The 144,179-nt window shown below is 34.7% G+C and overlaps 9 protein-coding genes and 1 long non-coding RNA gene across 15 annotated transcripts; 5 read left to right on the forward strand and 5 right to left on the reverse strand.

The window, feature by feature from the left end:
* Positions 1–12,437: 12,437 nt before the first annotated feature.
* Positions 12,438–15,037, reverse strand: LOC121262168 (putative receptor protein kinase ZmPK1). Its single transcript, XM_041164572.1, has one exon. The coding sequence runs from the start codon at positions 14,856–14,858 to the stop codon at positions 12,438–12,440; it is 2,421 nt and encodes an 806-aa protein (XP_041020506.1). The 5' UTR covers positions 14,859–15,037.
* Positions 15,038–16,354: 1,317 nt separating this feature from the next.
* LOC121262169 (probable mediator of RNA polymerase II transcription subunit 26c) lies at positions 16,355–17,186 on the reverse strand. Its single transcript, XM_041164573.1, has 3 exons — positions 16,717–17,186; positions 16,547–16,616; positions 16,355–16,444 (listed from the first exon to the last, which is right to left on the reverse strand). The coding sequence occupies exons 1-3, from the start codon at positions 17,010–17,012 to the stop codon at positions 16,355–16,357; spliced, it is 456 nt and encodes a 151-aa protein (XP_041020507.1). The 5' UTR covers positions 17,013–17,186.
* A 16,633-nt stretch (positions 17,187–33,819) lies between these two features.
* On the forward strand, positions 33,820–70,308 carry LOC121261882 (nuclear envelope-associated protein 2-like). Of its 2 annotated transcripts, XM_041164288.1 has the most exons (6): positions 66,300–66,553; positions 67,225–67,575; positions 67,747–67,854; positions 68,842–69,303; positions 69,428–69,529; positions 70,005–70,308. In XM_041164288.1, exons 2-6 carry the CDS (start codon positions 67,351–67,353, stop codon positions 70,170–70,172), a joined length of 1,065 nt encoding a protein of 354 aa, XP_041020222.1. In that variant the 5' UTR covers positions 66,300–66,553; positions 67,225–67,350; the 3' UTR covers positions 70,173–70,308. The 2 variants fall into 2 exon arrangements, with proteins under 2 accessions (XP_041020223.1, XP_041020222.1); XM_041164289.1 differs by lacking the exons at positions 66,300–66,553; positions 67,225–67,575 and adding an exon at positions 33,820–33,882 and having other exon boundaries at positions 67,744–67,854.
* Positions 36,827–38,799, forward strand: LOC121262171 (uncharacterized mitochondrial protein AtMg00820-like). Its single transcript, XM_041164574.1, has 3 exons — positions 36,827–37,227; positions 37,670–37,757; positions 38,716–38,799. The coding sequence occupies exons 1-3, from the start codon at positions 36,827–36,829 to the stop codon at positions 38,797–38,799; spliced, it is 573 nt and encodes a 190-aa protein (XP_041020508.1).
* LOC121261879 (putative receptor protein kinase ZmPK1) lies at positions 45,468–47,917 on the reverse strand. The gene has a single exon (XM_041164286.1). It carries the CDS (start codon positions 47,915–47,917, stop codon positions 45,512–45,514), a length of 2,406 nt encoding a protein of 801 aa, XP_041020220.1. The 3' UTR covers positions 45,468–45,511.
* Positions 69,397–73,909, reverse strand: LOC121261880 (helicase SRCAP-like). 2 transcript variants are annotated; one of them, XR_005940019.1, is made up of 5 exons: positions 73,610–73,909; positions 71,875–73,332; positions 71,625–71,757; positions 71,227–71,518; positions 69,397–69,568 (listed from the first exon to the last, which is right to left on the reverse strand). XR_005940019.1 is itself a non-coding variant. In XM_041164287.1 (4 exons), the coding sequence occupies exons 1-4, from the start codon at positions 73,671–73,673 to the stop codon at positions 71,347–71,349; spliced, it is 1,827 nt and encodes a 608-aa protein (XP_041020221.1). In that variant the 5' UTR covers positions 73,674–73,909; the 3' UTR covers positions 70,543–71,346. The 2 variants fall into 2 exon arrangements, 1 of the variants encoding a protein (XP_041020221.1); XM_041164287.1 differs by lacking the exon at positions 69,397–69,568 and having other exon boundaries at positions 70,543–71,518.
* A 4,281-nt stretch (positions 73,910–78,190) lies between these two features.
* Positions 78,191–84,238, forward strand: LOC121261883. 3 transcript variants are annotated; one of them, XR_005940022.1, is made up of 5 exons: positions 78,191–78,514; positions 78,602–78,660; positions 78,754–78,834; positions 80,171–80,246; positions 84,199–84,238. It is a non-coding gene; the product is annotated as an uncharacterized LOC121261883 (long non-coding RNA). The 3 variants fall into 3 exon arrangements; XR_005940021.1 differs by lacking the exon at positions 84,199–84,238 and having other exon boundaries at positions 78,192–78,514; positions 78,745–78,834; positions 80,171–80,408; XR_005940020.1 differs by lacking the exon at positions 84,199–84,238 and having other exon boundaries at positions 78,192–78,514; positions 80,171–80,408.
* Positions 84,239–101,754: 17,516 nt separating this feature from the next.
* LOC121261886 lies at positions 101,755–103,769 on the reverse strand. Its single transcript, XM_041164294.1, has 2 exons — positions 102,358–103,769; positions 101,755–101,932 (listed from the first exon to the last, which is right to left on the reverse strand). Exon 1 carries the CDS (start codon positions 103,209–103,211, stop codon positions 102,444–102,446), a length of 768 nt encoding a protein of 255 aa, XP_041020228.1. The 5' UTR covers positions 103,212–103,769; the 3' UTR covers positions 101,755–101,932; positions 102,358–102,443.
* Positions 103,770–112,465: 8,696 nt separating this feature from the next.
* LOC121261885 (probable receptor-like protein kinase At2g42960) lies at positions 112,466–118,354 on the forward strand. 2 transcript variants are annotated; one of them, XM_041164293.1, is made up of 8 exons: positions 112,466–112,948; positions 113,469–114,155; positions 114,259–114,363; positions 114,565–114,687; positions 114,757–114,927; positions 115,066–115,195; positions 116,593–116,805; positions 118,056–118,354. In XM_041164293.1, the coding sequence occupies exons 2-8, from the start codon at positions 113,488–113,490 to the stop codon at positions 118,179–118,181; spliced, it is 1,536 nt and encodes a 511-aa protein (XP_041020227.1). In that variant the 5' UTR covers positions 112,466–112,948; positions 113,469–113,487; the 3' UTR covers positions 118,182–118,354. The 2 variants fall into 2 exon arrangements, with proteins under 2 accessions (XP_041020227.1, XP_041020226.1); XM_041164292.1 differs by having other exon boundaries at positions 112,467–112,948; positions 113,472–114,155.
* An 11,168-nt stretch (positions 118,355–129,522) lies between these two features.
* On the forward strand, positions 129,523–140,184 carry LOC121261887 (pleiotropic drug resistance protein 3-like). The gene is made up of 24 exons (XM_041164295.1): positions 129,523–130,031; positions 130,407–130,533; positions 130,903–130,988; positions 132,286–132,370; positions 132,689–132,848; positions 132,966–133,042; positions 133,493–133,546; positions 133,649–133,739; positions 133,844–134,145; positions 134,226–134,507; positions 134,679–134,992; positions 135,243–135,403; positions 135,485–135,588; positions 136,097–136,250; positions 136,337–136,474; positions 136,582–136,655; positions 136,767–137,099; positions 137,203–137,493; positions 137,811–137,894; positions 138,017–138,150; positions 138,656–138,883; positions 139,108–139,279; positions 139,432–139,686; positions 139,795–140,184. Exons 1-24 carry the CDS (start codon positions 129,619–129,621, stop codon positions 140,059–140,061), a joined length of 4,386 nt encoding a protein of 1,461 aa, XP_041020229.1. The 5' UTR covers positions 129,523–129,618; the 3' UTR covers positions 140,062–140,184.
* Positions 140,185–144,179: the final 3,995 nt, after the last annotated feature.

Consider the following 144,179-nt stretch of genomic DNA (forward strand, 5'->3'; position numbering starts at 1 on the left):
TTCATAACATTGCATAACATGTGACAGTGAATATTACGGGTATGACATACATGCAATAGATAGCATGCGTAATGTGACATACTTGCAACAGATAGTAACATGAAACATAATATATTGTGTAACAGATAAATATTTCATGACAGAATAATTCGTTTAATTGATAAAAATGTGATGACATGGCATATATAACAAAATAGGAACATAAATTGTAGTTCTCTTATCCATCACACATACACAATAAACTAATAGTAAGTTAAGAATTAACTTACCTTCATCGTCGCGTTCTACGAGAATAAAATGCGAAATACGAGGAACTGTAAGAGGATATTCTAAAAGTTAAAATTTTAATTACTAACAATTAGAAAAGTGAAAAGGGACGACTTTGAGTAAAATTACCATTTTATCCTCTATGTGTGGAAAAATAACTATTTTACCTCTAACTTAAGAATTTCACATCCAAACTCTAAAAATTATCAAAATTTACATTCTTCAGGTAAATGTTGTCCTAAACTCAAATATCAACTCAGAAAAATTTAAAAACATTCACAACTATGAAAAACTCACCATGGCTGAAACATTCATAGGCCATTTCTCTAGATTTTGGTTTGCAATTTCTTTCATCCTCAAAACCCATAATTAAACCAAAATTTTGTAACAAGGATCTTCCTATCCTAGTTTAAAAATACACTTAAAATATCTATTAAGAAAAGCTAATCATCAACACCAAACTTTTTGTAAAAAGACCCAAACTTTTTAACAAAAAGTAAACCCTTAAATCACAAGTTTTGACCTTAATAAAAATATCTCCAAGAATTCCAAAAAGATCAAATCTTACTTCTAACATATTCATAACATCATCATAAGATCAACCATGATTTAAATAATAATAAAAAGTCACCAAAAATCACAAAACAACACTTGGAGTTTTTTGGTTTTAACTTAGTCTAAAATAGAAACTTTTCTCTCCACTAACTTAATCAATCTCTTGATCCATGGCTTAAAGACATGTGATCTTCAAACTAAAACATTCCATAGTTTAAAAATGTGTCTTAAAGAAGATCCAACTATAAAACTTAAAATCACATTGCTAAAATTCAACAAAACATGGATCTAACCCAAAAAATCAAATCTTAGGCCTAACCGAAATCCTCTTGCATAGAAAATCATATTTTTAAAACTAATATTAAATATCTTTGAAATAACATCATAACATGTATATAAAAGGCCTAGTATCATCATATAAAAATATCAAAACCTTTGGAACAAGATTAACCCACGAAATATTCAAACTTTCACAAAACAAAAACTGTTTTTACACTTCCAATTTTCAAGTTTTTAAATGTAAGAAAATCTATCATCAAAATCTTTAGTCATGCAATAAAACCTCAAAGAAAATTCATAAACATATGCTAACAACACTCTATAAAGTTTTCGGACCAAGATATGTCCATTAGCTTGGTCAAAACTTCTAAAACATAACATATTCTAAAGTTTCACTTCCAGAATGACATTTCCATAGTTAAAAGTACTTTTTACTGATCAAATGAGCATGTAATGAGACTAATAAGATATCCACGGAAATTAGACTCAAAGACGAACAATTTTATGAAGGAGCCATTGTGAGAAAATAAAGGAGTCGAAAATGGCCACGCAAAAAGATCCATAAATCTGCCCGAGAGAGCTCTTTGGGTTTCTCTCTAAGAATGGAGGGGAAGAAGTGATAAAATAGAGAGAAGTGTGTCCTGTACGACTTTAGACTCCTGGAGAGGGAAGTTATGGGCTTGAAACACCCTTGATTGGAGTTGGCTATGTGACATAAAGTGGAGAGTAATGAGGGCAAAGGACTGCCTGCAACAGCTGTGAGAGATGGAGGTTGATGGAGTGGACTTCTCTTTCACATCAAGGCACTAATGGGTGCAGCTAATGAAAGTGGATAGTCTGCCATGTGGCGCAGAAAACTTCTTCAAGAATTTTTGCCAAGGTGGCCAAATTCGTGGGCCTTGGTGGGCCCCAACCAAGTGGGCTTCAATTTGGGGTTTAAAGGTGGTTTGGTTAGGGTTTGAAATGATATCAAGTCCAAAACTAATTTTTCTTGACCTAATCAAATTTTTAAGATTTAAAAGGTTGGATAATGATGTCAGAACAAGGATTTGATTAATTAATAGCATGTGAAAGTGATTTAATCAAGTGATTAAACATAATGCTAGAAATCGGATTAAAAAGGGTTTGGAGACCAATTTTAGGGTTTGGGGAAACTGTTTAGGGTTTTTGTTTCAATCAAGCTTTTGGAGTTTTAATTGGATTACAACCATTTAGGCTTTTGCTAGGGTTGAAACTCTCTTTGGTCTGGCACAATTTGGTTGATCAAATGAAACAAAGTTTTGCCTAGGCGTTATGATCTCACACCATGATTTCCTTCACAAATCTAACAAATGGTTCATTTTTGTGCCAAGTGTCTAATACTATTCACTAGTGTGGTTAGGATATTTCCAAATGTCCAAATAAAACTTCTCTAACTTAATTTGGACATTTCACACTGTGATTTTGAAAATATTGTACTAGGTGCACTTATCGAGGTTACTATTCACTCCAAAAAAAGTAAAATAAACTTAGTACTGAAAAATTTTAAATATTCATATTAACCTATAGGGAAAATTGTTTACCGAAATTCAACCCCGAAGTGTCCTTAAAAATAATTTTACAATTTCGAACAGACGTTTCGTCCGGAATTATGAAAATTGGCTATTGAGCCATAAAATTCTAAATAATCAACTGAGTCAAATGTCGTAGACCATAATGCATTCTGACACTTCTAACTACTTCAAATAATTAAACTCATATTTCTAGCACCACAGTAAGTGAGGACACTGACTATATTGACAGACTAAAACCTGCGCGATTGGTCGATTTAAAAAAACTTATGGAGTTTTTACGAGGTTCCTAAAGTCAATAGAAATTCCACCAGTGAATTTCTGGCGGGCTGTTACAGTTTCTGTTCTGTTGGCCGCCGGGGTTTACGCAACCCTACCACGAGGGTTAAACATGAAATTTTGTTCGGATGTGATGCTTCATTTACGCTATGCCAAAGGAATTCTGAATAAGAAGATTTTTTAACTTTTACTCTGATATTTTTTTATATGTTCTAATTTTGCGTTCAAAAAATATAAATATTTGTAATGCATTCTGAATTCTAGAAATGCTCATGTTTACATATTAATATATGTTCTCTACTTACTAATTTCTTTTATAATTCGTCCCTTCTCTCCACAATATTTTTCAAATGATTTTGATACATCAGCTGGAAGTCATGACTTGGAAGTGTTAGCAAGGTTTGATGGTCGTAGAAGAATAAGTACCAAATGATACAAATAACTATTGTGGAGTTTTATTTAGTAGATTTATTATTTTATGTTATTTGGTATTCTGAATCATGAATATTTTCGAGTCTTTGTGGAGATTTTAATTTATTTCTTTGAGGTGTTTCTTTTGTGTCTTTATGGAGGAACATGGGAATTTTTGTTGAGCAAATAATTTAATATTTTATGGAGTCTCTGGGTTATTTATAAATGTGTTATTAGAGATAATTTTAGGTAACAAGAGCTAACTCTCTGGACCTCCGGGACCAGGGCATTTACTCTTGATATTTGAGACAGGTTTGTGATTTTGTAGACTATAATATTTGAGCTTTTTTATATTTGTGGGCTTGAGGAAATAATTTTCAGATTTGAGGTGTAGACCTTTGTAGACTATAAGAGATTATTCTATTTGTATTTAAGATTTTAGAATCTGGCAAGCTTTTGGGAATATGTTCTTGGAAATTTGAGGTCTTAGATTGTGTGAATTTTAATAATTGATCTAATTTGGTGCTTAGCTTCTTATCTAGTAGGAAAGTTTGCCTTGAGGTCAAGTTTAAGAGTAATTGAGGTAAAATTTTGCATGTAGGCTTTAATCAAAATGGTTTGGTGTAAATGGAATGAACTATTGAGTATGTTTACTTTAAGCCAGTTTATTATAAAAGAAAAAAAATGAGTAAGACAATAAATTGTTATTTCGTGATATATAGATTAATTGGTAGTCACATTTACACTTAGTTTATAATTTTTAATATTCCCTTTGAAATGTTTAACAAAGTATGAGATTTTCAGGATGGCAGCTCATCGTCGTGTTCGAAATTTGGGGGACTTGAGCGCGAGAAATGATGAGGGCGGATGCACTGTAGAGTAGTTCAACCGAATGCACCCTCCCACATTTGATGGGCGTGGAGACCCAACCTTGGCTGAGGATTGGATCCAGAATATTGAGGAGATACTTCGTGTCTTGAATTGTATTGATGAACAAAAAGTACTGTACTCCACCTTCAAGCTGAGTACAATAGGATTTATGAGTAGTGGTTGAATAATAGGATTTGTGAGCGAGTGATGAGCTTTCAGATCCAAAGGTTCTCAGAGTTAGTAAATAAGGCCACAGTATTTGAACGAAGCCTCAAGAGAAGTGCAAAGCTTTAAGATCAGAGGCAGAGAACTACCCCACAAGGATCTTCCTCTCGTATGGATCAAGGGCCGTGGAAGAAGAGAAACGAAGTAAGCAGCTCAGGTCAGAGGCAAACGCAGGGAAATCAACCAAATGACCTCTGTAAGTTTTGTAATCGTGCACACACAGGAGAGTGAAGAAGGGAAGTTGGGTCGTGTTTTCGATGCGGTAAGACCGGGCACCACATCAGAGAATGCTCATTACTACTAGGAGACAACAAGAAGCCCAACCTACCTCCATGTCTCCAAAAGACGATACAAGGAAATAATTAGCTTAGAATAGGACTAGCTCGTGTGTTTGCACTGACACCTAGGGATGCTGAGGACGACATCGATGCGGTCACAGGTACTCTACTCCTTTTCTGCTGGAAAATAATTGTTTTAGTTTAGTGGGATTAATCATTCTTGCATTTTAATAGAATTTTATTAAGTGCAAAAGATGACATAGAACACATAGGAATATACAAGGGTGCGTAGTCTATAATTACAAGCCAAGTAAGAATGGCGCGAATAAGCATTGATAGGGATTAGAGGCAATAATTCATATCCATGAGACTCTAGCCTTAGATGTTGTGGTGGTACAACTGGGTGGGTAGTGGTCTGCAGGGAGCATCTCACTGTGGCAGCATGGTGGTTTGGGGAAGAGGTTTAAGTTGTGGATTTGGCGGCTTCAATCCTGCAAAAGGGATCTCGGCACATTGGGTGGTTTCCGTTAGAGGCTGTTGTGCTATGAGGTGGAGACTGAGTGTGGGTTGGTGGTTTGTGGAGGTGCAATAGGCTAGCGGCAGCTACGTGGAGGAGGTGTTTCATTGGAACTCAGGCTTCGGCAACCCTAGCAATTGCTTGGTTTCTCCTTTTTTTTTTTTTTTTTTTACATAAATAAGGGCACTGAACGTGGCTCTACTTGTGTGTATATGTATATATAGGTTGTTGGAACTTTGAAGAGAGATGTGCATGGGTGTGGAGTCGTGGACTTAGCAGTTGGTATGGGTTAGGAATCTTAAACAAAAAGAGAAATCTAAAATAATTATCCTAGTGGTAATGGGAGTTGTGTGTGGCCACTAGAATAATATTTTGTGGGTATGGCCACTAGAATTTTCCAAATGAAACATCTCGATGTAAATAAATGGGATACTTATGAAGAGCATTCACTTGAGAAATTTAGGGCTTTTGTGATTTTCTTTAGAGACAGTGAGAGACGATGTTGTGTTTCAGTGATTTTCTTTTTTTACAACAATATAGGATCCAGCTTCAGAAATTTGGGGCTTTTGTGGGTTTTTTGGGTGTTTATGAGTGGTTGAGGAGGGTTTGTGTCTTGTCCTTCTGGGCTTATTAATTGTTGGAGAAAGGAATGAGAATCCAGGGAAAGTGTCATCGTGTTTGCTCTTTACTGTAGAGAAGCGGATTTTAACCCTAATAATATGCTAATTTTCGTGGGCCCAAATTCTCATAAATCCATATTCACCATTAAACTCATAAAACGTAACTAATAGCCCATAAGTCCAAAATAAAATTTAAGCCCAATGTGAAAACAAGCTGAACGTGTAAAGAGGCTCCAAATGGCTACTCCTATGACATATGGACTAAGGGATAGTAATGTAATTTTGTCCCAAAAGGCGTCTATGTCATTCGGTCCTCTTGTGGAAATTTTATTTTCAGAGGAAATAATTGAAGCCACAAAGCTTTTCGGTGTCCAGAGAGAGAGAGAGAGAGAGAGAACAAACGTGAGAGAGAGGAAGCCAAAGCTGGGCGAAGGTCGTTCACAACGGTACAACCATGGGCGGAGGAGCTGAACCCGACGTTGATAGCTGGTCTAACGTGACTCCTCTGTTTCAGTGTTGTAAAACAGGGTATCTCAAGTCCTATGATGGTGCAACGTTGATCCTCGTCCTTAGGGATGCTGGCATGGGGTCGTGGCTTGAGAAGGTGCAGTGGCTTATCTCGATGCACATACGATTGACCTTCAGTCCGTGCATGGTTGGAACTGGGCGCCAGGCCGAAGCTTCACGTGGGTTCTTTCACGGTGGAACGTGGATGGTGCGATGATCTTCACGGTCGGGTGGTTGCTTCCTGTACTGGCTTGCGGCTATGTGGTTTTCTAAACTAAAGGGCAGTGGCAGTGGACTTATCCCACGGTGGTGCCATGGCTGAACCTAGGTGGTAAATCAAGGGCTGGGCGGCTTGGGAGGAAAGGGATGTGTGAGCGGCAACCTAGCTAGGGACTTGAGGAAGAAACTACTTACGTGCATGGGTTTGAATATATAGAAGGGCTTAATTAGAATTTTAATTTGAAGAGAACAGTAGAGATGTAACCCTAATATGTTTGAAATTGACCACATTCACGGGCTTGGACTTCGTAAATAAATCGGGCCTTTAGTTCTCATGTTCAAAATAAACTCGTCTAATAAATTTTTTTTATGAGCTTTTAGATATATTTTTGGGTTAATTTCTAATTTAATAGGCCTACTTGGTCCATAACATATTAAATAGGCTTAAATCTAAATTGCTCATTAAACCTAATTTAAATTCAATAAATCATCCATATTACATCTTTAATAATACAAGATGGTCGTTAAAGTAATACTATATACAAGTCTCAAATAGATAAATTTTACATAGATTTTTTGTAAAAAAAAATAAATTTCATTAATAAAGAATAATTTCTTTTTTACATTTTTTAAATTAAAATCCATTTTTTTACAAAGAGACTGCGCATAATTTATCTATCTATCTAAAACTTGGATAAATCATTTATCCTATCTACTACTAGAGCATGCATTTATAGCCGTAAGAGTTCGCACCAGTTACTTTTTAGATAACTTCGTGCTATCAGTTTGCAATAGATAACTTCGTCTTTCTTCATCAACTAAGTGAAACAGTGATGTAAGCACAGGCTGGACTACATGTTACAGCTAAAATGTGTTGGAAGCAAGCAATTATAGTATTTTACAATGCCTTTTTTTTTTTTTAACATGCATTTAGTTAAAAAGGAAATTAGTTTATAACTTTAGTTATTTTTACATAAAATTTCATTTTCTATTTTGATATATTTTTTATTATTATAGACATTGTTCAATATTTAATGCAATTATTATTATGTTTTCAACATTATTTTCTTTTCTTGAAAAAATTTAATAAAATTTAAAATTTTTTAAAAAAAGTACAAAATTCGGGTACAACAAGGATACCTGGTATCCGGATTTCAAAAACCTTGTTTCATCTTGTTGCTAGCCTGGTTTATAACCCAGGTCCCCTGTGCTTCGCCATTCACAGCAAACTTGAGAAGATATTCAAAATAGACAAATCCTATTGGACCAGATTGTGTCAAATCGTTGGCTTGTTTTGTGAAGTCCTCACCGTGCAGTCGGATCACGCCATAACCCATTTGAGAAGAGATTCTCTAATGGACGAATTTCATTAAACAACAATGTAGTGGTTACTGCAAACGACTATATATATTATTATGCATATTGAGATTTCTTCTCACACGTATATCATACTGTTGGTAGAGAGAGAATGGAGAAAACCAAGATGTAGAATGATGGCGATAGGTAGCAGTAACACTGAGCGGTGCTACTCGGACGGCAGAGTAGCGCCGCTCTTCTTCAATTAATGTTCAATGCTAGAAGTAGTACTAATGAGAAATATATTAATTAATTTATACAAATATATTAATTTATGGAAATAATTGATTTTTGGAAACTAGTTGGAGTACGGCTTTCTTATCATATAATTATATATTTTGGTTCCAAGAATAAATCAATAAAAAATCCAGCATGCAACCAAAGTGATCGATTATGATCATCAACTCAGATCGAAAAGGTTAATCACTTGGGCTGATTTGGTTTTATAAATCTTTCAAATAATCTCATCACATCTCAACATCACGAACATGATCATTCAAGTATAATTAATTTTTAATTTTTAATTTTTTATCTAATTATTATCTAATTATTACAATTTTTTTCAAACTTTCAAACAAAATATAAAAAAATAATTCAACTTTTTTAAATCCAAAAAGAAATTATATTAAAAAAAATTAAATTCTAATATTGTTTTAACTTTATAATTTTTTTATTTAACTTTTTCTATCTCATTTTTTTAAATCTCATAAAAATCAATTCAAACTATTTCATTAATTATTATTTACAAATTATTTTATTATTATTTATAAATCTCTCATCTCATTTGTGTAAAAGCCGGACCACTATCTTCTTTCAATATATACGTTTAATTTCTTGTTTAAGACAAGAATCAAGTGAATGTACGTCGTCCTTAATTTGGAAAGCGTTGAGTTGCCACTTACTCATTACGTAGCATATTGGTTAATGGGAGTGGGGGAGTTGGCAATTTTCTAGTTTATAAGAATAGTATTAAATTCTTAATAAAAATTAATGGGAGCAATATAAATTTATCTCAAAGAACATCATGTTTCAACCACATACATTATCTAAGTTTACATGATAATAGAAAAATATCAATACAATGTAAAGATATTACGTTTCTAGACATCAAGTCTTGAGGATATCAATATACCACAAAATTATTATATCAAACATATCATATAATATGGACTTAAGAATAAATAGCATGCCCACATTTAATTTCTAAAACTCATAAATCACATGAATATATACGTAAAGTATTTCCCAAAATATATATTTCAACCATTACGAAATTTACACAATTTCCACAAGTACCAAATTACTAGCAATGTAGCCAAAATTTATACGAGTTTTAAAGTAAACAATATCAAGCAAAAGCAACCAATTTTTATCAAAAAGAAAAAAAAAAACCATTAATTAATTAAAGAACCACTTTATCTCGTTTGCTAATCCAACGTCCAGCCAAAGTTCCTCGAGTTAATGAAATAGATACCTAGAACCTAGTCGTTGACCATAAAGAAAGATATCAATGCTCCTCACCCCATGAATAGACATGCTCTAACTTATCCACATATATAGTTTTTTTTTTTCTTTTTTTAAGCAAGATTGGATTAAAGAAGAAGAAACAGCATACAAAGTAGTCTTGGAGACTGAAAATTAACAAATTACATCATTATTGGGAGGCTTCCCACTATGAAATTGTAGAAATGATTGGGGAATATGGAATTGGGGAATATTATCAAAAACTTGCGTTGCCGCTATCTACTACATTAAGTTATGCGCGCATCAATTTTGTAATCGATAAATTTTCCTTGCCTTATATTCTTTGAATGACTCAAGGTGATGTCTGATGTTGTTGATTATTGGATCCATGATCCATTCTTGGATTGCTGAGGCGTTGGAGATTTCTTGAATAGTGACTTTTGAATTGCCTTCTAAGGTTATTTTTTCAAGCTTCAATTTTTCTGCTTCTTTAACGGCCATTAAAGCTGCAGATGCTTCTCCAACATTTGAGCTTACCTTGCTGATGAGATCGGTTTTTGCAAATAGGAACTCCCCGTTGTCTGCCCAACAAAGAGATGCAAGAATAGATCCTTCCTTTCTTGTGGCAACATCGAATGTGATGAGATGATATCCATCAGGTTGTCTTTCTTCATATTCCTCAATATAGTTTTCTCGTCCTGCCCATGCTCTTGTGTACTGTTTAACAAACTTAAAAACAATTTCTACAACACAGAAATTGAGGGAGTTGCAATATCATGTTCAAGCTTATTCCTTATGAACCAAAGATGATCCATTGCCACAGTTGCAAAAATCTAGAAATCATGTTGCTCTTCTTCAGGTATTTTTAGAATGTTGGAAGGGTTAATTATTATGTTGATCCAGTTGGATATCGGTTGGCTTGAGGGAGGTATCAATCGGCCACTTGGAGTGTCTCCACATTACTCTAGAGAAGATGCAATTAAGGAAGAGATGAGGGAGATCTTCAGGTTCGGTTTTGCAAAGGGGGCATCAAATTTGATCTTCATCAAGAGGAATAACGTTACTGATCTTGGTTTTTGTGGGGACAATGTTATGGCTAATTTTTCAAATGAGCAATTTTAATCTATCCTGAATTTTCATCTTCCATAGGGATTTCCAATTGATGGGCAGGTTGCTAGTAGAAAAGATGTCATTCTAATGAACCAATGCTACATAGGCTGATTTTACAGAGAATTTTCCATAGGCATGATGGAGCCAATAAGTCTTATCGGGTATGTGCTAGAAGTTATGGTTGGCTAAGGGAATTTTTTGGATTTCTCTAGTGGTATTCTATGAAAAAAGGGTATTCAAGAGGAGGGTATTCCAACACCTTGGCTCTTCTAAGATGAGCTCTGAAATAGTAGTGATCAACAATATTAATAATGGGATGTGGTTCAGGGACATTGGTTGATAGAATAGGAATCCAATGATCAATCCAAACTCGTGGTGGCTCCATTATTGATTTGATAACAAAAACTAGATTTTAAGAAATCCCTTTGTTTTAAAAGACTTATCCAAAACCTGGAGTTCGATGACTTGGGGGCTACCTCTAGAAAAGAGTTTGAACTTAGGTATTTCTTTGAAATAACTTCTTTCCAAAGGTTGTTGGATCCATTGATGAAAGTCTAAGCTAGTTTGGAGATGAGGGCTAAATTGAATATGGAACCCTGTTTCAAGCCAAGACCACCCATTGATTTAGGCAGACAAATCGAATTCCAAGATTTTGGGATAAGCTTCTTTTTTTGGTTGTCTGCATATCCCCACCAAAACCTCCTTAGCAGAGTATCAATTTTTTTGCCATTATCTTGGGGAAGAGAAAGGTGAACATGACATAAGAGGGAAGCGAGCTTGCCACTGATCTAATGAGGACAGTTTTTGAAGCTTGAGAAAGAATTTTTATCTTCCAACCTTGAAGTTTGGTTTGGATTTTATTGATGAGGCCGGAAAGAAATTTCTTCTTTTCAACACCATTAGTGAGGGGCATGCCCAAATATTTAGAATTTGGAGGTGAAGTTCTGAAGTCAAAGAAACTTTTAACAGTATTGATATTATCAGGATTAATGTTGGCACTGAAATGAAGAGAGGATTTCATGTGATTAATATTTTGTCCTAACCATGAATTATAAGTGGTAATACAGTCTGTAAAGGCTTGGGCGGTATGAGAATTGGCCGTATCAAAAAGGAATAGATCATCAGCCTAAAGCAAATGGGATAGGGAAGGCCTCTCTCTTGACATTTTTATGCCTCTAAGACAGCCAAGATTTTCTTTAAGAGTGATGAGTCTGGAGAGCACTTCAGTGCCAAGAATGAAAATGAAAGGAGATAGGAGATTTCCATGCCTTAAACCTCTCGAGGGTTGAAAGAAACCATGTAGAGATCCATTGATAATAACAGAGTAGGAAATAGTAGAAATGCATTCTTTAATCCAATGGATCCATTTATGATTGAAGCTAATGTGGTGAAAAACATCCAGAATGAATGTTCATTCCATAGAAACAAAAACTTTTGCCATATCAATTTTAATAGCCACAGTGCAAGTTCTGGTTCTTCTTTTTTTCGTGAGATGGAAAATCCCTTGAGTCAAGATCGTGTTTTCTTGAAAGAATCTATTTGGCAAGAAAACAGATTAATAAGGGGATATGATACTTGGCAGAATAGCTTTAAACCTCTTTGCAAGGATTTTTGCTATAATTTCAAAACAAATATTAAAAATACTAATAGGTCTAAATTGATTGATATTATTTGAATTTTCCACCTTAAGAATTAAAGCTAAATTGATATGATTGAACTCTTTTGGGAATAAAATAATTATAATAATATCAAAACGTGATAAAGAGTTGTCAAATCAATCTGCATCATAAAAAAGAAAGAAAAAACAAAAGAAGTTCAAATTAATTAGTTACATTATTGGGGTCTCGTCGTCTCGATGTATTATAAAGACAAAAAGAAAATAACATTATAAATTGTTCTTCTTACAATTAACTTAATTAGATTAGATATATCAGTTGACCAAGTCTTTGCAGCAAAGCATCTCTACAACCCGGGTCATGGTGGGCCTATCATCCTTGTCTTCAGCAACGCATTGCAAAGCCACCTTGAGCAGAAGTTCCATCTTAGCCGAGTCATATCTGCCGGCCATGCTTGGATCTATAATCTCCTCAATATTCCACGACTCCCATGAAGCTTCACCAGCAGCATGCATGATCTTCTCCCTCACCAGCGTGTCCAATCTAGTATGCTCTTTCGCCCCTCCGCCACCAGAGCTATGCTGCGTACCTGTGGGGCTCTTTCCAGTAACCATTTCCAGCACCACAATCCCATAGCTATAGACATCAACTTTAGAGGTGATAGGAAGATTATAAACCCATTCAGGGGCCATATAACCTCTAGTTCCTCTCATCTTTGAGAAGCTTGAATGATCATGCTCACTTCTATTCAGTAGTTTAGACAGACCAAAATCTGCTACCTTTGGTTGATAGTTGGAGTCCAAGAGTATGTTATGAGGCTTTACATCACAATGTAAAACCCACTCTAGGCACTCTTCATGCAAATAAGCTAGGCCTTTCGCTGTGCCCACTGCAATATCAAACCTCTTTTTCCAATCAAGTTCCTTAGAAGTAAGTTTTTCTGCCAAGGATCCATGCTCCATGTACTCGTACACCAGAAGCCTATGCTTTCTCTCTACGCAGTATCCCCAGATGTCTATCAAGTTCATGTGGTTAAGCCTCCCAATGGTATTTACTTCTGCTAGGAATTCGGCTTCACCTTGGTTAGCTTCGTCGAGTCTTTTGATTGCTGCAACTCGCTTATCGGGCAGTATACCTTTGTATACTACCCCACCCCCTCCTCGTCCAATCACTTCAACGAATCCCCGTGTGGCCTTTTTCAGCTCAGAAAACTTGAATCGCTTGAATCTCGACATCAGGAGGTATCCCTCTGCAACTGGGTCGGAATTCTTACTGCTCATGAACAAGGAAAAGAACACCAGGAAAATGCAGGTTACCTCTAGGCCTCCCACTGCAGTAGCAAACCAAAGCAAAAGCTTCACTGTCTTATTTTCATACGTTCCTCTAACTTGCCTGCTAAGTTCGGCTGTGCAATTCAACCTTGATTCGGCGGCATCCAGCGTCTTATTATAGACAAAACCAGCTCTGGGTACTTTTAAATAAAAGTCACCTTCAAAATTTGGTGTGAGTTGTCCATTGAATAACTCATACTTGGGGTAACATAAATAGTCACCGTCAGCTGCGCTAAATTTAAATTGGAAACCTTTGCAACCACACGTCGTCAGGCATTCGTTTTTACAGTGTTGTAAGGTCACATTAGGCTGGAACTCCATATCATAGCCATAGAACTCAACACGAGAAAGTTGGACAAAACTAGACAGCTTTTCATGACTCTGATTGCAAGGGAGATTGAAGTCTGCTTCACACCCAAAAGACCAATCAGTTGGATCTTTGATCTTGAATCCCTGCAAGCAAGAGCATCTCCTGCCGGAAGCATGATCATAACTACAAACACTATTGGGCCCACATATGCCATGAATCGTGCATGGATGCGACACCGCTTGCCATTTGACAACCCAATCCCACCCTTCATTCACTGCTTCCAGGCTGTATAATCGAAGGTTACCATCACGATCAAGAGTTAATCTTCTGTGAGTTTTCACACCAAAATCTGTAGCTAGGATCTCCAAATGATCGGATGACCAGAAATAGCCCAACTCGTTCAGTACTGCAGCTCTACTAGAGTTGTACATAGACCTTCCGGCTAGTCCAGGATTACTAAGCCATGGATCAGGCCAGTAGAGACTGGATACAACAGGACCTTGGTATAACAGACTAAGGACATTATCGTTGTCAAAAAATAGCTTATAGTAGCCAGAAGAATAGTCTACTTTACCTGATTTTGATACAAGGGTTGAGATCCTGGTTAATGTTTGTTGAGGAAGAAGAGTATCTGTTGGTGAATCAAAGCTCTGCCAGATGACGCCACTCTGAGAATGATTTAGAACAAGATTTCCAGTGTTTTGGAGCTTTAGTTGCAATTTCGAGGACTCTAAAGTGGTCGAGGCTGCTGTTCTGGTAGCCCAAACGGTTATACCGACAGAGTTTGTTAGGCGAAGCTTGCCATCTTTTGAAAGCGAAAGCTGTGAACCTGTTCCATCAACCGGATCATCTCGGTTTGCCATCCAAACAACGGTCGGAGCTGAGGACCTTGTCAACCATATGGCAAAGCAGAAAGCGTTTTCACCGACCGGGAAAAATCCCGCAGAGAAATCACCATTGAGAGAAACCAGTTTGTCGCTTGGGTTCTCAACAGATAAAGATGAACCTCTGAGAACGTCAAATGTTTTTGATGATGAAGATAGGAGAGGAGTTTGGATGAGCATAAGAAGAAGGAAGAAAATTGAGATATCCATGATGAGAATGCAAGAGGGTTACATAGTCGAGATCATCTTTCTACTTTCTGAGTCTTTATCTAAGGTACTGATAGATGCATATATAGGAGAAGAATGCAAATGTTCGCCATTTGTTTTCCCAGCCCACTTGTTAATAAACTAAAACGAACGTTTGCAAGACCACTCCTCAGACAAAGACTATGGGTGTGAAACCTCGACCGGAAATCACTTATTATTGTACGTCAGTGTTGATTTTTCGAACTCAATGGAGATTTTAAGATTGTTGACGTGTCTTTTTCGTTTATAACGTCATTACTTCGACACGAAAGAAATCGATTGAAATCTTAACTCTTAATTAGTAGTGAATACTTATTTTATTAGTTTTTTTTAAATTTAAATTTAAAATTTAAAATCTTATAATTTTTAACCGTATTAATAATTGATACGAATTAAATTTTTTATAAATTTTTTTACCAAACTTCATCATGTAGTCAAAGTACATCATGTCATCATGTAGTCAAAGTACAGCTTAAAACCTGATTAATTATATATGCCGGCCTTGCTCGATGGTGCAAGTTTACGTTGACTCTCGCTTAGGGTTATAATCTGATTAATGTTAATGTTATGGACAAGTATAAATTTATTTGACAAAAAAGTTAATTCCACTATAAAAATTTGAGTTTTTTTTCTTCTTCATTTTTTTTTACACAGTGAAATCTACTTTTTTGTAAAAATTCTGTGTAAAACTTATAAATTTGAGACTTATATATATATATATATCATTATTCTATATATATATATATATCATTATTCTCTTTTGTGTATATATATATATACATTAGGTGAAACTAACATGCAATTCATCTTTGCTTAATTTATATTTATTTTTTTTTTTTTGTTAAGAACTAATTTTTCCTTAATAAGGACGTAATGTTTTTGGTTAATTAAATAACAATGTAATATTTATGTAATTTATAAATAATTACACGTTGTAATATATTATAAAATAATAGCATTAATAGAAGCTATAACATGGTCTTATAAATAAACAATATCGCTCATAGTTTTATGAAAGTTGTTTGAGATAATTTTAATTCTAGGATGACAATCCAGCATTTTCCTCATCTTGCATTGCCTCACGTTAGTAAGCTTTCTATTTTCTCTCTCTCTCTCTCTAAGATTCACATCTCTCTCCCTCTCACATGAAATTTCTTCTAAGTATATAGTTTTGAAAGTGCAGTCCGTGGTTTGTGGGTCTTGTGGATCTCTCCTGCGATTTTAGTTTGTAGTTGGTGCTGCGATTGTTTGGCATTTTTTTTAGATTTGTGATACATCGGTAAACTCACTGCCTTGTCCCTCATTGTTTTTCATCCACAATATCCTTCCACTTCCTGACCAAAACAAAACCATCGCAATAAATCTTAAACAACTTTCTCCAACACTTGCACTATCATGTGCAAGATTAGAAACGAAAAAAATAAGAACATTTGTACATATATTTCTTAAATTTTGATCGTTCAAAACCTAACAAATAGCTTCACCAATCTCTGGACATCGCTTGATGAATGCTTTCGCAATCGATCCACATGCCTTCCTATATCAGTCTCCTATAATTCAAAATAACAATAAATGAATAAATATTAGATAATTGTTATAATTCGAAGAGATTAATTTAAAAATACCAAGAAAAATCTGGTAGCATAATTTACCTTGAGTGCCTGAAATGTTATATCCATGTCCGCTAGACTTTGAAGCAATTCAACCAAAGAATCATCAGACGGACTCATAGAAGCGAATCCAAACCAAAGAGAAAATCAAACTCAGAAAAATAAAATTGAAATATAAACGAAACAATTATTAGAAAGAAAGGAAAAAAACCTGGTCAGGATCTTTGAGGTGCTCCTTAATTTCCAGAGTTTTTGTCTGCTCGTCATCGAACAAACCACTATAGGGATCCAAATCTCCAACGTACTCGCCTTCTACGGACTGCGGCCTCATCGATGACCCTCCTTTCCCTTCGTGGCCTCTACTATCCTTCCCAGCCTTAGCCTTCGCCTCGCGATGATTATTAGGCCGCAGGTTGTCTACGTCGTCGCAGTTTTGGCACCAAGGCTGCCCCATTCGAAAGGAGAAAATGAGATCCCCATCAGAGGCACGAATCATCGAAATCCCCATTCGGACAAAACGAAAGGAGCACACAAATCTGAGAAGTAGGAAAAAGCTTAACTGGATTTTGGGGGATGGGTAAGGGAGTGCAGAAGAAAGTGATTTTTGTTCCTTTTATTATCCCTATTTTTTTTTCACAGTTAACAGACAGATTTAGAGGAAGGCATTAACTTTAACGGAAAAAGAACAAAATCTATTAAAACAAGAAATTTCTGTTAGATAACCACTTTATATATATAAAGATATTGGCTCTAGGAAAAAATAAATAACTAAAAATATAGCATATAGCCGATGATCGATCAAAGTGCATGGCCATGTGGGGCTCGGGCCAACCTATATATGCAAGAGAAAGTCTACTATACCGCCTCAAGTTAACACATCCATATGATCGCTGGTTAAAATTAATTTTTTTATTTATTTAGTGATTAAGGAAGTGATTTTAAATGTATTGGTATATTTTTTTATTTTTTAAATGTATTTAAATATGTTAAAAAAATGTGAAAAAAAAAAGAAAAAAAAAATTTACACTGAACAGTATGTCCAACAATCAAGATAGAGCGGCATAGTAGTCGCATCCGATATATAAATATAATATAATATAAGATTGAAGAAAAATGAGACTTCTTAAATATTCTTCTGGCACATGGATTTTTGAATGACATTATAATTAATAACCCCACACACACACACATATAATATTTGTGGGGCCAGTTTGAGACTTTGCTGAATTATTTTTTGGGTCAACTGTTGAATAACGAAAACGACCTATTTAGTATATATATGGTTGGATGTTTCGATCCCCCCAAACTTTGTTCTAAAATATTAATTACATTCAATTTTTAGTTAATACATGGTGTAGTACTCCAATGTGGCCGTGGTCTATATAATATTGAGAGGCCGGTTTTGTTTTTTGTTTTTAATTATTATTTAAGGTGATCTCAATGAATGAATAAAAAATGTACTTTGCACAAGCTTCAAAACACAATTAGTTTTCTACCTAAGTGCGCGGTAGACAAAACACAATTAGTTTTCCCTGCTCCCTCTTCTCTTCTCTCTTTTTTTTTTTTTTTTGGTTTTGTTTGTTTTTTCGTTCACAATAGGGCAAAATGTAGATCTGTTATTCTCCAGAGCCAAATGACCACCACGCGCTTCACCGCAAGATTCCCAAGGCGTCGATCCTTCATACAGACAAAGAATCTCGCTGAACAGAGAGGCAAGTGAGCCACATGCGTGGTTCAAAGTGAGCGCGTGACATCCACGTGCCACTGCAAGGGGAGCTCTATTGCAACCAAGTGCGACTTTTTTGGAAACAGGGTCATCGATTTCTTCAAACCTAACATTCCGCCGTAGTTCCAGGGTGGCATGTGCTTCACGCGCCACCACAGTCTCAGTATTTACATTTTTTATTTCCTCTAAGATTGTAAATACATATTTATAACTTTTCAAATTGTAATTCGTTATTCTTCCATGTATCTTTTACATTTTTTATTATTTCCTTTGTTTTAGGTTAAAATAATAAATAAAAACACAGTCTATTGAATTTTATCTATTGAGTGTGTCCTCTACTTCATTTAGATAGAGTGTGCGGTTGTTTTAATTCTGTTTTAGGGCAGAATGTGTGGTTTGTTAAATTTGTCTTATGATAGAGTGTTGTTGTCTCTCAGACTGTTTGTCTGTAGAAAATTACAGCAATAGACTAGACTATTTTAGTCATAAAGAAATTTGTGTATTGAGGAGCCTTAAAAGTAGTTATTGACTTATATTTTGTATGTCTTTGATTAAAGTTGTAATGTTTCGTTATGAATGAATGGAGCTTGTTCTATTTTAAAAAAAATAATAATAAGTTTTTACTAAAAATAAATAAATAAAAAGGCACAAATACAACTTGTTCTCAAAGTGGTTAGAATAGACTGAGTTTTATTATATACAAGTAAGTTTGCATACTAATTTATTTACTAATATTGTTGCCTTCATATTTTAAATTTAATTTAGTACTGTTTTTAATAAAATCTATTTTCTGACCAATCATATTAAATAGGTGCACGTATTAACACGCAAAATTACTTACAATTAGATTTTTTCAAATAAACCAGGGCACTTTGCACCAGCTTCAAAGCACAACACGTTTTTCTTTTTCTAAGCGCAATACGTTTTGAAGCGGTCACAATATTACCAGGCAAATTAAGGATACCTATTTAATTACCATGTCTGAAATCAGGCTTTATTTTGTTCCACCCACGGTAATTTTTGTAGTTTAATGGTAACCTTTTGTTTCGTAAAAGTCTAATTTTAATTTGGATGCATTTTGGTGGCATGCACTATTGTCAGATATATATCAATAAATGAAATGAGATGTGATGATGATTTGTTAAAACTTTTCAAAAACTTTTGACAATTATTTTTTTAAATATCACTCAAATAAAAGTTACTTTTCAATTTTTTTATATAAACATTACAACCTTTTCCTTACCATGCCAGGAAATATGCCGCATTTATATATCGGGAAATTACGCTTATCTAAGAAAATAGGTAAAAGTCTTCATTTCTATTTGCGAGAATTTGATAACGATGCTACTTGTCAATCTTAATAGTTGAATTGAAATATGTTGGTCTTAGATATCGTTTGGATAGTCAGATGAGATAAAAAAATATATAAATAGTAATAAAATAATTTATAAATAGTAGTAAAATAATTTATAAATAGTAATAAAAGAGTTTGTAAATAATAGTAAAATGGTTTATGAATAGTAATAAAATAGTTTGAGTTAAGATTTTTATTGAATTATAAGAAATGAGTAAAAAAATTAAATAAAAATATTATAAAGTTAAAATACTGTTATAATACAATTTCTTAATATAATTTTTATTTAGAAATTTAAAAAAATTGAATTGTTTTTTTATATAGAAGTTGAAAATTTTGTAATAATTAGATAAAAAAGTATGAAATAGAAATTAAAAAGTGATTATATTTTATTGGTGTTTAGATGTTGATATGATATGAATGAGATGAGATAGATAAATTGCTTATCCAAAACAGGACCTAAGAGCATTAGTATTGGCATCATCAAAGTCATCTCCAAAATTTAACTAAAATTATATATTTTTCATAAATTCAAAACCATTCAAGCTATAACCCCATATTGCATTAGTCAAAATAATAATGTAATATTATTATTTTTCCTACGCTAACCATATATTAATTAATAATTTTATTTTTTACTTAAATTATTGTTTCCCAATTAATTTTTTTCCTCAACCTAATTATTCAACAAATACATTTTAAAATAAAACATGAGAAATATTAAAGTAGTTGGGTTTATATTTTAAAATAAAATATTACTTTTGAAGATGAATACTAGTACATTTTAGAAATATTGTAGCTCATAGTTGAAGTCACTAGTATTTGACTACTCCAATGTAGATGATTTCATTTCTATTTCTTTAAATTTTGAAGACGAACTGGACTTTGGCCAGTGCTCTAACATTGGCATTGGATTGATCATCCTATTCTTCAAATTTTGACTAATATGTAACTTTTTCACTTTTAGCTAATCATTCAAAACTTGAAGTCTACATTGGATTAGTCATTACACTTTCTATAATAATAAAATATTATTTTTTTTATTTTTATATTTTTTAATTAATTTTTATTTTTTAATTACTTGTTTATTTTATTTTCATAATCTTCAATAATTTTTAACAATCATATTCATTTTTATTTTCGCAATCCAACAATCTATAATATAATAATCTCATATGTATATAGATGGTAAAATCTCATATATAAATAAAAATCTCATATCTATATTATAATAATCTCAAAAAATACTTTTAAATTTGCTATAGTTTTTTTCATAGTTGAAAAGAAGAATGAATTTATTATAACTTATATTTTAAATGAAAATAATTTAACTAATTCAATATAGAGTAAATATGAATAATATTTATTAAATTTAAAAATAAAAAGGCATTTAACTAATCCAATATCAATACTCGCGCCTAAACTAGTGCCTCTCTATTTTAGGGTGGATTGTCGTGGAATTAACTTGTGGTGATTCATGAGACCAAACTCTACCATTTTGGAACCTAGATAGTTTAATACATATAACCACGACTTTCAATGGAATTAGCGTGGGGTTGGAGGATTGTTGCTCAAAACACTCAAAGAGGTGATTTTTTTTTATTGGTCCCTCTATTGACTTACTTTTCCTCTTTTGTAACACCTCGTTCTTCCGTGGATAAGCATGAAAGTCACTTTCAGAAATTTCAAGGATCGACCTAGTGAGGCTATGCCATTCTCAATACCACTAACTCAACCCACCAACAAACTGAAATCTACCAACTGAGCTCCATCGCCATCAATACCCCACCAATCATTCCCACCAAAACCCCAACCAACCAAATCCTTCCCAACAATGTCAATAGAAAAGGAAAAAGAAAGTCTAGAATCACTCATTGAACGTACAAAGGTTAACTTGGGATGATATTATTCTAGTTCCTGAAGCAGACACAGTAGCAAATATCTCCAACCATGCACTGATAAGTTAGTCTCTTCCAAAAATTTGAACAAGCATATTTATTGTTAGAGAAATATATAATAATGTAATAAAAATTACAATAAAATTAACATTTAAACGAAACCAATTTGGATTGAAGTACAGAAATATCACTCTTTTTAAGAAGATTCAAGCCCTTTTACGATGTACAAAGTCTCAAATTAACTGGTACAGTAGAACTCTTCTTAACTTAACTCCTCCAGGATACAACAGTCTAACTAATCGTCGTATAGTCCGAACTAATTCTGCATAAGAAGTTAAGTTCAAAGCTCTACCAAAAGAACACATCTCATTTTTTTCTCAAGTAAACGCCATACCCATACCAAAAGACCAAACAAATATATATATAAACGGGACAAAGAATGACTCTGGACGTAATGGACATAACAGGAAAAAGATTTAAGGCGCCAACGTCCAGATGTAATAAGGGCTTAACGATCAAAAACAATAAAGTAAAACTAAAGACCATAATAAAGACAAGCCCATTAACCAACGGCTACTAAAGCCAACAGAAATAAAAGAAATTATTAAAAATACTAACATATCTCTCTATTTTTAATAATAAAAAAATATATATAAGAGATACTTCTAAACTAAGAATTATTATTATGCATCATGAAGGTATGCTCTGTATTGAACCCTCATTTAGTGAAATAAAAACTTTTACTCCAGAGTCAGTAGTAGTCTTAGACTTAAACTATGACTACTTAAGATAAATAAAGAATTATTACTCAATACAATAATCCAGGTGTTAACATGAGATTTATTAGCGCATTATGGCCTTGTACTAATCCCGATTTCATGAGTGTATTTGAGAATAAACCCAAATCTCATAGAGAGTGGCTCCACTCTCACACTCACATAGGTGAAATCTGTCAAGAGTGCTCCTGTAATTCTTACACCCTACTCACAAGAGATACAGAATTTCATTAAGAGTTTATCCAAAAACTCATCCTACATAACATTACAGGATAATGCACCCACATCATAGGAATGAGAAATAAAATAAATAATGCATTTCTTACAACCATAATATGATTCATTTTTCCCATTGAATCCGGTTCTCAGGATCTCTGGTCCCCAAGTTGGGTATCTTCATACATGGCTCATGAATTTATAGGTTTTAATCTCGTTCCCCTAGATGTATTCCAGACTTTTTCTCTTGTCAAGGCCTTTGTAAGTGGATCTGCAAGATTATCACAAGACTTAACATAATCACGATAATAACACCATCAGTCAAATAAGATCTTACAATACTGTATTTTTTTCTTATGGATCTAAATTTACCATTATAGTAACAGTTTTGTACTCTACCAATGGTAGCAATACGATCATAATAAATTAAAATTGGTAGAACTAGTTTTTCCCATAAGGGAATCTCATGTAATAAATCTCTCAACTAGTTTGCTTCCTCACTTGTTGAAGTTAAAGCTATAAGCTCAGCTTCCATAATTGAGTTAGCAATAATCGTTTGTTTTTTAGACTCCAACATCACCACTCAAGGTAAAAATATAACCAGTAGTTAAAAGAAAATCACCTGACAAGGTATTCCAATCAGCATCACTAAAACCTTCAAGTACAGCAGGATATCTTTTATAAAACAAGCCATAATATTTTGTACCAGATAAATATTTTATTATCTGATCCATTGCAAACCAATGGTCTCTTCTAGGTTTGGTAGTAAATCTACCAAGTACTCCTACCGCATAACCAATGTCATGTCTAGTACAATCAGCCGCATAGCTTAAACTCCCAATCATGCTAACATATTTCTCTTGATTAATCACATCATCATCTTCATTTTCAATAGAAAATAAATGAACACTAGAATCAAAAGGAGTAACAACATGCTTGCATCCAACATAATTATACTTATTCAATAATTTTTTTACGTAATGCGAATGATCAAGAAAAATACCATCACATGTTTTAGTGATTTTCATACTCAATATAAAATTAGCCTCACCAAGATCCTTCATATCAAAATGGTTACTAAACATGCTTTTTGTTTCATTTATGACATGCAAATTAGAACCAAATATCAATAAATCATCAACATATAGGCTAATAATAACATGTGAATTTTTCTAAGATTTATGATAAATACATTTATCACTTTCATTTGACTTATACCCATTTTCAATCATGCAAGAGTCAAATTTCTCATGCCATTGTTTAGGGGCTGTTTTAAGCCATATAGAGATTTTGTCAATTTACACACTTTGCTTTCTTGGTCAGGCTCTACAAAGCTTTCAGGTTGATCCATATAAATTTCTTCATCTAGGTCTCCATTTAAAAAAGTTGTTTTAACATCCATTTGATGAATCCTTAAATTAAAAATTGATGCAATGGCAATTAATAATCTAATGGATGTTATTATTGTAACTAGAGCAAAAGTATCAAAAAAATCAAGGGCAGCTTTTTGCTTAAAATCTTTTGCAACTAGTCTGGCCTTGAATTTTTCAACTCTTCCATCTGGTCTAAATTTTTTTCTAAGGACCCATTTACACCCTATGGATTTGCAACCTAGTGGTAATTCAACTAATTTCCAAGTTTTATTAGAAATTAGTGAATCCATCTCATCATCCACAGCCTCTTTCTAAAATACAAAATCAGGTGATGCTAAAACTTCTTGTAAATTTTTTGGATTTTCCTCAAAATTTTAAATATAATAATCGGGACTAAAATCTTTTTCAATTCTAACTCTCTTACTCCTTAACTCAAAAATTTCTTCACTTTCTAAAGAAGTAGAAGAACTAGTTTTAGAAAAATTATTTTTTCTAAATACTTGACCCCCCTATTTTTTTATTTAAAAAGAAATTTTTCTTCATGAAAAATTGCATCGCCTGATTCAAAAATAATTTTTTTCCAATATCAAAAAATTTATAGGCTGTGCTATTTTTTGCATATCCAAGAACGACACAAGTGGTAGTTCTAATACTCAATTTGGGCCTTTAAGGATCAATTAGCCTTACAAAGGCCAAACAACCCCAAATTTTAAAATATCCCAAATTTGGCTTATACCCTCTCCAAAATTCAAAAGGTATAGTTTTTGAATTTTTGTAAAGCACCCTATTTAAAACATGACAAACAGTTAAAACTGCTTCACCCCAAAAACTTTAAGGAGTGCTTGAATCAATAAGTATAGCATTCGTCAACTTAATCAACGTTCTATTTCTTCTCTCAGCCACACTCTTAGATGCAGGTGAGTATGGTGCAGTAGTTTCATGAATAATTCTCATGGACTGAACAAAAGTATTAAACTCATTTGAATCATACTCTCGGCCTCTATCACTTCTAAATCTTTTAATCTTTCTCCAAATTGATTTTCAACTTCATGGAAGAATTCTTTAAATTTTTCAAAAGCATCACTTTTATTTTTTAATAAATAAACATACGCATATTTTGAAAAATCATCAATAAAAGTGATAAAATATCTATTTCCTCCATAAGTTAAAATTCCTTCCAATTCACAAAGATCGGTGTGAATTATATCTAACAATTCCGTATTGTTTTCAACACTTCTATGAGGTCATTTTGTAATTTTTGCTTGATTACAAACTTCACATTTTTTAAAATCATTTATCAGTTTGGGAATTAATCCTAAACTACTCATGATAGCAACATATCTACTATTGATATGACTTAAACGTGCATGCCAAAAATCTAAAGAAGAAAGCATGTAAATAGAAACATTCGATACTTTATGCTTAACATTCAATTTAAACATATCATCACAAACATAACCATTGCCCACAAAAACTCAATTTTTCGTTATAACAAAATTATTGGATTCAATAGTTTGTTTGAAACCCACTTTGTTGAGTAAAAAACTTGACATCAAATTATTCCTCATATACGGTGCATAAAGCACATCTTTGAGAGTCAAAGTATACCCAAAGGTAAATTTCAGTTCGACTTCACTACTCCCAACATTAACCTTGGTTTTACTAGAATCACCAAGTGTAATATTTTTCTCTACTTTAGAAGGAGTATAATTTTTAAACAAACCTTTATCATAGCAGATATGCCTATTGACACCAGAATTTGCCCACCACCCTTCAACAAATTGAAATGGCTTATTGAGACGTCCACCGCTTTCCGTACACTTTTCGATTGTAGACTCCATTTGAATTCTCCTTAAATTGTTAGAGAAATATATAATAATGTAATAAAAATTATAATTAAATTAACATTCAAACTAAACCGATTTTGACTGAGGCATGGAAATATTGTTCTCTTTAAGGAGATTCAAATCCTCTGCGGTGTACAAAGTTTCAAATTAATAGGTACAACAGAACTCTTCTTGACTTGACTTTTTCAGCATACAACAGCACAATTGATCGTCGTATAACCCAATCAACTCTGCACAAGAGATTAAGCTCAAATCTCCACCAAAAGAACACATTTCTTTTATCTAAAAATACTCTAAAAAATATATTCTCTCTAAACTTATTTTTCTTATCTCATTTTTTTCTCAAGTAAACGCCACACCCATACCAAAAGACCAAACTAATATATATATATATATATATATATATATATATATATATAAACGGGACAAAGAACGACTCTGGACATAATGGACATAATGGGAAAAAAAAATTAAAGGCGCCAACGTCCAGATGTAATAAGGGCATAACAATAAAAAACAATTAAAGTAAAACTAAGGGGTCATAATAAAGACAAGCCAGTTAACCAATGGCTACTAAAGCCAACGGAAAGAAAATAAATTATTAAAAATACTAACATTTTTCATTTCACAATTCGTGCGATTTGGAGCTTCATAAAAGGACTTACCATTGAAGATTTAGGACCTAATGTATTCCTTTTCACTGTGAAAAATCGAGTTTTTTTACAAAGGCCTTGGAATTTTAAGGATTATCATATGGTGCTCAAAGAATGGCCTCCAAGTTTAAATCTTCAAGAAATAGACCTAATCCATTCGACTTTTTGGATCCAAATATATGGGTTACCCCTATAAATGATGACTGAAGACAATGCAGCAAAAATGGGAAGAGTGCTGGGTTATTTACTCGAAATTGATCAAGTTTTCCTTCCTACCAATGGGGTCAAACAATGTCTATGGATTCGTGCAGAAATTAACACAGAAAATCCCCTTTACGAAGGGTTCACTCTTCTGCACCCCAATCGTCAACCAACAAAGATCAGTTTTAAATCTGAACAGCTTTCGAAATTCTGTTACGGTTGTGGAAGAATTGGTCATCTTCTACAGTCATGCCATATTTTTCTCAATTCAGCGAAGGAACTTTTTTTCGGTCCTTGGATGAGAGTAGAGTCCCAACAGTTAAGAAGACATATGCTTTTCGAAGAAACCCAAAGAGACCAACAAAGCACCCTGGCCCTACATCTATCAGACCAAATGAACTTCATCCCTCTTACCCTTCTGCCAGTTCGCATTAAAGAATCAATCATCCCAATGTTTCATGAAGGTTCGGAAACAAGCAATCCAGCCATAAAGAACAACAGTTGAGCACCTGGGGAAAGGAAAATCGATTATTGTCAATACAGAAGAAGGCCAAATGAAGAAACTTTGTATCAAGAAGCTTTTCTCTGTACTACCAGGCGAAGAAGGAGAAACCCTATGGGGTAACACTGTTCATTCCAAATCACTGTATCAGGACTCAGTCATATCGCCACGTGGAATTGTTTCAACCCACCAGACAAAGGCTTTAGATCCCATTAAGGAGAGCAGCCAAAATTTTATGATCAATAATTTGAGCCTTGCGTCACCGACACATTTGTCTGCCAATGAACCCCTGTCACTCCATGTGTCATGCACATCATTAAACCATTGCTCCATGAATGCAGATAATCAATGCAATGTCCCCCTGGCCTTACCCCCCAACACAAAGCAGTCCGACTCTCTGAAATCTGGCAAAGAACCCATTGGGCCTCTTTCAATCGATATTGATTGTCTCAAGCTAGGAAGAAATAATTGGACGGTTGATCAAACCATAATCTCTTCCAAGATTCAAGAACACTTTCAAGCAGTCTTTTCTTCTTCTCATCCTACATCGCCAGTCAACATGGATTCCTTGTTCCCAAGGAAAATCTCTGATTTAGATAATGACTTTCTTTGTAAAATTTCTAATGAAGAGGAAATTGCTTCCATTGGTAAAAATCTCCCTTCCACCAAGGCTCCTGGTTCAGATGGTTTTACGAGTCTATTTTACAAAACCTTTTGGGAAGTCATTAAATTGGACTTGATTGCCGCAGTTAGGAGTTTCTTTATCCATGGGAAACTATTAAAGGAACTTAATCACACTAATTCAGTTCTGATCCCAAAAGTGGGCAACCCAAATGATATCAATCATTTCAGACTCATAAGCCTGTCCAATGTTTGCTATAAAATTATAGCAAAAATTATTGTTAATAGGCTTAAACCCATCCTCCCTATCATCATCTCTCCGTGCCAATCTGCTTTCTTATCTGGGCACCTTATTCAAGATAATACTATTTTGGCCCAAGAAATATTCCATTGTATGAAAAAAATAAGGGGAAGAATAGGTCAAATGGCCATTAAGATCGACATGGCTAATGCTTTTGATTCCATGGAATGGTCATTTCTCCTTGATATCCTAAAATATGCGGGTTTTAGACAACAATGGATCAATTGGATCAAAGAATGCATCACCACGGTGACCTATTCAATCATCATCATTGGCTCCCCGCAATGTTGCTTTCATCCTTCCAGAGGACTACGCCAAGGTGATATGTTCTCGCCTTTTCTCTTCATTCTTGGCACCGAGATTCTGTCTAGACTCATTACTCAAAAAAAAAAAAAAAAAAAACAATCCAATGGTCTCAAGGGTATCAAGCTCTCTACAGGTGGCCCTTTCATTACTCATCTCCTTTTTGCTGACGACCTATTTCTGTTTGGGTTAGCATCTGCTATTAATGCTAAAAAATTCTCTGATTGCCTGAAGATTTACAATCAATGGTCTGGTCAAAGTATTTATGAAACCAAATCCTCTCTCCACTTTAGCAAAAATGTCACTCTTGCCTCCATCAACGATGTTAAAAGCTTCTTCAACTTCAGAGTTTCCCCCCAAATTCCAGATATCTAGGGTTACCTCTCTCCAATGGTGCCGATAGGAAAAAAAAAATTACGGACTTGGGGAAAGTCCAAAACAAGCTCCAGGTTTGGAAATCAAAGATTCTCTCTCAAGTTGCGAAAAACGTTCTCATAAGAGTAGTAGCAAGTTCCATTCCTTCATATGTGATGCCATCCACTATTGTTCCTAAAGCAATTACTAATAACCTGGATTCTCTTTTCCATAGATTCTGGTGAGGGTATGAAAATAGAGAGAAAGAGAAATTTACTCCAAAATCTTGGAAGTCTATTTACATTCCTAAATCTTTGGGAGGACTTGGCATCAGAAATATGTCTTCTTTTAATTCTGCTCTAGTTTTTAAAAATGTTTGGTCTCTTTTTAATGGACAAAATAGTCTTTGGAAGGAGGCCATCTCAAAAAAATACCTTGGTTCTAAAGCTTTTCTGGAAGCTACTCCTAAAGCTTCCGATTCTCGATTCTGGAAAAGTTTGCTCAAACAGAAAGACTTTTTGAGATCTAGTGTCTATTATCAAATCAATAACGGAAGTTCTACTAAGGCTTGGACTGACCCCTGGATCCCCACCATTCACAATTTCATCCTTGACCCAAATCCTGATAACAACCTTGAACCTGATTAAACATGCATGTTTCGGAACTCATTCTTGAGGAACCAAGACATTGGAATGTTCATCTCCTCAATACTCTTTTCTCGAATCATTCATCAAGAGAAATAAAAAAAATTCCTCTGGCCAACCATAATTTTCAGGATGTTCAAGATAAGATCAATTGGGTTCATCATTCCTCTGGAAAATTTTCGGTTAAATCAGCATATGCTGCCCTTGTCAAGGATAACAATCTTTCCAACCCCAATAATCGACCCCAATAATCGACCCCTCAATTGGAAGATTTTATGGAAATTGAAAGTGCAGGATAGATTGAAATTATTTTTCTGGAAAATAAGTCATGATATCCTTCCTACCAAAGCAAAGATCAACAATGTCATGCATCTTGATGAAGATCAAATTCTCTATCCTTTGTGCAACACAAAATCAGAAGACATCTCCCATCTTTTCCTCAATTGCATTTACTCTATAATTCTGTGGAGGCATTTTAAATGGCCAATTGACATCTCTTCTTTTGCAAGACAGCCCTATCTAATTTGGCTAAAAAACATCATCAACCCTTCAGCTATCCTAAAAATCCCTGAGGAAGACTGTCATCCCTTCCAACTTTTTGCTCTTATAACTATGGATAGTCTTTGCTTCCTCAGAAACAATAAAATCCATAATCAGGTTCCTTCCTCTCTAACACATTTTTCCTTCATAGAGTCTGTCTCCTTAACTTGCAATCAACATTTAGCTACTTGGGTAAATGTTAATGATCATTCATTCAAAATGGAACTAAGGCGTCACCCAACAGGCCATTTTCTGATCAGATTCGACATCGCAGTAAGGGCCCAAGGTTCTATAATAGCAGCCATATGTTGGAATGATTTAGGAAAAGCTATCTATGCAATTACTGATTTCATCTGTTATGTTAGTCCAAACTTAGGAGAAGCTAAGGTAGCCTTGATGGCAATTACTGAAGCAAAATGATTGGGCCTGCAAAAAATTTTATTGGAAGGGGACTCAAGCATACCATAGAGGCAATATCCAACTCTGTTGTTGTACAAGATTGGACCATGATTCCAACCATGGGTGACATCAAGCATCATGTCCTTTCTTTCAGAGAATGGGAAGCTGGGAAAATATATCGTTCCACGAATCGATGCGCGTACAATCTGGCGCAATGGGCAGCGGCAACGCAAGCCTACGACAACATCCCTCTAATCCAAATTCCTCCTTCTATGTTTTTATTTCATAGTGGAAAGGATCCACCTCTTTCATCTATATAATTAAGTTTCATGGTTTTAGACAATTTCTGATGTACTGGGTTTTTTTTTCATATATAAAAATAGTAGTCTACTTGTGCAAAAAAAGAAAAAAAAAAAAAGAAGAAAGGATCGAGCTAGTGTGCTACTATTGATCTTGACTAAATTATTTTCTTAACGAGATGTCAAATATAAAGATTGCTTATACAAAAATTCTATGTGCATTTATTTTTGCGTACTCTTTTGCGCACTCCATTAATGTGATTAACTGTATTATTTTTTTAATATAAAATAACTATTTTAGTCAATCATATTAGTGGAATATGTAAAGAATACACAAAAGCGATTGTATGTAACAGAACTCTTCCTTATAATAAATAAAGTCGTTATGTATTAAAATATTAAAATCATAAAACAGAGCGTGGAAGTATTTATTAAAAAAATTTCAAACTTTGTATTGTAAAAACCATGACTTAAAATCTCTGTATATGATTTAAGCCTCTATCTCGAGTCCCTGTGCCAAGTATCGTCCTATAGCTCCATCTTCATAAATTTTTCCATCTGTGATGGTTTAAAAATATAAAACAAACTAAAATGAGTCGTATACTCAATAAGAAACTCATCATAAAGTAAACATACTCAATATAATATTTTTCATAAAACATATTCTTATAACATGCATGACTTATCTTATTAGTCCACACACTTAACCATGTGTGTAAGGTTGTGCACCGACCCACGTCCTATAGCCACAAGGGAAACCACTAATAGTATCGTAGCATATTATGGTGGGTCACACTTAGGTCCATGTCTTGTACATACACCCATAAAATCTTATTAGTACCATGAATCTAAATGATCATTTTATTAATTGTTATGAGCTTATTTTACACTTGAACTTATGAAAACTTATGTGTCTTATGCGGCATAAGATGAATGAAATACATAATACATACATAACTATAATATGCGGAATGAAACATGATCATGAATTATGAAGAATGACGTGCTTGTAGATATCATGACATGCGTGGTACATAAACATTAACTTCCAAACAACTGACTTTAATAGTAATATATATAATTACCAAACTACTTATCTTATAGTGCTAATCCAATATTTCTGTCATATAATCGATCACCTATAAAATAAGCACGTAATTTATATAAGTTTCTAATTAAATAGGTATTTTGTAATTAAAACTTAAGATGTTAAAATAATCTATTTTTTAAAAAAATCTAAAATTTTCATTTTAATCCAAAAAATAGTCTAATTTTCGTGGGCCTGAATTCTCATAAATCCATATTCTCCATTAAACCCATAAAACATAACAAATTAACAATTAACATGACTACAAGCCCATAAGCCCGAAATAAAATTTAAGCCCAATGTGAAAACAAGCTGAACGTGCAAAAGATTCCAAATGGCTACTGCTATGACATATGGACTGAGGGATACTAATGTAATTTTGTCTCAAAAGGCATTTAAGGCCTACTTGGATTGAGAAGTGATCTCATCTCATCTTATCTCATCATTACAATTTTATCAAATTTACACATATAATATAATAAACAATTTAACTTTTTTTAAATTTCAAAACAATAATAATGGTATTTGAATTTGGATTAAAAATTTTAAAACATAATCTTCTTGTATAATTTAGAAGAAAATAAATTCAATCAACTTATTAATCATGTAATTTAATTAAAAATAAATTTATTTTTATAAAAATTGACATTCTTTTACCCTTTAGTCAGTTTTTATAAAATTAAATTAATCACCCTCGGACAATTAATCATATAATTTGTCCGACCCTTGGACAATTTATAATTGTCGGACAATGAAGTCCGAGGGTCGGACAACTTCGAACCTAAAATCATCTGTGTCTCCGGGCAAAGACGTCTCTAAAATACAGGTACAGACAAAACATGATCCTCTCGTATGTAATTTATTTATCTATTTTTATTTAGTTAGAGGGGAAAAAAATCCGAAATCGCAAAGGCTGTTACGGTTGGCTCCTGGACGCTACCGATTCGCCTTCCATTTCTTGATCGTCTGATGGCATCTGAGGCCGAATCTGTGCCATGAGATTATGCATTAATGCTTGCTTCTCAAGTAGCTTTAGCTCGTGACAGCGATGTAGAGAGGAAGAGGAAATAAGACAAAACCCGGAAGCTCATTCATTTTCTGTATCGAAAAGCTGTTTCTCGATCCTTTTTCTCGGCAACCAATGAATTAAGTGGGTTGGTTTTGTTAAGCAACGTTTTGCTAGTGAATCATGGTTTTCCTCGAGTTTAGGATCAGCTTTTTGAGTTATAAAAGAAAGTAGTATTTTTCTTGGAGTTTGAATTTTCCCGATGAGAATACAAAGCCGAGTTTTTGAAATCAGCTTAAGTTCTAATTTCTGAGCGTATACTTTCACGGACCCATTTAATTTAAAGAAAAATCTAATTTTAAGTAATTTTATGTATTAATACGTGTATTTATTTAATATGTTTGATAAAAAATAAATTTTATTAAAAATAATAGTAATTCAAATTTAAAATATAAATACAATAACATTAATACATAAATTGGTAGGTAATAAAATTCTTAATTTATTGCCTCACCCTCCGCTAACTAATGGTTTATTTGGTGAGATTGACATGCTTTTTGGAGTGAATCTCTATCTAACATTCTCCCTCTCTCAAGAAGTTGATTAGATGGGGAAATGTATGTGTCGTATTTGAAAACAGATGAGCTTTATCTTCTTGAAGTGGATTTTTTCAGAAATAAAAATAATAATAATAATGTATCAGTTTTTCCAGAGAAAATGATGAATAGTATGGAGAAAGATTCGAATTGGCATCAAATTTGTGATTTTTATTTTTCAGTTAAAATTTGTCAAATCCGTTTCAGTGCTTTCGATGTCACCGGTCCTCCAAAAATGTATTTGTCTTTCTGTAATCTTTTAAAAATCTCACGTGTGTAGACCTCTCAAATTAATGCACACCTACCGTTTTTAAATGCAGATATGTGGAACATAATGTATTGCACTGCAAGTGGCATGGATCACCATTCCCTAGTCCCTACGACTTGATTCGCTGTATGGTCTTTATCAACAAATCCACCGCCATTATTCGATACCGAAGAGAAAAATATTATAATCCTCGTGTCAATTTTGGAGGAGAAGCCATCGTCTTCTTCGTCATGACGGGCATAGGAGGTTACGTCGGTGATACTTGCTGGACATATTGATTCTTTGTTAAAAAACTTGAATGAGAAGAAACAGAGCTTTCGACGGAACGTGATTTCGTTGGCAGCGGAGTTGAAGGAGGTTTGGACCCGCTTAACATCTCAGGAGCAATCATATGCTTTAGAAACTCTAACAAGACAGACATATCATCTTGAGATTCTAGGTTCTTTTTCAAATATTGTGTGTTAAGGATTAGGCAGCCGTAGAAAACTAGAATTCCAATTCCAGTAGACTTAGTTATCTAGTTGTAAACCAGTTTTTATATTTTCTCTTATCGGTTTGTTATGACTCCTACTGTCATCGTACTTGTATTTCTCTACTAATAATACAGTCAACACAACTAAAAAGTTAAGTTGATATTTTCCTCAATATGGTATCAAGAGCTTAAGACTAACGTCAGACATGGCATATTCAACTCCACCAGTATCAGAGACTCACGTCTCTTCTCCTTTTGTTCATCCACCTATATTTACAAACATCTTCCCTACACCCACTACATCCCTTCCCAACTTTACTCTCATTAAGCTCACAAGAGATAATTACCTACTATGGAAAGCGTAGGTTGTCCCCTATCTCAAAGGTTAGCATCTATTTTCCTTTGTCGATGGATCATCCTTTTGTCCTTCCCCCATGATCACTACCACTACCAATCAAACCGTGCCCAACCTTGTTTTTATGCAATGGATCATGCAAGACCAATTAATTCTTTCTACTCTAAATTCATCCCTCTCCAAAATGGTCCTTGCCCATGTCATCAAATGCCAAACTTCTCATCAGGTCTGGTCGACATTGGAAATAATGTTTACCTCCACATTCTGCGCTAGATCCATGAATCTTCATTATCAATTAGCTACACTCAAGAAAGGTGGTTCCTCTATCTTAGACTATTTCCATAAATTTACTACCCTTGCTGATGCATTGGCCACTGGTGATCAACCACTCAATGAATTTGAGTTGGTCTCATTTTTGCTTGCGGGTCTAGGACCCAAATACGATTCTTTTGTTACATCCGTGACAACCCGAGTCGACCCACTCTCTTTGGAGGATCTATATGGGCATCTGATAGCCCATGAAATTTGGCTGGAACATCACCAAGCACCCAATGATCTTACTCTAGGAGGTGCAAATTTTACATCTCGTTCACGTGGGTCTCATGGTGGACGCAGCTCTGGGCGTGCCTATGGTTTCAGTACTAGTGCTATGGTCGCTTCAATCGTGGCAAAGGTCGTGGTCGAAGCTCAAATTCATCCAAATCTCGACCTGTTTGTCAAGTATGTAACAAACCGGGTCATACTGCTTTACGTTGTTATCATCGCTATGATGAATCTTATGAGCATGATCCATCCCCTATGCAAGCATATTACACTGGTTTGTCCCAATCAAATGATCTGAACTGGTATTTAGACATGGGTGCTACTCATCACTTGACCTCAGATCTCTCCAATCTCAATATTACTGCTGAAGCATATACTGGCCCAGATCAAATCTGCGTTGGTAATGGCACTGGTTTGACCATTACACATCTTGGCACCTCTAAACTTTCTACTCCTACACTTTCCTTTTTACTTCATAATGTGCTTCATGTGCCGCAAATTACAAAGAATTTAATTTCTATTCAAAAATTCACTGCAACTACTAACACTTTCTTTGAATTTCATCCCTCCTATTTTTTTGTGAATGATCAAGCAACAGGGAAAATTCTACTACACAAGCCGAGTAAGAATGGGCTTTATCCCTTCTCTATTTAAAATAAAACTTCTCCTCCATCTACGCTTATTGGTGAACGAGCCTTGCTTCCTCAATAGCATTCTCGGATGGGTCATCCAGCTTTCAAAATTGTTTGTCATATTTTGTCGAAATTTTCTTTACCAGTAACTGCGTCTAAGTCTAGTCTATCATGTTCTACATGTTTAAGTTCTACAAGTCATCAGTTACCATTTTTTGAGTCATGTACTCATGCCTCGGCACTACTTGAATTAATTTATAGTGATGTTTGGGGCCCGTCACCTATTCTTTCTCATAATGGTTTACGATATTATGTTACCTTTCTAGACTCATATAATCGATATACGTGATTTTATCCCATAACTTGCAAAAGTGACACTATTACCATTTTTCGCAAATTTCAACCTCATGTAGAGCGACAATTCAATTGTAAAATTAAATCTGTTCAATCTGACTGGGGTAGTGAATTTCGCTCACTATCCACGTTATTGGCCTTTCTTGGTATTTCTCATTGCAGATCTTATCCTCATACTCATTAACAAAATAGTGCTATTAAACGTAAACACTATCATATTGTTGAAATTGGTTTAGCTCTCTTAGCTCATAGTCATGTTCCTCTTAAATATTGGGATGATGCATTTGATACTGCATGCTATTTAATTAATCGGGTGCCATCACCTGTCTCTCACAACCAATTTCCTTTCACTTGTCTTTTTCACAGTAATCCAGATTATTCATTCCTTCGTGTTTTTGGTTGTGCTTGTTGGCCTAACCTCCGACCATATAATCACCACAACTTACAACCTCGGTCTACTCATTGTATCTTCTTTGGGTATAGTCACAATCACAAAGGTTACAAATGTCTCAACCCACTTACTGGAAAAATAATTATTTCTCGCAATGTTGTTTTTGAAGAGTCATTATTCCCATATCAGTTTTAGTCCTCCACTCCGAATCATCAAGAATCTTCCTCGGCACCATTTATTATACCCATTTTAAAGTCTAATACTTACTCAACCAGTGCAGCAGAGCAGGCTTCGTTAGCATCGGTCCCTCCATATCAAGCCCAAACCTCTCCGACCCACACGAATATTTTTCCATCTCAAACCTCTCCAGCCCATCCGGTTATTCCTCACTCCCAAACCATCTCCTCTAACCTTTCCCCTCATTACCGTCAGATACCCTTGCACCAAATCCTCCAGAAAACCCCTGTACTCAATCAACCTCAAATATCCCTCCATCCCAACATCCCATGATCACTCGCTCAAAGCATAACATCACTAAACCCAAAACACATACAGATGGCACCATCATATATCCTTTCCCAAAAGTCCTAATTGTCGAAACCGAGTCTCTAATGGTTGAACCATCGTGTTACACCGAAGCGGCCAAGCATCTTCAATGGAGGCATGCTATGAATCAGGAATTTGATGCATTACTCAGAAATGGTACCTGGATTCTTGTACCCCCCACTGATGCTCGAAATGTAATTAGGTCAAAATGGGTCTATCGGATTAAAAGGAAAGCAAATGGCGATGTGGAACGCTACAAGGCAAGTCTAGTAGCCAAGGGCTATCTTCAACAAGCTAGAGTTGATTTCTCAAAAACTTACAGTCCAGTGATTAAACCCACCACAGTAAGAACAATTCTATCTATTGCTATAATTTCTTCAAGTTGGGAAATTAGACAAATTGATGTGCATAATGCCTTCTTACACGGCACATTGACAGAGGAGGTTTTCATGACCCAATCTCAGGGGTATACTCATCCACACTTTCCAAATCATGTTTGTAAATTAAAAAATGCCCTTTATGGCCTAAAACAAGCCCCATAGGCGTGGTTCTACGCCTTAGTAATCGGCTTCTGGACCTTGGTTTTCATGACTCACGATCAAACACTTCTCTATTTATTCATACCTCATCCACGTTCAATATGTACATTCTCATTTATGTGGATGACATTTTGATCACCTGTTCACACAAGCATGATGAGTTGTTAAAATCGCTACATTGTGACTTTGCAATCAAGGATTTGGGAAGTCTGAATTTTTTCTTGGGTATTGAAGCTATTAAGTCAAACGGGCAGCTTATATTATCTCAACATAGGTACATTATGGATATACTGCAAAGACAAAAATGCATGAGGCCAAACCCATTAGTACTCTCATGGCTACCTTTACTAATCTCAGTGCTTTTGACAGTGGAGATTTCAGTGACCCCACACTTTTTCGTAGCACAGTTGGTGCTTTCCAGTACTTGTCAGTCACTAGGCCAGACATAGCATTCACCGTAAACAAGTTATCTCAATTCATGCATAAACCAAAACTTTCTCACTGGCAGTCAGCAAAACGACTACTTTGGTATCTAAAACTGACCATTAACTATGGTCTTGTATTTAGCAAGTCAAGCAACAAAACTCTCCAAGCATTTTGAGATGCTGACTGGGCTGGGTCTTGTGATGATCGACGATCGACTAGAGGGATTTGTGTGTTCCTTGGGCCAAATCTTATCTCATGGAGTTGCAAAAAACAAGCAACAGTTGCTTGATCAAGCACTGAAGCGGGATATAAAGCTCTTGCAAATATAGCTGCTGAACTTCAATGGCTTCAGTCCTTACTGTAGGAACTTGGCCTTAAAACATCAGCTCCTCCCATCTTATGGTGTGATAACGTAGGCACTACATATTTATCATCTAATCCAGTTTTTCATGCTAGCACGAAGCACATAGAAATTGATTTTCACTTTGTGCGAGATATGGTAGCCAAGAAACTTATTGAAGTGAAGTTTTTATCTTCTAAGGATCAGCTAGCTAATATTTTTACAAAGCCTCTATCTTCATTCAGATTTGCGGCACTTCGATCCAAGCTCAATGTAGTTTCCACTTCATTGGACTTGCGGGGGTGTGTTAAGGATAAAGCAGTCGTAAAAGATAAAGATGTTGAAGCCGTAGGAAACTAGAATTCCAGTTCCAGTAGACTTAGTTATCTAGTTGTAAACCATTTTTTATATTTTATCTTATTGGTTTGTTATGACTCTTACTATCATCGTACTTGTATTTCTCTACTAATAATACAGTCAACACGACTGAAAAGTTAAGTTGATATTTTCCTCAACAGTGTGCATGTGGTTTGAATCTTTAAAGTCAATGACTAGTCTCTTCTTTAGTGTTTTTGTTTTTGGGGTCATGATTTAGATTTGTAGTTATTCTGTTTTGACCTATGTTATTTTCGTGGGTATGTTTTTGCAGGAAGCAGAGGCGAAAGCTAAGAACATGGAGGAAGAAATTGGTAGATTGGAGAAGAAGTTGGAAGAGAGGAATGTGAAGCCTTAGGCTTTGGCATCTACTGCTGAGAAGGTTCCTTCTCACATCTTCGTCGTCAGTTTCTTAATTTTGTGATTAATTAATTTAAGATGTTTTAGCTTTTTCGGCGAATCCCTCGAACTTAGGCCATCATTGACTAGTTAATGTCATTTTGCTTCTTTCCTGAGTTGATGTTGTGCATTATTTATTTGTTTTTTCCCATCTTCCTACTTTGATGTAATAAGATATGCCACACATCTTATGTGTATCCCACTACGTGACATGCCTGATCTACAGAATTGAAAAAAAAATGTGTATCCCACTGAAATTGAAGGTTGGAAATGTCTACATGAGAGCATCAACTTCCTCCCTAGATCAGGATTCCATTGCCCACGACTGTTGGAAAAGGTGCATAAAAGATTGACTAAAATGAGGTGTATTTTTATAACTTTTGGAAGATAGAAAGTAGTCTCAAGTAGACCATGTGAAACTCCCCTTAAAGTTTTGAGCTTTGTCTGCTCCTTATTAATGAATCATAATTTACTTCAAGCCGGTAGCTGCCAACCATTAATTTTTACTACACTGTAGTTTGTATGGACTTGGATATAACTGGAAGTACCATTCACTCTTATGTCTGTCCATCCATTGTCTCTTGTATAATCACCCAATTACTGTCGAATTTATAGCCTTTTACAAATGAATAATTCCATTTGAAGTACTGAAATAGAGGTACAGATATATGAAGTGGGTTCTACAATATTTATTGTTATCTATGTAATTTTTGAGACAGAAGTAATTACTCAATAAATATTGAAAGATTTACATCATATTTATCTCTTTTCTATTTGAGGCTCTTAAATTTGTACCTGAGCTTTTTGCTTCTTTTTATTATTATTATCGTTATTGGCATCAAGTGTCTAAAAACAACATCTCAACTAATCCTAAGATACAGAAACACTCAACATGGAGTTTATACTCGAACTTGACAAGATCTTGATGAAAACAAAATGCCAAGATATTGATATTTCGTTTCCATTGATAAAGAAATCTAATAATGATTAAATAAAGTATTTTCCAAAAACTTGAAAGCTTTTAGGGAGAGATGAGAGATTTTCTAGATTGTATTTATTATTCGTACTAATATGTTATTTACAAGGAAAACCCCGCGTAGTAAATTAAAAGACACTTGGTTTCAGAAACAATAAAAATCAATGGTCATTTAGGGCTGGTTTGGATTCAAATATGAGATGAGATAGTTTTAGATGTTGAAAAAAAATATTGTTAGAATATTTTTTATAATATTATTTTTGTTTTCGAATTTGAAAAAGTTGAATTGAGATTTAAAAAAGTTGAATTATTTATTATATTTTGTACGAAAATTTAAAAAAATTGTAATAATAGAATGAGATAAAATGGGATGAGTAGAGAAAATAAAGAATAGATCAAATAAGGTGAATATTTTCCTTTATGATGGGATGTGTACAACATACATTAATATACACCCAAAGTGTTCATACAAAGCTTAGGAAAGGAATGTGTAAATTATACAAGATGTACGGAGACGTTCGACTTCCTTATAGAGAAGATTCTATTCTTAATGGCTGAGTTGATTGAGCTTTTCCTGGGATAGAATCATGGTTGCCTTTGTTAGGCGTTGTCCCATTTGGGATCTCAGGCTTTGTCTCATGCATGATCTTAGGTGTGGGCTGTTTGTTATCACCCTCCCCTCCTGGCGCGCAAACTGAACCATTGTCGAAGGTTCAATTTGGTTGCAATGCCGATCAAATGAGCATGATATAAGGGCTTGATGAATATATCGGCTAACTGAAGAGATGTAGGAATGTGGCGTGTCTGAATGAGGCCTAAGGCAACACGTTCTCGCACAAAGTGGTAATCGATGTCGATATGTTTGCTTTGAGAATGATGGACAGGATTACAAGTTAGATGAAGGGCGCTAAGGTTATCACAGAGGAGCAAAGGAGTGTTGTCTAAAGGAACGCTTAGATCACGAAGTAGGGCAGCTAACCAAGTCATTTCAGCAGTAGTATGAGCAAGACTTCAGTATTCAGCTTCAATATTTGAGTGGGACACAATATGCTACTTTTTGGCTCTCTAGGAAATACAATTTCGATCGAGAAAAGTGCGAAATTCGGTGGTGGAGTGGCATGTTTCTGGACAACCAGCCCAATTGACGTCAGGAAAGGCATAAAGGTCAAGTGTGAAATTGGCGAGAGCTGAAAGCCGAGATTGGCAGTGCCATGAACATATCGGAGAATCCACTTGACCATTTGAAAATGGGCCTGGGATGGATTGTGCATGTATTGAGCAACAAGATTGACACTGAAAGCCAAATCGAGACGCATGAGGGTGAAGTATTGTAGGGCCCCAACTAGACTGGGATAGAATTTAGGATCCAAGAGAGGAGGAGAAAAGCCCAAGTCCTTCGATTTGGATGTGATGGGAGTGACAACAGGTTTACAATTTGTCATCTGAGCCCAACGTAAGATATCCAAGGCGTATTGAGTCTGTGATAAAAAGAGACCATGAGAATTATGAGTAACTTGTATGCCAAGAAAGTAATGCAAGGGTCCTAAGTCTTTCATATCAAATTCACTATGGAGAGTCTAAATAAAGTGATTCAGAACTAAAGTATTGGAACCAGTAAGAAGGATGTCATCCATATATAAAAAGAGAAATATAGTTGCATCAGGGGATCGAAAAGAAAATAGAGAAGGGTCAGATATACAGCAAGAAAAACCAAATTCAAGTAAGAAGGAACTAAAACGATCAAATTTGATGGTCGAGAAACCTCGACAGTTGCTCCATAAAAACAGATTCTTGAAGGTAGCTATGGAGAAAAGCATTTTTGACATCTAACTATCAAATTTCCCACATGGGCACAAGAGCAATGGATAAGACCGTTCTAATAATATCAAATTTAATAATTGAAATAAAGGTTTCAAGAAAATCAACACCATCGATTTGATGGTAGCCCAATCAGTGTCGCAAAATGCACATAAGAGCAGTGGGGTATGCTCTCAAATTGTAATTCACGCAACAAATATGGAAAATGATACCTTCTATTACCTATTTACTACTTTTTTTGTACTTGATTTTTTTTTTTAATTTTTTATTTTACTTAATGGTTAAGAAAGTAATTATTTGTAAAATTATATATTTTTTTAATTTTTTCTTAATGATTAAGGATGTTAAAAAAATATTTAAAATAAAATGATAAAAAAATAAATACACTATAAGTAATAAATAAGTAATAACCCTATCACTATCCAACAAACATATTAGAATATGATCATCACATATATATTGCATGAGACATATACGTTGTGTATATTAATATTAGAATATTATATATGCATGCGGGTCATTTTTTAATTAATATTGTTCAATGCTAGAAGTAGTACTAATGAGAAATATATTAATTAATTTATACAAATATATTAATTTATGGAAATAATTGATTTTTGAAAACTAGTTGGAGTACGGCTTTTTTATCATATAATTATATATTTTGGTTCCAAGAATAAAAAAGTAAAAGAATCCAGCATGGAACCAAAGAGATCGATTATGATCATCAGCTCAGATCGAAAAGGTGAATCACTTGGGCTGGTTTGGTTTTATAAATCTTTCAAATTAATCATCTTATCACATCGAATATAATTCAAATATAAATATTTTTTATTTTTTATTTTTTCATCTAATCATTATTTAATTATTACAATTTTCTTAAACTTCTAAAAAAATACAAAAAAAATAATTCAACTTTCTTAAATCTAAAAAAGAAATTATATTAAAAAAATTATATTCTAATATTTTTTTAACTTTATAATTTTTTATTCAATTTTTTTTTCTCTCATTTCTCAAAATCTCATAAAAATTAACTAAAATATTTCATTATTATTCACAAATTATCTTATTATTTTTCATAAATTTTTATCTCATATGTATAATTAAACTAGACCTGAATCAGTTGTGAGCAGGAATGCTTCTCCATGCAGCTGGATTGGAATGTTTACCAGCTAGTCCTTAATTGACAGGAAAACCTCTTCATGATCACCACCCATTACATAAGTACTGACAAACCAAAGCAAAAGCCAGACCACTCACTTCTTTCTATATATACGTTTAATTTCTTGTTTAAGACAAGACCTTGGAAATCAGGTGAACGTACGTCGTCCTTGATTGGCTAGAAGAATCTTGGGGTAATGGTGGGGGAGTTGGCAATTTAAAGTCAACCTCAATCTGAAGTCTCCAAATATGATATAAAGTGGTGAGTTGCCGCTTACTCATTATGTAGCATATTGGTCATTGGGGTGGGGGAGTTGGCAATTTTTTAGATTATAAGAATATTATTAAATTCTTAATAAAAATTAATGGGAGTAATACAAATTTATTGCAAAGAACATGTCTATACATTTCTAGAGGGCTTAGCATATGATATTGAGTGTGGATGATAGATTGTGTCGTATTGGTATTCTCCTTGTTTCTAAATGCGATTGTTGTAATGTAGGTCATATTGAAGATATGAACCATGTGCTCTTTGAGTGTGATTTTCCTAAAAAAGTATGGTCTTTCTTTAGCACTCTTTTTGGTATTCGTATTGGAAGAGCTTGGAAACAGAATTCTAAGACTTGGTTCAAGTGTGCTAGCTCATCTCCCAAGTGGGATTTATTGTGGGCATCATGCTCATCATTGTTACTTGGCGCTTATGGAGAAGAAGATGTCTTGCTCGGATGGAAGGTATTCTGGAATCTCATGAAATTGTTGCCCATTCTATTTGTGTGTGGTTAGGTTCCCTTTGTCAGGTGGCAAAGCAACCTAAGCGATTATCACGCCGGGATGACATGATCCTTGAGGTCTTGCGGATTAAACCGATGGTTCCTAAAGTCTCTTGTTGCAGAGCAATAAGGTGAGTTAAGCCACCATCGGGGTGGCACAAATTAAATACAGATGGTAGCAGTCATGGCAACCCAGGTTCTTGTAGCATTGGTGGGGTTATTCGTAACGATTTAGGGTGACATGTTCAGGCTTACGCCTCACATGTTGGCTTTGGTTCCAATAATAAAGCAGAACTCATGGTGCTCCTTCAAGGTTTGAGAATTTATAATGAATTAAATATCACTAAGGTGATAGTAGAAATTGATTCGAAGGTGGTTATTTCTTGGTGGCTTAGAGGGAGATGTGATGTATGGTACCTAGAGGATTTTTTGGAGGAAATTGTTGGGTTGTACCGTACTATGCAATGCCATTTTCAGCATGTCTTTCGTAAATGTAATAGGGTAGCGGATTGGTTAGCCAAGTCTGGGGCTTCAAGAGTAGAATTGAGTTATTTTAATCATTGTAATATGCCTCGAATCCTTCGAATATTGCCCCGTTTCGATTTTTTAGACCTTCCCTCATTACGATGTTAGGTCTGGTTTTTTTTTTTTTTTTTTTTTTCTATGGTTTTTATTGTTATTCTTGATCCATAGGCTTGTAATATAAAAGTTTTTTTAGCTGCAACTTCTTTGGATTTCTCCTTGGGCCTTGTTTTTGTTTCCACGGTATTCTTCTACCACAAGTAAAGATTTTATTTCAATAAAGATGGGAAGAAATCACTATTGGACATGTGACCTTCCGATCTTTTTTTTTTTTTTTTTTTAAAAAAACCATATACATTATCTAAGTTTACATGATAATAGAAAAAATATCAATAGGCTGTAAATATATCATGTTTCTAAGATATCAAGTTCCGAGGACATCAATATACCACAAAATTATTATGTCAAAGATATCACATAATATGGACTTAAAAATAAATAGCATGCTCACGTTTAAATTCTAAAACTCATAAATCACATGAATATATGCATAAAGTATTTCCCAAAATATATATTTCAACCATTACGAAATTTACTCAATTTCCACTTGTACCCAACTAGCAATATAGCCAAAATTTATACGAGTTTTGCACAATATCAAGCAAAAGGAACCAATTATTTTTAACCAATAAAAAAACCATTAATTAAAGAACCACTTTATCTCGTTTGCTAATCCAACGTCCGCCAATGTTCCTCGAGTTAATGAAATAGATACCTAGAACCTAGTCGTCGACCATAAAGAAAGATATCAATCCTCACCCCTTAACTGGACATACTCTAACTTATCCACATATATAATTGAACCCATTAACTTCACCTTATAGAAATATTTTATATAAAATTAATTTTTTTCATCATTCATTATTTAATATTTTACACTTCATATCTTATAAAAAATACTTCACAACATATATATATATATATATATATATATATAACCATGCCGCCAAATAAAATAATTATAATAATATCAAAACGTGTTAAAGAGTTGTAACCAATCTGCATAAAAAAAGTTCAAATTAATTAGTTACATTATTTGCGTCTCGATGTATTATAAAAAAAAAAAAGAAAGTCTACTTTACCTCTTCAATTTGATACCTCTATTTGACCGCTAGTTAAAATTTATTTTTTATTTTTATTTTTTTTACTTAATGGTTAAATAAGTGATTTTAAGTGTATTGTTGTATTTTTTTTATTTTTTAAATATATTTAAATATGTTAAAAAAATATGAAGAGAAAAAAAAAAATTACGCTGAGCGGTATGCCCAGCGGTCAAAATGGGCGGCATAGTAGCCGCCCCCTAAAAAAAATAACATTATAAATTATTCTTCTTACAATTAACTTAATTAGATATATCAGTTGACCTAGTCTTTGCAGCGAAGCATCTCTACAACCTGGGTCATGGTGGGCCTGTCATCCTTGTCTTCTGCAACGCATTTCAAAGCCACCTTGAGCAGAAGTTCCATCTTAGCCGAGTCATATCTGCCGGCCATGCTTGGATCTACAATCTCCTCAATATCCCTTGAAGCTTCACCATCAACATGCATGATCTTCTCCCTCACCAGCGTGTCCAATCTAGTATGCTCTTTCGCCCCTCCGCCACCAGAGCTATGCTGCGTACCTGTGGGGCTCTTTCCAGTAACCATTTCCAGCACCACAATCCCATAGCTATAGACATCAACTTTAGAGGTGATAGGAAGATTATAAACCCATTCAGGAGCCATATAACCTCTAGTTCCTCTCATCTTTGAGAAGCTTGAATGATCATGCTCACTTCTATTCAGTAGTTTAGACAGACCAAAATCTGCTACCTTTGGTTGATAGTTGGAGTCCAAGAGTATGTTATGAGGCTTTACATCACAATGTAAAACCCACTCTAGGCACTCTTCATGCAAATAAGCTAGGCCTTTCGCTGTGCCCACTGCAATATCAAACCTCTTTTTCCAATCAAGTTCGTTAGAAGTAAGTTTTTCTGCTAAGGATCCATGCTCCATGTACTCGTACACCAGAAGCCTATGCTTTCCCTCTGCGCAGTAGCCCCAGATGTCTATCAAGTTCATGTGGTTAAGCCTTCCAATCGTGTTTACTTCTGCTAGGAATTCGGCTTCTCCTTGGTTAGCGTCGTCGAGTCTTTTGATTGCTGCAACTCGCTTATCGGGCAGTAAACCTTTGTAAACTACCCCTCCCCCTCCTCGTCCAATCACTTCAACGAATCCCCTTGTGGCCTTTTTTAGCTCAGAAAACTTGAATCGCTTGAATCTAGACATCAGCAGGTATCCTTCTGCAACTGGGTCGGAATTTTTATGGCTCATGATCAAGAAAAAGAACACCAGGAAAATGCAGGTTACCTCTAGGCCTCCCACTGCAGTAGCAAACCAAAGCAAAAGCTTCAATGTCTTATTTTCATACGTTCCTCTAACTTGCCTGCTAAGTTCGGCTACGCAATTCAACCTTGATTCGGCGGCATCCAGCCTCTTGTCATAGACAAAACCAGCTTTGGGTACTTTTAAATAAAAGTCTCCCTCAAAATTTGGTGTAACTTGTCCATTGAATAACTCGTACTTGGGGTAACATAAATAGCCACCGTAGTCAGCAGCGCTAAATTTAAATTGGAAACCTTTGCAACCACACGTCGTCAGGCATTCGTTTTTACAGTGTTGTAAGGTCACATTAGGCTGGAACTCTATATCATAGCCATAGAACTCAACATGAGAAAGTTGGACAAAACTAGACAGCTTTTCATGACTCTGATTGCAAGGGAGATTGAAGTCTGCTTCACACCCAAAAGACCAATCAGTTGGATCTTTGATCTTGAATCCCTGCAAGCAAGAGCATCTCCTGCCGGAAGCATGATCATAACTGCAAACACTATTGGGCCCACATATGCCATGAATCGTGCATGGATCCGACACCGCTTGCCATGTAACAACCCAATCCCACCCTTCATTCATTGCCTCCAGGCTGTACAATCGAAGGTTACCATCACGATCAAGAGTTAATCTTCTGTGAGTTTTCACACCAAAATCTGTAGCTAGGATCTCCAAATGATCAGATGACCAGAAATAGCCCGACTCGTTCAGTACTGCAGCTCTACTAGAGTTGTACATAGACCTTCCGGCTAGTCCAGGATCACTAAGCCATGGATCAGGCCAGTAGAGACTGGATACAACAGGACCTTGGTATAACAGTCGAAGGACATTATCGTTGTCAAAAAATAGCTTATAGTAGCCAGAAGAATAGTCTACTTTGCTTGATTTTGATACAAGGGTTGAAATCCTGGTTAGTGTTTGTTGTGGAAGAAGAGTATCTGTTGGTGAATCAAAGCTCTGCCAGATGACACCACTCTGAGAATGATTTAGAACAAGATTTCCGGTGTTTTGGAGCTGTAGTTGCAATTTCGAGGACTCTAAAGGGGTCGAGGCTGCTGTTCTGGTGGCCCAAACGGTTATACCGACAGAGTTTGTTATGCGAAGCTTGCCATCTTTCGAAAGCGAAAGCTGCGAACCTTTTCCATCAACCGGATCATCTCGGTTTGCCATCCAAACAACGGTCGGAGCTGAGGACCTTGTCAACCATATGGCAAAGCTGAAAGCATTTTCACCGACCGGGAAAAATCCGGCGGAGAAATCACCATTGAGAGAAACCAGTTTGTCGCTTGGGTTCTCAACAGATAAAGATGAGCCTCTGAGAATGTCAAATGTTTCTGATGAAGAAGATAGGAGAGGAGTTTGGAAGAGCATAAGAAGAAGGAAGAAAATTGAGGTATCCATGATGAGAATGCAAGAGAGTTACGTAGATGCAAGAGAGTTTCTACTTTCTGTGTCTTTATCTACAGTACTGATAGATGCATATATAGGAGAAGAGAGCAAATGTTCGCCATTTGTTTTCCCAGCCCACTTGTTAATAAACTAAAAGGAACGTTTGCAAGACCATTCCTCAGACAAAGACTATGGGTGAGAAACCATGATCACGGGAAATAACTGTTTTATTATTGTACGTCAGTGTTGATTTTTCGAACTCAATGGAGACTTTCAGATTGTTGACGTACGTGTCTTTTTCATTTATAACGTCATTATTTAGACAAGAAAGAAGTCGATTGAAATCTTAACTCTTTATATATCAAACGTCATGCATGGAAGATTTTCTGATTAATAGAGGTGTAATTCAGCGATGACATCACACTATAAAAAAATTATTTATTTATAGTTAAATATTTCTTAAAGAAAAATAATTATTTTTTATTAAAATGAATCTAATTTCATCACAAATAATCATTTTATCATAAATAATCTATTATAAATATTTGTCACAATAAATATATGAAAAAAAAAGTGAACTAAAACAGTTATATTATTCATATGAACAGATAATATTTTTTTCGTATATTTCAAAAAAAAAAAAAAAAAGCCCAACTGGCCTTCCGACGTCAGACCGGAGAAAAAAATGGAGGGCAAATCGGACTTCTTAACATTTCTCATCTATATATATGGAGGGTCGTGTTCATCGTGGCAAGCAAGGCGGCGAGGAGTGATTTTATTAGGTGTTGTGGGGTATCCTATCAATTAAATTGTAGAATAATGTATTTATTTTGGAGTCTACCATTCATCACGCAATTATTGAATGCGAATGCAACAAACATAATATATATATATATATATATATATATATATATATATTATGTCATACACAGTGTTTATTGGATTTTCTCAGCCATCAATAAAGACAGCTTATTTTTAGCCTCATTTGTTTTTATAATTCCCCTCGATATCATTTTATATAATCATTATAATTTTTTAAAATTTATATATAAAATAAAATAAGGAATTCAAAATTTTCTAATTCTAACATTAAAAAAATATATTCTAATAATATTTTATTTAAATTTTTAATTTTAATCTCATCTCATATCATCTGTAAAAACGAACGAGACCTTGTAGTGCAACTTGACCTGTTGACCATACATATATATATATATATATATATATATATATATATATATCTATGATATATCACTGTTCTAGAGGATTTTTTATATAATTTTTTTCTTTTTCCCATATAATTAAGTATTTGAATTGTTCAGTGCGGGAGTTTATATTGATCAATCATTAGTTCCAAATTTATACACTTGATTTTTTGTTCATATGTATGTGTGTGTGTGTGTATATATATATATATATATATATATATATATATATATAATGGCTGCAGGAATAAGTAAATAAAAATATAGCATATAGCCGATGATCGATCAAAGTCGCCGTGTGGAGGCCGGGCCAACCTATATAATATAATGGAAAAATCTAGTTGTAAGTAATTTTGCGTACTAATACGCGCATCCATTCAATATGATTGGTTAGAAAGTAGATTTTATTGAAAACAGTGCTAATTTGAATTTAAAATATGAAGATAACAGCATTAATACGCAGATTGATACGTAAACTTGCTTGTATATAACAAAACTATAATATAATATAAGATTGAAGAAAAATGAGGCTTCTCAAATATTCGTATTGTTATTCTTCTAACGCATGGATTCAAATATTTGAATGACATTATAACTAATTAATGACCACACACACACAAACATATCCCCCTTATACTTGTGAACAGTAATAAACAGTTACATTTTCCTCTTCCACATATGTTCTTCTACATCCTCACAACAATTATCTTCCTCACAAAATCAACCTAAATAATCACAAATCACTACACAACACCATACAACAGAGTAAGGGAGCTGCGTCGTGGCTACTAGAGGCGGCATACGGCAGCATCGTGGTGATCCTACAGCTATGGATTGGGATCCCGTGAAGAGAAAGGGCGTGAGAGGAGTTGGGGTTTCTGCTGGAGGAAAGGAGGAAACGGAGGGGTCGTCGGCGAAGGAGGAGGCTGGTGGTGGTGGTGCAGTGGCATGGGGGAGGCTATCGGTGGCGCTACAGGGAGAAACCCGTGCGTATAGAGGGGCTGCATGCGTGGGGCTAGGGAGGAGCTACAGGTGGTGGGTTCCATGGAAGTAATTCACAGCGTAAGGGGAACTCAGTGGTGGTGCTTGGTGGAGCTAGGGTTGAGCTGCAATGGCGTAAAGGTGGAGATTCGTGCGTTGAGACCTATTTCGGGTTGCTCGAGTGCGATTGAGGGAGGAGCTGCCAAGGGGCTTCAACGGTGGGGTTTGGTCACCGGCGTGAAGGGAAGCCAGTGAGGTGGTCGGTGACACAACAGGGACGCGCACGGCTGCGCTGGGTTGCTTGAGGGAGGAGATCGGGTGAGAGAGGGAGAAAAGGAAAGTAAGAGGAAAATGCTAGGTTTGGGGTTTTAAATCTCAATCCTTCATATTGAATCCTCAGATTTAATCCAATGGTAGAGGTTTAAACACAGATTTAAACTAACTTAAAATGGATATTTAAAATATAAATACTATATCATACACTTAAAATCACTTTAATTTATAAAATATTAATCTTTCATGAAGTTTTGCTAAATATTTTTAAGAAAGTAAAACTATATAAATAATTAGAGTTTTTAACATAATTTAAATCTCATAATATTCTTAATTAACTAAAAAAAAAAGAAGAAGGGCGAGCACGAACAGAGAAGGTGGATTAGCTTCATACAAATTCACTACATCTTTTGCATAATTAGAGGTAACATGACATGCATACATTGATCTCTACCGTCAAATATGATTAATTTATAGAGCTAAAACTTCCCTACAACTTTAACATTATTTTCAATAATTTTATTTTTTTGGACACATCATTTTCAATTAGGCAAATGGGCAAACGTGCACGTGATACAACTGCTAGTGTGTGTGTATGTGTGTGTGTGTATATAAAAGAAAACGACCTATTTTGGTATATATATATGGTTGGGTGTTTCGATACCCCCAAACTTTGTTCTGAAATATTAATTACGTTCAATTTTTAGTTAACGCAAGATGTAGTCCGATGGGGCCGTATGCTCATTGGTCATGATGACAACCAAGCTGTAGAAGATATTACATTCGATTTAATTAATTAAGTGGCTGCTAACTTGTACCAATTAATCTCGTATCATGATCATTCCTCGTATTATTTAAATTTTACAAATTAAATTATATATGTCACATGGATGATATATAGTACGTATAACAACCTTTAAATAAAATTATTTTACAAAATAATAATAGCATTAAAATAAAATAAATGTGGAGGCATGCATCTATTGATAGACATATAGCAACAGATAAAATGAGATGGCATAAAAATTTCTCAAAATTTTTCAAAAGATTTCACAATTCTTTTTTCAAATATCACTTAAATTATCAAAATTACTTTTCAACTTTTTCCTTATTATGCCAGGAAATATGCCGCATTTATATGTCGGGAAATTAAGCTTATGCTTCAAGCTTATCTAAGAAAATAGGCAAAAGTCTTCATTTCTATTTACCAGAATTTGATAAAGATGCTACTTGTCAGATTTTAATAGTTGAATTGAAATATGTTGGTCTTCGGCATCGTTTGGATAGTCAGATGAGATGAAATAAGAAATATATGAATAGTAATAAAATAATTTATAAATAATAATGAAATATTTTAAGTTAAACTTTTTATTGAGTTATGGGAAATGAGCGAAAAAGTTGAATAAAAATATTATAAAGTTAAAATATTGTTAAAATATTATTTTTAATATTATTTTTATTTTGAGATTTGAAAAACTTGAATAGTTTTTTTTACATGAAAATTTTAAAAATTTATAATGATTAGATGAAAAAATATGAAAAAGAAATTGAAAAGTGATTATATTTTATTAATATTTAAATATTAAGATGAGATGAGGTAAATTACTTATCCAAACGGGCCTAAGACTCTAAAGTAGTCAAATGGAAGTTTACATTTCCATAAAGAAAAGCACTAGCACGCTAATGCCTTTCTTTTTTACGGTGGATTGTCATGGAATTAACTTGTGGTGCTTCAAGGGACCAAACTCTACTATTATGGAACCTAGTTAGTTTTCTGCATATAACCATGACTTTCAATGGAATCAGGATAGGGTTGGAGGATTGTGGCTCAAAGGGGTGTTTTTTTTTTGGTCCCTCTTTTGACTTATACTTTTCCTCTTTTGTAACACCTCGTTCTTCCATGGATAAGCATGAAAGTCAGTTTTAGAAATTTCTAGGACCAAGCTAATGTGCTATTATTACTCTTGACTAAATTATTTTCTTAACGAGGCACTAAATATAAAGATTCTTCGTAATAAATAAAATCGTTCTATATTAAACATAAAACAGAGCGTGGAAGCATATATTAAAAAAATTTCAAACTTTGTAGTGTAAAAACTATGACTTAAAATCTTTGTATATGATTTAAGCCTTTGTCTCGCCTCCCTGGACCAAGTCTCGTCCTATAACTCTATCTTCATATATATTCTCACATGTGATGGTTTAAAAACATAAAACAAATTAAAATGAGTCGTAGACTCAATAAGAAACTCATTATAAGGTAAACATACTCAATGTAATGTTTTTAATAAAACATTTCATGCGTGAGAGTAAAATCATGATAATTCATACATATGCTTATAACATGTATGACTTATCTTACTAGCCCACACACTTGATTATGTGTGCAAGGTTGTGCACCGACTCCACATTCTTTAACCACAAAGGGAATCGCTAATAGTATCCTAGCATACTATGGTAGACCACGCTTAGGTCCGTGGCTTGCACATCCACCTATAAAATGGCATTAGTGCCATGCATCTAAATGACCATTTTATTAATTGTTAGTTTATCTTACACTTGAACTTACGAAACTTACATGTCTTATACGATATAAGATGAATGAGATGCATAATACATACATAGCTATAATATACGGAATGAAACATGATCATGAATTATAAAGAATGGCATACTTGCTGATATCATGACATGTGTGGTATATAAATACTGGCTTCCAAAGAACTAACTTTAATAGTAATATATATAATTAGCTAACGTGTGTTAATCATAATTTATGATCAAACTACTTATCTTAGAGCAATGGCATTGGATTAGCCATCTCAATCTTCAAAATTTGACTAATATGTAATTTTTTTGCTTTTAGCTAATCACTCAAAACTTGAAGTCTACATTGGATTATCCACCACACTCTCTATAATAATAAAATATTATTCTTTTTTATTATTTATATTTCTTTAATTATTTTCTTTATTTTTCAAATATTTTTTATGTTTTAGTTTAATAATCTCCAATAGCCTCCAACAATCATATTCATTTGGAAAACACTAGAGCTACAAATAAATCCCACAAAGAGATCCCACAAAGACATTAATAGTGTGACATGTGCCCCTGCCCCCGCGACCTTTCTTTTTCTCTTTTTTCTCATTTTTCTTTTCTCCTTCCTTCTCCCCTGCTTCCCCTCCTCCCTCTTACCCTTATGAAGGCCACTCTCCTCATAAGGAATGAAGCGGGATCTCTACCTAGTGCCGCAGCAAACGAGATTCTCTACCCAGTGCCGCTACCGACGTCTTTCTGGCGTCAACCCAATACCACCGTCGCCCACAACCCCCCCCCCCCCCCCACACACCTTGGGTCACCGACAACCCACTCTCTTCCCCCACTGCCCATCCCCAACGCCACTCTCTTCCCCGCTACCCACTATGAAAACCCATTCCTGTCCTGCTGCCCATCCAACCAGCGAATTCGGAGGCATGAAGCCAACGATAGATATTTGGAAAAAAAGTAAAAAAGAAGAAAAAGAATAGGAAAAAAAAAGAAAAAAAGAAAAGAGAGAGACAGAGAGAGAGAGAGAAGAAAGAAGAGGAATGAAACCAAAGAAGGATTGAGAGAGAGAGATAACAAGGAAGGGAGAGGGACGTTGTTGTGTGTGAAGAGTGAGCTGTGTGGTTTGCTAAGAAAATGCGGGACGTTGTCAAGAGACGTGCGGGACGTTGCGTGAGGGAGCTGCAGACGGGATGGCTGGCAGTAATGCAGTGGCTGGGAAAAAAAAAAAGAAAAAAAATCTGACATTTGTAGGATCCCAATTGTGGGATCCTTGTGTATCTGTAGTAGCTCCCTATTCATTTTCATTAATTGAATCCAACAATCTATAAAATTAGCATCTCTAGTTGACAATTTTGTAGATGTTAACAAAAAAATTATTATGCACATTCACAATCCCATATGCAATCAACTAGAGAAGCAGTTTTGGATGCACATTCATTTTTTATGCATCCAAAAAGTACCTGCTAGTTTTTGGACATTCACAATGCTAATGTTCACTACCATTATATCCAAATAATTTTTATGCACATTCACAAACCAAATGCATAAGCCACATGCACATTCAGCTCTATCAGAATGAAAATTGCTGACCGCTTGTCTTCTCTCCACCATGAATATGGCTCTGTCATTTCTCATGCGAGTTAAGGCGTCAACAAATTTAGAATCAGAAGCATCTCTAGCCTTCCTTTTTCTCTTCATTTCTTTCTCAACCTTCTTGCCTAGAGGTCTCCCAAAAATGACCTCTGCGTTGTCATCTATTGTATCATCTCCTAGTGGAGTTGATTCCGCAATAGCTGGGCATTTCCAATGTAGTTTCCTTGTCATTGACAACATGGACATATTTTGCTACTATTTTCGTTGGTGTCTCAATAGACACCAGCAATGTTCCAAGGTGTAATTTGCCATTTCAGTCTCTCTACACATGATTTTGGCTCTTTCGATTTAAATATGCCAAGTAGTGAGAATGTTAGAAGAGAGTGTCAGAAACAAATTTTAGAACTGATGCAATTAGAAACTTCTACCTTATTTTGCTCCGTCTCACCACTTGGATGCTATAACACCAGGGTTCAGCACCAAGCCTACTTTCTAAAAAACTTTTGGGTGTATACATATGAAAAACTCATTTTAAATTAACGAGTAATTTTTGAAATAGACTATGGGCCCAATTTTTATTTTAACGGATACTGATTTTTTTTATTTGGGCTTGCTAATGAAGTTAAAATCATTAAATATTTTTAGATTATGTGGAATTTTCTTATGTGCCTACAAATTTGTGGGACAAATTGGATTATTTTAGAAGTTGAATTGAGGGTCAAAACTCAACGAAAGCCACACACCTCTCCCATTTCCACTAGGATTATTATTTTAGAGTTTTCTTTCCGTTAAGATTTCTAACCCATACCAACTGTTATACCCACGACTCCATGCACGTCTCTCCTCTAAGTTCCAACTATCTATATATACATATACACGCAAGTAAAGCCACATTTAGTGCCCCCATTTATGTAGAAAAAAAGAAGAAGAAGAAACCAAGCAACTGCTAGGGTTGTTGCAGCTTGAGTTCCAGTGAAACACCTCCTCCACATAGCTGCCGCAGGCCCGCTAGCTTACTGCACCTCCACAAACCACCAACCCACACTCAGTCTCCACCTCACAATGGCCCAGAATGGAAACCACCCAACGTGCCTAGATTCCCCTCGCGGGACTAAAGTCACCGGTCACACAACTTAAACCTCCGCCCCACACCACCATGCTGCCACCGTGAGACTCTCCCTGCAGACCACTATCCATCCAGTTGCACCACCATGAAAGGTTCTGCACTACCACACGAAAACAGAGCATGCGTCCTCCATAGTGAGCCACAACGCTACCTCCCAGTTGCTCAGCTTCAAAACCATGACAAAACAAGCAAGAACCACCTGGAAGGGCCACAGAAAAAGCCGACCGTGCCACCCTAGTTTCGTTGCTCCCCTCTCAAAAATCCACGCCAGTGCACTGTAATGCCTCTCTCTCCATCTCCATGCTCTCCCTCTCATCACCCTCTCTCATCAATTTTTCTCTCCCTCCCACGGTGCCATGCCGCCGTTGCCAGCCACCTTGTCATTGTTTCGTTGCTGCCTCTCACTCTCTCTCGGTAAAAATATTTTCCTCTCGACGTCAAGCTTTTATCTAGTTTGCATCTTTCTCCAGAAACATATGTTGCTTTGTTAAATAGCTTTTAGGTTTTAAGCCTAAGAGACATGAATATTTAAAAAGATTGCCATTAAGCCCTTTTGTGATGTGATTTTTCATAAAGCACCTGAAGATTTCTTTTGAATGATTTTAAGTTATTGCCCTTAATAGGTAAGTCTTGGCAGAATACTTATTTGACTTGGGTTGGGCTTTGAAATTTTTTAAATTGGATATGTATTTCAAGTTGGGCTTGGTGTTAAATAGATTTGCAACTGAGTTGGACTTATGCCAAGTGAATATTAAGTAGAGATGTAATTTTCATGCGCTTAGTTTTAATTGACTAAATATGTTAGCCATACATTTTATTGTTCAGAAATAATTTAGAGTTTAATGTATTAGTCTAAAAAATTTAGGGGATATATATTAAATTGGGAAGTGATGATATTTTAGGGTTGCGAGAGTTTTTAGATATTTTTAGAAAAACAAAAGAAGATTATTTTAGTATTCTAGACTTGAATGTCAAATTATGGGTTTAAATAGATATTTAAGTTACGTGTTTATTTTATAGGTGATGATTGATATTCGTTCAACACTATTGTGAAAAAATTCAAAAAATATAAGAAGTCTAGGTAAGCGGGATTCCTATGTTAGACTTTGCATCAATGAAATGAATTGAGGTCGATTTTGGAAAATATGCATATTTTGTTACAAAAAGAAATTTGAAACAACCTAGTTATTTGTTCAGCATTACTCATCAAATTCTATATAAAAATAAAGTATTTTTTGGCATAACTGATGTAGGCATGAGCTATTTTGGAGTTATGTTTCTGAACTGTGCAAAAGAGAGCGAATATGAAAATCTGTGCATAAATTATATTTTTGTCATTTGATTCCTTTCTATTTTGAAGATGTTCTATACTCTGATATGATATGATGTGATTTCTGAAACCTTTGGCATGACATTTTGGTTCTATTCCATTATGACCTTACCACAGGTGTAAAATTGTGGTCTCTGTTCTGGTTGGTACCAACTTTTCTCTTTCCTATGCACCCTCGTTGGAAGCGAAAATGGTTTTCTGCGTGGTCGTCCCTATGTGCACACTCGGGGCTCTAAGAATAATAAAAGAAATATTTCACATTCTATTTTTGCTCGGTTGGTCGCTGGGGTTCGGATAACCCTACCACGGGAGTTAAACATAGAATTATATTCTGAAGTGATGCTTCAATTATACTATGCCAAAGGAATTCTGATTAAGAATATTCCCTTTGAAATATAGATTAATTGGTAGTTACATTTAGGCTTAGTTTATAAATTTTAATATTCCATTTGAAACATTTAACCAAGTATGAGTCTTCTAGGATGACAGATCGTCGCCATGTTCAAAATCTTGGGGACTTGAATGCGAGAAATGAAGAGGGCGGATGGACCGAAGAGCAGTTCAACCGAATGCACCCTCCTACTTTTGATGGGCATGGAGACCCAATCTTGGCTGAGGATGGGATCTAGGATATTGAGGAGATACTTATATATTTTAATTGTATTAACTCAATAAAAAATTAGACACTAATTATTCTATTTTAATCTTTTTATTCAAGTTTATTAATCTCACTAATAAGTAAGACACTACTTATATTATACTACTATAATTGAACATTAAAAAATTAGTAGCTGTTAATAATAAATACTAAATTCTCACAATTAAGTTTAGTATTAAAAAAATTATAATATTAAAGATATATAGTGTCACACGTGTAAATGGAAAATTGAAAAATCGGACCGGACCGGACATAAACCGCAAAAACCAAAAGTTCCAGTTTTGGTGATGAATCGCTCCGTATTGGTTCTTAAATTTTCAAAATTGGTATATACTGGTTCGGTTCCAAAATTTCTCCAAAATCGGACCGAACCGAACCGAACCGGTTACACCCTTAACCTTAACCACCTATTCTGCCTATGGAACGTGAAGCCATATTTTCATTAGCAAGATTCAAATCAACTGAAGGTTGGTGTTGTTCCAACTGAAGTTTGTGAGCAAGCATGTGACAGTAGAGGTCTTCCAGAGAGATTGGATCCACTCTTGTTGTGACTGACATTACGAGGGAGTCGTACTCAGGGCCTAGACTAGCTAATAAGAAAGACACCAACTCAAAATTGTTCAATGGCTAATCTACAGTGGCAAGGGTATCGGCTAAGGTGGTGACTTTCTGGAAGTACTTGGTGATGGAAGAGTTTCCCTTTTTTAGTGTGGCCAACTGATAGTGGAGGTTCATGGATCGTGCCCGAGACGTAGATGTGAACATCCATTCCAGAGTAAACCAAACTTGCTGAGAGGTGGAGCAACATGTGCAAGAACTGTTTAGGAGAGGGAGGAGTTCGAGGCATTGAGGATGAGTTGGTCTTGCAGAGTCCAAGTGGTGTATATCGGATTTGGGGTTGGTTGATTTGTGTGGTTGGTGAGGAGCAGAAAGGGATAGGCAGTGGAATCGTCGACATAGCCATGAAGGTTGAGTCCTTTGAGGTATGGAACAACTTGTGCCTTCCATAGTAAGTAGTTGCCACAAGTGAGTTTGATAAGGACAAAATTGTTGAGACAAGTAATTGATGGAGGGAAGGTGTTTGATGAAATGATTGACCAAGTGAAAATTGGAGAAGAGATGGTGGAGTCAAGCTGTTGAGTGCCTTGATCCTCCATGATAAAAAAAAACAAACTAACGTGAGTTAAGAGGCTCTTGATATCATGTTGAAGAATGAATTGATCTAAATTATTTGGCTAGCCTTGTTTATTTATAAATAACAACTTTGAAACATTGTTGGACTAGGAATCTATGAATAACAACAGCCTAGAGAAGTAGTTTGACTAGGAATCATAAGCATCATATTACACTACATATGAATAGAACATATCTTTATAATTGCTCAATTTATTTTACAGGTAGCAGTTTGCTTCTTATCTTGTTAATTATGCTTGATTGCGCTTGATCTTCTTGTACTTCAATGGCTTATCTTGATCACTTTGAGAGATTGTTTTGTGTTTGATTACGATTTCCTTAACACTTTAAAAGTATATTGTCTCTTATCCAAACATTTAGTGTAAGAAATATCAATTAAAGAAAGAGAATCTTGCAGTAATATGTACATTGTTTTGCTAAAATAAAATAATTAATGCAAAGAGAAATGCATTAGGACTGGAGAACCCTAAAACGACAAATATAATGTAAGAAATTAGAATTACAGTCAATTGTGCTATGAGCCAAATCAATGTTTAAATAGCACAAAGGCATTTCTTGAAGTAATTCATTGGTCAAATTACTTCGAAATGTCTATTTGTGGTAGGAGAATGAATTGCTTCTGATGTATTGAAGTGATGATCAAGATCTTCAATCCCCTTGTCCTTTGAATTCTTGGATAGAGGTAGGTGCTTCTTGAAAAAAGAAAGTTCTAATATACTCTAGGAAAGTGGAGGGAGCTTAGAGTCCTGCTATTTGGATTGATGTTCCTTTGATTCTTGGATAGAGGTAGGTGCTTCTCGACAAAAGAAAGTTTTAATGTACTTTAGGATAGTGAAGAGAGCTTGGAACCCTGCCACTTAGATTGATGTTGGAAAGGCTCAGGAGGTGATGGGATATTTCGGAAGGAATTTCTTATTTCCAAGTAACGTGCGGTCTCGTATACCTACCCTTATCGATCATAGGTAGTACGACTCAAGTTACACATTTTGGATTATGATAAACTCTTATACCATTTATAATGCTCCACGGAAAGCTCATGCCATATCTAAGCCTATATTTCAAAAGAACTAATTAATGATATAATTAGAGTCTTATTTGAACTATTAAAAAGAACAATAATTTCTTGTTCCCAAGCATCGTGGAATCCAATACTCCAATACTCTTATCACTCAATATGGGATACAACGGGAACTAAAAGGGAATATATATATATATATATATATATATCCCTTATATATTAAAAACAGCTATAGGCATATGAATATTATTTTTGTTTGACACTTTCTATTCCACTTAAGCCCGTGTAATTGATTGTTATTACAATTATGCATCTGAATGCTCTGTATAGGATGAATAGTATTTTTTTGTCCAATTTTTCCATCTGTTTTCTCAAATTCCCATTCTTTTGTATTTTTCTCTCTCACCGACTATGTAAAGTGTATTTTTACGGTATTTCACTTATCTCTATACAACTTTCTTTTTATCCAAAGGTTGGTTGAAATCTCTTTTCTCTCACTTTCTCATGTTTTCAATGTCTTTTACTCCCCACTTTTTCATACAAACTTATGGGTTCCTCAGTGTTGAAATTTCTCTTCTTGCCTGTGAATCTCGTCATTACATGGGTATGAGTTTTATTCGTCCCTCTTCTCAGTTGAAGCTCTTTGAAATTTTAGAAGTTGTGTAGAAAACTCACATGTATAATCTGGATTAGCCTTTATTTGAAATAATGGGATTAATAGACATGCATCAACTTGGATGAAACCAGTCATCAAATCAGACGAAATAAACATTGTATAATATCTGTTTAGATCTAAAAAAAATTGGCGATGAGACGATTTAACTGTTAACAAATACCAAATCAGATGAAACAAGTATTATGTAATATCTGTTTCAATTTAAAAAAATAGGCGATGAGACGATTTAACAAATAGAAACAAGTGAGATCTTAGAGATCCTTATACCGACGCATTGAGGCGGCGTGAGTGAAACCAAATTTATGTAAAAAATTATGTTTATAAACTTGGTGATTTTGGTATACAACTCTTACGAGTTTGTCAATTGAATGATGATTTTGTATGTTGGCTCATTTATGTAAATAATGATATTTTTAATTAGGTGTTCATAATTTGTTTTTAAAGAACTTTTATTTAATGTTGTTACTATTATATTCTTTTACTAAGAGATTTTAGAATTTTTTTTCCTCTAACCAGACACTACATACAAAAGGCACGTAGCCCCATGCTAGTGTGTGTGTGTGTATATATATATATATATATATATATTTATAAGGAAGACAAAAACCAAAATCTGAAAGAAAATTTTGAAAAAGGGGAAACGATCAAAATTTGGGTTTGGCAAATGAGATGGGAGGAAGGGTAGAGTTGGAGCACCTCCCTTCGCGCGTTCTGATTATAGTCGATGGAGGAGGAGGATAACAAGTTGCGGGTTCTTTTAAGAGGGAACCAACTCTACCATAGGATGAAAAGTTATGGAGCTCCTCGATAGCTTGAAAGTATGCACTCGATATAGGCTTGTTGAATTTGAGGTGGAGTCCGATTCAAAAGTTGTAGTCTAAATTGTCAATGGTAAAGATATCCTTACACTTTCTTTATTATTGCTTAATTATTCAGTTATTTTTTCTTCTTCTCCTATTTGAATTTTAATTAAAAATTTCAGAACATGACCTTCTTGTACAATCTAAAAGAAAATAAATTCAATAAACCATCTAATCATGTAATTTAATTAAAAATAAATTCAATTTTATAAAAATTGGCATTCTTTTACTCTCTGAGTCAATTTTTATAAAATTGAATATATTTTTAATTAAATTACATGATTAGTTGGTTGATTGAATTTTTTTTCTTTTAAATTATGTAAGAATGTCATATTCTAAGACTTTTAATCCAAATTCAAAGAGTAAAAAGAAAAATAAATAACTGGATAGTAAAGCAGTAGTAAAGGAAGTATAATGGTATCATCACTCAATTGTTAAATGGGAGCGGGTGCATTTCTTGGGTTGTTAGAGACACTGTCTAAGACCCAGCTCACTGCCATCCATGCACGTGGTTCACGGTTCCATAAACTGTCGCACGAGTTCACGCCTTCGTTGCTTATGTTCACGTTCTTATTTTCCATTTTCATGCATGTACGTGTATCCTTTTCCTCTAAGTTTTATCTCTTTACTATTTTTATCTTATATATATGTTAAACATCTTCAACCTTAGACTAAGCGCCGCTCGTTCTCCTCTTCACAGAAGGCCAAACCGAGACCTCCTCTACTGTGCTAGCAAGGATTCTTGTCTGCAATCATAGCTTCTATCACCCACCGTACCACCCCAAGCCGTTCGGTCATCACCCTCCACGGTGAAACTCAGTCCAAACCACACCACCGTGCCTAGCCACACAGAGTTGCCACCCAACTCCCGTAGCCTCGGTTGCAAGCCCCGAAATACTCTGTTTTAGTTGTAAAAAACAGAGCAGCGTCCAAGCCGCTGCAGTCACCCTCCATCGAGAGCTCCACCGTGCTATGCCCCCACAGAAACTGCCGGCGGGGACTTCCCTTCACCCCAGTCCGCCGCACTCCTCCTCAGTCCCCCGGTAAGCCTCGAACACTCCCTCGCCGTATCTTCCCCCCTCCCTCCGTCTCTTCTCTCACACTATCTCCCTCTCCCTCGTTTTCAGCTTTCTCTCTCTCTCTGCGACACCTTTGGGGAAGTCCACCACCTCAGCCCACCTTCCGTCGCACTCCCACGGTGCCACTGCCTCGGTTCTTCCGTGGATAAGTTCCTGTCGTGGCTCACGTTGGGCCTCAGTTTGTTTTTACTGTGTTTGGTTGTTGTTTATAGTTGCTTAAAAAGGAAATATACGGAATATATATATATATATATATATATATATATCAGTTAAACCAATAGGAAGAAGAGTGTGTTTTGGTCTTTACCTTTTTACCCCTTAAAGTATGGTTCCAGATTTATTTGTTTCGGGTATTTAGTTCAATGAGTTTATATTATGTACTTTGGGTTTGAAATCATGAGTATATTACGTGAGTTGCAGAGTATGTTTTTATTTGAACGTAGGCGTGTGGATTTATATTGTTAAGTTAGTTTTTGTAAGAGACTGATATTTTAAAGGAATATTTTATGGAAATAATGACGAAATTTTTTGAAGTGATCGGTAAGTGCGAATCTTTTTTAAATCCTTTCAAAAGAATATTTTTGATTTAAACAAAAGTATGATCATCTACTTAAAATGATTTTGATATAGTTATATTATTTAGTATTATAAATTATAGTAAGATCTCTATCATAAATAAGTTAAGAATTAAATGTTTTAGTCGAAGTTATTAAGTTGGATATTGATGAGTTAGAAAGTGATGTTGGTATTTCAAGAATAATGAGGATTTTGGGTTTGAGGAATTAAAGAATGGATTATTTTAGAAGTTTTAGGCTTGAATATCGAAATACGAGATTTATTGAAAATTTATGGAAATTTACGTGATTATCTTGTAGGTGAAGATTAATATTTATTCGGCACTTTTGAGGAAATTTTTGAAAAGCTAAGAAGTCCAGGTAAGCGGGGTTCCAATGGTAGATTTGCATAAAAAGAAATGAACTGAGGTTGGTTTGTAAAAATGTGCATGTTGTTTTAAAAAGAAAAAGTGAAAAACAATCTCAGTATATGTTTTGCATTTACTCATGAGATACGTATGAAAGAGAAAAGAAATGTTTTTGACATGAAATGTGCAGGCATGAACAATATTTGACAAGTTTCTGAAATATGCAAAAGAGCGAATATGATATAATTAAGATTTTTATGCATGTGGCATGAAATGATTTTGATCTGTTTTTTGTCAAATAGAAATGATATGAATATGTTTCGCACGTGTTTTGATATGATATGAATGTGATAAAACTTTGGTATACTTATTTGTTCTGAATCTGATTCTGAATATAATTCTGATATGATGATACCGGTTCACGTGATATGGTTGGTACCAACATGATATGATATGATATGAGTGCACTCACTTTGGAAACAAAGTGGTCTTTTACGTGTTCTTTCCTGTGTGCACACTCGGGGCTCCGAGATTGAAAAATGGAAAGTTTTACAACATGATACTGCCTGGTTTGGCCACCGGGGATAGCACAACCCTACCACGGGGGTTAAACATGATATATGACATGATATGATACGATATAATATAATAAGATGAAAATGTGCAGTTACGTTATGCCAAAGCGGTTTTTAAATATGAAATTGGTTTATGAGTATGAAAAGATTTTAAAAGTCGCTCTGATTTTTCCTGACAATACATTTTGAGATGTGCATATGAAAATGAAATGATTTATTTCTGCATACCAAACTTTCTAAAATTGGCTCATGTTTACATGCTAGTATATGTTCTTTGCTTACTGAGTTGTGGATTACTCACCCATTTATCTTCTTATATTTTCAGATGACATTGATTGCCCAGCTGGGGGTTAGGATTAGAAATTGGAGTTTGTCTAGATATGGATAGAAAGTCGAGTTCCACTATTAGTAGAAGGGTATAACTTGAGTAATAGAAGTATTTGGAGTTGTTTGGACCCATTGAGATTTAAAGATGTATCGTTCGGTTTTCGTTGAGATTATTAGAAATTTTGGACCCATTTGGTTTATGTTATTTTTGTAATGATGACTTATGGAGTTTGTATTGTGGTTATTTGGATAATATAAAATTGTGTGCTATTTATGAAATCCTTGGGGTTTTAGGTGCTTGCAGAGACAGGTTGGTAAGTGATAGGTAGTAATTCTCCGACCCCTTCTGGGTACAGGGCGTTACACACTGAGAATAGATCATCAATGTCAAAAGCTCCCGTGACTTTTTCACAAGGAGATTCCTTAAAAGTAAAGTCATAAACTGATGTGACTTGATGTGATACATTAGATTGTAAAACTAATTTTATTGTAAAGTATATCTAATGTATCATTTGAAATCATATCAATTTTGAATTTAATTTTATAAAATCTTTTTGTAGTTGCAGTACTTCTCTTTCCACAAGTGATGTCTTTAGAGAAGTAAACCAACTTGGAACATCACTACTTTCAACAGGGATGAGCTGCCAAAGGAAGTGATAGTATCAGTCGAAATCGAATCCATTTTTTAATAGTTCGTGGAACTGCTTCGATCGATCGATTCTAGTCGATTTCAACTAATTCAACTTTTTTTTTTTATTTGAAAAATGATTTTTTTTTTAATTTCTTGTAAGAGAATATAATATAATTAAATATGTATTAACTTTTTCATTCCATATATTCAATAATAATGGTAGAAATTGAAAGACAAAACATAAAGCTCTTTATTTGATTTGGCTAGTTTCGACAGTGTGATGAGATGAGATGAGATGAGATGATTTTAGATGAGTTGATTAAATATTGATAGAATATTATTTTTTAATATTATTATTATTTTGAGATGTAAAAAAGTTGAATTATTTATTATATTTTGTATAAAAGTTTGAAAAAATTGTAATAATGAAATGAAATAGATTGAAAGTATTTATGTATCCAAACAAGACAGTGAAACATAATTAACCAAGAAAAGATTGAATAATGAATATTTATATTAAATTTGTAATTATGCACAAAATACCACAATTGTCATGTACTTTAACTTAATAACGCTTATCTTTTTCATATAAGAGAATATTAGTGGCAAAAAACTAAAGACAATTGAAATCAAATACATGAATTGGATACTTCTTGAAACTATTTAGATTCACATTATTTCTTATTGAATCATTTTATATGTTTTTAATATATTTTACTAACCCTACAATAATCTATATAAAATTATTTTAAATTATTCTATTCAATTCGGGATTTAATAAATTTTTGAAATTTTGAAATTTCAATAAGCCTTGTTTGAATTCACAAACTACCTCAACTCATATCATATTTATCATTACAGCTTTTACAAATTTTCACACAAAATATAATAAACAATTCAACTTTTTCAAATCTAAAAACAACTTTATTAAATTCTTACATAAAATATAATAAACAATTCAACTTTTTCAAATCTCAAAACAATAATAATATTAAAAAATAATATTTTATTTATTATTTATAAATAATTTCAATTCATCTCAACTTATTTTTACATTCAAATCATACCTAAATTAACTATTTCCTGATCTGGAATATAATTATAATATTTTATGGTTTGCTTAAAATAAGGATACACATGTATACTATTAATAAATGTATCTTACAATAAGAGTTCTTTAGGTGACAATGTCAACCGTGGTGTGCGAAAGCGAAAATTTGGATTGACCGCGCCGACAGTTGAAAAGAAAAAAAAGAGCCTCGGCCTTTGTCCTTTCGAGCGAGCCCGAGGCTCGGACAACTTCGAACCTAAAAGACGTCTCTAGAGAAATACAGGTACAGACAAAACATGATACTCTAGTATGTAATATATTTATCTATTTTTATTTAGTCACAGGAAAAAAAAAATAATTCCGAAATCTCAAAGGCTGTTACGGTTGGCTCCTGGACGCTACTGATTCGCCTCCATTTCTTGATCGTCTGATAGCATCTGAGGCCGAATCTGTGCCATGAGATTATGCACCAATGCTTCTGAAGTAGCTTTAAGCTCAAGACGGCGACGTAGAGAGGAAGAGGAAATAAGACAAAACCCGGAAGCTCATTCATTTTCGGTGTCGGAAAGCTGTTTCTGGAAATGGGTTCGGCTCACAGTCTGGTATTTCGCCCTCTCTCTCTCTCTCAATAACCTATGTTTTTCCTTTTTCTCGGCAACCAATGAATTAAGTGGGTTGGTTTTGTTAAGCAACGTTTTGCTAGTGAAATCATTGTTTTCCTCGAGTATAGGATCAGCTTTTTGAGCTAGAAAAGAAAGTGGGTATTTTTCTTGAGTTTGAATTTTCCCGATGAGAACACAAAGCCGAGTTTTTGAAATCAGCTTAAGTTCTAATTTCTGAGTGTGTACTTTCACGGACCCATTTATTGCCTCACCCTCGCTAACTAATGGTTTATTTGGTGAGGTTGACAGGCTTTTTGGAGTGAATCTCTATCTAACATTCTCCCTCTCTCAAGAAGTTGATTAGATGGGGACATTTATGTGTCGTATTTGAAAAAAGATGAGCTTTATCTTCTTGGAGTAGATTTTCCCAGAAAGAAAAAATAATAATAATGTATCAGTTTTTCCAGAGAAAATGATGAATAGCATGGAGATAGATTCGAATTGGCATCAAATTTGTGATTTTTATTTTTCAGTTAAAATTTGTCAAATCCGTTTCAGTACTTTCGATGTCACCGGTCCTCCAAATATGTATTTGTCTTTCTGTAATCTTTTAAAAATCTCACGTGTGCAGACCTCTCAAATTAATGCACACCTACCGTTTTTACATGCAGATATGTGAAACATAATGGATTGCACTGCAAGTGGCATGGATCACCATTCCCTGGTCCTTAGGACTTGATTCGTTGTATGGTCTTTATCAACAAATCCACCGCCACTATTCGATACCCAAAAGAAAAATGTCAATTTTGGAGGAGAAGCCATCGTCTTCTTCGTCATGGCTGGCATCGGAGGCTACGTCGGTGATACCGGCTGGAGAGATTGATCCTTTGTTGAAAGACTTGAATGAGAAGAAGCAGAGCTTCCGACGGAACGTGGTTTCGTTGGCAGCGGAGTTGAAGGAGGTTCGGACCCGCTTAACATCTCGGGAGCAATCATATGCTTTAGAAACTCTAACAAGACAGGCATGTCATCTTGAGATTTTGGGTTCTTTTTCAAATATTGTGTGCATGTGGTTTGAATCTTTAAAGTCAATGACTAGTCTCTTCTTTAGTGTTTTTGTTTTTGGGGTCATGATTTGGATTTGTAGTTATTCTGTTTTGATCTGAGTTATTTTCGTGGGTATGTTTTCGCAGGAAGCAGAGGCAAAAGCTAAGAACATGGAGGAAGAAATTGGTAGATTGGAGAAGAAGTTGGAAGAGAGGAATGCGAAGGTTCAGGCTTCGGCATCTACTGCTGAGAAGGTTCCCTCTCACATCTTCGTCGTCAGCTTCTTAATTTTGTGATTAATTAATTTAAGATGTTTTGGCTTTTTCGGCGAATCCCTCGAACTTAGGCCATCATTCACTAATTAATGTCATTTTGCTTTCTTTCCTGAGTTGATGTTGTGCATTATTTATTTGTTTTTTCCCATCTTGCTACTTTGATGTAATAAGATATGCCACACACCTTATGCGTATCCATTGAGATGCCCTTTGGCTTTTTTCTCTTTGCTTTTTCGGCGGAGCCCATTTTCCCACGCATCCCACAAATTGACATGGCTTCATGTGATCCGTATCTGTTTTATAATAAAGTAACTTTACAATCTGACGAACCACAACAAACTACATCAATTTGTGAGATTATTTTGTATAATCACTTAGGTGCTTTAATTTACGGTGTTGAAATCTGAGAAAAATCCACTTCTTTAGTGCTGAAACATTGCTATATCTAATATCTTCTACTCAGAAAGAAAAGTTCATCTGACCTTTAGCCTTTCGGAATGTCTCTCTATTGCAAAATAAAATTGGACTAATTTGATATGTAATAATTGTTTTAACTCAAATAATTAGGTAGTGATTTGACCATTGACTTCTATATGTTTCTTCCTGTGACCAAACAAATTCAGTAAATATTTAAAACAATATGCCCTGACTATTTAAGATTCTCGTTAATATCCTTTTCTTTATAAGATTTATAAGATTGTAAGATTTATGATCTAGATTAGGATTGTAATAACTACGTTGCAGAGTATATCCTAAGGGCATGTATTTCTTAACGATTGAATTTAATATCATGGGTTTTAGGTGATTTAGTTATTGTTCATTATCATTTATCATATTTGAATATCTTTAGCAGTATTCTTGCTTTTGCAATGCAATCACATTCATTTTGTTGTCTTCTACTAAACCTTGTTTGTTTCTCATCATCCTGTGACTCTGTAATCCTAATATAGACTTGATGGGATGCAGTGTCTCAAGGAGTTGGATGACCTTAGATCACAGCTTTCAGCCACTCGAGCAATTGCAGATTCCAGTGCTGCATCAGCTCAATCAGCACGGCTCCAGTGTTTAGCCCTTGTAAAGGAATTAGAGGAAAAGAATGGTTCACTGAAAGAGCATGAGGATCGTGTAACTACATTAGGAGAGCAATTGGATAACCTACAGAGGGATATTCAAGCCAGGGAATCTTCCCAAAAGCAACTGAAAGATGAAGTGTTGAAAATTGAAAATGATATTATGCAAGCTGTTGCAAAAGCTGGAGTAAGCAAGGATTGTGAACTGAGGAAATTATTAAATGAGGTTTCTCCAAAGAATTTCGAGAAGATTAATAAGCTTTTGATTTTTAAGGATGAAGAAATAGCAAAACTGAAGGATGAAATTAAGATAATGTCTGCTCACTGGAAACATAAGACCAAGGAGTTGGAGTCACAGGTACATTCACCTTCAGTCTCTCCTGTTATCTACTCTGTTCAACTGCATACTATTTTAGTGCTTCACTTCTTTGACGTTCCCAATTCTTCTTTGTTTATGCATTTCAACCTGTTTTGAGGAGCAGTTAGAGAAGCAACGGCGAGCTGATCAGGAACTGAAAAAGAGAGTGTTGAAGTTGGAATTCTGCCTCCAGGAAGCTCGTTCTCAGACACGAAAGCTCCAAAGGGTAATCTTGATGCACTTTTTTCAATCTTCAAACTTTGCATTACAAACCATATGAATAGAAGTTAATTATAAAGCTGTCTGCACAACATATGGATTTCTCATCGACTAGATGAATCATACTGTTGTAATTTGCTAGAGGCCTTGTCTTTGTTATTGTGAGCTACTTTGGTTAGGTTCTATTTAATTAAATGGCTGCATTCATTAAGGTGTAAGTGGCCTCTGATATGCTTCTTCTTGTAGAAAGTGCCACGGTTGAATGCTGCAGCCTTTTTTAACCCTGATGATTGAGACCATACTTTCAATAGGCTAGTTCATCATTATTTTAGTCTTGAGCAACTTAAAAACATGCAAGTTGCTTGAGCTCTTAAATTTATCCTACATTCATAAATTTTAGTCCTATCCTTTCCAAAACGTTCATATCGTATACCTCTCTACATATGGATATGCTTATATCACTAATCTCTACCCCTCATCAGATGGGAGAGCGAAGGGACAAAGCCCTAAAAGAACTCAGAGATCAGTTAGCAGCAAAACAACAAAGTGCAACCATGAGTGCTGAAGAACAAAATTTCTGGGAAACCTCTGGCTTCAAGATTGTTGTTTCAATGTCGATGTTGATCTTGGTGGTATTTTCAAAAAGATGATATCATTTGCTACCCAGTTCTTGTGTATAAAAAATCTGATAGTTTTATTTTATTTTGGGTACGGGGAAAGCTACAGAGGCCCTCTTTCCTTGTAGAAATGCTAATTTTAAAGGTACTGCTATGCAATTTTAGCCTAGATTGTTGTTCTTACCGTTACTTCTACATCGCATTAGTTGTGCTCACAATTGAAACTTTGTTTGGAATTCTCGTCGTTGAGGGATCCATTTTAATTGATGTGTTAGGTTAAGTTTTCTTGTAGTGGTTCATTTGCTGCCAAGCATGATATGGACCAACAGCTGTCAATTTTGACCAGTTCTAGTCGGGTATGTTTGTTCTTGAAATGTCTACTCCTGAATAATTTGTGTCACTCCATTGGTCATTGTAATTGATTTTAATGGAATGAGCTTCCATGAATTTCTTGTATCACTGAACTAGCACGCTCAGGCGATGTTCTTGTATATGTTCTGTATGCATGGGCTTTTGCCTATTCTTAAGATCAATAAAATTTTGTATACCGATAAAAAAAAAAAATTGCGTCACTCCTACAATAAGTGATACGCTTGCCAACAGTATCTCAAAGCCTTCGATCTTCAATGTTAAAGTCAAAATATATATATATTTATATATATATATATTTAGCACTAATAGTTTAGTAGAAATTTTCTTTGAAACAATCAATGCTCATGACACACAATGGTTTAATTTTACTTTTTAATTTCTTCATGGACATGTACGATATGCTTTTTGACTAATTGTTGTACTCATCATACCTACTAAATTCTAAAATCATTTAAGCTTGTCTGAGCAACATCATGCACAAAATATATATTCTTCACATATACAGGATCAAGAACCACTACTACACCATCCAATTTTATTGCCTGAAATCATAGTTTTCTCAAAGAAGATAATGCTATATACAGAAGTTATGATTAAGTTTTAACTGTAAATGTTGGCTTAGCAGCAGACATGTTGGTGGCCCAGGTAAGCTGATATAAAGCCGGAAAATATCTTAGCAGTACGTAAGTCTATAGTTCTGCATTGTTTAACTTACCTCTAATTTCTGTCCTGCATATATGGATCTGTACACAACTTGAACAGCCATTCAATCAGATGATTTGCTAGGGAAGAAATGACATCTAGAGCCATTGATGTGCTTGGAGTAATAGCAGCTCTACATGTGCAGAACTATTTTTGTGGTAACAAAGGACGTTACCAGAACAATACAACCAATAAAGGGTTGCAAACCAGATGAAAAAGATGTTGATGAGTTGACAGGAGGGCTTAAATTTGGCATTATACCTGAAGTTGGATCACCTGTGTCGAACACTGTAGGAGGACTGGAGCTGCAAGCGGATATGACAAAACAGAAACATGTTCAAGGTCATTCTTCAGGAATTGTAGTAATGAAGATTCTGAATAGATTTGAGTTGTGATAAGAAAAGAGATTACCTCGATACACCTGCCCCTGCCGATGATGGTGCTGTTGGAATTGTTGTCGGTGTTGGAGTTGCCGTTGTTGGTGATGATGAGGATAATGGCAATGATGATGCTGATGATGATAGGTAAATGCAAGAACCAGTGCCTATTTATAATCAAAATGGTCTCAGATATGATTTCAATTTTGTGAAGCACGGACACTAGTTGTATTCTATAAGATATAAAAGATCAAATGATCGATGAAACTGAGGGAGGCCCTTACTTGGATTGTCATTGACTATGGCTGCAGTCCCTTCAAAATCACAGCTAGTTGGCCCTGGATTCTTCTGATAATAGCTGTTGATTGCATATGAGGCATGGTTTTGAAGTGTATTTGGATCGAAACAACTCCCACCCTGCTGGATTTGTGAACAGTCTGCACCTCCCACTCCGCATGCATAGTCCAGTGCTGCCTGAAGTGCTGCCTCCAACGCTCCAGTCTTGGCCACACACCAGCTTTGTCCTGGAATTGCTGGAGCATTTGTTGTTGCAGGAGGTACCTCTGGGTTTATGACGGGAACAGCTCCTGGTGGGGCTGGATAAGTTGTTACAGGGTTAGTTACTGGTTGTGCCCCTGGGACTGTGCTAGGAGTTGTTACCGGGTTGGTGATTGGTACTGGTGAGTTTGGAGGATTTGTGGAGGGTATTGTGACCGGTGTGGCTGAGGGAACTGTTAATGGTGTGGAACCGGGATTGGCTGGTGTAATTGTGACAGGGTTAGTAGCAGGAACGGTGACAATGGTTGGTGTGGGGTTATCTGGAGAGGTGATGACTGAGGGTGTTGATATTGGACCTGTGGGAAAGACTGTTGGTGGGTTGATAGCGTCATGTAAAATTGTTGTGAGTTGGGATTTGCTTATAAGTTCTCTATGGGAAGAAGGAAAGATCTCTTCCTCTCCCCTTTTAATCCCTCTCTGCAATAAATCGTCCATAGATAATACTTCTATATAAAACCCAACTATCTGCTTTGATAGCTGAGTGTTGTTTTCTAATGACTTGAAAACCTTATCACTGAATTGAGCTACTTCTGTTGCACTCGGAATGGGAGTGCTCTTGATGGCTAGAACCACTGGAACTTCATTGTGAGGAAGAAGATAACTGGTAAGGATGGCTTTTTCAATCATAGACTGCACAAACTGATGTCCCATGCTTAAGTGTATATCAATACTGGCTTTAATCATGACATAAGATCCAGTTTTCTTAATAAAACCGCAAATCCTATGCAGGTCTCTTTTCTGTGTTTGATTCAATTTCTCTAAGATTGACATTGAAAAGGCTACCGAGACCCTAACTTGGCTTTCCAGATGAAGATTACTCAGGGCTGATTGGATTGATTGTAAGGTAGATAAAAGCATTAATAGCTCACTTTGTACCGAACCGTCATTGCCACTACTGACTATGATGCTATTGATGTTCACATGTGGAAGAAAGGGCATTACATGTCTCTTCAGCCATGAAACAACAGATGATTGTGAATTCAACAAATTCTCAAGTAGGCTTTTACTTAAGTAGAGATCAACAGACCCGCCAGAGTCGGATATAGTATTTGAAACCTTTTTATCTGCTACAAAAACCTGAATATGAGACGGGGTGACATTGTTCGGCTCGAGGAACAATATTGTTCTAGCAGGTGATGAAGCTGCAGTGCCTCTTGCATGATCGGAGAAACCCACCAGAGTTCCTGCACGGTAGGAAAGAAATTCAAATTCTTGGAAGTTAGTCACGAATCTAAGCAGCTGCAATGTACTGATGCAGAAGGGGAAAAGAACACATAATGCAGCTTCACGGAAATTACAGCAAAATGGAAATTATTTACTTGGTGATTGTTTATTATAATGATCTACTTTCACAAATCCCCAGCAACTGTGATGGTTTCAGAAATCAAATCAAACTGAAAAGAGCAAAACGATCACAAAAGATGGGGTCCATGTTCCTTATGCCCCCCAGAAGTTACTCACCAGAAGAACAGACAGTAAGGAGAGAGAGAAAGAGGAAGAAGCATTTAGAAGCTCCTTCGGCCATATTAATGAGAGACGCCTCTGGGTACTGGGAAGATGCCCGACTGATTGTCAGTGTGATGCATATAATGGCGATTCTGTAAGGACAATGCACGTCGAATTATAATAAAAGATGATCGAGAGAATGATGGGGGAGCGGAAAGAGTTGAAGATAAAGGTGAACAAGAAAATCTGAAAAAGTGATAAAGAAATATGACCAAGCTGTAATGATAAGGAAAAGATGTTACTTTGTCACGAAGGATGGAGTTGGAACTTGGAGATGTTCTGTTCTGTCTGATAACAGTAGAAAGACTGGATCAAACCTGCTTTTTTGCTTCCATATCTTTACCCAAAGCGTAATCTAAAATTCTAAAAGCAGCCTGACTTGGCAAATGGTTTAACATGTGCAAATGCATGTACAAACACATGATGATGCATCACAGTAAGGTGTCAAAGTTGTTCCAACTACATTGCCTTTTGCATTCCCATTGGCCCATGTATTGGTGTCAAATATAATGATAAAATAGTCGTAGATAAAAATTATAATTTTAAAGATAATAGGGAAAAGGCTAATACCACAAATAAAGGAAATTATCATATTTAAGTCCTAGTATTTAATATTCATGCATCAATTGTCCAAAATAACTCGCAAAAATTCTAAAATGCAAACACATTTTTGCTATCTTCTTTTCCTAAAAACAGGAAAAACAAAAATACAAAGAGTATTATGAATTTAATATATATACATGTGAAAAATTCTTCTCATCAGCCCCTATTCACCACCCCACACCCTATGAAATACACCTTCTATGAAAAAAAAAAAATTTCCGCGTCATGTGTGGGGTGTATAATGTGAATAGTTGCTGATTTGTAGCAAAACTCATATATATATATATATGTATATATATATATATATATATATATATATATTATGTATTGAAAACTATTCCACAAACATGAGAAGAAAGGAGATTTTTACATTTCAGTAAACATCAAAACTAATAGATGAAAAAATACAAAGAGTTCATGGAGGGGGTTATAGAGAATAGGAGTAAGAAAGAAAGGTTTGGACTTTCACTCTCTCTTCCTCTGGTCTTGCAGTATAGAGAACAGGGAGAAGCGATCTTTCATAAACCCAACATCAGTGAATGATCATGCTTGATAAAAAATAGGTATAATCTTGTTTGATATTCTGCAGTGCATTGGCTTTATGAAATGAGCAGTAGCATCTTTTACTTTTTCCTTTGAGCTACAAGGCAAATGCAATAAAGGAGGGGAAAGTATAAATGGGATGACACTGACACACAGTTTGCACCGCTAAAGGGACACATGCACGTAGTGGGATGCATGAGGCGGTATATGTGCTTTAATTTGCATGTATTCAAATGAAATCTTGTATGTTAAAAAACCAAACACGTACGTCTGCAAATGCATTATAAATAGTAAAGTGTAAAGCTACAACAACTGAGGCCTTTGGATTCACTAAAGGTGCTGATTAGCCATTCTACCAATATTGGTTGCACCTTTCTGCGGGTTTTAAGATAGGAATTTACAACCTGAATGGTTACACCCCATGTGGAAAAACACACTGTGCTTCCATCTACTTTCAACTTGGTGAATCAAAAACTACTTCTCTGACTGTGTCTCAGCCGAAAGTAAGCAAGAGAGAGAGAGAGAGAGAGTCATCTGGTGACATGTCTGATCTACAGAATTGAAAAAAAGTGAGAAAGAAAATTGAGAAAAAAAGCAGTCTTAAGTGATACGGCTTCATTGAATTTGTCTTGTGCCTTTTGGTGTTGTTTCGTTACAATGAAATTGAAAGTTGGAAATGTTTATATAAGAGCATCAACTTCTTCCCTAGATCTGGATTCCATTGCACACGACTGCTGGAAAAGGTGCAAAAAAGATTGAATGAAATGAGGTGTATTTTCTTAACTTTTGGAAGATAGAAAGTAGTCTAAAAAAGTAGACCATGTGAAACTCCACTTAAAGTTTTCAGCTTTGTCTGCTCCTTCATAATTTACTTCTAGCTGGTAGCCGCCAACCATTGATTTTTGCTAAACACTGTAGTTTTATGGACTTGGATATGGAAGTGCCAATCACTGTTATGTCTGTCCGTCCATTGTCTCTTGTATAATACCCCCAATCTATAATGTTACGTATCATCTATTTTCTTATTATCCTCTCATTATCCATTTCATGATGTGGTATTAGATGATTAGAGACTATTTATTATATTTCACTTATGAACATATCGTTTAATGCTATATCATTGGATGATAAAAGGATGATGAGAAAATAGAAGATGAGTAGATTTTTTCTATCCCAATTACCGTCGAATTTATAGCCTTTTACAAATGAATAATTATATTTGAAGTGAAATAGAGGGACATATATATGAATTGAGCTCTACAATATTTATTGTTATCTATGTAATTTTTCAGACAATTACTCAATAAATATTGAAAGAGTCACGTCATATCTATATTTTCTCTACTTGAGACTCTTAAATTTGTATATTTCGTTTCTATTGATAAAGAAATCTAATAATGATTAAATAAAGTATTTTTCAAAAACTTGAAAGCCTTTGAGAAGAGATGAGAGATTTTCTAGATTGTATTTATTATTCGTACTAATATGTTATTTACAAGGAAAAACCCACGTCTGTAAATTAAAAGACCCTTGGTTTCAGAAACAATAAAAATCAATGGTCATTTAACCTCTACCATTGATCACCAAAGGTCATGTGATTTCGAGTACCATTAGATAGATCGCACTTAGTAGGACGGTTAATTGATTCTTTACCACTAGATGACATTTGATTTGACCCACTTATCCAAATTACTAATATTGACAAACTAAATAACATTTTATGATCTAAATCATATAATCACTAATTATTCAATAAAAACGGTACAAAATAATTATACAAGAGCATTTCATGATCCAAACACTGTAAATGGTGAGCGGGTCTCAGCAAAAAGAGAATATTCAGGCCAACATAATAATTAAGGCCCTGTTGGGATACAGATGATTTCATTTCATTTCATCTCATCTCACCTCATCTCATCTCATCTCATTATTATAATTTTTTTAAAAATTTTTATATAAAATATAATAAATAATTTAAAATTTTCAAATCTTAAAATAATAATAATATTAAAAAAATATTTTATTTTATTTTATTTTATTTCATTATCAAAATAAGATGTAAAGCAATAAGTGAAAGTTAACACACCCAAGGCAAGCCTAATTAGCACTACTGCAAGGTTATTGAAACTGTTTTTGTCAGACTCATGTACTTTTACAGTCACAATTAGCATATATTTCACAAATATTGAAAACAATACCAGTTTTAGACATGATCATCTGCTAGCTCCCCTTCCTGTTTTGTACAAGACAAAGACCATCTTTTCTGGTCTGTCACTGCCTCTTTTTCTCCTTGCCCCACTACACTCACGCCATGGTGAACGATTCACTGAAGAAAGGATAAAAAAATGGCTTCTTTGGCTGAGTGATACTTGTCTAGACAGGGAGCACAAATCTCTCATTTTTTGAATTGCGATCCTGGCACAGCATTATTGATCAATAAGACAACACTGACATGTCATTAATGTGCTTATGTAGGTCCATATTGAGGGTATATAAGAAAAAGAAAAGATACGATAACCAATCAGCCAACAGTTCATCCCATGGTTGATTAAATCGGGTAAAAATTCAAATTGAGGAATGTTATGTACGATCTTCAAATGAGAATTATATTGTAAATTTAGTTAATTAATTTTTAAATTTTTTTAAAATTATAATAATATTTTTATCAAAATGATACTTCTTTTTTTTATTTAATGAAAGGCTTGTAAATGGGGACTGTAAATAAAAATTCTCAAATTCAAAAGAATGAATCAAAAGTGAATGTTGGATTGAGAGATTTGGCAAGTGGGATGAAATATAAAATTTTTATCTTATCTCATTATTATAATTTTTTTAAACTCTCATACAAAATATAATAAACAATTCAACTTTTTCAAATTTTAATTTAAATTTTTTAAATCTAAAAAAATAATAATATTAAAAAAATAATATTTTAAACTTTCATTTAAAATAAAAAATTCTCATCTCACCATCCAAATCAAGAGGTCTCAACTTTTTAATTCATATGTTTGGGGAGTGAGATGAAAATTTTTAATTTTATATGAAAGTCTAAAATATTATTATTGTTTTGAAATTTGAAAAAGTTAATTTAAAATTTGAAAAAATTGAATTATTTATTATATTTTGTATGAAAATTTAAAAAAATTATAATAATGAGATAAGATAAGAATTTTATATCTCTCCAAACACAAAACTAACATGAAACCAAGAGTCATTAATTTGACAAAATTACATAGGAAAACTTGCACAACTTATACAAGCATCTAGCATAAAAGCCTGTTTCTCTAGAAACTCCTTGGGGTGATCGTTTTGTGATCGTTTTCCGAACATGCTCATCCACAAATCAAAATCGTAATTCTATTTATAAAATTGGAGAGGATATGTGAAGCTCAGCCCTGAAGCACGAAGCCCAAAAAATAAGGACGCCGGTTGGTAAGTTTTTTTTTTTTTTTTACCCCTTCCAGTTTCTTCTTCCTCCCCTCATCCCTGACTTTCTCTACATCATTCCCAGATTCCCTCCCCCGTTTTTCCCTCCCTGATCTCACCACTATCACATCTCGGCAGTTTCATTTTATTTCTTCCTCACATTTTTTTTCCCCTCTCGACAGACCCTCGCACTTCCTTTCTCTCCTACAGATTTCGTGTGTTGCAGTTCGTGGGTTTCTTGAGTCTCAATGACGCCGGCGACCTCTCGCCGGACTCTTGTGGATGACGGTAATGCCCCTCTCATCCTCTGTTCTCGCTCACACACGCACGCCCCCACCACTCTGTTTTTACACTCACAAGCTTCATTTTTCACAGATCACTGCGCCGTGGCACAAATTAGACCAGATTAGATAAGGTGATTTTCTCACAATCGGGTCTTAGGTAAATTTCCCTTTAAACCTTTGTTTTAAATTCTCTTTTCTCATTCGTTTGGTCTCTCAATCGTTCACACACAATAGAAATTTCAGATTTGTCGCCTCGCTTAGTATTACCATCGTGCTTGGTGGAAAGAGACATTTGTTTTTCATCCTTGTTTGAAGGGCTACAAGGTGATATTGAACGCGGTCTTGAAGCTATGATTTATGTTAGAAATTCTTTTATCTACGTCAATGAGAATTCTTGTGCTGTTATGATATTCTTGGAGGAATTGTTGAACTATATGAAATGTGTTGATGGTGTTGGGTGGTTTGGAATCATTGTGTCTAGTTGGAGTTATTATGCTTGGCTGTTTTGAGTTAAAGTGTTGTTTGTTAAAGAGGATTAATGCTGCTGGTGGTGCTGAATATGGAGATTATTTCAGTGCACTTTTGAGTTGTTTGGGTGGACTAGAGGAGTGATTTTACGTACGTTATGGCTGTTCGGGTTAATAAGTGGCTGTTTGAGTTGCGTTAATTTGCTGAAATATAGTTTAGAATTATGGTTTTTAATTTTTTTTAGATTGGGTTCGTATTGTTGGTCATTAATGCTTGGTGTATATTTTATGAATAGGTGGTGAGACTAATATAGGTCAGACTCAAGAATTTGACAATACACTACGGGAGTCAGGTAAGCGGGATTCATATGCTAGGCTTTACACGAATTGTTTAGATTGAGGTTAACTTTCTGAAAATTTTGCATGTTTCGTCATGAAATGAGAACTTTGGAAAAACAATTTTGATCGTTTATTTGCATTACTGATGAAGTCTATATGAAAGAGGGAAAATATTTTCTGACATACATTGTGTAGACATGAGCTTTATTTTGTTATACTGACTCAAAAATGTGAAAAAGAGCAATATTAAAAATCTGAAAATTTGTGCATTGATTAGAAAGATGCTTTGACTTTTGTTTTCAGTATGTGAGAATGATCTGAATATGTTTCGTTACTTTGTTTTGTTTTGATATGGCATCTGAAAACCTTTGGTATGGTGTACTAATTTTGTATTTAACTTTGTCTCTACTCTGCTTTGTTTGGGTCGGTACGAACTTCTCTATTTTTGAGTGCACCCACTTTGGAAACAAAGGGGTTTTATGTGGTTGTTTTTATGTACACACTCGGGACTTCGAGAATAATAAGGGGTTTTATGTGGTCGTTTGCCTGGTTTCGCCACCGGGGATAGCACAACTCTATCACGGGGATTAAACATGGTCTCTGCTTTGTGAGATGCTCTGTTTTGATGTGATGATGATGCTCAATTTCGTTATGCCAAAGTATTCTGGGTTTTATGTGTCTTAAAACCGTCGTTCTGTTACATTTGAAAATATGTCTTGTTTTGCATGCTAATTTGAAAGATATTTGTGTTCTTCATACTGTACTTTACAAATGCTTATGTTTGTACACTGGTATATGTCTTTTGTTTACTGAGTTATTAATAACTCACCCCTTATCTTCATAATATTTTTCAGATGATTTAGGCGATACGCTTGGTGATCAAGTTCGGCAAGATTGGCTGGTTGTGGGAAGTTGAGTGAGTACCTAAGGGTATTTTCATTATTTGAGAGTTATCTTATGAATAGTTGGATTTTAGTATGAGAAATTTGATGAATAGAGACTTTCGAATTTCTGGTTTTTATGTTTTGATTAATTAAGGAATACCTTGTAGAGGAATTTATGTGGTTGAACTCAATGGATAAGTTTATGTTTTGTGTGAGAATAGGTAGATATGTGATTTGCATTATAAGAGATGGATTGAATTTTATATTTATGGAGTATTTAGAAATATCACTTGTATTATGAGGATATGTTTTAAATGATAAGAAGTAACTCTTCGACCTACCCGGGACCGGGGCGTTACAGTTGGTATCAGAGTTAGGTTTGAGGTTCTGTAGACTATAGTACTTGAGATTTCGGATTATAGATAGACTATAAGGAATAATATTGTTGGTATTTGAGGTTTTAGAATTTGCAGACTTTGGAGATAGATCATTACTATTGTTGCGTGTACATTTTTCTATTTATTATAGGTACATTTATAACTCTGAAGTATTATAGATATATGTTTGTTTTATGGACCACTATTTATTTATGTTTATATAAATTCTATATTTTTGAAATGATTATTAAAGGTCCAAGTTTTTCAAGATGTCACCTCGTCATCAGGAACTAAGTTTATCGGATCTGAATGCAACCAATAACAAAAGAGAAGCAAATCCAAGTGCTTTCGAAGTATTTCAAGCAGCGGCACATCAATTAATAGATGATCTCGCGCAGAATCCTCTGGGTCGCCAACGCAACAATAATGAAGGAGGCTATACCGTGGAACAATTCAACCGGACGCAACCCTCTTCATTTGATGGGAGAGGCGAGCCAACCCTGGTGGAGGATTGGGTTCAAGATATTGAGGAGATACTGCGGGTCCTAACTTTCACAAATGAACAGAAGGTGGTGTACGCCACATTCAAGCTGACTGCGGAGGCGAAAAGATTGTGAATTTCTGAAAGAACTATTAAAGAAGCTGAAGAGACAGAAATAGTCTGTTAGTTGCATTTCAAACAGATTTTTCTGGAGCGTTTCCTCCCAAGCTCGGTCAGAGACAACAAAGTTATGGAATTCGCCACTTTAGTGTAGGGTGCTATGACGGTACACCGGTATGCAGCCAGATTTACCGAGTTGTCACATTTTGTTGTGTACATGATCCCTGATGAGGAGAAAAATGCGCGTAAGTTCGAACAGGAGTTGAACGAAAAACTTTATGAACCAGTGGTAGGCTTTCAAATTCAAAAATTTTCAGAGTTTTGAGAATAAGACCATAATTTTTGAACGAAACCTTCAAAGAAGCGCTGCACTACATGATTAGAGGAAAATGACTACTCCATTTGGGTGTCATTTTGGCATGGACTAGGGACTATGGAAAAAGATTAACAAAGGTAGTAGCACGGGTAAGAGGTCGGTTCAAGATAACCAACAACCCTATTTGTGTAGGACATGCAACCAAGTGCATTCTGGGGAGTGCAGAAAAGGGGTAGGATTATGTTTCCATTGCGGCAAACCAAGCCCAGTGTGTCACCTTGGGGAGCTCCAGTTCTTTTTGTGAAGAAGGATGGATCGATGAGAATCTGTATTGGTTTGCCACAACGGAAACATAATCCTGCCCCTTTTCTGCGCTCTCCAGAATGCACTTGATTGCATGTCCTACACATATAGGGCTGTTGGTTACCCTGAACCGGCCTTTTACCCGAGTTCGTTCCTCTTTTTCCACGGTCCCTGGTCTATGCCAGGATGATACCCAAATGGAGTAATCTTCTTCCTCTGATCATGTAGTGCATCGCTTCTTTGAAGGCTTCGTTCAAAAATCATGGCCTTATTTACCAACTCTGAAAATTTTCGAATTTGAAAGCCCACCACTCGTTTAATATAATTTTTTGTTCAGCTCCTGTATGAACTTACGCGCCTTCTTCTTCTCATCAAGAATCAGGTACGCAGCAAAACGTGACAACTCGGTAAATCTGGCTGCATACTGGTGTACCGTCATTGCACCTTGCACCAAAGTGGCGAATTCTATAGCCTTGTCGTCCATGACCGAGCTTGGGAAGAAGCGCTCTAGAAAAATCTGCTTGAAATGCAACCAATTGACTATTTCCGTCCCTTCAGCTTCTCTGATAGTTCTTTCAGAAATCCACCATCTTTTCGCCTCCCCGGTTAGCTTGAATGTGGCGTACGCCACCTTCTGTTCATATGTGTAGAGGTCAGGACATGCAATATCTCCTTAATATCCTTAACTCAATCCTCCACCAGGGTTGACTCGCCTCTCCCATCAAATGAAGGGGGTTGCATCCGGTTGAATTGTTCCACGGTACAGCCTCCTTCATTATTGTTGCGTTGGCGACCCGGGGGATTTTGCGTGAGATCATCTATTAATTGATGTGTCGTTGCTTGAAATATTTCAGAAGCACTCGGATTTGCTTCCCTTTCGTTATTGGTTGCGTTCAGATCTGATATACTTCGTTCCCAACGACGAGGTAGCATCCTAAAAAACTTGAACCTTTAATGATCGTTTCAAAAATCTAGAGTTCATATAAACAAAAATAAATAGTGGTACCCGTAAAACAAACACACACATATATATATAGTACTTCAGAATTATAAAGGTACCTATCATAAAGAGAGAAATGTACACGCAACAGTAGTAATGATCTATCTCCAAATTCTAAAACCTCCAATACCAACAATATTATTCCTTATAGTCTATCTATAATCCGAAATCTCAAGTACTATAGTCTGCAGAAATCTGGCTCTGATACCAACTGTAATAGGTCGGAGAGTTATTTATTATCACTTAAAATCATATCTTCACAATACAAGTGATATTTCTAAATATTCCATAAATATAAAATTCAATCTATCTCTTATAATGCAAATCACATCTCTACTTGTTCCCACACAAAACATGAACTTGATAATTCAACCACTTAAATTCCTCTACAAGGTCTTCCTTAATTAATAAAAACCAGAAATTTGAAAATCTCCATACACCAAATTTTACACACTAAAATCCAACTATTCATAAGATAACTATCTAATAATGAAAGTACCCTTAGAGCATTGGCAATGGCTAGCCAAATGTCAATGCAAGTCTAACCTTTAGCGATATGTGAGAACAAGTCTCCACATTGGACTAGCCAATGGTCTAAAGTTCAAGACTTGAGTTACAGCAATTATTGGGTGGTCTCCATTATTGGCGATCACTGTTCACCCTTCATCAGAATATTTTATTATTTTGATCAACATCCCCCTCTCTCTTCAACCTGCAAGTGACCTTGCACTCCTCTCCCTCACTCTTCTTCAACCCGCAAGCTTCCTCGTTCGTCCCTCTTTTCTTCGTCGATCATCTACTTCCAGGCCAAACAGTAAGTCTCTTCCTCGCTCTTCTCTGTGCATTTTGCTCAGAGTCTCTTCTCTCCTTCTTTTCTCATTTTTGGATCTGATTCTGATGTACTCCCTCTCTCTTCAATAAGCGATTAAACTGAGTCGTCATGGTGTCTTTACGACTCTCGCAGTGGCTTCTCTCAGAAAACCCTAGCGACAAGATCAAGCTCTACCAGATCCATCATTCCTCTCTCGGTACGTAGCTGCTTTTCCATTTTCCCTTCTCGGATATGCACATTAAAGTTCCTTGCAAATTAGCACCTATGATTTCTTGAGCTATGATGATTAATTTTAATTTAGATTAGTGGAGATTTATCAAATTAACGTTTATCGGGTTTAAGATTTTGCATAATACGATAAATCATGAGTTGATGGATTCTGTGATGGAATCAGCTATAGAAATCTTAGGCTCCATTTTCAGATAAATTTGGTTTTTTCTAATATAGAATTTGGATTTGAGATCAATGGAAACGAGCTTAATGATGTTATTTTTTCAACCTTAATTATATGCACGAAGCTTTGACGACAATTTTCTTTGTTGAACTTTTGTTATTGTTTTGTGGTGCAGAATACACTTCTAGAGTTTGGGAGGATAGTGGAGGCGAAACAACAGGTAGTTTCTGGAACTATGTACTATATGACACTGGAGGCAACAGATGGTGGGAAGAAGAAAGTTTATGAAGCCAAGATTTGGGAGAAGCCATGGCTGAACTTCAAGGAGTTGCAGTAGTTCAATTTCTTTGCTGAATGCTAATGCCCCTTCAGGCTCTATTGCTTAGCTAGGTATCAATTACAGAACGCTATTGCTCTGTTTTGATTTGAAGTGTTGATTTTCTTGTGGATCTATTAGGACAGTAGTTGACTTTAACTGTTAATAAAAATAAAAGAGTTGAGAAATTGAATGTCCATTCCCATTTGATGCTTCCAGAAGGAGATTGGTCTGGAATTATGGGTTTTGTGCAGAAATGCATGTAAGAGATGACTTCTAAACAACCAAATTTTGAAAATTTTCTCCTTATTCAAGATCTGATTGTTATTTAATATCGATGAAAAATAGGATACATGGCATATACGTAACGGTCAGAACTTAACTGATTATGCAAATTGTCATAACTTGGTAGTTCAGGGAGCAAATTGAAAAAGAATGGTATCTGAGGTTGCAAAATGTAAATTTTGCTTTTATTATACCATCCACAACCGTGTTTCAAGCACCATATTTATTTATTGGCAAATGATTAGATACCAATTGTTGTCAATGTTATATAAGTCCCATGTTCTGCACTTTATTCCCTTCAATTTAAGTAGAATGGTAACATTTTATGGTGACTGTTTCAGATACGTGAGATCTATTTTTAACATTCATGCATGAAAATATGCTCAAGATGTAAAACATACTAAATTTTGTCAAATATGATACAACTCATATTTATATGACCTCTACTGTAAAACAGAGCCTTTGAATGAAAATATTGTTTATTAATATGCCAATGCTCCTATATGATCTGGTTAAGGTAGGATCTTAGATTCTGTTGGTGCTCAATTTATGTCACTAATAATATTTCCTTGGTATATTTAGGTGACTGAAGATCTTCAAGTTGAGATGAAGTAAATATGAGCACTGGAGGCATGTTCCTATGAAATAAATATAAATAAATCTTATCTGGAATAGATTCTGATCCTTTTATGTATAATTCTAGATATGATGGATTCATCTTTCCCTATGACAGTATCAACTCTTTGAAGGGTTGGGTAGAAGATTGGTTGGCATCTTTGTATATGTGATTGTTGGATGTGAAGGTTGACAAAATGTATTTATTGAATAATTAGATTGAGGAAAAAAAATTATATGAAATTTATTTGCAAAATAAAATAAAATAAAAATTTGTCAAATATTATTCAAATATATAATATTATAATATTATTTAGACTTTAAGATGGCTAGTCTAACGTGGATTCACTAGCCAAAAGTTAATGTTATAGTCAAAAGTTGAGATTCTAGCCAAACTTTAAACTTGGCAATGCTCTTAGGTACTCAGGGTTTGTTTGTTTCTGCAGATGAGATAAGATGAGTTGAGATTAAAGTTAAAAAGTTGAATAAAGTATTGTTAGAATATATTTTTTAATATTATTTTTGTTTTGAGATATGAAAAAATTGAATTGTTTATTTTATTTTGTATTGGAAGTTGAGAAAATTGTAATGATTAAATGAGATGATATGAGATGTTTTTTGAAAACAAAGACCTCAACTTCTCACAACCAGACAATTTTGCCGAACCTGATTGCCCAAATAACCTGAAAAATATTATGAAGATAAGGGGTGAGTTATCAACAACTCAGTAAATAGAGGACATATACCAGTGTGCAAACATAAGCATTTACAGAGTACAGTATGCAAAACACAAATATCTTTCAAAATTAGCGTGCGAAACAAGACATGTTTCAAACGTAACAAAGCGATGATATTAAGACACATAAAACTCAAAGTCTTTGGCATAACGAAACTAAGCATCATCATCACATCAAAACAGAGTATCTCACAAAGCAGAGACGATGTTTAACTCCTGTGGTAGGGTTGTGCTATTCCAGATGGCCAAACCGAGAAGAGATAGGTGAATCTTCTCTTTATTATTCTCGAAGTCCCGAGTGTGTACACAGGAAAGACCACATAAAATCACTTTGTTTTCAAAATAAGTGTATTCAGAAACAGAGAAGTTGGCACCGACCTAAACAGAGCAGAGACAGAGTCATATACAAAATTAGTACACCATGCCAAAGGTTTTCAGATGCCATATCAAAACAAAACAGAGTATCGAAACATATTAAAATCATTCTCACATACTGAAAACAAAAGTCAGAGCATCTTTCTAATCAATGCACAAATTCTCAGATTTTCAATATCGGTCTTTTTCGTATTTTTGAGTTAGTATGACAAAATAAAACTCGTGTCTACACAATGCATGTGAGAAAACATTTTCCCTATTTCATATAGACTTCATGAGTAATGCAAATAAAAGACCGAGGTTGTTTTTCCCAAGTTCTCATTTCATAACGAAACATGCAAAATTTTCAGAAAGTCAACCTCAGTCTAGACAATTCGTGTCAAGCCTAGCATATGAGTCCCGTTTACTTGACTCTCGTAGTGTATTGTCAAATTCTTGAGTCCAACCTATTCATAAAATATACACCAAGCATTAATTACCAACAACACGAATCCAATCTAAAAAAAATTAAAAACCATAATTCCAAACTATATTTCAGCAAATTAACCCAACTCAAACAACCACTTATTAACCCGAACAACCCATAACGTATGTAAAACCACTCCTCTAGTCCACCCAAACAACTCAAAAGTGCACTGAAATAACCTCCATATTCAGTACCACCAGGAACTATTAATCTTCTTTAACAAACAACACTTTAACTCAAAACAGCCAAGCATAATAACTCCATACACTCCACCACAAAGAAAAAACTCCAACCAGACACAACGATTCCAAACCACCCAACACCGTCAACACATTTCATATAGTTCAACAATTCCTCCAAGAATTCTAATTGACGTAGATAAAAGAATTTCTAACGTAAATCATAACTTCAAGAACACGTTCAATATCACCTTGTAGCCCTTCAAACAAGGATGAAAAAAAAATGTCTCTTTCCACCAAGCACGATGGTAATACTAAGCGAGGCGAAAAATCTAAAATTTCTAGTGTGTGTGAAGGATTGAGAGACCAAAAGAATGAGAAAAAGAGAATTTAAAACAAAGGTTTAAAGGGAAATCTTCCTAAGACCTGATTGTGAGAAAATCACCCAACAATTGGTATCTAAACTAGTTTAATTTGTGCCATGGCATAGTGATATGTGAAAAATAGAACCTTGTGAGTGTAAAAACAAAGTGGTGGGGGCACGCGTGTGTGAGCGAGAACAGAGGATGAGAGGGGCATTGCCGTCTTCCACAAGAGTCTGGCGAGAGGTTGTCGGCGTCACTGAGATTCAAGAAACCCACGAATTGCAACACAAGAAATTTGTAGGAGAAGAAGGAAGTGTGAGGGTCTCTCAAGAGGGGGAAAAATGTGAGGAAGAAATAAAATGAAACTACTGACATGTGACAGTGGTGAGATCAGTGAGGGAGAAACGGGGGAGGGAAACTGGGAATGATGGAGAGAAAGTCGGGGGTAAGGGGAGGCAAAAGAAACCAAAAGGGAAAAAAAATTTGTAACGTCCCAATGGAAGATCCAAACTGCATGGCCTATATTCCAAAAGGACTAGTAAATGATACAATTGGAGCCCCATTTGAACCTTATAAAGAGCAATAATTTCTCTTTCTCAAGCAATGTGGGATCCCATACACACCTACCATATCCTTATCATATGAGGTATCGCAGGATACGTATACTAGAGATAATACTACTGAAAAACCAAAAATAAGTCAAAAGGTCATACTTTGGGTAAAGTAGGTTTTTCTTTTCTTTTTGCCTGCTTCACTTAGGGTTGGTAATCCACACAAGTTCTATTAACAGCACTACTTATTGTCCCTCTGTCATGTAGAAATTGAATAAAAAATAAAATCTATATGCGAACTTTTTAGGAAATAAGGGAGAAGGAATCCACATCATTTTAACAAAAAAAGTCAATGTTCGCAAGAGTTGAATTTCGTGAAATATGTCAATGCAATATGGATAGAACATGAAACATACATTTGTGGAAAACTTGTATCAAACGTAAAGGGCAAGTACATTCATGTGCAATGGAGAGTGAATCCAAGCACTACCAGGAACTAATTATCACAGTTACAAAGTAAATTTTTGGTTTCCTTGAAAGAGTCCCACCAGTTGGAAAAAACATGATGTTAGAAAACAAATTGGCCATAAGATTTCCCACTAAAAAATTTCATAGTTTCTCACCTTGTATGTGAACAGAATGGATGGCTCCAACAAAAATAAATCAAAATTAAACCGATCAACAAAGACAATCACAACCTATGGATCAAAGCAAGTTCGAACAAGTGCAATGGGATTCCACACTAATCACTCAAACTCAAAACCATGGGCAAATAAAGATTCAAGAAACCCAAACTGAACAGTTTTCTCTCGCGATATTTTGTCAACTGCTGGACTCCAGCGATTACGGGAATTTTGTTAACTGCCTTGTGGAATTGTGGTTTTCTCTCAATTTTGACTACTTGCCATGATTTGAGGGTCTGTTTTCTTGTCTTAGGTGCAAGATTGTTAAATTCAAATGTCTTCTTTGTCGATTTGTTGGACTGATGGAGGACGATTTGGCTGATAAATGGAAGAGATTTTCTCTGTCTGAAGTTGAGAAGGCAGATGTTTGTATTCAAGATTCTTCACAAGAGTCCATTGTTGATTATAAAGATTATTAACTCATTTTCAATTTACTCTCCCGTAAATTCATCAATAAGGAGGATTTTAAGTCAATAATGCGCACTGTTTGGAATCCTGTGAAAGGGGTTAAGTTCTTTGATTTGGGAGATAATGTTTTTCTTGCTCAGTTTACTGATATGAGCGATAAGGAAAATGTTCTTCATAATAGTCCATGGTCTTTTGATAAGAATTTGGTTTTGCTTATGGACTATGTTGGTGATGTACAAGCATCATGTATTAGAATGAATTTCGCTTCTTTCTGGGTTAGATTATATGATTTGCCTTTAATGGGGATGAATTCTGATACAATACGTAGTGTTGGGGAGTCGATTGGTAGTGTCGAAGACATTGATTTGTTTGGTCAATCTCCAGGATGGGGAGTTTTTTTAGGGTGCAAATTCGAATTGATGTTAGACTACCATGCCCCTTGTTAAGAGACTTTGTTTAGGGAATGGTGAGGTGCTCTGGGTCCGTCTGAAATATGAGTGACTGCCAATTTTTGCTACTGTTGTGGGAAGTTAGGCCATTCTGATAGAGATTGTGATTTATGAGTGTCTAAAAGGATTTTATTTGAGAATGATGGGTTTCCCTATGGAGCATGGCTGCGTGCGGAAGGAAGAACCACTTTTGATAGACAACGTAAATCTTTTTCAGGAGATGTATCTCGGGCAGTGACTAAAGAAAATATAAAAATGGATATTAGTATGGGTGATGGTGATCCAATGTAGAAGATTATTAATGAGGAATCAAGAGTAATGGAGCCCAATGTTGGTGGTTTGAAGAAGATAGTGCAGAGGAGTACAGGTGTTATTGATGGTAGCTGTTGCGAAAGGTCGAAGATGACTAACGTGGGCCTTTCACATGATGGTGGGCCATCTGTTTTGAGTGTGAAGAGTGTAGATGTGGAGGGTTTTATTGAGCAGCCTGAAGGCCCAGTCAAGCCCAAAGGTATATGGGATGTGAAGAAGCACGGGTTCAATAATTTTGGGCCATCTGCTTCGGGTCTTAAGCTTTTAGACGTCGAAGAGTTGGCTGGGCTATTTGAAGGTTCGCGGGTTGTGAGGGAGAATGAGGACTCTGAGTTCCTCTTTGCTGCTAACTCTTGTGAAGGAAAATCAAAGGAAATTGAAGCTGCGGCTTCGAAGGTGAGGTTTCTGCATCTGATGTGAAGAAAAAGGGGAGGGCACGACGGCAAGGGGTCTGCAAATCGTATGGATGACTTTCAAGTGGTATCAGTGGAGGCTGGGAGCCAGCCTCACCAACAACCATGAAGTTCCTTAGCTGGAACTCCCGTGGGCTTGGAAACCCACGAGGAGTTCGTGTTCTTAGTGATTTGATCCGAAGAGAAGATCCCAATTTGGTCTTCATTATAGAGACTAAATCTGTTGTTGCCTCAGTGGAATGGTTGAAATTTACCCTGGAGTTCTCAGGGGTTTTGATGGTGGATTGTTCGGGGCGTAGTGTAGGGTTGGTTTTATTTTGGAGGAGGGATGTGGATTTAACTCTGATGTCCTACTCTAAACATCATTTTGATGCTTGGGTAGTGGATAGTGCCACGGGGTCGAGAAGTCGTATTACTACTATATATGGGCATCCTGACGCTAGTAAGAGAAAATCACTTTGGAATTTGATGAAAAGTTTATCAATGGAGACCCCCACTCCTTGGTTGTGCTTTGGTGATTTTAATGAGATCATCTCTAATTCTGAAAAAAGAGGGGGAAGGGTACGTCTGAGTAGTCAGATGCATGGTTTTCGCGATGCATTAGATTTTTGTGGTTTGAAAGGGATTGACTCTCAAGGTCCATTGTTTACATGGTCTAATTTACGTGAGCGTGGTGCATTGATTGAAGAGCGTCTAGATCGATGTCCTGCTAATTCAGATTAGTTTTCTATGTTCTCGTATGCTACTGTTAATAATTTCCTAACTTCACATTCTGATCATTATTACTTGGTTCTGAATACGACTGGTGCTTTGGAGTGTTTAAGAAGGGGGCGTAGACCTTTCAGATTTGAGGCAATGTGGGTTGGAAGTGTGGGGTGTGCATAAACTATTGCTAGTGCTTGGTAAGAGTCAGATAATGGGATGCCCTTAGTGGTTTAAATTCTACTCTTGTTTCCTGTAGAAGGGGCTTGAGAGTGTGGAATGCTATCCAGTTTGGGGAGATTAAAACTCAGTTGAAGAATAAAAGATCGAAGTTATCTAGAGTAGTGGGTAATTCTTCTGTTGGTTCATCTATGGCCTTAATCAAATTACTACGCCATGACATCAACTTGTTATTGGAACGAGAAGAGTTAATGTGGAAGTAGCGATCTCGTGTGTTATGGTTGGATTCTGGTGATCAGAATTCAAATTTTTTTTATAGAAAAGCATCACAAAGAAAGGCAAGGAATTATATTAGTAAGTTAAGCGACAATGAAAGAAGTTGGCATGAGGGGCAAGCTATGGAAACTGTTGTTAATAATTATTTTGAGGAGTTGTTTGCGAGTTCTAACCCTTGTGATATGATAGATATTCTTGATATTATACCATTGCTAGTAACAAATGAGATGAATGTGGAGTTAATGAAGCCGTACACTGAGGATGAGGTCAAATTTGCATTATTTTATATGCAACCCTTGAAAGCCCCAGGTCCTGTTGCTATGTCTCTATTTTTTTAGAAATATTGGTCTACTGTTGGGAATTTGGTGACTAAATATGTTTTGTGTTGTTTATGTAATGGGTATGTTCCGACAAATCTAAATGAGACTTTTGTTGTGCTTATTCCTAAGAAGAAGAATTCTAAATCTATGAAGGATTTTAGGCCTATTAACTTATGCAATGTGGTCTATAAGATCATTGTTCCTGTTAATAGGCTTAAAATTATTTTACCTAAGGTGGTCTCAGATTGTCAAAGTGTTTTTGTGCCAGGACGATTAATCACAGACAATGTGTTAATAGCGTATGAATCTGTCCATGCTATAAAAGACAGAAAAATGGGTCGTAAGGGTGTGATGTCTGTGAAGTTAGACATGAATAAAATATATGACAGAGTAGAGTGGGGCTTCTTAGAACAAGTTATGCTGAAACTTGGTTTTCATCAGCAATGGGTGAGATTAGTGAGGTCATTCATTGGTTCAGTTTCCTATTGGGTATTGTTGAATGGTTTGCCTACCAAGTCTTTTGTTCCTTCCCATGGTTTGCGTCAGGGTGATCCTTTATCACCTTACTTGTTTGTTTTATGCACTGAAGCTCTATCATCTTTATTAAGGTATGCTGATAATTGTCGGATGATTAATGGTGTTAAGGTATGCTCTCGGGAACCTGCTATTAGTCATTTATTTTTCGCGGATGAGAGTCTATTATTTTGTCAAGCCACTTGTGCTGAAAATGAGGCATTGAGACAGCTTCTAGCCCTTTATGAATCTGTATCGGGACAACAATTGAATTTGGATAAAACTGAGTTGCTTTTTAGCCCTAACGTGAGTGAAGATGTTGTTTCAGCTATTATGGAAATTTAGAATGTTTCTTCTTTACAGCACCATTCTCGGTATTTGGGGCTTCCCTCATTTGTTGGAAGGTCTAAAAGTTCTACCTTTCAAGATTTAAAAGAGAAGGTGTGGGGTAAGCTTCAAGGGTGGAAAAAACAATTACTATCTCAAGCCGGAAGGGAAATATTGATTAAAACAGTGGTTCAAGCATTACCAACATATGCAATTAACTGTTTTTTGTTGCCTAAGCGAGTATGTGGTGAATTGGAGTCTATGTTTGCTCTTTTTGGTGGGGACAAAGAAATTCAGAATGTAAGATACACTGGTTGAATTGGAAGCAGATGTGAAATTCGAAATTCAGAGGAGGGATGGGTTTTAAGAATCTGAAAATGTTTAATTTGGCTTTACTTGCTAAACAAGGGTAGAGGTTGTTAATGGAACCTCGATCTTTGTTATCTCGGATCTTTAAAGCCAAGTATAATGGAGATTTTTTACATGCTAGTTTACCAAGAAAGCCATCTTATGTTTCGAGAAACATTTTTGCTTCTAAAAAAAATTTTTGTTCTGGCTGTAAGTGGAATGTTGGCAAGGGTAACAAAGTCCGAATCATGCTAGATAAATGGTTGCCTATAAATGTTCAATTGCTACCTCAGTCTTCTCAGCATATTATTCAATCTGATACCACAATTGATTATTTATTAATGCATAATTTACCTTTGTGGAAAAGGGAATTGGTGTTTTCAATTTTTCCTATAAATGTGGCTGCCTCTATATGTTCTCTGCCTTTGCTGTCCAAACAGGAAGATGACAAAATCATGTGGCTGGGTAATAAGAAGGGGGTATACTCTGTAAAGTCGGGGTATTATTCAGCTTTAAATTTGTTTTCTCTAAATGATGGTCCTGAGAGTTCTCATTCAGAAGCTACTAAGTGGTTTTGGAGAAACTTCTAGAATTAAAGCTGCCTAATAAAGTGAAGAACTTTGGGTCAAGGGCATGTAAGGATAGTTTACCAAAAAGATTCAACTTTTTGAGAAGAGGGATCCTACAATCAGCTCTTTGTGTTCATTGCATGCAAGGGATGAAGATGCTTTTCATGCTATTTGTAGTTGTCCAGTAGTACATGAAGCCTGGGCATTCCACTGTCCACAGATTATGCACCATTTCCACCAAGTGGGAAGTTTTTCAGAGTTGGTCTGGATATTGATGAAAGCCGATCCTAATTTAGTTCCTATATTTATTACCATTTCATGGGGAGTTTGGAAGTATAGGAATCTAAAAAATTTTCAGAACTCTAAGTGTTGCATTCTTGAATTAATTGATAGTTGTCTTGGGTATGTTGAGATTTATCTTCAAGTAAAGAAGTGTCATATGGTGTTGTATAAGGAAAAAGTACTTTCTTGGATACCTCCTACTCAAGGTAAAGTGAAACTTAATTTTGATGGAGCTTTGTTTCATTCTTCTGCATTAGCTGGTATTGGTGTTATTTTATAGAATGATAATGGAAATGTTTTGATGGCTGCTAGCCGTAAGGAGCATAAGGTTTTTGAAGTTGATGATATTGAAGCTTTAGCAGCTACGAGGGATTTGCAATTAATACTTCATATAGGTTTGTTGAATATGACTTTGGAAGGTGACTCGCTTATTATTGTTGAATCTATTTGTTCTAATGAAGCTAATTTATCTAATCAAGGGTTTGTGATCAATGAGATTCAAAGCCTTCTTCGTCGTTTTAATTCATTTGAAGTTCTCCATGTTGGTCGTCAAGGGAATGAGATTGCTCATCTACGGGCAAGACATGCTTATTTTATTGATGATACTTTGCAATGGTGGCATTCATGTCCAGAATTTATTCAAGTTAGAATTTCTTTAGATGCTGCAATGTAACTATGTAGGGATGTTTTCTGCATTGTATCTTCTTTATGAATGAAGTTATGCTGTTGTTATAAAAAAAAAAAAAAAAAAGGGGCAAAATTCCAATACGAATAAAAGGACAAATCCAAACACCTCTCGAAAAATAAAACGAGCAAACCCAACATTAGTTCAATACAAAGAAATAATTCTTTGAAAAAAAAAACTAAATTTAAAACCGGCCGATTATAGAACCTGATGGAGAGAGACCGGTTCCAATTAACTCGCTTGTTGGCAGCCGCCGCCAAACTCATCAGAGTCCCATTTCGACAAGCCAAACTCGACTGATTCCTGAAAAAAAAAAAAAAAAAAAGGAAAAAAAAAAAAGAATTCGAAGGTCAAAGGCTTTACAAGTCTACATCTTGAGGTGTTTTCTGGGGTCTTCTCCTTGATCTGTAAACCACTTCAACTTGTTGCTGTTGTTGTTGGTTTTCATTGGCTACGATTTCTGCCCATAGATAATTGGAATTTCCACCTGAAAACAGATAAAAACATATTATACAAACACGAATATAACATGTGTATGTAAAGTAGAACTGTAGAAGAATTGAAAATGAGAGAAACCCATATTGAAATATTAGGGATCTCTCTCTCTCTCTCTCTCTCTCTATGTGCCCCTCTTCCTAACCTGCTTTGGAACCCTAAGAATCGGTGAGTCACAGTGTCATACTGAGTGAGAACGAGAGAGTTTGAAAAGGGCGCTCTCATGGCGGGACTGGGAGGAGTCTAAAAACGTTGCGTTTTTGTGAGCCGTACAATTTCAAGTTTTCGACTGGCCACCAGCCCACCTCTTGGGCTGGACCTTATTTCAAATTTCATAAATATGAACATTTCTCAAGTTCAACCTCGGCCCGTTGTCAAGTTTTGAGAGAGAGAGACTTCTATAAAAGAAAATGATAGGATTACTACTCTCTTACTATTCATTTATTATTTTTTTTATATTTAATTTTTTTTTATTTTACTTAATGGTTAAGGAAGTGACTATTAGTAAAATTATATATTTTTTTAATTTTTTCTTAATGATTAAGAATATTAAAAACATTCTTAAAAGAAAATAATAAAAAATAAAAAAATTTCAAATACATCTAAATAGTAAATGAGTAGTAATAGGGTAGTAACCCTATTACTGCCCCTTCCATAAATAATAGGTTTTAATATTAAAATGAGACAAGAAAATATAAATCCATTTTTTAATATTTAATATAAATAGAGTTGCAACTAGGGTTAAAACCAGCATATGTCCAATATGGTTGATAATTGTTTGGCTTACGTGGATTGTTATAACGATGTGAAACAACATCATCTTGTAGTGTGCAAAGAAAAGGCGCTTTCTTGGAAAGCTCCTCCTCTTGGTTATGTAAAGCTTAATTTTAAGAAAAATACTACTCTGCCGCTCTAAGTATACCATTTGGTTTGACTGCTCGGTATTTTTTTTTTTTTTTACTTAATGATGAAGGAAGTGATTTTAAGTGTATTGATGTATTTTTTAAAATATATATATTTAAATATATTAAAAAATGTGAAAAAAATGAAGAAAAAAAAAACCCAAAAGTGTCGTGCGGTACACTTGAGCGGGCTACTCTGGGCGGCAGAGTAGCCCGACTCTAATTTTAATGGATCCTTGTTCAAAGAGTTAGGGAAGCTGGTATAGGGGTTAATTTAAGAGATTTCCAAGGTTCAGTTTTGATGGCTGCAAGTAGGAAGGAAAGGGGAGCTTTTGACGTTGATAATATTGAAACTTTAGCTGCATTCTGAGGATTACAACTCACATAGAATTTGGGTATGAGTCATGTGATCTTAGAAGGAGATTCCATGTTAACTATGGAACCGAACCTATTTGTTCTAAGGACCACAACTTATCTCGCCAAGGAGCTGTGATTAGGGGTGCAAATGGTCCAATCCGGTCCGGTCCCATGATAGACCGAATATTTTCAATCCATCATTTTTCTGGACCAGACCGGACCGAACACCCAAAGGGACCGGACCAGACCGATAGCTATTGGTTTGGTCCGGTCTAGTTGGTCAGGCCTAATTTTTTTTATTTTTTTAAATAATTAATAAAAAAATTTATTTAAAATACTAAATTAAATTAAGTGACTTATTAATGTAGATTATGTAACAAACTCAATAAAAAAAATATTTTATATGGTCAATGATAATAAATTAGATAAAAATTATATTATTAATTTATATAATAACTATATAATTAACTAATTGATATTATATATTAGTTAATTCATAAAATATTAACAAGTGTTAATAACATATTTAAAATTTTATATTGTTAATAGTGATAGGTTAGATGAAGATATATATAAAATATTGTTAATTTATAGAATATAAACAAGTATTAATAATATATTTAAAATTTTATATTGTTAATTGTATAATTATTATATATAAAATATATATATTTTTTATCTTTCATTCGGTCCGGTCTGCTCCGGAAAAATCATTGACTGGACCGAAACTTTTCGGTCCTCTAAAATGTGGACCGGACCGGACCAGTCTAAGTCTCGGTTCGGTTCGGTTGTCCGGACCGAAATAGTCGGTCCGTTCGGTCCGATTGGACCTTTTATCACCCCTAGCTGTGATTACAGAGATCAAAAGTATTTTGAGTTGTTTTGAAGCGGTTGAGGTGGCTCATGTGGGTAGACAAGGGAATGAAGCTGCTCATCTACTTGCAAGATATGGTCATAATGTGGATGATACTATTTAATAGTAGCATCAATGTCCTGGTTTTATTTATAATCGTGTTATTCTAGATGCTGCTAAGTAAATGCAAGGCTTACTTATGTATTATTATCTTATTCTATATATACTTGTTATAGTAAGAATGCAATTTGCTGATGCTAAAAAAAAAATGATGTTATTACTCAAGTGGCTTTACTTTCTAAACAACAGGAAAAATACGTGTGAAGTCCAAAAGTATGTTGTCCAATCAAATCATTAGTATTTACACGTTGAAAGTAGATTAATATTGAAATAATTCCTTATCGAGTTGATTTTAGACCAAACACAACTAACTTTTTTTTTTTTTTTTTTTTTCCTTTCAAAAAATGATCATTGCAAGTAGACATCATTTGGTAGATAATGACAGAACAAATACAAAGATATTGAAATCATTTCATTGGATCCCACTTTGTACACATAAAGGTTAATGTGACATAACCTTGCTAACAAGCTAGCAAGACATTATTAATTTGCTAGGTATAAAAAAAGCCACACTCATCCTCAAGGGAGAGTAATTTGCAATTGGGTCCTTGATAAGAGTTTTTGCATGGTGTAGATCAAAAGTTCGAAATCTTATTTGCACATAAATTGTATTAAAAACCCATAATTTGGTCTGATAATCTGTGGAGTACTAGAGATCTCAAATTTTAACAGGCTAATCTGAAAAAAATATTCGAAAAACCTTGCAAAAAAAGAGATATATGGAAATTTTTAGAGTGTAAAAAGGCAAAAGGAGTGTTTTATAGGGGTCCAAATGCAAATGTGCGCTCCTAAATGGCGAAGCAAATGCAATAGCATGGAAATGGAGTTATTCTTTCAACCTACTTTGCTTGGCGGATAATACACACTTACACACACCTCACTGATGGGTCCTATTGGCTAATTGACACGTACGTGTAATGTAATAATATATTGGTCTTGTTCCCAAGTCAACCTCCATTTTTGTTGCCGCATAGATGTGTCAATCTTCATGTGGGTGTGTCATAAAGAAGATGATTAAAAAAAAAAACCTATTGAAACTTTGCTTTTAACAAATTCTTGTCAGCCTAGCTTGTTGAACACCCCAACGAAAAGTTGAAAAAAAAAATATTTACAGGTTTGTTTGTTAACACATCCAATACAATACTAAAATGATCTTAGAATAGTAATCATGTCTTGATATTTTCTAATTTTTTTTTTATAACTATAATGTATAATAAGTAGTGTTTCAATATATATACTTACAATCCCGTTTGGATGCACAACTCAGTCCAATGCACTTCATTTTTAGACTGAGTTAAATATCCAAACATAGGTTTTTACATAAGTTGAATAGAGTCCAAAACTAAACTCATCTGTAGGGCTCACAATTGAAAAATATTAATTTCCAGTTATACTTTTTCATCTCTATCAGTTTACCTTCTCTCCATTATGTACAACTTTTTCATCTCTCGTGGGCCCCAACTCAATTGTTTATCACTTTTTCTACTAGGCTGGTTTGGCTGAAAGTGCAGCTTGTTAGGAAATTTTATTGTTTTTTGCAGGTTTTGGCGCCGGCAGTTGTTCAGACCATGTCAGATGAATAGTAAAATTTAATGGTGGGATCCATTTATTTTACAACTTCTCATAAATATATCTAAATTCATCTTAACATCCAAATACACATAAACTTATCTTAAGTGTGTTTCACAAAACTCACTCAACCAACTCAACTCATTACTATTCATAAAGAACTCAATTAAACTCAACATCCAAATACAGCCTAAAACTCAAAAAGATACGGTAGATATAGACCCATGGCTCGAGTTTAAATTCAATCCATCCACAATATATGTTGTGTGTAATGAAAAAGATTTCGTATACAAAGTAATCTTATAAAAATAAATTTATAAACTTAATATAATATGTATTTTTTTTTTATGTAGCACTTCTCATTTGAAATTATATTAAATCAACACTGATTATTAATTTAATCCAGATATTTATCATTTTAATATTCAAGTTTAGATTTCATAGTGATGATAAAATGATGATGTGATCATAAATCCATTCCCATGAATTAATCGATATATGATGATGTGCTCATAAACCTAAACTCATGAATTTGAAGATTTCACGAAATCTACTTAATAAATTATCTTAGAAAATCTAGACAATCTTAGGTTTTTAAATGAAACATATGATAATACATGGGTGCATAAATACGGGGAGATATTTTGCGTGAGGCGATATATTTCATGGAAAGTTCTTGTTGTACTAATTAATATATATTATTCTTTATATTATATTTTGTCATTTCTAATCATCCCAACTGATATAATACATATTAAATGGCTTATAAATTAATTAATTTAAATAAAAAGTCACTTGAAATATATATGACCCATTATTGAGATGATGAAAATAATGGTTAAAAAATATTGTATTTTGTCTTTTACTATATTATTCACTTGCACATAAGAGAATATCTGAAATTTGTTTGTTCAAGAATTGTAAGTCAAAATCTTCTGGTTAGCCCATGATTCATTGTGAGTGTTTTGGTTGCGTTAATATGTAGTACAGGCACTATTTTTATTTTTATTTTTTTATGAAAAGAAATTTCATTGAAATAGCAACATTACATCAATTGATATCAAACTAAAGTGCATGACTAATAAAAGAAGGGATCTGCTCCCACCAAACATTAATATCAACAATGTTCCAAGCATATCTAGTTAAAGAATGAGCAACTCCATTCCCAATGCGACTAACATGTTGGACACGAACCTCCTGAAAACGCCCCATTAGCAACTTAGCATCATTAATCAAATTACCAGCACCAGCCCACGATTCCTCCGTTGATTGCAATTCCTGTACCACAGTCAGACAATCACATTCAATGATTAATTTAGGAATACCAAGTGGAAGGCATAATTGTAGGCCTCTCAACACAACAATGGACTCTATAGTTGCTGCCCTATCAACATCCTCTTCATTTTTACTAGCTGCCATCACAATTTCTCGACGCATATCTCTTAGAACAATCCTAACTCCGGCTCTCTTCAGATCAGCAAACATTGCACCATCTACATTCAGCTTGAGAAACCATATGTTGGGGCTTGCCATTTAGAAATCGTGCACATTTCTCGGGCTGTTGAAATTCGCACCTCATTAAAGATTTTGCACAGGGATAAAGCTTGTCAGCTGCATGGACTGGATGTATCAATTTTGCCTCCATCTGCCAAAGAGTTCTCCTGTACCATAAACTCCAGCACAAAATAAAAAACTCAGTTAAGGCAACTTCATTACCTTGCCTGTCAACCCTTCTCACCATATCAATAAAGCTCAAAGATTGTGAAAACTGTTGTAACAATGGAAAAAAATGTTGCCACAAGTTAGAAATGGTAGAACAAGTGAGTAAAGCACGATTAATATCTTCCTCATGATCATGGCAAAAACCACAAACAGACTCCACATCAACCTTTTTTTCGCCTGAGATTAGAAAGGGTTGGTAATATATCCTGGCAGGCCTTCCATGCGAAATTTTTAATCTTCCTTAAAACTTTCACATGCCATATCTTCCTCCATAAACTTCTATCTTGCATCTGCAGAGATGATTCACCCCTACAACTAGCCAACAGATTTTGGATAAGCTTATACACACTCTTGACAGAAAACTTCCCACCCACTTCCTTATCCCATATCCATCTGTCCAAAACCAAAGTTGAACCCAAACGGACTTTGAAAATCTCCTCAGCTGTGTTTGGATTAAAGAGAGCTCTAACCGCCTGTGCATTCCAAGATCTACAAGTATTATCAATGAGACTGTTAACTGTTTGCTCTTCATCAACATAAGACCCATGTCTGCTATCTAACTCAGGATGCAAAATTTTAGGACCAGGTAACCAAAGAACCTTTCAAATCTTCACTGCTTCCCCACTACCAACCCGCCATCTGCAACCTTCCAAATACCCATCCACGCATAGGAAGGGTTGGGGCCTAAAGAGGCTTGGAAAAAAGAAAAATTTGGGTAGTATTTAGCCTTAAAAATTCTATGTAATAGAGAATTCTCATTTTGTAGCAACAGCCAACCTTGCTTTGCCAAAAGAGACATATTAAAAATGTGTAGATCCTTGAAACCCATCCCACCTCTAAATTTTGAAACACACAACTTCTTTCAACTCAACCAATGTATTTTCCGTTCATCACTCCTTTGACCCCACCAAAACCTTGCCATTACCATCTCAAGCTCCCGGCACAACGTCAATGGTAGTTTAAAACAACTCATAGAATAGGTGGGTATGGATAAAGCCACTGCTTTTATAAGGATTTCCCTACTCCCTTGAGAAAGAAGTTTCCCTTTCCAACTCTGCAGATTATTCCACACCCGAGTCTTAATGCCTGCAAAAGCTTGGACTTTGGATCTACCTACAAAATTAGGCAATCCAAGATATCTATCATATTGCTGGAAAGTGTGCACACCCCATAACTACAGCAGCTCACGTTGTTGAACAGCATCCACATTCTTGGAAAAAATCATAGTTGTTTTACTCTTGTTTATCATTTGCCCGAAAGCCATTTAATATTCATCCAAAAGGCCCTGAATAAAACTGGTTGTAGCAGCATCAACTCGACAAAAAAGAATAATATCATCAACAAAGAGAAGATGAGTAACCATTGGTGCCCCCCGACATACTTTAACACCAACCAGCTGCCTCTTTAATTCAGCTTCTCGCAATAATGCTATTAACCCTTCAGCGCAGAAGAGGAAAATGTAAGGGGAGAGTGGATCCCCTTGTCTAATCCCCCTTGTAGGCACAATGGATCCCTGAGCACTCCCATTAATTAAAACTGAAAAAGTAACAGTTTTAACACATTCTATGATAAGGTTAACAAAACTGGTTTCAAAACCCAATTTAAGCATAATTTTTCAAGGAAACCACATTCAACTCTATCATATGCTTTGCTCATGTCTAACTTAATAGACATATACCCTTTCTTCCCCATCCTTTTATTCCTCAAAAAATTCACTAGTTCATAAGCAATCAACACATTGTCACTAATCAATCGCCCCCCCCCTCCCCCCACAAATGCACACTGAGATTTAGAGATAATAACAGGTAAAATACTTTTCATCCTATTCACAATGACATTTGAAACCAGCTTGTAAATCACGTTACACAGGCTTATAGGTTGATAATCGGAAATAAGCTCACATGTTTTCTTCTTCGGGATCAAGCTAATAAAAGTATGGTTGATTTTAGAAGGCAACTTACCAGTATGAAGCGAGTCCAAAACAGCAGTTGTGATAGAATCGCCTACAATGTGCCAATAGGATTGAAAAAACAAAGCAGACATGCCTTCAGGCCCCAACGCTTTGGTGGGGGTGCATTTGATCCAAAGTTGCTTTTACTTCCGCTACTACAAATGGCTTTGTGAGCTCAACATTCATTTCAGCCGTTACTTTTCTATCAACAAGACTCAAAACAGCCTCCTGATCCCGTGGTGCTGAAGTAGTAAATAAATTTTTGAAATAATCAACAATTAGGTTATCTCGTTGTCCATCCTCATACCATAATCCACCATCATCCTTAAAACTCCTAATAACATTCCTTCTCTTCCTGAATGATGCCTTAGAGTGAAAATAGCGGGTGTTTTGATCCCCTTCTTTTAACCATTGCACACAAGATCGTTGACGCCACATAATCTCTTCTCTTTCAAGCCACAGCTGAACTTCGTTTCTATCCCGACTAATCCCACCAGGATCTGGATGACAAGAATTAATAATCTGCAACCTCACAAGCTCATTACGGGCTTCATTTAATTTCCTTCGAACCTGACCAAAAGAGACTTTATTCCAGCTAGCCAACTCTTCCCCACAACCCTTAAGAAGGTGAAGAACCTCCTCCATCCCAAGACTAGTACCCTTGTGACTCCAAACTTGGTCAATAATTTGTTCGCACCTCTCCTCACTCACCCACATGGCTTCAAAACGAAAGTGTTGCTTAACATGTGGCCGAGGCCTACTGTATAAAGAATCGAATATAACAGGCAAATGATCTGAATATGCCACAGTTCCATGTAAAACCACCGCGTGCGGAAATAAACAACAGAAAGGAGAATTCTCCATATACCTATCAAGACGCTTCGAAATATTATCAGCGCCTTCCCTGCCATTCCACCAGGTAAATTTTAGCCATCTAAATCCCAAATCTCACAAATTACAATCAGTTAACACCTCCCGAAAAGCCCCAATCTGAGTGGCAGATCATGGTTGTCAACCCCCTTTTCATGCAAATGCAGAACTTCATTAAAATCTCTCCCTAAGAGCCAAGGAATTTGTTCAATAGAATTAAGGGTTCTAATGAGATTCCAAGTAGAGACTCTATTGGAAGCCTCCGGATTGCCATACATACCCGTAAAACGCCACACCCGTAGATCTTCAACTTTAACATGGACATCAATATGATATCTCGAAAAAGATTTAAGCTCAATATCCAAATCAGAATTCCACACCAAGCTCAAACCACCGCTACAACCAACTAGATCAACAGAGAAACAATTCGTAAAACCCAATTTAAATTTACAAGCTTCCATACCTCGCGCCGAAAGCGTCGTCTCCTACAGGAACAACAGGTCGGTCCCTTCTCTTGTGATTAAATCACGAAGAGCACAAATTCCCTGTGGGTTCCCATGAGTACTTAATCACATGAGGGGATATTGCTACGTAGCATTTATTCCGACACAAAAAGTTGTTTTCACACAAAGTTTTACTTGATAATGTGATCTTATGGTAAAAGGCTTGTCTTTTTTTTCCATGATCAGTTTTTGAGTCATCAACATACTATTTGCCACGATTGCACATCTTGAAAAAAGAACTCGTGAGAAAAGTCCATATTTGTTGTAGTGTATATATATATATATATATATATATATATATATATATACTCATATTGTATATATCTTCCTTATTATATATATATGAAGCTTATAGTATGAGATTATAAAAGGCTTGATTTGAAGGCCACTAATTAAGGCTACGTTTGGGTAGTGATGTAATTTAAGATGATCTATGAATAATATTGAAAAAGTAATAATAAAATATTGAATAATAGTGAATAACAATAAAAAGTAGTTAAAAGTAAGTGACAAGTAATGATAAAATATTGAATAGTAATTGAGTGGTCTCACCTCACTACCCAAACACAACCTAAATAACCCAGTTGGGTTTCAAATTTGTCGAGATCTTTGGTTAGTTTCGAAAACTCTAAATTTAGAGCTTGTAATTATTAATGCATTTAGGGATGTTAAAACTCTTTCACCGAATTGAGACTTTAAACATGTGACTTAATTAGACCCTGAATTAACTATTGATAACAAGGACTAGACCGGCTTTAGATGATTCAAATTAAGTTAGAGTTTATAGTTTGAGAATTATTGGAGCTTTCAAAGATTTCTTTTGATTATCATGATCTTGTTAGAAATAGCAATGCGAGATATAAGTGAGTTTTTTAGGTATATCATATTTTTTTAAAGGATTTGCACGAAATTTGTACACCTTAGATCTGCACAAATCGTTTTCTTAAAAATAATATAACAATAAGGATAACCTTAATGATTATCATCATTATAAATGTGAATGCAAAAATAAATTATAAATATTAGATCCATTGTACAATATTAACGTCTATCTTGGCATCTTGTCATTCGAATATGAGCACTTTTAAATGAGTAATTTTACATACAACTGTAAAATACGTAAAAGTCACGTAATCGTTTTGAAAAATAGTGAGATTCACTATTAAAAAATTAATTTTTTTCATGTGGATCTCATATTTTATTTATTTTTTTCAAAACGATTACGCGGCAGTTGCAAATATATTTTCTCCTTTTAAATTCATCTATAGAAACAACCCTACACCCCAATTAACAAATAACATCCTTCCTTTTTTCACAAATATTGACAAATCCTACACCCCAATCAAATCAACAAATAACATGACCCCTCCTTTTTCACAAATGACACCATAAATTCTACAGATTCTTCTCGCTATTCATTTCCCAATCGAAACAGCATATTTTCTAAACTTTAAAAATGATTAGGAATATTAATTTCTTATGCATACATAAAATGGTCAACTGATTTTTCAGTACCAACAGAATCAATTAATTAAGATATGAATCTGTCTTTTGATCACCCTTTTTTTAAGATGTTATATTAAGATATTATTAACGTATTTCATGAATGGGGCATGAATTAGATAGAAACTCCTACCCAATACATGATCTCATGAGATCTTAGATAATGATATGTTAACCACTAATGCCTTTTGTTAGCGGCACATAAACATCCACACCGAAGTTGACATGTTAATATATGTGTATATATACATATATATATATATATATTTAATGGAGGAACAAGCAGAGAAACTGACATATGTACACAGGTAATATATAAGACGATCGCCGCTATTCTTCATAGATCAGCTTGTCACCTCCAATCACGATATTATATATATATATAGTTAATGGAGGAACAAGCTAGCCGAGAAACTGACATATGTACACAGGTAATATATAAGACGATCGCTGCTATTCTTCATAGATTTTGTCACCTCCAATCACGCATGTTGATATATCAAGTTTTAAATAGATTCATTTGAAAGTTACTTATTCGCCAATTTTGGGTTGTGATTAATTGAACCCATAGTCTAATCATATATAATAATCGACAAATACCTTTCAAATTGTATTTGTTAGGGTTTCTTTTTCATGGTTGTGGACTACGTGACTAGCCAACCTACTTATAAATTTCATTCTAGTTATTGTCCTTCATTTAATTTATTTTTGTGCACCATTTCTAATTTTATATGACCCTTTAACTGATCATCGCTTTCCTTCTTAATTGTCTTTTTCTTTCCTTGGCTTTTTTAGTAGGACTTGTTGGCCAAACAACAATTATGAATTATAGACCACTAATTTTATTGGAAAATCATCACCTTTACATGATAAACATATAAAATATATATCCGCTTCGCAAAGAATATGAAAAAAAAAACAAGCCTTGGCATAAAGAGGTAGGGCTGGGCTCTAACTCCGACGGAGTTGGAAAGCCCAACTCTAACCTCTGACTTTGACCAAAGTCGGAGACCAAGTTGGGCTCCGACTCTGACTCCAAATCAGAGCAGATTCGGTTGAAGCTTTGATCGGAGTTGAATGAAAGAACCAAAAAAAAAAAAAAACACAAAACAGAAGAAAATCCTAACAAAGAACATTTCACAAAAATTATAACAAAACAATAAATAACAAATATGTTTTAATTTTTTTTATAACAGAACAGAACAACAACAAAAATTATAACAAAACACCAAACAACAAAAAACAAACATTTATAAGAAAACGTGGATTTTTTCCAAATTTTTTTTTTATAACAAATAACATAAATTTTAACAAACAAATTCGCAGAGAATTTTCGCATCCTAAGGTTTTGGATTGCAACAAAGAAAGACAAGTGCAGAGAGAAAATATGGACGAAAGAAAGTTGTCAAGTGAGAAGACAAGAGATAAAAGAGAAATTCTGAAAAAACGAAGGAGGAAGAGGGAAACGATGGAAACAACGACAAGTGAAAAAAGAGAGACTTTCAATTCTAAGAAAACAAAGGAGGAGGAGAGAAATGACATAGGGTTTTGGCGTTGAAGAGATAAATATATATGAGGTGGAAACGACGTCATTTTGGACTTTTGAGGGTTTCTAAATTTTTTTTTTTTTTTTGCAAAATACACCATCTCGTACAAGGAAGGCTTGAACGCAAGTTGGTTAATTGGCAAAGCACGGCGTTGCACCATAAGGCCACTTAACTACCTGTTATTTATGTTACAATATTAAATATATTAAGTCTAAATGTCAAAGTTCAAACTCGACATGAACTCTGGACTCCGACTCTGATTTCTGAAAACTCCAACTCTGTCAGAGTCAAAATCTTGTCAAATTTCGGATGGAGTTGAAATGAGCAGATTTTTTGCCCACCCCTATAAAGAGGGTATTCAAAGAAGTAGGTGGCATGGATAAGCTAATTGTGATCATAATGAACAATTCTATGTAAAAGATATTGTTTTTGGGTAGACTTGTATTTAAAAGATATTTGAACTTTTCTGTCACGCAAGCTTTGCAACTTTATGAAACTTAGTACGAGAAGTTTTGGAATTATATTATATGGTTATTCAAAAATACTATTTTTCATCGTAAATGAACTTATTATCTTAATTAATACACTTGTTAACGGAATTTCATATGTCAATCACTCAATTAATAGACAATGATTTAAAATGAACCACATTATAAATAGTATGATTGAGGATGATATATAAAATCTAAAATGAAGATCGAGCACAATTTCTCATATATCATATTTAGTTGGTTGATTTTATGTATATAGGACATGCATTATTAGCTAGGTTGCCATCTGCATGCATGCATGCATGCACAGGTTGAAATTGTTGGGTAGTTACGTTGCTTTAAGCAAGGAAAAAGTCTGTGCATGCCTTCGGCTTCACGGGCTTGGATCGATCCACCAAATTTCATAAAGAAAAAGTATTTTTCTTCGTTGTTTGTTGTGTACACATGTTCACGAGATATGATTTTACGCCGGTGCATCAAATTTTCAATGGCTTTTGGGTGGAGTCACCGTTTGGCTATACCTTTTTGGCTACTGCTTTTCAATGTTTTAGAAGATTACGTAGAAATTTTATAAAAAAATTATTTATAAACTGCCGTAATTTAAATATTTGATGTGTTATATATATTTTATAAAAACAAAAAATTATAATTTAATGTATCAAATCAAATCACGTCACGTTAATTTATAAATTCAATAAATTACACAATTTCTTCCTTCTAAGATCACACGAAGCACATAGAACATGCAAAAATATATATATAGTACAAGTGATTCATCTCATCTCATTATTATAATTTCTTAAATTTTTATATAAAATATAATAAATAATTTATCTTTTTCAAATTTTAAAATAATAATAATATTTTATTTAATTTTCAATTTTCATAAAAAATCATCTTATTTTATCTCACTATCTAAATTGCAACTTAGGTCTCGTTTGGTTAAGTAGTTCAAATGAGATGAGATGAGATGATATATTTTGTTAAAAATTGAATAAAATATTGTTAGAATATAATTTTTTAATATAATTTTTATTTTATGATTTGAAAAAGTTAAATTATTTATTATATTTTATATAAAAGTTTAAAAAAATTATAATAATAAGATGAAATAAAATAATTTTATATATCAAAACCGAGCCTAATAGAAATTGTGGATTGAGCTGTAACAGAGGTTGTGGCACTTAGAAGTACTTGAAAAGTTAAAACCATTAAAAGAGGTTGGCAGCTGGTTAGTTCCGAACTTCCGAGGACTATGAAAGAAACATGGGGGAGAATTAAAGAGAGAGACAGTACTCTTCTACCAATACATGCAAACATGTGTTACAGATAAAGGGAGATCCATTTCCCATCAACCAGAAGGTACACACTGCCACAGGATTAGGTCACACCTAAAATAATAATAATAATATTAATATTTTTTTAACCATCTCTATATGTCCTTTTATTCGGGGCAGGCGAGCACTATGTCCAACCAAAATGACATATACATTTTTGCTAATATTAAATATAATCATAAAATACATAAATATTGTATAATTATTTAAAATAAAATAAAATTTATTATTAAAAATTAATTTTTTTTGATGTAGATCTTAAATTTATTTATTTATTTTTTAAAGTGATTGTATAGTATTTACACACCCACGACTGTAACTATTATTTCTCTATTAATAAACATTTGGAATTTATATATATATATATATATATATTTTTATTACCCATTATTGTCCGCTTTTTAAGGGGTCTCTCATTACCTAGTTAGTCTCCAACAAGTTTTATTGCATTATTGAAGATGTAGTTTTCATTCTAAATTATAAAAAAGAGAAATTTTATTTACAGTCTTGAGTAAAAAATTACGTGTGCAGTTCCATTAATAAATGAGAATAAAAGAGAATAAATTATTATAAAAAAGATATTATTATAATTTTAATTTTTTTTAAATATAATTATATAAACTTGGCTGAACAATTTCTATTTAGAAATTGGAGACTGCACGTAGAAAATCACCAAAAATAATTTTTTTTTTTAGGCTTTTGATGCACATACAATTTCAGGCTAACACGCAAGGTCATAAAAAAAACAATTAATTACTTGAACTTTGGGGCCCATATGCATGTTAGGCACATAGGCTGAACCATTTTATACAATTTCAAAATAATTCTTGATAGATAAAAGAAAGAGAAATGATAATTATTTGCAAAGTGCGTAAATTTTGCATATTTTTTTTTTGTAAAATATAAATAAATTTGAGATTCATATGAAAAAAAAATTTAATGATGAATCTCATTTTTTTAAAATAAAATACATAAGATTTAAACACTCTAAAATTATATGTAGTATTATTGATAAAGAAATTGATCTATTAAACCTGGATTTTTTTTTCTAATTAATTTGGCTCATTGTACTAAGGCTACATTTGGTTCTCAAACTCAACTGAATTCAGTCTAATTTAAGTTGAATCTAACATCCAAACATCCAACTCTTAAATTACTAAACTCATCCCAACTCAAAGTCTTCTTACACGTGAGACCTATAACATTTTTTAATTTAAAATATTTTTATAAGTGAGACTCATAATCTTTTTTAATTTTTCATAAAATGTACTAAACACATCTTAATATCTAAACACACTTTAAATTCAATTTAGATAAACCACATATAACGTCATCTACTACTCAACTCATTATTATTTATAAATAACTCAACTTAGCTAACTTCAGCTCAACATTCTAATCCAGTGTAATTAAAAACAGCAACTACACAAACTAATTAATCAATTAGTTATATTATATTGGACCATGAAACCAATTAAAACCAACGGTCCTAATCCAACTTTTGTGTAAAATTAAGATTGGCTGTCAAGAAGTTGACAGCTCTATCTTGGACACCCAGATGCCAGCAATGACATTATCCATATATACAAACATACATGCATACATAAATATATATACTTTTGGGAAGACCCTACAAGAACATGATTCCATGAACTTGATCTGTGAAGGACAGTTGTGGTGGGAAGAGATTAAAGTAAGGCCATTATGGGCAAGTAGAGCAAGAAATGATTTGATATTATTACTTGCTTTCTTTTTTCTTTTGTTTTGCTTTGACTTTCGCGAGATTAGTTTGATCGAACACTATCCTCACATCACAAGTAGGGGAATAGTTGGATATTTTTAGTAGTTAAAAAAAGAGAAATGATTTGTATAATTTTTAAATAGATAAATCTTATATAAATTTTTATAAAAAAGTAGACTCAACTTTAAAAAAATATATAAAAAAAATTATTCTTTATTAATAAAATCTACGTTTTTACAAAGGATTTGTATAAAACTTATACCTACTAACACTACTCAAAAATAAATAAATAAATAATAATAATGAAGGAAATTTTTGCAATTTCTTTTTTTTTTTTTTTTTTGTAAGGTAGCCTGTGGCTGTATTGAAGAGGAGATGATCTCGAGCATCTAGGCTGATGATAAAAATGGCTTGGACCACTTGACCCACTTCAAACGTGCATCAGTGTAACCCTGTGACCATTTTGATTTTTGGAAAAATATTTATTTTTTATTTTACATTTTGTTATATTTAATTATATTAGATGATGTAATTGGTGTGACTGATGATAAAATTTAAGATGAATAATACAATTCTTAATTACGTATTTGTTATCACTTTTTCTCTCCGATAGGTTTTGTTTGGAATTTAAACTCATATCAATTTATTATTATAATTTTTTTTAAATTTTAACACAAAATATAATAAACAATTCAAATTTTTCAAATTCTAAAATAATAATAATATTAAAAAATAATATTCTAATAATATTTTATCATCATAATTCAACTAAACTCAGTTCAGCATCCAAACGTAACCTAAAATCCTTAAATTGGACAAAAAAAATTCTTATGACCTATGGACCAAGGCTACAGTGCATATGCCACTATATAACCAGCTGTAGCCAATAAATATGTTGTCCCAAATTGAAAAAGACAAATAAAGATAGAGAATGTAAAAATAATTAAATTATTAATATTAAAGTGTGATTTGAATAGTAAAATTAGATGAGATGATTTTAAATAAAAGTTAAAAATTAAATAAAATATTATTATTATTTTAAGATTTAAAAAAATTATAATGATGAGATTATAATATGAGATAAAACAGTTTCACTAACATGATAAAAGAGTTAGTTTGAGAATTTCTTGTACAAATGTTATGCAAATTGAATATTGAAAATAAAACAGGCCTTAACACATCCTCATTATTGCCCATCTTGCTGCCAGTTTGCTTCATCTACTTTTATGGCATTTATAATTCTCATTCAATCCCCCATGGTTGATGGTTCAACAGTAAAAGCAAAGGGAAGAGATGACATTGACCACTTGAGTCTTGAGTCTGTTAAGAAAAAAAAACCATAAATATAAAATTGTTTGTCTTAATTTGGATGGAAAATATTATTTATATTTATAATTTTTACTCATATTGTAATACGTATTAACGTGTCAACTATTGATATAATATGATATAATTAAAAAAATAATATAATATATATTTTATTTGATATATATAATATTGTGCGTAAAATTATATTTGAATACTTTACAAAATAATAAAATACAAAATATTTGAAAAAAATTTATCTATTTAAAATTTATATATAACACTAATCTTAATTTAATATTTATATAGAAAAATTAGTCTACATACTGTCTCTAAATAACAACTGCTCATCCATGCAGGTAAGCAACATTACAAAAGCGGTACAACTTTTCTTATTTTTCACGGGAGTACACTTTTCCCAAACAAAAAATAGAAAGTAGTAAGCAAACAATGCATTAGAAAAGTTGCATCCATACCCAACAATTTATAAGAAAATAAATTTATAAGAATATAATAAGCAACAGAACAACAACAATGCAAGAAATTGTTAAACCAGAGTGCATTACACCTAAAAACAGAAACGAAAAGGAAAAAAAAACGACGAACTAGTGCTCAAGTACATTTTATAATTTAGAAATAGAGTAAGAAAATAAATAAGAAACTTAAAAAACCAATGACAGAGGTGACAAAATGTTAATAAAGACCACAAACCACCCAGAAAATAAAAAAGGAAGAAAAATAAAATAAGTCAATTAAATTACTAGAAAAATAAAGAGTCAATTGAATTACTGATAATCAGTCATGTTCGTAACAAATCAGAAAATCCCAATAAGAACTTACAGAATTCCATGCTTTACTGTATGGAAAGCATCTAAACCATCACCTACCACTGACAACTCCATCCCTTCTTATTATCCCCCACCACTAAGAATTCCATGTCCCTATACTCTCTACAACAAGCTGCAGAAGGCATTCCTTCTCATTCTTGGGTTTGGGTTTTTAGCAACCCTCAGGGCTGGTGTAAGAAAGCTCCTTCCCAGCTTAGATTCGCAGTCACATTTTACTCCACACAGGAAAACCAGATAGAAAATAACTCATTTGGGCTATAAAACTGGTTTTTCTGAGAATTGGGTTGATCTGGGTTTACTACATGGGGTCAACTTGATTAATATTTCTTGGATTTTCTTAGGCCAGAGATCTGAGATTGTGGGTTTCGGTTTTTTTTCTCTGGGAACAAGGAATGGTGAAAGGGTTTCTAAGATCTGGACTTTGAGCGTTGCCTTTGGGAATCTCATCATACGAAGGTAAGAGGTTGAAATGTTTTGAGAAGCATAAAACACTTTGTTCTGCTTCTCATTCTCTTAATGTTATTTATTTTTTTAAGCTCATTTTATTTTTTCTATTTGAGATGTGTAGCTTGAAAAGTTTCTGTTTTTATGTTGGTGAAAAAATTGTGTGATCTCATAATTTGTATAAACTCTGGTACATCTTCTGTTCCCGATGTGCTCTGTGATCTAAATTTTGTTCATTGAAATGTCTTTTTCCAGGTTCTTATTTTGATGTATTTGCTTCATCCTCTTTCTTCTTTGGCTTAAATTGTTATATAGCATGTTCCTATCTGTTTGTTGCTAGTTTTGTGTGAATAATGAAGATGTCTAAAGCGCCTGCTAATGAACATTACTGGCATTTATCACCCTCTTGATGGTTGCCAGTGTACAGAAAAGTACTCGAAGATTTTAAATAAGTAAATAAAAGGTGAAAATTTTCAAATCTTTTTACATTGATGGATTTTCATTTTTCATGTATCTTTGTTTAACAATGTAGCAGCTGGATATCCGAAAAGATGGCCTCGGATCTTAATGCAGAATTGTCGAAGAAAACTGCCATTTTTGGTCTTAAGGTCTGGGAAGTAATTGGGATTGCAGTCGGGTTCTTTATCATAGTTATCCTTTTGGTGCTGTCCTTGTGTATAACATCACGGAAGAAATCAAGGAGAACTGGGGACAAGATTCCTCTTAGCCAAATTCCGACTGTTTCAAAGGAAATCAAGGAAGTCCGAGTGGAACAAGTTTCAACAAATGAATTTGTTCCCCGTGATGGAATTCTTCTCACCATTCATGACAAATCCAGTGATAAAGATTCAGATAAGGTTATGGTCCATCTGGGTATGGGGAAGGTGAAGAATGGAGACAATAGCAGTCAGTCAGGTTCGTTTCATCATTTGGAGAAAGATGGTGGCGGGTCACAATCTGGAGAAGAAGGTAGTTCTGGCAAGGTTACTGTGTATAAGCCTTCCTCTTCCTATCCTATAACTGCTCCCTCCCCTCTATCTGGCCTGCCTGAATTCTCTCACCTGGGTTGGGGTCACTGGTTTACATTAAGGGATCTTGAGCTTGCTACAAACCGGTTTTCTAAGGAAAATGTTCTGGGTGAGGGTGGTTATGGAGTCGTTTACCAAGGACAGTTGATAAATGGCACTCCAGTGGCAGTTAAAAAGATTCTAAATAACCTGTGAGTTTAGATATTATTACTGATTTCCTGAACTTATTGTGAATTCTTTTTCTTGTTCATGTCACTTTGGCTAAAGTTGAACTCCTAAACTTCTTCACTCCAGGGGTCAAGCGGAGAAAGAATTTAGAGTGGAAGTTGAAGCTATTGGTCATGTGCGCCATAAGAATTTGGTCCGTCTTCTGGGATACTGCATTGAAGGGACTCACAGGTAGTGCTTTCTGCTACACTATGTTTTAATCCAGCTAAAGATTTAGATCACTCGTAGAAATCAATTTCCAAGAAAAATATGAGTTTTAAGTGCTAGATTACAAGATATTAAGGGAAAGAAAAATAATATTTTGTAGGTTGAATATTTGCAAGGTAGCTGCATAGGGAATTTAATTTCCTCTTCACTGATTTAAACTTTCAGAATGTTAGTTTATGAGTATGTCAACAATGGAAACTTAGAGCAGTGGCTTCATGGAGCTATGCGTCAGCATGGATATCTTACTTGGGAGGCACGCACGAAGGTTCTTCTTGGCACGGCTAAAGCGTAAGTCAATTCACTTGCATCCTTTTCTGGCATTCTAGTTCTCATTTAATGTGATTTTGCTTGTTATAGTCTTGCCTACTTGCATGAAGCCATTGAGCCAAAAGTGGTGCATCGAGATATTAAGTCAAGCAACATACTGATTGATGATGACTTCAATGCAAAGGTATCTGATTTTGGTCTAGCCAAGTTGCTTGGTGCTGGAAAGAGTCATGTCACTACTCGAGTTATGGGAACTTTTGGGTGAGTAGTTCTTCTAGTGCATATACAATTTCATTTTCCCTTTTGGTTTGTCTCAATATAGTTAATCTGTTTGGGCTAAATTGATCATTCTCATATTTGTACTCCATCCCCTCTACCTTTTGTCCCACACGATTACAGTTATGTTGCTCCTGAATATGCAAATACTGGCCTTTTGAATGAGAAGAGTGATGTTTATAGCTTTGGGGTTCTGCTTTTAGAAGCAATTACCGGAAGAGATCCTGTGGATTACGGTCGTCCCACCCATGAGGTATGGAATTAGTTATTAAGCTCTAGGAGTATGACTTTTAATTGCGTGAATGACAATGACTTCTTGTTATCAAGAAGCCATAGAACTCTTGATGCAAGTTATATTTACTGTACTAGTTGTGGAATGGTGAATACTGATAAAAAATGGGTTCATTTTGAACTCTCATTAGATATATCTGGAATGCTTCTTTTGTATACTTCATGTGTACACAGGGTATGCCTATTCCATTCTTATTTATAAAATTTATCTATTACTTATCAAAAAAAAATCTGGAATGCATCTTGTTTAAGGCCTATTTTAATCTGACTACTTTTTGTTGGTTTTGACTCCGGGTTGCATTTTGGTTCCCATGTTTTGTTGTTCTTGCTGGTTCTTGGTGGGTAAATATGAAAAATTATGGTTTATTTGGGTCATTGTTGATATGTTGGGTAAGATGACCCAATCTGCAGAATGACTGCTTGTAGTTGTTTTCAAATGCTGAAAGCAATGCCTTTCTTTAACTAGAGAGTAAAAAAAAAAATCTTAAAACCCATTCAAATAACAGTTTTTTTTTTTTTAATTTTTTGTTTATCGATAAAATCCATTCAAATAATAATAACAAACTTAAAATGGTAATTTATATACCCAAGAGCCTTTTAAGCTCGCAATGGCATTCGGATTAGAAATTGTAGTTGGCAGTCACCTTAATGCCTTCCCTTTTCCGCCTTCATCACATTTATGCTCTTAAAATCTCTTGGGCCTGTTTCTTTGTAGTTACTTTTCCAATTTGTGACATCTAAAACTCTTCTGCAGGACCTAGGCCTCTTATTTGTCAAGCCTGCCACATGTTTTGTCATAAACTTGATTGTTCTTCTCATTTCAACCAACCATAGCAAAGAATCTTTGGATGTTCTTAGCATTGTTGTAATCATTGGTTGTAACTTCAAGACATTTATAAGGTGTACATACATGCTAATATGAGGACAGAATTTTGCTCAGTGCTCCTTTGGCCTTTTAAAATAAATATTTATCAGATTTTCCTTGTTTTCTTTTATAACACTGATGTAGGATTGAGTTCATGACACTGAGGATACGTCCTTTTGTGCAGTTTTTGGCATGTAAAATCTTCTACTCAAGATGTCGAGGTCCAAACCTCTACTAAACCTTCAAATTTTCGTGTTATTTTGGTATTTTGAAAAGAAATGAGCTTGTGACATGAACCCTGAAATGGGATTTGTTGGTTCAACCATGGATCAATATGTTCCAAGTGTCATAGGGTCACTTGAACTACGATGAGTTAACAGTCCTTACTGTCCTTCCATAAAGTCTACTGCTGGTTTTAGAACATTCATCTTAATTGAAACTTTATTTGATCCAAGAGACTTTGTTTCACTTGGCATGAATTGGAATACTTTCAGGTAAATCTGGTCGATTGGCTGAAAATGATGGTTGGAAGCAGGCGATCAGAAGAGGTGGTAGACCCAAACATGGAACCAAGGCCATCAACCAGAGCCCTGAAACGTGCTCTTTTGACTGCTTTGAGGTGTGTTGATCCAGAGTCTGAAAAACGACCCAAGATGAGCCAGGTTGTTCGTATGCTTGAATCCGAAGAATATCCCATCCCAAGAGAGGTTAGTTTCTAATTTCTTTTCTATCGCCCGACTCACTTGACAGCAGTTTCTATCCTGTGTATGGGCAAGGCCTATTTCATTAGTATAAAGTTGTTTACTCAAAAAAAAATTTGTAATCCTAGAGTTATTAGATTTGATTGCTGTGGAAGTCCTTTGGTGAAATCCACTTGTTCCAGCTACTTCATTATCACTTTCTTTATGCATGACCAGGGTGGAATGGCTGATCTGATCCATTATCTTCTAATTAGCGTAATCTCTATATTCTAATGAGTTGCTCTTTTCCATGCTGTTGGGATTGATACTACCTGTGTATCGTAGTGAGCCTTTATTTTTTCCCTTCCATTTATTTGTTCTCCCTTTCCATGATGGATCGAAGTCATTCTTTCAAATATTAGCTGTGCTAGAATCAAATATTAGATATTCTGTTGAATATCAAGCTGTGCTAAATAACAGTAAGGTAGTTCTGTTAAATAGGTGATGGAAATGGCTGACGTAAATATGTAGTCTGATGATGCTTCTGCACTAGAAAAACTTGTAACCAAATAAAAATAGGGGGGTTGGAGGCACGCTTCCTGAGGGGGATCTACTCCCACCGATCACGTTTGAGGGGCTACTGTGTATGGATGGGGATCTCTCCTCCATTGGTGCCATTTGTGGGTGAAGATCCCCCATTGCATGAGCTGAAGTAGGTGGGGATCTTCACCCTCCAGTGCGAATTGGTTTGGGGCAGTGTTTTTTTTTTTTTTGGGGGGGGGGGGGGGGGGGGGGGGGGGGGGGGGGGGGGGGGGGGGGGGGGGGGGGGGGGGGGGGGGGGGGGGGGGGGGGGGGGGGGGGTGTCCCCCATTGCAAAAGGGGGAATCCTGCCATGATGAATAGTGAGTGGGGGCCCACCTCAACTCTTCTGGTTCTTTTAATTTTTCAATGTTATCCATCTGGGATCAGACGACATGGCTGCACATATTCATATCAACTTTATGCCTTTGAAATATAATTTAATTCCTAAATTGACAGTTAATAGTAGTAAAGTAATCTGAGAATAGTTGTGTTCCCATACATTCTATAAAAAAGTCATTTTTCCTTTCATTCCAATTGGCCTGGATCCACACCCCCCCCCCCCCCCCCCCCACTCATCCACTTCTCTATCATCTCACGTTTTGTTCCCTGCTGTTCTATATAATTTTAGCTCCTAATTTTCCTTGATGGTCCCTGACTGATTTTGAAATGAATCTCTTTTTATCTCGACTTTTCAGGATCGAAGGCACCGAAGAACTCAGGCAGGCAGCATGGAGATCGAATCTCAGAAGGATTTTTCTGATACTGATCGGAGTGATAACCCCGACTCAAGATCAAATAGCAAGGGCTACCAGCGTACCTAACCAAACAAGCGATTCGTTTTGAGGATCAAAGGGATCATATAAAGTGAGGGTAACACTCACAATTTTTCCAACTCATTGAATTCTTGGGGTTGCCTATCTGAGCATGGGGGAGGGGTCGGAGTTGTGGATGAGCAAGATGATCTTTCATTCTTCATTTTTATCTCTACTTTTTTTTTTTTTTTTTAAAAAAAAAAAAAAGAAAAAGAAAAATTCTAGGCTGGTTTCTTGTAGATGGAGAGATTATGGTATGTGTAAGAAAGTGGTGTGAAGAACCCAAATACAATGGGGTCGTGTACAGAATTGATAGATTCCCTAACTTGTTTGACGAGTATGCTCTTCCTTTTGTGCATAGAGAAGTACACTGTTTTAGGTACCCCAACAAAAAGAAAGACTTTGTCATTGTGTCAAGGCGGCTGCCGCTGCCATGAGAAGAAAGCCTGATCCATGTGGCCTAAACTTTTGCATAAAATTGACACATGACCCTTCTCCATTCAACGAGTACTCTTTACACTACTTGTTTTCGGCTTCACATGTCTCGCATCCCCAATGTCTAAATGTCATATGCCGAAGACCCCAAGTGGTGCGTGAATGTCGGCATGGAGATCTTAAACCTGTAAAGCTAAACTTGTTTTCCTTGTCTTGGATCCTGAAGCAATTTCCATTGCTCTCTGTTCATCTTTTTAGGAACCTTCAAAGCCCCTGTGGATTAATCGAGGAAATCTTCCTGTGTTCTTCACTAGAATAAAGGTATAGTGTGAAGGTCCATCCCATAAGTATGTATGCATGCCCTAGTCGTGTTATGATACGAGTTTTTGTCTTGGCATATATAATAACGAGGTTCTTATTCAACTTTATTTGTAATTTTTTTTTTATTAGCAACAATGAAAAACCCTTATTGACTTTTTGAGTAATGCTACATGCAGTCGTAGAGTGTTTAAGTACCGTATAGTCGTTTTGAAAAAGAGTGGAGTCTATTATTAAAAAATTAATTTTGTTTTCACGTGGATTCTATATTTATTCACTTTTTTTAAAGTGATTGCACGACATTTGTATACTCACAACAGTAATGTTATTCATCATCTTAATTTTCATCATTTTATCATCCTATGATATGGTATTAGGTAATTGAAAATTATTTAATATATTTTACTTGTAAACCTATCATCTAATGCCCATCATGGGAGGTTAGGAGTTGAGATGATGAATAGATTTTTTTAATTAAGAATACTAGAGCTACTGTTGGGAGCTCCCGCTAGTATATCTTATATATATATATATATATATATATATATATATATATATATTTCACTCTTTCTTTACATATTTGTTAATACTTTTAAATATTTAAAAAAAAAATACAACATCATTAAAAAAATATTTCCTTCTTCATGAAATAAAATAGAATAAAATCTCAACGAGAGCCCCAGCAGAAAGACTAGTATTATTCAATTAAAAGTAGACAATTGGGCTACAAATGTTATCAACTAAGTAATATTTTATAAAGAGAAATTTTATTAGCAGTCTCTAAGTGAGAATTGCGTGTATAGACCCATTGATATATTTCATTAAATGAAAATTATTGTAATTTGATAAGGATGTTATTGTAATTTTAAAAAAATTTTAAAAATAAATTTATCTAAGTTTATATAAGCAGTCTTCATTTAGAGACTGTACGTAACATTTATCTTTTATAAAAACCTCTTAATATTTTAGCAAGACAATAAATTAGTGCACAATTTTCAATTCAAAGTATTGCTGCTACACGAATGAATGAAGGAATCTCGCCAACCAAGTAATTATTTTTCTTCATAAAGTTAATGACTAATAATGATATTAATGCATGTTATCCATCCAACGCATATATATAGCCATATATAATAAATTTGCTAGCTCCGGCCTAGCTGTATATATAAATCTCTATTTCAGTCTGAACTCAAAAAAATTCCAAGGGATCAGAATCCAGATTAATGATACGTACGTGAGAAGACATCAGAAACTATTAATATATATATATATATATTTTTTTTTGGGGTATTGATTTGACTTTTTTTTGGAGTTGCATGTTTTAATTCACACTCTGTCTCTGATGTTACGTATATGAAAACTACTCAATGTATTTTTTTTGGTAATATTGACTGGACTAGTATAGAGCATTTTAAATATTATCTTACACTACCGAACGTATGCTAAAATCTAATATACATACATTCATATATATATATATAGAGTTCCTCTTCAGAACAAACCGGCTGGTCTTATGGGATAAACAACCTCCTCCACTTATAACAAGACACGTAGGGTATTTCATAGAAAGCAAGATAGACCCTCTTGCATCTGACTATTGTTGAATGTCTTTCATTCGTGCACCTCATTTCCTCTCAGACCCGTGAGACATCACTTTCCTCCATCATCGTGTGACACCAGACTTGTCGCCGCTGCCAAGCTCAGTTGCTGCCACCAAGCTCCGTCGCCCCCACTGCGGTATTTTCCTGCATGCCCCCCCCCCCCCCACTTGCTCCATTGTCGTGCACTGATTTGGGGCTCTTTATGATGTATACAAATGCCTTATGATGTAATTCACATGTGCACTGATTTGAAGTGATCTATGCACTGTTTTTTGTTTCTTATTTTGTAACAAATAATCAAATTTGGAGTTCTGATAGTGATAAAGATGTGAATGTAGAAGATGTTTTGAATTTGAAAGATGGAGTTTGTCTAGACGATGATGTGAATGTAGAAAATGTAGTGAATGTAGAAGATGGAGTTCGTGTGGATGATGAAGTAAATGTGAAAGATGGAGTAAATGTGGATGATCGAGTGAATTTGAGACCTTGTTCGAGTAGTGGTCAGAATGAGCCATTCATAGGTGTGATCTTTGATGACATAGAAGACGCTCAAGCATTTTACAAGATGTATGTAAGAAGAAAAGGTTTTGCCATTCGGACTAATCATACTCGATTGTCGAAAGAGGAGAAAATACTAATTGTTGTAGATTACGTTTGCTCAAGGGAAGGATTTCGACAGGAAATGAGTAAACAAAAAGAACGAATAATTTCGGAACCTGCTGAGACAAAGATTGGTTGTAAAGCATTGATGGGGATAAAAAAAAAGAGGTTGAAAATTGGATAGTATGTAAGTTTGTGATTCGACATAATCACGTGCTATTTACACTGAGAAGTACTAGTTTGCTTCGTAGACATAGAGTAGTGACACAAGTCCAAAAAATCTTATTATGACTTTGAATGAGTCCGGTGTACCGACAAAGAAGATAATGTCAGTGTTGAGTAAAGAAGCAGGAGGCAACTTTAACATTGGTTGTATTGATAAGAATGTGGAAAATTAGTTGGGGAACAAAAGGAGAAAATTATTTGAAGAGGGAGATGCACAACAGTTATATGCTTATTTTTTTTATCAACAATGCAAAGAGTCTAGATTTGTGTAGTCCATGCAAGTTGATGAGAATGAGTGTATGAGAAGTTATTTTTCGGTATATGCAAGATCAAGGGTGTCATACCAATATTTTTGAGATGTGGTCATATTCAATGCCACATATTTGACAAATATTTATAAGATGCCCTTTGTGTCATTTTCTGGAGTTAACCATAATCACCAAACCATAATGTTTGGTTGTGCCTTGTTGGTTAATGAAACAGCTGAGTCATATACATGATTATTGAGAACATGGAAAGAACAATGCTTGGACGTGTCTCTTTAACTATAATTACCGATGATGACAAGGCTATGACAAAGGTCATTATAGGTACTCCCAAATAAAACGCATAGGTTGTGCTTGTGGCATATTCTGCAAAAATTTTCCGAATATTTGACTCATGTATATAATAGATTTCCAAACTTTCAAAAAAAAATTTGTTATTGTATTTATGAGACAATTACAACTGATGAGTTTGAGCAGAAATGAAATGTTATATTACTGAAGTATGAGCTAGGAGATAATACTTGGCTGTAAAATCTTTATAATCGACGGGAGAAGTGGGTTCCGGCTTACTTGCGTTTAACATTTTGTGCCAGTATGTCAACAACTCAAAGAAGTGAAAGCATAAATAATTTCTTCAAGGATTATATTCGTTCCTGTACTATGGTCGGTGATTTTGTGCATCAATATGAAAAAACATTAGATGCACGTTATTTGAAAGAAAAAGAAAAGAATGTGCGAACAAAATCTACCCAAGTCATATTGGAAACATGTCACAAAATTAAAGAAGAAGCTGGTGTAACGCCCTGTTTCCGGAGGGATCGAAGAGTTACTCCTTATAACTTAAAACTCATCATTCATCAATATATTTATAGACTCCAAAATATAAAGTCATCAGAATACTACAAAATCTCTTAATAAAATCCACCACTTCTCAGAGATATTCTATGAGTAAATCCACTATGCTTAAATAATCATCTCACCAATGCTCCATAATCCTGATCCTTAGCCAGACTATTCAAAAATTATCTGAAAAATAATTGGAGATAAGGGGTGAGTTATCAACAATTCACTAAGCAGATGACATATACTAGTATGTAAACATGAGCATTTCACAGAGTTCAGAATGCAGAAATAAAACATTTCAGTATCAATATGCAAATCTCAAAAATACACATTATTAGAAAATCAGAGCGACTTTTCAAACATTTCATATTCAGAAACCAACTTTTCATATTCAAAGACCCATTTGGCATAACATGACTGAACATCTTCATCTTATCATATTATATTAGAGCATCATATCAGAACAGAGGCCATGTTTAACCCCCGTGGTAAGATTGTGCATTCTGTGGAAAGCCAAACAGAACGTAAATCACCATGTTATCAAAGCGATTGCACTCAGAACAGAAAACCACTATTATATCCCTTGGCGGGCCAGAGGTCACTATTATATCCCGTAACAGGGCTAGAGGTCACTATTGTATCCCGTGACAAGGCCAGAGGTCACTATTGTATCCCGTGACAGAGCCACATATTAGAGCAAAACAGAATCAGAATCACCATATCAGAATCAGAATCAGAGTCAGAACAGAATCAGAAAGTCATGCCAAAGGTTTTTCAGAAATCTCATCAGATCATATCAGAGTACAAAAAATCTTCAGAACAGAACAAAATCATATCATAACATAATTTATGCACAAAATTTCATATTCGCTCTCTTTTCAAAGTTCAGAAACAGAATGTCAAAAATAAACTCATGTCTACACCAGTCATGACGGAAAATACTTTTTTCTTAAACAGAATCTCATGAGTAATGTAGAACAAATATTTGAGGTTGTTTTTAGATTTTTTTTCATAACAAAACATGCACATTTTCCAAAAAGGACCTCAGCTCATTTTATTTTATACAAAGTCTAGCATAGGAACCCCGCATACCTGGATTTCTTAACTTATTCAGAAATTCTCCACAACAGTACTGAACAATTGTCACTCGTCACCTATAAAAATTCATGTAACTTAAATAAATCTCCAGTGAACAAATAAATCTCATATTACACCTGAAGTACCTATTTTAATTTCTCAATACTTAAAATTCTCTTAACTCTAAATATCATCACTTTCTAATTTCATTAGTATCCACTTAAACGAATCCATACCGAAGAGAGTAATTGAATAAATATTATGATAAAATAATACCGGTGTTTTTTAAATACTAAGGTACCCAAAACGTATTATAGATTAATAGAATACTATGGCTACTTAAAAATCCCATAAAATAAGGCCAACTTAAAAAATGAGTTCAATTGAAAACTAAGAAATTCAAATTAACAATATTATCATTTTTTTACCTTTATGTATAATAAAATCCAAGCCCAATCATTAAAACACAAACCCATTAAAACTAAAACCACGAAACCAATATCAGAAAATTGCATCATACTAAGGGGCAAAATTGTAATTATCAATCAAAATATTTCCTAAACATATGGAAGTTTACGGGAACAATTAAAATCATACTGGAAACAAAGCAACGTCGCGCGGTTGGATAGTAACAGAGAACCTACCGAGAGAAGTTTCGAGAGGCGGGAAGCGGTTGGGCACGGCGGCTGGGGTGGAAATGCTGGCGAGCTGGGCACGGTGAGAGAAAGGGATGTGCGATTCAGAGAGAGAGAGAGTTTACGAGATGAGCAAGCCGAACGTGAGAGAGAAAACAGAGAGGGAGATTACCGTGCGGCGGAGGTGGCATGAGGCGGACCCGAGGTGACGGAAAACTTCACCAGCGGTTTCTGGGGCCACAAAATTGAAGGAGCTCACAGTGGGTAGTGGTTGTAATGGTTTAAGATAGAAGGAAACACATCCTCTGTTTTGGGATTGAAGAACAGAGGTTTGTGGGACGGCTATCGAAGGCTACACTGGTGGGTTCACGGTTGGGTCACGGTGGCGGCGGCCTGGGCAGTTGGTTACGCGCGGTGGACAACCCAGGTTGCGTTCGCTGATGGTGAGGTCGCATGGGAGTTGGTTTTTAAGGGAACAATACATGGAAACAACTACCAATTGTCTCTCGGGCTGGGCTCGACTGCGATGCCCAGTGGCTGGGAATGGTTTCAAGGAGGAGTTTGGGTGATGGTCGTTTACGGTGGAAGTGGGTTGCTGTTTTTTTTTTACGTGGAGAAAGGAGTTTGGCGTCAAACTAGGAGGGCTGGGTGGTTCTGCAGTGGTTCAGCGACGGCACATGGTAATTCTCAAGGTATAAGATAAAAGTGTATCTTTATATGGGTGATAAGAAAACCCTAGAGAAAGTGAAGAGATAGACGTGCATGGGTAGTGCCGTGCGTGGGAAAATAAAATTGGAAAAAAATAAAATAATACTAATTATAGTGCAACCATAAAATTATACCTTAAAGCAAAGAGTAATTTAAATGCAAATACTAATTAATTTCAAGAAAGCATATCAAAGTAAATTTTCACAATCTAAAAATTATAAAATAAATCCAATGAGAAATTTGATAAATTTTAAAACAAGAAAAACAATATTTAAAATTAATTAAAATAATCTTTCACTAAAAATAAATACACTATAAATACGGGGTATTACAGTTGCCATAGTCTACATAGGAAAATCTTTCATGATCTTCCAAAATGAGCTTTTCAGTAGTCAACGCTACAATTCAACCAAGTTTTCCAACGAGGGTGAAAGCAAGTCTTATAGAGTGGCACCTCATGGCAATGAAACCTCTCTCTATTATGTGACCTTGCAAAGTGGAGGAGATAAGATGACTTGACTTGTACTTGCCATATGTTTGAGTTTATAAAAATTCTCTATAGGTATATCCTATGTGTACTTGCCAAGAAATCAAAATTAGATTGTTTGTCAGAACACCATATTCTCGAAAGATGGACTATCAATGCTAAGAGTCGATCTATTATTGACATACCTATTCTCGAAGGGCAATGATCTAGCAATGAGAAAAAATAAATTGATAATGCAATTTTACATCATTGCAGAAATTGGGACGAAATCAACGCAAAAACTCAATCACCTTTCCCTTGCCTTAGATAAGGTCCATAAAGAGCTACTTTTGATGGAAGATGATGACGATGTTGAAAAATCAAATTTCCAAGTTGTAGGGGCTTAGTCAACCTATGATTCCCATAACAAAATATCTCAGGTTGTCTTCAATTTTTTATAAACGCTACAGGATCCTCCACAGGTACCCACGAAAGGGCGTCCAAAGTCTTTGAGGACAAATAACCCAAAAGAGATGCAACCAACCAAGAAAAAGAGTTGTAGCATTTGCAAAATTAAGGGAAATGCTCGGAACAACTGTCATTCAGTGAGATATTATAGCTTTTGAATATTTTTTATTTATTGATTTTTAATCAAACTAAACTTATATTGTTCTATTCCGTCCTTGTTTATGTAGGGATATTGAGCATACAGTTGAGGTTGATTGCACTAACTTAGATTCTTAATCAAAATTTGTTTATGTATGTGATTAATATTCTTTTTTGTTATTATACTCTCTATTAAGTCCTTAAATGTAATATTATGTTTTAGAAATTTAAGTTGTATATAATTATTGATTTTGTGATTAATGTGACAGAAGGGTTGTGAAGCTTTTGAAGCTTGTGATTCTTGGGATGACAAAGATCTAAACTTGTGATGGACTACATCTAACTGAAGCACTATGTTATTTTTTACAGCACTATGTTATTTTTTATGGCCACTTAAGAATCTAAGATAGTGGAAATTGTATTGCAAATGGAGAAGATGTTCCAGATATGATTGCTTTTTGATATTTTTGTTGGCACTATGTTATTTTTGATATTTTTTATGGCACTATGTTATTTTTTTATGGCCACTTGAAATTGTATTGCAAATGGTTTTTGATGTTCTAGATATGATGGCACTATATTCCAGATATGATGGCTTTTTGATATTTTTTATGGCACTATGTTCCAAATATGATGGCTTTTTGGTATTTTTGATGGTACCATGTTGTGGAAAAAAAAAGAACTCAAATATGCAGGATATGGGATAAAAATTGTATGATATGCAGCAAAAAAAAAAAATAGTTGAGATATGCAGGAAAAAAGAAGTCAGACCTTTCGTCTGATTTTTTGTTTTTGAGCCATTGAAGTTGGGTTTTTGATGGCCACGGAAAGAAGTCATTTCCATCCTTGATATATTTTTAGATTGGGTATGATTTATGAAAAAAAAAACTATTGAATACTTAGAAGCATTTTCGTTCTTACTAGTTTCTTTTTTAAAACAAGAAAAATTAAAAATCATGCATGGTAGAGCTGGCTAGCTTGAATCTGATCCTCAAGTAGTGTTAAATTGTGTGTACAAGCCAAACATAATGTGAAATAGAAAATGGCTTACATGAGTTGAAGCACTACCCGACATACACTAATCTTTTTGGGATACATAAGAATTACAACAAACATTACAATAAAAACCAACCACGATATTAATAACGCTTTCAAGCTTTTCTTATACTTCTTCTCTATTGCCTTATATTTGGCTTCTTTGATCAACTAATGTTCATGAAGTAACCTCTCATTCTTTTATTGAGCTAACTCCAACGTTATCTTGCAGCATGAGTTTTGTTCAATTTCAAGATCAATTCATTTGAAAAAACTACATTGTTTATTGATCTTATAGTTGGGATAGTTGTAAAATCTTCTGTCAAAACTATTACACTTTCCAAAGATTCGGAGCTTCGAAGGAATGCCACAATAACAAAGTGGCCTGTCCAAACTTGCTTTGTCTTTCCCTCTTAAAATCCACGAATTTGAGTAGCCATGAGAATCTAAACTTGTCATTTGCTGAAAAATCAGGAAGAAAGACAACTAAAAAAAGCTAAAAAAGAAAATAATGCAAATGTTCCAAATATTCCCTCTAAACTGATATCATACACAATCAATATGAGACCCACTATCAATCTAACCCATCCATAGCTTTAATACCCTATCTTGAAACTTATATGCTCTGGTCCTTCTGGATACTAGATGAACTCGGAGAACAAGTACCTCCCTCAGTGGCATCATGGATACTCACATATTAATATACATATGAGCTTCTCAAACAAAACCTAGAGGCCCAAAATCTAAATGCAAGGATGGACCATTTCTAAATAAAATTGAATAGGCCAAACACCTTCTCAACCAACAAATAAATCTACAAGCTGACATAATTTCATATGATACGTTCGATTTACTTATAATCAAAAGTTATATCAAACTACGTCAGTTTATAAATTTATTTTTATGATATTTCTAGGTGGCTAAAGCATTTATCTCTCTCTCTCTCTCTCTATATATATATATATATATATATATCAAAGGCGAGCACTATACCAATCACCTCAAATTTATATTCTTGTGTATATAAATTTATAGACAATGATAAGGTGTACACCAAATGTAAATCCTAATTAAATATGCACACTAGTATAAATAGTTTTTTTTCTTTTTTTTAAGTAGTTTTAAACCTCCTTAATCATTAAAACAAAATAAAAAAATATAAATTTATTAATAATCCTTTTTTTAATTATTAAGAAAATTAAAAAAATTAAAATGTATGAATGAACATATATATTTAATGGACATATTAGAGAGTCGTGTTATCATTTTTCTAAATTTATATGGATAATAATAGACTTACTCTTTTATCACTTTTTTATTATTCTATAGTACTTGTATTTTTATTTTTATTTTTATTTTATTATTTTAAAGTAATTTTTTAATATGCTTAACCATTAAGAAAAAATTAAAAAATATATATAACTTCACTCATAATTAGTAAAAAAAAAATTTAAAAAAATAAAAAAATTAGTAAATAAGTGATGGGATGGAGTAATTCCTCCCATTTATATACAACAATATACAGAGCAGTCCTATCCATATCTTGCATGCGGCAAGTAGTACGTACTTTGGTGGCGGTCTCTGGCCTCACAATATTCAAGAGAATATGAGCAATCGATGAACTCAAGACAGACATGTTAATTAAGCACAGACTCTTGTCGGAATGACATAATGTAGTTAACCCAACCACAATTAACCTTTGATTGGTGGCCTGTAATAAGATAGTTAGGTTAATGAATGGGCTCAGCCACCGAGAATTTCGTAATATTCTCCGGATAAGTGTATTTGTTTTGTTTTATTTTTTTGTATATATATTTTTAATTATTTAAAATATTTTTAAAAAAATTCACAATATTATTAAAAACTATTTCTTTAAAAAACAAAAAATCTCTCATTAAATATATATATATATATATCAAGCAGGAACTTAATTGGCTTCACGCATGTGTTTGTAAAACCATTTATATATATATATATATATGTATATGTATATGTATATGTATGGAGAGAGAGATTATTTTAACATAAAAAAGGTAAGTTATGCTCTGAACATTAAAAAGGATTTATTTTGAGGGAGAGAGAGAGAGAGAGAGAGAGAGAGAGAGAGATTCATCTGTTGCATGTTATTCACGCTTAACCAAAATAAATCCTTTTTTTTAATCATGCATGTTATTCACGCTTAACCAAAATAAATCCTTTTTAATCATGTTCAGAGCATAACCAGATCTCTCTCTCTCTCTCTCTCTCTCTCTCTCTCTCTCTCTCTCAAGTAAAGTCATGCGCTATATTTAATACCCAGCAATATTTTTCAACTTAATTGCTTGGCTGCCAAGAACATGAAGATCAGTGCATGCATCATCCTTTATTCGCGATCAATCAGAAGTTGGCTTGAATTGATCAGCAACAGAAGCATCACTCTCTAGTAAAGTCATGTACTATATTTAATACCCAGCAATATTTTAAATTTGCTTGACTATCAAGAACATGATTAGTACCGCATGCATCATCCTTGCTTCATCAATCAAATAGTCCGAACCTAAGCAGAGTCTTACTTGTCTTGATATATATATATATATATATATATGTATATACCTCTGCAAGTTGAAGTTCTCCAAGTTCAAGAGAAAAAACATGGCTCAGATGGTTAGTACAGATGAGATAGAGTCATTGAGAATTGAGTTGGCAGAGATAGGAAGAAGTATCAGATCATCTTTTCAGCGGCATACCTCAAGTTTCCGAAGCAGTATTTCAGGATTGAGTTCTACAAAGGGAGATGGTGATGTTGAATATGCATTACAGTGGGCTGAAATTGAAAGATTACCTACATTTGAGCGGCTGAGATCTTCTCTATTTGATAAGGATGTTGATGCTAATGCTGATGCTGATGATGGTGGTGGTGGTGCTGTTGAAAAGAAAGGGAAACAAGTGATTGATGTTACGAAGCTCGGGGCTCTAGAACGGCATGTCTTTGTAGAGAAGCTCATCAAACAGATTGAGAATGACAACCATCGCTTGTTGCAAAAAATTAGAAAACGAATAGACAAGTAAGCCGACCCTTTCTCTCTCTCTCTCTCAAAAGTCCTCCTAAAAATCATTCATAGGTGTGATATTGCATCTCTAAACGCAAACACACTTGTGTAGCATCATGAATGTGAATGGAATGAATACTGCCATAGTCATACATAGAACACAATTTTTTACACTAAAACTCATGAATTTGATCGATGAACACTCTTTAATAAATAATTTGATCGATGAACACTAAATATTAATTATAATATTGTCATGATAAAGTTAGAAAAACTTAATTCAATATTTAGGAAATGAACTAAGCTTGAATCAAGTTTATCCGAATCAAATTTCAGTTCATTTACGGCTTTCCGGCCGGCCTTATGAAATAAATACATATCGTTTTGTAGGGTTGGTGTAAAGTTGCCCACCGTAGAAGTGAGGTGCAGAAATCTGCGTGTTGAAGCTGAGTGTGAGGTCGTGCATGGCAAGGGCCTTCCAACCCTATGGAATTCTCTTCAAAGCACCATCTCCAGTGTAAGTAATTCAAGTTCCTGGACTTTCAAACATGACGTAGTAGAATAAAACGGCAACCATTGTGTTCAAACCTGCACAGCCTAGCTAGCGACATGCTTGCATGTCTAGGTCCATAAAAAATGACTTTTTGGATAATATTTTCTTAAAAAATAATTTGTAGAAATTTTAAATTAATTGTTTATATATTTTTATTTATTATTTCTAACATGTCTGACGTGACCGCACCTGAAATTTTGACAATTCTGCCGTCCCTGGATAAATTTTATGTAATAATATTTCTAAGTTGCCGTCTTCATTAATATTTGTTTTAGTATTTAATATTATAGAAGTCAATTAATTAATTAATTTATTTTTGGCCCTTATAAACAGTTCTATGCAAAGCTGCCGGGTGCAAAGTCACGTCAAGCCAAGATAAGCATCATCAAGGACGTTAGTAGTATCATAAAGCCGGGAAGGTTTGCTATACAGCTTTGATTGAGATCTAAGTCAACTGCCCTGAATTCGATTCTTGTTAGCATTTTAACGATTTCAATTCCATATTTTAATTATAAATATAGTAGCCCATCGTTAAAATTTCAAAAATATTTAATGCCTTTAGCTTGGTCAACTCAAGTTTTTAATGGTGATAATATTTTTGCTAGAATTCTGTTGTGCAATTAAAAAAAAATAATAATTAAAACATTAATTTTTTTTATCTTAATTAATGTAGTAGATGATTTTTCTTTTTTCTTTTTAATTTTGTTACTCATCATTCTAATTTTCTACACATCACAGTTATTTTTATTTATTTTTTATTTTTTTTAAACTAATTGATTTATTCTACTCATCATTCATATATTATATATTTTGTAAGTGAAAAAAATAAAAAAAATTATTTATAATATGTGGTGTAAGCATTAAGGATGATGAGTAAAATTTATATATATATATATATATATAAATAAAGCTTTCAATTATTATTGTTATTATTTGGTTAATTTCCCCAAAATTAGACATATTTTAAGTTCGAGGATGTAATCATTTTCAGTTTTTTGTTTTCTTCTTGTTTCCTGTACCCTTCTCACGATTCTTTAATTTCTCGCCGGTGTGTTTTGATGAAATGTTGTTTCTTGCTGTCGAATAATCGCCATGACAAAGCCCTTTGGATAACTCTGAAGAATATATAAAATTCCAGAGCGTTGGAGGTCCAAAATGAAGATTTCCTGATCATGAAATGAACTATTAGCTCAAATGATGTCTTTCCCCGACAGCATAAAATGTCTGTACATGTTGTCGCTCTATCTTATGGACATAGATGAATAGAAATAGAAGATAAAGTTCCTTAATTTGCAGTTCTCTTGTTGCATCCCCCGAATGAAATTTGTATCTGTTTCAAAGATTTAGGTCTGTATTAGGGAGGGACTCTCTGAGGACTGTGCGTTGTATATTGGATCGCCATGCTTTGTTCCATGGAGTTGCTAATTCAAAGCAGAAACTTCACCCGGGAACATTATCACGTTGTGATTCCTCATCACCTAGTGGTATCCCCCACATTCAACGAAATGTTCCCCTCTCGAGTGTCTCAAAATACAAGTTTACGATTAGTTGGAACTGGAATATCTTTTTTTTCTTTTTTAATTATTTTTATTTTAATACTTCCATTTCAATTTTGATAACTTCTTCACAGAAATCTTTCTATAGAGAGGATTCGAAACGTTTGGGTGATATATATGATGCTGGGGACGTATTCACATGGCCTGACCTTTTCTGCAGGATAACTCTGCTGCTTGGCCCCCCAGGTTGCGGAAAGACGTCCCTTTTAAAGGCCCTGTCCGGGAATCTAGACGAATCTCTCAAGGTTTTGTACTTCCATATTACTTGAAGAATGCATTTATATTGTCAGCCTGATGAGGGCAATGTACGCTCATTAATGGGCATCTAGTTTGAAGCTATAACTTGAAACGTAAATCAGCAGAATGTTGATAGGAACAAAAAAAAAAAAAAAAAAAAATCAAGAAAGATCAAAGCAATCGATGCAGATAATTTTGTATGTATAATTATAGGTATATCTCCTTGTTTGATGTAGTATAATAAGTGTTACCAAGTTTTTGGTTGATTGCTAATCTAGTTTATAGTCTTTCAAATTTATGTATAAACTATCTGTTTTGCCTAATAGATTACTGGGGAAATTTCTTACAATGGATACAAGCTAGAAGAGTTTGTCCCCCAAAAGACTTCGGCTTATATCAGCCAAAATGACGTGCACATTCCAGACATGACCGTGAGGGAAATACTGGACTTTTCAGCTCGTTGTATGGGTGTTGGAAGCCGAACGGGTAAGTTTTCCTTAGAGTTCAACTGGGAAGATGATTTATTAATAAGTACTGCCTTATTAAGTATAAACCCCCAACACTCGGATAATGACAGCAACTTTTGTTTTTGGACTAATCCAGATGTTTTGATGGAAGTCAGTAAAAGAGAGAAGGAAGCCGGAGTTGTTCCCGATCCAGACATAGACACTTACATGAAGGTAACGGTTTCATCTCTAATCTTCTTTTTTCCTTGTTTATGAAATAATCTATACTGCTGTATGCCAACTGATTTGGCTACATGAAACTAGTTAAAGTCGTTGAAATTTTCGTTTTTGACAGAAACTTGGGAAAAAATCCCTTCCAGACCATATGCGATTTTTTGTTCTTTGATAAAATGATGGAAAACTTAAGATAATGAAAACCATCATTGACAAAATCATTGAAGCTGAATCCTCTTACTCATAGGACAATTCTCTGTTGCATGTGCGTTAATCGCAGCTACAGCGAAAGATTTAGCATATAAAAGATTTTGGTCACACTCTGGGTATTATTACGTATGGAATGAAATAAGATAATTTATTTTGGTTACACTATGTTTCTTTTGTTTCTACTTATTGATGGTTTTCTTGAGGATTTTCATTGTAATATTGACTGTATTTTTTTGGCAGGCAATTTCTGTGGAAGGACTAAAAAGAACCCTTCAAACAGACTACATACTAAAGGTCATTCTCATTCAACAAAGCTGACAGAAAACCTATACCCTGTAATTTGTAAATTGATGAATAAGTTACCAGTTTATTTCTATTGCTGCCTTGATTTCTCAGATCATTGGACTTGATATCTGCGCTGACACTCTAGTTGGAGATGCTATGAGAAGAGGTATCTCTGGTGGTCAGAAAAAGAGATTGACTACAGGTAATCTGAGAGAAAACAATAACCTTAGCTGGTTTTAATGAGAGAACTAACTCCCAATGCCAGGTTAGATTTTGACTATAGGGAATTGGACTTCAATTTTGCAGGGGAGATGATTGTAGGTCCTACAAAAGCTCTGTTTATGGATGAGATAACAAATGGCTTAGACAGTTCCACTGCCTTTCAAATTGTTACTTGTCTTCAGCAGCTAGTGCATATCACAGATGTTACATTACTGGTTTCCCTTCTTCAGCCAGCCCCAGAGACATTTGATCTTTTTGATGACCTCATTTTGATGTCAGAGGGAAAGATTGTGTATCATGGTCCACGTGATCATGTTCTAGAGTTTTTTGAGGATTGTGGTTTTAGATGTCCGGCGAGGAAAGGGGTTGCTGATTTTATCCAGGAGGTAAGTGCATTTCAGCTTATATTTGTTTTCTTTTCAAGCTCCTCTCTTTAAAAAAACTATTTCACGCTATGTTTATACAGGTAATCTCAAGGAAAGATCAAGCACAGTACTGGTATCACACGGAAGTACCTCACAGTTACATTCCAGTCGATTTGTTCTCTAGGAAGTTCAAAGAGTCTCCATATGGAAAGAAGCTGGAAGAGGAGCTCTCAGAGCCATATGATAAGTCCCAAAGCCATCAGAGTGCTCTTTCCTTTAGTCGGTATTCCCTTTCTAAATGGGATCTTTTTAGAGCTTGCGCTTCAAGGGAACTTCTTCTCATGAAAAGGAATTCTTTTATCTACATATTCAAAACAAGTCAGGTTAAGATTTGTACTTGTGCTGATGTTCCTTGATCCTTTACTATCATTACTTTTCCTGGTGTGGGAGCGTTAAAACCTATGCTCATTCTTCCTGTTTCATCTTTATTATTTGTTTAGTTTGTCCAAAGCCCTGCAAAATCTGAAACATGTTTTGGTTTTTTCTATCTCCAGCTTATTGTCATTGCATGTATAACAATGACTGTGTTTTTGCGGTCACGCATGGATATTGATGTTTATTATGCAAATTACTATATGGGTGCCCTGTTCTATGCTCTTGTCATCCTTCTTGTTGATGGTATCCCAGAGATGTCCATGACTATTCAAAGACTTGAAGTATTCTACAAACAGAAAGCATTTTACTTTTACCCAGCTTGGGCTTATGCCATTCCAGCAAGCATACTAAAGATCCCTCTTTCATTTGTGGAATCTCTGGTTTGGACGTGTTTTACGTATTATGTCATTGGATACAGTCCTGAGGCCCAGAGGTGAGTTGGACATGAAAATATGTTCATATTTGTTAATTTTGCCTAGTTTTGGTTCATGAATTTCCAAACTTATATCCAAAACTTTTCAAACGTTAGAGCCTCAACACAGCATCTTCTTTTGCTTAAGCATTTTTTTTTTTAATTTTCTTTTATCGAACCTTTATGATTTACTTAAGTACAACAGGAATGTTGAGGGCAGCAGCAGTGCCAAATTTTGTTAGTTGTGACCCTTGGTTCACTGCTGTTTTAGGTTCTTCCGCCAGTTCGTTCTACTTTTTGCAGTGCACCTATCTTCATTGTCCATGTTCCGTTTCCTGGCCTCCGTCTTCCGGACAAATAATGCATCTTTCACAGCTGGTAGTTTTGCAATATTATTTGTACTGTTATTCGGTGGCTTCGTTATTAATAAATGTAAGGTTTCAATATCTCCTTTTGCCAAAGCTCATTCTAAGATAATCAATTGAAATGACAAGCTTAACTGTTCTGCTGCAGCTTCCATGCCTGTCTGGTTGAGGTGGGGATTTTGGGTTTCACCCATGACATACGGAGAGATAGGGCTTTCTTTAAATGAGTTTCTTGCCCCAAGATGGCAAAAGGTGAGACTCCCACGGCATTTCTTCTGGCTTCGTATCATAGCCCAGCTTTCTGTTAGATTTTTCAAGTTCAAATCCGTCCTCACTAACTCTAACCGCCCACTTTTTGCCTGTTTTAATCTTTTAGAGAATTATCCAGTAAGTTACTACAATCAACTCTACATCCTGTTTGGTGTTTTTTCATTTATATGTTCTAACACTGGAAATTCAGTAGCATTTCACTCCATATCTTTCACCGCAGTGCAATATATTTCTACTGATCGCCAATGTCCAGCTAAATGAATCTTAGGTGAAGTTTTAAGATCCACCTTAATTCATACCCCAATAACTGGAGTAGTGTATGCTTGGGTAACACTTGTAATTACACAATCAATTTCAGTTGTATGACCTATACTCCAATACTTCTGTTACAAGCCTGATAATGCTGTGTTATTTCTGTAATTAATTATGACTTTAACAGCCGGGAGAAACAGATGTTCCAGCTAAGTCTGCTTTCCTTTCTTATCTGTAGATGACATCGGCAAACACTACGATAGGGCAAGAAATACTTGAAAGCCGTGGACTAAACTTTGATGGTTATCTTTTTTGGATATCACTTGGTGCCTTGTTTGGATTTACAATAGTATTCAACATTGGATATATCTTGGCATTAAGTTACTTGAAGTGTAAGTTCTTTGCTGTTGTTTTATTTCAACTTGAAACAGCATTGCAACAATAGATGCTGATTTGTCGACATTTGATTAACATTCAGCTCCTGGATCATCTCGTGTTATTATTTCGCATGAAATGCTCTCCAAAGTACCTGGAAGTGACGATTCACATGATGGGGACCATTTGGATGAAAAGTCCAAAAATTCTCATCTACAGGCTAATATAGGACCGAAAAAAGGTTAGATAAATTTTCTCGATCTTCGGATTGTTATTCAGATCATTACCCCTTTATTTTCTTTAAATGTATTTATCCAGCTTTTAATGAGCCTCTTGTTCCAATAACAGGTAGGATGGTCTTACCTTTTACACCCCTAACCATAGTGTTTCAAGATGTGCAATACTATGTTGACACCCCACTGGTAATGACATGTAATTTTATGTTAGGTCCTCTGTGGTTGCTGGATTGATAATCATTGACAACATTAAATCCATTCCTGTAATTTTATTTCCTATTTCATTCTGGCTCTCAGGAAATGAGAGAACAGGGATTCACAAACAAAAGACTTCAACTTCTTTCGGATGTTACTGGCGCATTGAGGCCTGGTGTTCTAACAGCTTTGATGGGTGTCAGTGGAGCTGGCAAAACAACTCTTCTGGATGTTCTAGCTGGAAGAAAGACCAGTGGTTATATTGAAGGGCAAATAAAGATTGGAGGGTATCCCAAGGTTCAAGCAACCTTTGCTAGGATATCGGGTTACTGTGAACAAACTGATATACATTCTCCTCAACTAACTGTTGAAGAATCAGTCATATTTTCTGCTTGGCTGCGGTTGTCTGCTGAAGTAGACCCAAAAACTAAAGCCGTAAGATCACAATGCACTGACATTAAGTCCAAAGGTTTGGAATTTGTATTCATTGTTGAGATAATATAATGGTTTGTTAAAGCTTTCGTGTGATGTCTTGCAGGCGTTTGTGGATGAAGTCCTTGAGACCATTGAGCTTGATGAAATAAAGGATGCATTAGTAGGTATACCTGGGGCTACCGGTCTATCAAATGAGCAGCGTAAGCGGCTTACAATAGCCGTGGAGCTTGTTGCTAACCCCTCTATCATCTTCATGGATGAACCGACAACAAGTTTGGATGCAAGAGCAGCTGCAATTGTCATGCGAGCGGTGAAGAACGTAGCTGATACGGGAAGAACAATTGTTTGTACCATCCACCAACCTAGCATTCACATATTTGAAACATTTGATGAGGTAAATATATTTTTATTTTTTTTAATTTTGAAGTAACTTTATCCACGGAATATACCAAGGAAGTATTTACTTCTCAAAGAAGTGCTGTTTATCTCTCTAACTCAGTAGTACATGCATGGCTACTGAAGAAATAAAGCAAGAGCATTTAGGTTTGACGGCTGCAATGAAGAAAAGTATGTAAGATATGTTGCATCCAGCCTACTCCCCAACAAAATGATATCAGAACTGGTGTTGGACAAGATTCAATCCTAGGAATCAAGTTCCTTCTTAACAAATCTTCAAGAGTTATTTGTCTCATTCCCCTTTTGCTTTTACAGTTGATCCTTCTAAAAACTGGTGGGCGCATGATATACTCTGGACCATTAGGACAGCATTCAAGTCGGGTTATAGAATATTTTGAGGTTAGCTTGCTATTTGCTGTAACAATACACATATCTTAGGGATCTTTTCTGCTTCCATTTTTTGTATAGTAGTACCACTTTTTTTAAGATGTTACATTGATAATTAAGTTTTATTTTGACAGGGTATTCCAAGAGTTCCAAAGATTAGAGAAAATTACAACCCATCAACGTGGATGTTAGAGGTCACTTCGACATCTTCAGAGGTTGAGCTTGGTGTAGACTTTGCCCAGAAATACAGGGAATCTCCCCTATATGAGTGAGTTGATTTCTTTGGTTAGAACTGTACTTGGTTTTGATGTTGTCTGATGTCGAGTAGCGCGTTACTATTTCAAAATAGTAACTTCAAATCAGCAGAGGAATTCTACATTGCTTGACAAGGAGAAATTCTTTCCATTTTACAAATTCTAAGGACTCCAATTCTAACATTAACCAGCCCTTTTAGAGTATAGGCTTAGATGTGGCTTCGGTCTTAGGTCATTACAAATAGTATCAGAGCCAAATCCTACTAGAAATGTGAGACTTGACCTGACGAGGACATTAACAATTTTAAGGGGCATGATTGTAATGAGGAGTTCTTGGCCATTTGATTCAAGGACTCCAATTGTAATTTGATTAGTCATTTTGCATTATATATAGGTTTAGATGTGGCTTGGACCTTGTGTTGTTACATGTTCATCTATTGTGTGGAAACAGATCTTGGTCATATGACCTGTATTTCATTCTTTATACAAACATGACAACCTCTATTATCCCATTTTCAGGAACAACAAAGAACTTGTAAGGCAGATGAGTAGCCCACCTCCTGGTTCAACAGATCTGCATTTTGTGTCCCGCTTTTCTCAAAATGGTTGGGGACAAGTCAAATCCTGCCTATGGAAACAACATTTGACTTATTGGAGGAATCCTGCATACAACTGGACTCGTATGGTGCATACACTTGTAACTGCTTTAATTTTTGGAGCGCTATATTGGAACCAAGGAAAAAAATTGTAAGTTTTAGTTATTTATCATTTTCTACTTTTTCTCCTTTTGGCAGAATCTATATGACATGAGAAATTGCTAGTCTGGATAACTTGGCTAAATTCAGCTGTAGGTCTCTCCTTAAGACAAAGCACTTCATCCGTCAGATATATGCCTTTTTCTGTAGGGTGCATATTTTAGGTGTATTGCAAAGAACTAAATGCTGCATTTTTTCTTTTTCCTTTTCTGTTAGAAACAACCAGCAGAACCTATTCAATATTTTTGGTTCAATGTACGCTACTGTTATCTTCTTGGGCATAAATAATTGCACGACAGTCCTTCCATATATAGCAGCAGAGAGAAATGTTATGTACCGGGAAAGATTTGCCGGGATGTACACTTCATGGGCTCATTCACTTGCACAGGTATGATTCTCTACCTGTAAAGTCTACTTGTGCGGCCTACTATCACCATTTGATCTCTGAAAACAAAATTGGTGGAATCTATGGTCTTGATTAGGGGGCTCTTGTTTAGCCATTATTTTCAGCTTATAAAGTTGGGGATACTGATATTGTAGGTGATAGTGGAAATCCCCTATCTCTTCGTCGAAACTGCGTTATTTGTGACAATCTCATATCCAATGATTGGATATTATGGGTCGGCTTATAAGGTTTTCTGGTACTTCTATGCAATATTTTGTTCATTGCTGTACTTCAATTATCTGGGAATGCTGGTCGTGTCATTGACGCCAAACTTCATGGTAGCTGCAATTTTGTGCTCGGCCTTTTACACATTATTCAACCTGTTTGCTGGTTTTCTGATGCCTGAACCGGTAAGCTGATAAAAAGCACTCAAAAGTCATCTATATTGTACACCGTGGAGTCTTCAAGTTATGAACAATATATATAGTTTAACTGACCGGATTGTCTTGTTCTTACAGAAAATTCCAAAGTGGTGGATCTGGTTATATTATCTGATACCCACATCTTGGTCGCTGAATGGTATGCTCACTTCACAATATGGAGATATAAATAAGGCCATCATGGTATTCGGAGAAACGAAAACAGTGGCTGCCTTCTTAGAAGATTACTTTGGGTTTCACCATGATCACTTGGCTGTTGTGGCGGTTGTTCTCATGGCTTTCCCCCTTGTTTTTGCTTCCATGTTTGCATATTTTGTAGGACGGCTGAACTTCCTGCGGAGGTGAGCGTCTCGCTCTTTCAATAGAGGCTGGAAAGGTAGAGGTTGTCCATGGCGAACTGCAAGCCTTTTGTTTGCAAGTAATATGTTAGTCTGTGTAGTAATATGCAAATTCGTTGTCATTCAGTAAGAAGCGTACTTGTATGCTGGTCAAGCTGAAGATATCTGTACGGGGCTTACATATATTTTCTGACTGGCAGATTCCAAATAAAATAGAATACGCATGTCCATGAACCAACTTGCCAAGGTGCTGCTTTGTGTGTAACGCCCCAAATCCAAAATCATAAACGGATAATGTTTCGGTTATATTTTTAAAACTTTCTTCCTGTTTACAAATATATATCAAATACACAATCTCTAAACTATTCACAATTATAATACAATGATTCTAAAAAATTCATTCATAAGTTCGGCTATAACCATTAAATTCTAAATAATTACAATATAGATAATTCGATAAAAATCTAAAAGCAACTAAGATATGACTAATAAGAAAATTCTCTATACAGCTAAAATTATTTTCAAGTAAGAAAACCATAAGCCCCAAAACTTCCAACCTCAATTGTGTAAACCAAGTCTAATCTAGAGTTTTTAGCTCAAAAGCTATCACCTCAAAAAAAGAAACTTTCTACGACCTTAAAAAAGATGTGAAATGAAGTGGTGAGCTACTATGTAACACCCCACTCTCCACAATTATTAATAAAGTCATTTTTAGAGATCTGGGGGAGCCGGAGTGTTTCGTCAAGAATAGTGAACAATCAGAATGATTTCGCCCAATATATTCCGTCAGAGATACTCAGACAATAAAAATGATTACGCCATGAGTATTTTAAATAAGACACCTTAACAATCAGAATGATTATATTAGAAGTACCTACTACTATTTTGATCAGAATGATTACGTCAAGAGTATTTGAGTAGAGGTATTTCAATAATCAAAATGATTACGTTGGAAGTACTCGTGAATTATAAATGGAGATACTCGAACAATCATAGTGATTACGTCACAAGTATCTAAGGCTTGATTGACTTAGAAAATACTGTTTTCGAGACATGCTCTATACTCGAGACATAACATGACATGAAATGAAAAGACATATGACCTGACATAATGTGACGTGACATATACGTGAGATGCATGACTTGACGTAACACGAAACAAACAACAATACGTAATATGGCATAATATGTAACAGATATAATTACGTGACATGACATAACATGTAACATACAACATATGTGACAGAACATAACATGTAACAGAACATTACATGGCATGATATAACATGTAACAGACAATATTACGTGAAATGACATAACATGTAATAGATAATATTACGTGACCTGGTATAACATGTAACAGACAACATTACATGACATGACATAACGTGTAGTAGATAAAATTATGTGACAGAATATATTATGTAATAGATAAATGTTGCATGACAGAATATATTATGCGATAGATAAATATTTCATGACAGAATGTATTAAGTAACAGACATATATGATGTAACACGGCATATAAGATAACATAATTACATGAACATTAGTTCCCTTACCATCATATATAAACAGTAATCTGATAGTAAATTAGGAGCTAACTTATAGTGATTGTCGCATTTAGATAGAAAAGTATAAAACACAAGAAACTGTAAGTAGGGATTGTAAATGTTAGAAACTTTATCACTAATAATTTAATAATATGTAAAATGCTAACTAAGAATAAAATTGTCATTTAACTATCCACAAGTGAAAAAATGACCAATTTATTCCTAACTTAAGGAATTCACACCCTAACTTAAAAAATACCAAAATTTACATTCCTCATGTAAATTTTGTTCTAAACTCAAATATCTAATTATAAAAATTTTATAAGAAATCATAACCATGAAAACACACTATGGCCGAAACACCCTTAGGCATTTTCTCTTTGATTTTTGTTGCAATTTTATCCAACTTTAACACTCAAACTTAAACCAAAATATTGCAATATAGATAATCACATCCTATATTTAGAAGAAGTATGCTTGAAACAACCAACAAAAATTCACTTCACATAAATACAAAACTTTTTAGTTAAAAGATCCAATTTTTTTAACTAAAACACAAACCCTTGAATCTTAAAGTTTTGATTCTATTTAAAAATATCTCCAAGAACCCCAAAAATTAAAAACTTTCTTCTAACATATTCATAACACACTACTAAGAACTAAGTTGCTTTGAATCAACACATAAAAGTCACCAAAAATCACAAAATCTCACTTGAAGTACTCGGCTCCAACACTTAGACAAAAACATAATTTGTTCTCAACTTTGATTTGATCAAACACTTATCCGAAACATACATTGATAAAAAATTCAAACCCACAAAATCGTATGGTTTTAAAATATGTCCTAAATTAGATTCAAGCATTAAACTTAAAGTCACATGGCCAAAATTAAACCACAGCATGGATCTATCCAAAAACCTCATATTGTTTACTTAACCAAGTATCTTTATACATAAAAATCATATTTTTACAAATCAACACCTAAAATCTTCAAACCAACATCCTAACATGTATATAAAAGGTTTAAGATCATCAAATAAAAATATCAAAATCCTTAGAGTAAGATTAAACTACAAAAGATCCAAACGTTCTTAAAACAGAAACTATTTTTCTCTTTCTAGTTTCTAATTTTCTAGATTTGAGAAAATATTTCAACAAAAGCTTTTATCATGTAAAGAATCCTTAACAAACATTTGTATAAATATATTAACAACACTCCATAAAATCTTCGGACCAAGATCTATCCATTAGCTTGGTCAAAAACTCTAAAATACAATATACTATCCAGTTTATCTTCCAGAATGACATTTCCATGGTTAAAATAACTTTGGACCAATAAAAAAACCATGAAATCAAACACAAAAGGTACCACGGAATCTAGACTCAAAGAGGAACGAATTTCATGAAGGAATCATCGTGACAAAACACGATGATTCCTTTTTTCTTTTCGTTTCCCCATTCTCTTGAGCAACTAAACTCTCGTATACTCCCGAGATTGGACTCCCGCCCCTTTCCTCTCGAGACTATATTTTCCTTTGGAGGACGACGATGCATTCTGGATAGTCGATGGTGGTTTTCCACTGGATAGCTGATGCATTCTGAAGACACAACTCATACTGCAATGAGATGGAGTCTGAATCCTTGTGCCCTCTAACTCTGCCAGAGTGTAAATGTGTGCTGGCCATAGTGGTTTACAGAGTGTAAATGTGTCTTGTCTTTAGTTAGATAGTAAAAATTAGTAAATGTCTTGCGAGCCCAAGTGGTTTATAGAATGTTATGGATGTTTCTCGTGATGTGGCTGAATTTTTTAATTATAAAGATAAGTAGCAAGGTCCCTAATCCTCTTTGGATTTTCAGCTTTTGCTCTGCCCCTTTCAAATCTGCCAACCCTGAGTTATATAACACAATTTACAGTTCTTAAAAAGTGGTTGTGCTATGCAAATTGTGAATCTTTATATGATCTTGGAATATTAGTGATTTTGGAAGATTTTGTATAAATCTTCTTCTCAAGCTTGCATTTGTCAAGTAGCACTGATTTTGAAGGAACCATCCTGTTTGTATTACTAGTTATGGAAATTATCTTCTCACTCTTAAAGGAACTTTTCATTGTTTTACTTTGTGGAAATATTTCTTTGATGTTGTTGGAGCAAAACGACCAGCTGCAATTTTTTCAGTAATTCTTTTCTGGCCCTAGATCAACATATCTTTCGGATTTCTTCTTCCTATTAACAAGCATTTTTCAATTTTAGTATTTGGAAAATGAAGGTAACTAAAGAACTAACTAAGGAAATAAGGAACATTTTTTTTTTCTTCTAGTCCACATGCTCACTTGTTCAAGCACTAGAGCATTTTGCATTAGCTTCTGTGAGTGAGATGTTAGTTCCATAGTTCATACTCAAAGAAAACTCAGCAAAATCCACTATGGAATCTGGTTCAAATAACACAAACATACCTGAGTTTGGTTATCTCTTGCCTCTATCTTAAAATGGTTTTTTTTTTTTCTAAAACTTTATCTTAAATTCTTTTAGTTTTCATTAACTATATACTTGAGTAGTATGTTGTACAGGGGTCT

Source organism: Juglans microcarpa x Juglans regia, chromosome 4S, assembly GCF_004785595.1.
Source record: "Juglans microcarpa x Juglans regia isolate MS1-56 chromosome 4S, Jm3101_v1.0, whole genome shotgun sequence".
Classification (NCBI taxonomy): domain Eukaryota; kingdom Viridiplantae; phylum Streptophyta; class Magnoliopsida; order Fagales; family Juglandaceae; genus Juglans; species Juglans microcarpa x Juglans regia.

Coding starts and splice junctions, on each gene's coding strand:
- LOC121261886 (XM_041164294.1), bottom strand. CDS start 103,211: ATGGAGAATTCTCCTTTCTGTTGTTTATTTCCGCACGCGGTGGTTTTA.
- LOC121261887 (XM_041164295.1), top strand. CDS start 129,619: ATGGCTCAGATGGTTAGTACAGATGAGATAGAGTCATTGAGAATTGAG. Junction 130,032..130,406: donor ATTAGAAAACGAATAGACAA/GTAAGCCGACCC, acceptor ATCGTTTTGTAG/GGTTGGTGTAAAGTTGCCCA. Junction 130,989..132,285: donor AGTATCATAAAGCCGGGAAG/GTTTGCTATACA, acceptor CCTTTTCTGCAG/GATAACTCTGCTGCTTGGCC.
- LOC121261882 (XM_041164288.1), top strand. CDS start 67,351: ATGTCAATTTTGGAGGAGAAGCCATCGTCTTCTTCGTCATGGCTGGCA. Junction 67,576..67,746: donor TAGAAACTCTAACAAGACAG/GCATGTCATCTT, acceptor ATGTTTTCGCAG/GAAGCAGAGGCAAAAGCTAA. Junction 67,855..68,841: donor CGGCATCTACTGCTGAGAAG/GTTCCCTCTCAC, acceptor GATGGGATGCAG/TGTCTCAAGGAGTTGGATGA.
- LOC121261885 (XM_041164293.1), top strand. CDS start 113,488: ATGGCCTCGGATCTTAATGCAGAATTGTCGAAGAAAACTGCCATTTTT. Junction 114,364..114,564: donor TGCATTGAAGGGACTCACAG/GTAGTGCTTTCT, acceptor TTAAACTTTCAG/AATGTTAGTTTATGAGTATG. Junction 116,806..118,055: donor AATATCCCATCCCAAGAGAG/GTTAGTTTCTAA, acceptor TCGACTTTTCAG/GATCGAAGGCACCGAAGAAC.
- LOC121262171 (XM_041164574.1), top strand. CDS start 36,827: ATGGTTGAACCATCGTGTTACACCGAAGCGGCCAAGCATCTTCAATGG. Junction 37,228..37,669: donor TTCATGACCCAATCTCAGGG/GTATACTCATCC, acceptor TGCTTTTGACAG/TGGAGATTTCAGTGACCCCA. Junction 37,758..38,715: donor GGCCAGACATAGCATTCACC/GTAAACAAGTTA, acceptor ATGTTTTTGCAG/GAAGCAGAGGCGAAAGCTAA.
- LOC121262169 (XM_041164573.1), bottom strand. CDS start 17,012: ATGGGGATTTCGATGATTCGTGCCTCTGATGGGGATCTCATTTTCTCC. Junction 16,617..16,716: donor CACCTCAAAGATCCTGACCA/GGTTTTTTTCCT, acceptor TTCTATGAGTCC/GTCTGATGATTCTTTGGTTG. Junction 16,445..16,546: donor TAACATTTCAGGCACTCAAG/GTAAATTATGCT, acceptor TTTGAATTATAG/GAGACTGATATAGGAAGGCA.
- LOC121261880 (XM_041164287.1), bottom strand. CDS start 73,673: ATGGCCGAAGGAGCTTCTAAATGCTTCTTCCTCTTTCTCTCTCTCCTT. Junction 71,758..71,874: donor CATAGTCAATGACAATCCAA/GTAAGGGCCTCC, acceptor GATTATAAATAG/GCACTGGTTCTTGCATTTAC. Junction 71,519..71,624: donor GCAGGGGCAGGTGTATCGAG/GTAATCTCTTTT, acceptor ATCCGCTTGCAG/CTCCAGTCCTCCTACAGTGT.
- LOC121261879 (XM_041164286.1), bottom strand. CDS start 47,917: ATGGATACCTCAATTTTCTTCCTTCTTCTTATGCTCTTCCAAACTCCT.
- LOC121262168 (XM_041164572.1), bottom strand. CDS start 14,858: ATGGATATCTCAATTTTCTTCCTTCTTCTTATGCTCATCCAAACTCCT.